Below are 133,366 nucleotides of genomic sequence, written 5' to 3'. Positions count from 1 at the left end.
GTTCTTAATCCTTCTGTGTCAGGAATATGGGGTCAATTTTTTTTCAAAAACAAATATATATATATATTTTTTCTTGCACTGCCAACTTGTGACAGTTTTCCATACAAAGTCTCTACAACCAATAACTCCTCTCCTTGTATTCCAAAGTGCTGCAAAAAAAAAGAACCTCCAACATTTCCCTATAACCTGTAAGGGGTTTAAAGTCTGTAGCACCATGTTCTCTAAAAACACTGAAGCATTGTTCTTTCAAAACAAGGATTTTTTTTTTCAAGCCTAAGACCATTTTTTTTTCCAAAAAAAATATCTACAGCTTCCGAATTGCTTCTGAACAAATCTACTAACATTGTTTATAACTCTTTATGCATTTTGAATTCAACACATACATCTCATTCACACAAGGTCCACAGGAATTCTGATTAGTGGTTAGTTGTTTAGATAAAGTCACACACTCTATCTCAGCTCATGAAACATTCTCACCCAGTTGTCCCAAAATAAGTCCAAAAGCAAGGATTTAAGATCCAGGTGAAAGACAGAACCCCAATATATATATATATATACACACATTTACATCATCATTTTCTTTCTTTCTTTTTTTTCATATTAAATTCACATTACATTTTTACAGCGGCTTTCATTGACCTTGGCTGTCCACTGGAATTCCATTATCTTTCTCTGGGCATTTCGCCTGAGTTTTAACAAGAATAACAGGGAGTTTTTACCTTGAACTGTTGCCAAGATTTTCCCACTATCTTTTTGGCATGAGGCCCAGGTGCAAAGGAAAACTTTTTAAGAAAACAGCCTTTGTTCCTCAGAAATAACAAGGAAAAAACTTTCTGAGCCTCAACACCACTTTAACTCCCTCCCTTTTTCTCGCCTCTCTGCAGCTTGTCAGCAAAAGCAAACTAACACAGACCCTCTTCGAATCAGATTTTTTTTTCAACCGTAATAAAACATTTCTAGATATTTGTGCTCAACATTTTTTGTGTAAATCTATAGACTCATTTTTCATTTTCACTTCAATATTACCACGAAACATGCAGAACTTGAAACTCATTATTCCCCACACATGACAAAGAAATCAAACAGTTTTTTTTTTTTCCTTTTCCCGGGAGTTGCGACTCCTCATGAGCCCTGCACGACTTGGTCTTGGGGCACCCTCACAAGTCTTGTTCTCTGGGGAATTCCTTCTACGGCTCTACTTGCAACTGAGCCGAAATTGTCTAACATACACTGTAATGGGGTGGTGGATTTGAACCCACTGCCTCCCATCCTGCCTAATAGAGGGGACTGCCTTGGACTGGGCACCTGGACACTCAACGGTGTGTGTCAGGAATAACAAGACAGAACCCCTTTATACCTCCCTGGGAACCTTTGTGTCCCTCCCGGCGCTGTTCCCTTAGTGTCTCATTTTAACCACTATACTTGCCAGATTGCTGTAGACGTCGGACCAACCTTCGCCCCTGGACTTTTCCCTGGATCCTTTTCCCTGCCTGGTTTCTTTGGAACCTCGCTGTCGTTGCGGCTCCCACCGTCGGCCGGCGTTGGCATCAGAGGCAAGTACCGCAGCCGGTCTTACAATATTCAGGGGCCCCTTCTCGTCTCACGGTAGTTGCCTCTGGCCCCCACCGCCGAGTTGGGACCGTCCCGCCAACGGGATCCGTCTCCGATCTCCTGGTCCGTCTTATTGTGGAATCACGTCGGGGTCACCAGAAAATGTAGCGGAAACCAGACTTCCCCTCTTCTCGGCTTGTGTGTCTGTGCGGACGCAGTGGAAGTAGGAGACAGACAACTGGAGGTTTTTTCCAAAGAAAGCAGTTTACTAAAAGTTTCCTGCAGCTGCAGAGGTTCATCCCACGCACAACTAGATGCTGAAAAGGGAGAACCCCGCAGACAGGGTCGAGTGTCTATTTATACAATTCAGTGGGTTCAGTTTACGACCGCCCACATATCAAACCATTGGTGCATATTTGTGGTGCAGTATTACATTTCATTACTTTCGTTTCTCTCAAAACACATGATTTCAGGGAAACCATGTGTTAACCCATCGGCTGTGTTCCTGGCCTGCTCGTACCTCCTTATATGGCCATTTCCTCCTACCCCTTCATTCCTGCCTTAGGGTCAGAATTGGTTAGTACTTGGAAGGTGGACTGCCAAGGAATACCAAGTACAGCTAGCAATATTCAGAGGAATACTGCAGAGGATACGAGCAAGGGGATGCACAAAACTGATATTTTGTTCATAAGGTGTTATATGTTTCATTCATTTATATTTCTTCTTTGCTGCCACCAATATAATATTCAGATTGCTTTGGCTGCCACCATTTTATTACACCTCAGCCACCTCCTCTGTCAGGATTTTAAACTGACAGGCCACCTCTTTGTTGAGATGTTCAAGAAGACACACAAACTCTTCAGATGAAGCAAAACAAGAATATTATGTTTATTTGTATTTGAAAAGCAAAGATGTGTAGAGGGTTCAATAACAAGCCAGGTTCTTCTTCTACAAAGGATGGTTTTATAACTTAAATTCTGTGGAAATATGTTCCTTCACACAGGAAATACAAATAGGTCAATTTAAACCTTTAAATCTACTCTTCCTGGGATTTAACACCAGCACTCTAAACTATAAAGTCTCAATATAGTTCTCAGTCTTCCTTCCCTGAATGCTTTTAACTATATTCTTCAAAGAGGGTTCCTTTTAAAAACACATTTCCCAAACCTATCTCTATGTTTAAACTCCAAACACCAACCAACTGGCTTCCTAACTGAAAGATGAATTCTCTAGCTGCATAACTCCAACTGTCACTTTGGCCCCGCCCATCTCCAGTTGCTAAGCAACTCTCCCCATTTACATCAGCCAGTCAGACTGTACTTCCAGTAATGGCTGCCTGATTGCTCCTCCCTTTGCTCTGCTTAGTTTTTGCAAGCAAGCTCTGGAGCTATTTGTACACCGACCTTGTAAAGTAGGCTAATCTGTTAAAATGCCATAGCAAAGTACCTCTGAATAGACCTTGTTTTTTAAAAAACAAAACAAAACAAAACAAAACCCTGTGATGTTAATAGGATAATCAAAAGTCAATAAAGAATTTGAAGGCATGCCTGCACGTGACCACATCATACGCCCATAAAAACTTCCTTCCCAACAACTAATATTGAAAATTTGGAGAGTTAATCAAAATGATTTGTTTGTTTAAAACAAAAAATCCACTTTCTGTTCAACCATGAAAGGAATTTACCAATAAGAAAAAAAAATCCATTATGGAAATTATCGAAATTTATTTTTAGTAAACAATGTTGACCAAGGAAGACCCTGATTGATTGCTGATGTGAAATATCCACTGCCCAGATGAGATGGTGAAGGTAGTTTCTGAAAATGGCAGTTGGCTATAGAGTCACCCCGGATGATCTAGAAATTCCTAGAAACGATATACTAATCAAATCCATGAATAATCACAGCTGCAGAATTTAAACCCACAATATGAACGGCCAACTGTACAGGTAGTCCCCAAGTTACGAACAAGTTCTGTAGGTTTGTTCTTAAGATGAATCTTTAAGGACAGGGCTTTAGCGCAGCAGGTTAATCACCAAGCTGCAATAATCCTGTCAACCAGAAGATTGAGAGTTTGAAACCCAAGTCAGGGTGAGCTCCTGACCTCTGACAACCTAGCAGTTTGAAAACAAATGTGAGTAGATAAATAGGAACTGTGTTAAAAGCGGGGAAGTATTTATTTAGGCTCAGCGTTTCAGTAAAAAAAGGAGGAAGTTTATGAACAAATAAAGCTCTCAGCAGGGAGATGGAGCAACAGCACCTCTGGAGGCCGGAATCGAGCACAGCCTCCAAAGATGCAGAAAGATGGGAAGGCCTATATACCTCTCTATCTGTTTTCTGTCTTATCATAGTTATAATTAGCATTGAATATTTGCCGTATATGTGGTATTTGATCTGCCCTGAGTCCCCTTCGAGGTGAGAAAGGCAGAATATAAATGCCATAAATAAATAAAATTATGAAAGTCAGAACAGGTACATTTTTCAAGATTAACTCCAGCCAAATATTTTTTAGCTTTGGAGAGAATAGGAAAGTCTTAACACCACTGTGGTGTTTGTTTTGCTGTCTGTTCAGAAGATTTCACTTCACTTTCTGTTCCTGTGATCATTAGGATTTTGGAAAATTTGGCTTGTTGTGGAAACAAGGATTGGTAATGAAGTTTCAGTGAAGACACCTTTTCCCCATTTTAATAACTCTTTAAGGAGTGAATTTCCCTTTCAAGGGGGTAGACTTTTCTCACTTCCTGTTCTTAACTATGAGTTATTTGTAAGTTGGATGTTTGTAACCCAAGGACTGCCTGTATAATGTACACTACACATGTTCACACAAGCGCACATGGTGGTAACATGGGAGAAAGCCTTTTCGGTGGCTGCTCCCAGACTGTGGAACTTCCTCCCAAGAGAGACCAGCATGGCCCCATCCCTGCTGGCCTTCCTTAGGCAAATCAAGACCTTCTTTTGCCTGCAGGCATTTGGGGAAGGATAAGTGGCAGGTTTTGGGAAGTGTGGGTGGGATTGAGAGAGCTGTGAACTTTAAAGGCTGTTTTAAGTGTATTTATTGTATTTTAATATATTTTTACCACATTTACTATTCAATTGTTTTTTAACTTTTGTATTGTGCTTTTTAAACTTGACTAAGTATGGGATTGTTAGCCGCCTTGAGTCCCCACGGGGAGAAAGACACAATATAAATAAATAAATAATAATAAATAATTTCTGGAGCTGGAGCTGTCTAACGCAGTGTTACTCAAAATGGTGGTCATGCATAGTCCTGGTTGCTGAGCCATGGGCTGTTTCTATTATTATTATTGACACAACAACACAGTATGACACAGCAAACAAGGTAGATATGATGGATTTCATATCACAAAATTACAAGTCGAACACTTCCCAAGTGTCTAGGACTGTGTAATGTATTTTTGGATGATGCGTGCAGATCCCAGTAGGGTGACCTTTTGCAGTTGACAGATTGTAATTTTGTCAATGTTTATTGTTTCCAAATGCTGGCTGAGATCTTTTGGCACGGCACCCAGTGTGCCGATCACCACCGGGATCACCTGCACTGGTTTCTGCCAGAGTTTTTGAAGTTCAATCTTGAGGTCCAGATAGTGGCTGAGTTTTTCCTGTTGTTTTCATCAATTCGACTGTCACCTGGTATGGCGACATCAATAATCCAAACCTTTTTCTTTTCTACAACTGTGATGTCTGGTGTGTCGTGTTCCAGAACTTTGTCAGTCTGGATTCGAAAGTCCCACAGTATCTTTGCATGCTCATTTTCCAATACTTTTGCAGGTTTGTGATCCCACCAGTTCTTTTCTGCTGGAAGGTGGTACTTGAGGCATAAGTTCCAATGAATCATTTGGGCCACATAGTTGTGCCTCTGTTTGTAGTCTGTCTGTGTGATTTTCTTACAGCAGCTGAGGATATGATCAATGGTTTAGTCAGCTTCCTTACACAGTCTGCATTTTGGGTCATCAGCTGATTTTTCAATCTTGGCCTTAATTGCATTTGTTCTGATGGCTTGTTCCTGGGCTGCAAGGATCAGGCCTTCTGTCTCCTTCTTCAGTGTCCCATTCGTAAACCATACCCAGGTTTCTATTATTATTATTATTATTATTATTATTATTATTATTATTATTATTATTATTATATTTATTTGTACCCCCCTTTATCTCTCCCACAGGAGATTCAGGGTCCTTCCAGATAAGCCCCTGATAAGCTTTTACCGGCGGCGTCCAAATGACGCCACCGGTAAAAGTGAATTAATTTGGAACAACTGCAGTTAGGCCCGGGTCTAATGGGATATTGGGTCTGTGAGGACTCACCCCCAGATACTCCCAGGGGTCAGCCCCCACAGCCACTTCTCACTTTTGGGATTCTGGATCCCAAAGGTGCGAGATGTCACCTACACTAGTCTTAAATTTTTTTTAAACGTAGCAGGCTGCCACTAAGCTGCTCCAGCAGTTCTCCTGGCACATAGAAATGATGTGCCAGGAGGCGGGGGAGGAACACAAAATTGGGGGGGGGAGGGGCATCTAGGCACCCCCCCCCCCCCGGGAAAGCCTGGGTTTTGGATAGAGGTGTGGGCACAAAAACCCACACCAAAGCAGGGGTTTTAAACCCGCTTCGTCTTGGATTTTTCCCCTATTTGGAAGCACCCTCCAAGCAAGCTTAACATAAAAGCATCAGCATACAATTTAAAATATACAAATATACAAACATTAAAACAAGATTAAATATAAACAATATTTAATAATTTCCAGTTAAAATCCTTTAAACATGTTCAAAGTTTCTATCAGGTTTTCAGGAAAGAAGCAAACAGTTGTAACTGATAAGCATAAAATGCCCCACTGACAAGGGAAGGGGGATTGCCAATCAACCACGTCAGCTATCTTAGGAAGCAATGTTCACTAGTAGGTAAATGTAGCTGACTGGCAACCCCCCCCCCCCCTTGCAGAACTCTGTGATTTTTCTGCAATAGATTAATTTGCAAATGTAAGCATTAGTAATTCCTTGGAATATATCAATGTATGTACTTGCGTGAATGAGCTACTAAACTGTTATTAAAAACAGCAGCCCATGCAGACAATGGTGGTAATGCTGATACAACCCATGACATAATGGCCTGTGGAAAAAGACAAAAGAAATCACATCAAAGATGTATGTGTGGCTTATCATGATACAATAGCTGAAGCCCACATCAGACCAGCTGAATTATTGTGCAGGCGAGCAGAGTATGCTAAGTAGGCAAAGGCTCTGGTTTGGCTGTTTTTGAATTGCAAAGAAAAAGCCCCAGGTCCCATTCTCCTCTCTGCCAGCCCACACTTGCTTATTAATAACCATGTTTCTCTCTCATTTAATTTTTTCTCTACCCTCCCTCATTTCTGCTCTCTGTATTTTTTTCTGTAAAAAAGGTTTGATTTTTTGTTGTTTTGCATTTTTTCTGTGTATTGTTTTGTTTTCTTGTCTTCTGCTTCACCATCCTATTCCTTGCTCCCCTTTTCAGAAGCTGTATATTCATCCTATGGCTGCATGTTGGAAGAAGGTTGATTTATCTGTGGAATCAACCCTCTATTGTATATTAATTCCTTCTCTCTGTGACGCATGCTAAGTCTCATGATGTCAAACAAATGACATTGAGCAGCAGCAAGGCTGGCTGACATGTCTGTGCCAAGCCACACAGTTGTGTTTCCTCATTCTGCCACAGTTGCACCCACTCCTCCCCCTCCCCAAAGGAATGACCTATATTTGCTGCTTTGAATTTTTGTCCTCTGCTGGGGCTAACTACAATCTGAACGCAGGGGAATGTGCATCAAAAGCACTGGAAAATGGTGCTTTTCTCTCTGCCATAAAAACAGTTGGCAAATGGCACACTATGTGCTCTGCAGGCATGCTTTGGCACTCCAAGGTATATCCCACTGCTGCCCATCTCAGACCAATAGAGGCCACAAACATATGGAAACATCATCTCCTTCCCATAAAAATCAATGCGGATTCTACCGTCAGTTTGTTTGAGTTTCTTTTCATAATGATGAATGAACAAACAGGAAGTAGCTAGTTGCTTCAGGCCATACAATTGACTCCAAACCAAGGCTCATCTCACACTGTAAAGGTCTGGAAGCCAAGCCTATGAAGAGTCACTTAGGGAGCTGGGTATGGTTAGCCTGGAGAAAAAAAAGACATGATAGCCACATCCAAATATTTGAAAGGACATTATATTGTGGAGGGAGCAAGCTTTTTTCTGCCGCTCTAGAGCCCAGGACACAGACTAGAGATTCCACATAAACATTAGGAAGAACCTCATGACAATAAGAGCTGTTCAACAGTGGGATATGCTGCCAGGGAGCATAGTAGAGTCTTCTTATCTGTAGTTTTTTAAACAAAGGTTGGATGAGTATATTTTTTTAGCATATGGGTCTTTGGTTTTGCAGAAAAGAAGAGAGAAATATGGAATTGTTTATGTTAGAAGAATGACCATTCATGTTAAGCAATGTATTAGGTAAAAAATCAGTAGAAGCCAAATGGGGAAGTTTCACCAAGTGGAGAGTATACATGTGACTTGGACATACATGCATCCTCATGTGATCGAGGTGACCCCCCCCCCCCCCCGGACTTTGTAAAAGATAGTTCAAAAATCAAGACTTTATGTTCTATATTTCATAATTTATAGTAGAAGGTGATTGAGACTTTTTACTGGGGTTTACTGTGGTTTACTAAAACTCTCTGCACAAAAGGTGTTTGACCTTTTAGCCTGAGGCAAGAGATAACAACTTCCTTAATCTTTTCTTTAACCAGTGACAGAAGCACTTCCTTTTGTTTACCCAGACAAAGGAGTTAGCAAAGGAAAAAAGCCAGTTTTAAACCACATGCTTTACAATCTTTCCTTTGGATTCTGGATTTTGTATGAATCTTTATGAACTCTAGACCTTTGGGTGGCTGGGAGTGGGCAATATGATTTCTGATTCTATGAATGTATTCCTATATGTCTCCCTTCCCAAAATGCCTCATATATGAAAAAATAGAGTGACTGAGGTTTGACTCAGCTACGTGCAGACAGCTACACCCCCCTGCCCAAAGGAGATTATCACCTACTCTTGCATGGACAATTATTCGGGCTGTTCCTCCTTCTGAGTTCGGAGCAGGCCATCAGAAGGAAGAATAGCTCACCCTTCATCCACACAATTATTCAGGAAACAGCTCTCCCTTTGTCAATACCAGCGTGTCAGACATATATGTAGATTAGACATATTGACTCATCCATCCTTTCTTAATCTGCTTGGCTGTCCATTAATCGCTGCTTAGCCCGCCCCTTGTCCCTGATTGGTAGACTGTAGGAAGCCATCTGATTGGGGGGATTTCGAGCCACCCAGTCAAAGAGCCAATCAGAGTGGAACTGGGCGGGGAAAAGCGGGGAGAGAGATTTGAATTGCTCCGCCTGTCTTTTTGCTTATAAAAATTGCTGCAATGTATTATGTGACATGTCATCACTGCGAATGATTGCGTCTTGACATCCGCGTCAGCTGACTCGAAATAAAGACAACTTGGTTCTCTCTCTTCAAGAATTTGGGTGAGATTATTGTGGGAAATAGGGTTTTAATTCGCAGTGCCCCCGCTGGCCAGGATCGAATCCTGCGGTCAGAGGGCATCGGTTCGTCCCTGCTCCAGGGACAAACCCTAAATTTGCTCGACAACACTCATGTTCAGAGAGAAGACTTATATTTACTGTGTGGAGATCTACCTCTTAGGTATACTGTATTTGATGTCATTCTTAACTGGGGATGTTTGCACTAGCTGCATCTTATAAGGCACCAGATCTAGTCACTGATAGCAATAAGAATGTCTACCAAGGTACCAAATAAAATTAAGAAGAGATGCATGAATAAATGATGGCTTGACACTTTCTCCACAACAGTTCAGTTAGTGCCAAACGGGGATATAATCCTAATCTGAGCATTAGGATTTCACTTTTAGCACACTCATGCAGACAGAATCCTAGAATCATAGAGTTGGAAGAGACCACACGGGCCAGCCAGTCCAACCCCCTGCCATGCAGAAAAAGCACAAAGTACCTCCAACAGATGACCATCCAGCCTCCGTTTAAAGTCTCCAAAGAAGGAGCTTCCATACACTCTGAAGCAAAAAGTTCCACTGCTGAAAAGTTCTTACAGCCAAAAAGTTCTTCCTAATGTTCAGGTGGAATCTCCTTTCCTGTAATTTGAACCCATTGCTACATTGAGTGGTAGTCTCCAGGGCAGCAGAAGACAAGCTTTCTTCTGCATATTTGACATCCTTTCAAATATTTCAACATGGCTATCACGTTTCTTCTCACTCTTCTCTTCTGCAGGCCAAACAGACAATCTTTAAGTCGCTCCTCAGAGGGCTTCATGATCTCCAGACCTTTAATTATTTTAGTCACTCTCCTCTGGACAAGTTCCAGCTTGTCAATATTCTCCTTTAATTGTGGTGCCCAAAACTGGGCACAGTGTTATTCCAGATGAGGTCTGACCAAAGCAGAATAGAGGGGCACCATGACATCCCTCGATCTAGACACTATACTCCTGTTGATGCAGCCCAAAATCCCATTAGCTTTTTTAGTTGCTGCATCACACTGTTGGCTCATGTTCAACTTACTGTCCACTAAAGGCACTTACAGACAGTGCCAAAATGTGGGTTTTAAAAGTGGGGCAAAAAATCCCGGAACCTGACAGCAAGTCCACACACAGATCTGTCTGTTCCTGGAAATGGTCTCCTGCTGTCCTCATGCCTTCCTTTGGAGCAGATCAAGATGGAGGGCAGACACGAAACATCTGGTGGTGTCACAAATGCACAGTTTGTGTTCTTTCTTTGGAAAAGAGGGAAAACCGAATAATCTGTACATTTGAGACTATAGGCTCTGAAAAATATACCAGTGACACCAGATATGCATGTCACTTTTAGTCAACATTTAAAATCATACATTACCTTGGCATCAAGTAAACATTCATACACACATTTACTCATACTCCCATACTCATAAATCTTCTCGCAAAGAACTGATCAATTTCCTTTGCAGAAGTGATGGAACGTTGATGCAGTGTTTCATTTGATGACAAAGCCATATCAGAAGAGGTTCTTCTTTTATATCATTTAGGAGCAATTCTAGTCTATAGCTTCGTTTCATGGTAATAAACATAACATTCCTTTTCATGTAATTTTCACAGTTCCTTTCGTGTCTTTAGTTCCTGTACGCCTCACCACACCTATGTCAGGGAGGTTCTCTTTGTTGTTCCTCAGCTTAGTCCACACTTAATCAGTCATACTGTAGGGACAATCTCTCATGCCCCCCTGTTGTCCTTCAACTCAGTTCATGTTCAATCCATCATGATAAGGAAACCTTTTGAGTGCTATAATCCTTTGGCTGTACCAATCCTTTATCAAGTTTGTAAATCTTGTAATGGCCCTATCACCTATCTTTTGTGATGGTGCTTTACCACTTCTGTACCAGCATACAAGCACTGAAGTGGCACTGGGGGTAAAATTCTCCTCCTCTCCCTCTTCCCCTTCTTTGCTATTCCTGAGGCAATATTTTTAAAATTATTTTAATAGTAGCTCCATTTTTATTTATACCCACATTTGTAACATAACTTGAAAAAATATACTGTATATACTCGAGTATAAGCCGACCCGAATATAAGCCAAGGCACCTAATTTTACCACAAAAAATTGGGAAAACATTGACTCCAGTATAAGCCAAGGGTGGTAAATTTCAGAAATAAAAATAGATACCAATAAAATTACATTAATTGAGGCATCAAATGTTTTTGAATATTTACATAAAGCTCAAATTTAAGATAAGACTGTCCAACTCTGATCAAATCATTATTCTCATCTTCTTCAATGTAAATGTGCTTATGTATCCTTTTAATAATAATAGAGTAAAATAATACATGTAATAATAATAATAATAAATACAGGACAATAATACAAGTAATAACAAAATAGAGTAAAATAATAAATGCAATAATAATAATAAGATCAGAGTGAAATAATAAATGCAATAATAATAATAATAAGATCAGAGTGAAATAATAAATGTATTAATAATAATAATAAAAATAGAGTAAAATAAATGTAATAGTAGCAACAATAATAGAGAAAAATAATAAATGTAATAATACCAATAATAATAGAGAAAAATAATAAATGTACCATATATTCTCGAGTATAAGCTGACCCAAATATAAGACAACCAGGACCCTCACCCGAGTATAAGCTGAGGGGGGCTTTTTTGGTTTAAAAAAAAGGGCTGAAAAACTAGGCTTATACTCGTATTTTAAAAAATATGGTGTAGCAGAAGTGTGATAGCAAGGGTGCACATTATGATTGTGTAACTGCCTTGGAATAGCAGCTTCATGTGATAATTTCCTATATTATAAAGATCTCATACCATATCTTCCATATATGATTTTATTTATAGGGTAAATAACAGACATGGGGATTGTTTTAATAATGAAATGAAGGCACAGCCCCAGTTCTGTGGTCCTGATTCAATTCCCCTCTCCCTGGTGCCATAATTTTTTAGACAGAAGTGTGAGGCCATAGTCATGAATGTGCCTTGTCACATCTAGTTTAACTCCCTGTACTACTTGCAGACCTGCAGAGTAGGGTTTTTTTTTTTACCCCTATGGCTAATGCTCTTTTCATTTTCACATGGAGGGTTACAGTGGGATGGTTAAACCAGGTACAATGACAATTTTGCAAGCACGCTATTGGATGGTAAAAGTTGTCAGCTTAGAAATCTTCTAACTTTCTCTCATTTAGCCAAATGGACAATGTCTCCATTTATCAGGTTCCCAGCCAGAGGGAGATGTCAGATTTGCTCATGTAGGCGTATAGCTTTTCTCAGCTCATCTCTGTACAGACTCTGATGGCTTCATTTCCTCTAATTTCCTATTATGTCCTTCTTGCTTTTCAGTATCTTTCTTTCTGCCTTCCTGTGGGGAGGTCTATCTCAAAAGGGTCTGGAAAAGTCTTTCTTTATTTAAATTCTTGTTTTATTGCACATAAAGGCTGGTTTAGGTCTCAAAGAATGCTTTAAAAAAATCATAACAAGTGATATGACATCCACACGCAGCAATTGAAATGGTTCCTCTTGCCTCATCTGTGCCTAGGAAAGGATGTGACATTATTGAAGTCTGCCCTTTGAGGCTGATCTGTTCTGATGGTTTGTTCACTGGGACATTAAAATCATTGCCTCTGTCTGTGTAAAAAAATACAGCAAGGAGAGGGATGGGAACACAGGTCAGGAAAGGATGGTTTGCTCTCCTTTTGTGGGATAGGATGTCAGAGAGAGATTGGGCGGGGGGGGGGGGGGGGAGCTCAGCATGCAGCCTCTTCCAATGTCACCCCTGCTCTTGAGCTAACAGGCTGGGTAAAATTAGACTTGTGCACACATTAGTATTGGGGGATTCAGTGACCAGGATGCAAAGAGCTCCTTTAGGTGAAGCCAAAGGCTTGCACAAGCCCTGTTGGTTTCTAAAGTCTTTGGCTTTCAATGCCAGACCCCCCTTGCTTTCACATGCCAAAGCGACTAGAGGCATTGTGGAAGTGTGTGCATTGGGACAGGGTTGTTGTTCCTTAAGAAACAAAAGTTCAAAGCCTCCTAACGTAAAACATTTTTCTAGGTTCCTGTGCATGAAAGACCAGTATCAATATTCATGTGAAAACAAATGGTGCTGCTTGGGGACAGCTGCCCCTCTAAAAAGAAGCTGTTATGTGGTGTCCCACAAGGTGCCATTCTATCCTCAGTGCTCTTTAATATTTACATGAAACCACTGGGATAGATCATTGTAGGCACTGGCCAGGGTGTTATCGGTATGCTGATGGCACCCAATTATATTTCTCCATGCCTTCTAAAACAGCTACATCTAAGGATAGTGTGCTTGGAGGAGGTAATGGGCTGGATGAGGAAAAACAAATTGAACTGAATCCAGACAAAACAGAGGAGCTACCCTGTTTCCCCTAAAATAAGACATCCCCAAAAAATAAGACCTAGTAGAGGTTTTGCTGAATTGCTAAATATAAGGCCTCCCCCGAAAATAAGACCTAGCAAAGTTTTTGTTTGGAAGCATGCCTGCCACCCACCAGAGCATGCAGGATTGGTAAATGTACATACCAGTTGTATATGGAAAAAATGGTAGTAACAAGAAATTATTGACAGAAGTCACAGTTTGTCTGGTTTGATTATGTTAGTTTGTGATGACAACTACTGTACAGTATAGAATAAGTGTTCATTGTTTTGTTCAACAATAAAAGTGAATTCTTCTTCATTGAAAAATAAGACATCCCCTGAAAATAAGACCTAGCGCATCTTTGGGAGTAAAAAATAATATAAGACACTGTCTTATTTTCGCGGAAACACGGTAGCCATCAAGGGTCCTAATCTGAGGATGGAGGTGTGTCAACCAGTTCTGGATGGGGTTACACTCTCCCTGAAAGATTGTGTTAGCAGCTTGGGAGTGCTTCTGGATCCGTCTCTCCAAATGTCAGCTCAGGTAGATGCGACGGTCAGGAGTGCTTACTATCAGCTTTGGCTGATCTGCCAGCTGCACCCCTTCCTAGATTTGGAGGACCTAAAGATGGTAGCGGATGCACTAGAAACCTCAAGATTGGACTTCTGTAATGTACTTTACATTGGGCTACCTTTGTATCAAGTTCGCAAACTCCAGCTGGTTCAAAATATGGCAGCCAGATTGGTTATGGAAACATCCAGGAATTAACATATCACACCTATCCTAAAGTCACTCCACTGGCTGCCAATTAGTTTCCAGGCAAAGTACAAGGTGTTGGTTTTGACTTTCAAGCCCTACATGGCTTGGGTCCAGGTTTTCTACTCTCCCGTATAATCCTTCCTGAACACTGAGGTCCTCTGGGGGCATCTGCTCCAGCCTGCCAGAGCCCCACTGGCAACCATCACCCAGAGAACCTTTTCATCAGCCACCCCATGGTTGTGGAATGACCTACTGCTAGAGCTCCAATAACTCAATCAGCTGTCAGAATTTAAGACACAAGTGAAGACCTGTCTCTTCCGGCAGGCCTACCCAGACAGTTTTAATGACAATTTTTAAACATCAAATGTATGTCTAATTTTTGTTTGTGTATTTTAATATGTATGGTATGTAAATATGCTTTAATATGTGTATTTTACAGTGTTTTAAAATGATTACGTGTTTTGATTGTGTATTTTAAGAATGTTGTAACCCACCTCAAGCTGTGCGGAGAGTCGAATAAGAAATAAAATTATTATCATTATTACTATTATAGGTGTGCAAACTTAATTCCACGCCAAACACTTAAACCTGCTTCAGTGAGCATTCAGTAAGTCTGGAAGGACCCTCAGTGTCGTAAATATAGTTAAATCATTAATAATAATAATAATAATAATAATAATAATAATAATAATAATAATTTTATGTCTTACCTCTCCTCACATAAGGATGTTCAAACACATTAGGAGAAGCTGCAGCAGTTTTCCTCAGCCTGAGTTGATTTTTAACCTCATCAGATGAGGTAACTTTCGGCGGCGGCGTACACTGGATCCTCTATAGTTTTTGGGATGGAGCACGCCAGCTCCCGTCCCACTATGTAGAACTACTTCCGGTGGGGTTCCTTCGCAAAACTATAGAACAATGGTTCTCAACCTTCCTAATGCCGTGACTCTTTAATACAGTTCTTCATGCTGTGGTGACCCCCAACCATTAATAATTTATTTCTTAATTTAGAGGCTGCATGCCATGGCCAACTATCAATAGAGTATTGATGGTGCCCTTCTGCCTGGAAAAAGAGAGATGGACTAGATGGCCTTTGGGGATCCCCTCCAATCTGGGATTCTATGAAAATGTTGAATTATTTAATATTGGTTTCTTCGATTGGTTATGAGAGACATTCTATGCTGTGGCTTAAAAAACACTTTTGACAAAACTTTAAAAATATTCCCACAAATCAGTAGATATATTAATATTTCTGAAAGTTGAGGGGAATGATCTCCTGTTACCTAGTGTCATTGTATATAAAATTCAAAATTCAAAATTGTATTTTTTAAAAATATTTTTTATAAGAACTTTGAAAATTCCTTTAAAAAGAATGGATATGCAAAACATTTTAAAATTTGGTGGGCTAAGAGTGGGGAATGTATTATACCACGGAAGGAAGTTGCATTATGATAGCTCAAAAAATGAGGGAGAGAGAAGGCCTTGAAGTTTCCCCACTTTTTTCATATCAGGAGCAATTTGAGAAATTGCAAGTTACTTCTGGTATGAGAGAATTTGCTGTCTGCAAGGACGTTGCCCAGTGGACGCCTAGATGATTTGATGTTTCTACTATCTTTGTGGGAGGCTTCTCTCATGTCCCTACATGGAGCTGGAGCTGATAGAGGGAGCTCATATTCTCTTCCAGGGTTGGATTCGAACTGGCAACCTTCAGGTCAGCAACCCAACCTTCAAGTCATCAGTCCTGCCGGTACAAGGGTTTAACCCAAAGCGCCATTGGGGCCTTCCGGTTTCCCCATTGACAATGCTGTTTTCCTTATTGCACCTTCACAATTGCCATTAACGAAATACAGTAGAGTCTCACTTATCCAACATAAACGGGCCAGCAGAACGTTGGATAAGCGAATGTGTTGGATAATAAGGAGAGATTAAGGAGAAGCCTATTAAACACCAAATTAGGTTATGATTTTACAAATTAAGCACCAATACATCATGTTATACAACAAATTTGACAGAAAAAGTAGTTCAGTATGCAGTAATGCTACGTAGTAATTACTGTATTTACAAATTTAGCACCAAAATATCACGATGTATTGAAAACATTGACTACAAAAATGCATTGGATAATCCAGAACGTTGGATAAGCAAATGTTGGATAAGTGAGACTCTACTGTAATACCAAAATTTAGTTAATTTCGTTAGAGTTCCAAAATTTTCATCACCAAAACATTAGAAACACTGTAGAAATGAAGCACCAATGTCCCCTAGTTTTGAAGAACCATTTTAGAACCAATTTTTAATACATCGCACATGCCTATTTTCCACATTAGCAACAAAATCTGAAACCTTGTGTCACAAGGTCTGTTTGTTTTGTCTGGGGAAACTGTTTGTTTATTAGAACAAAAATGCCCCTGGGAAAGGGGGATTTTTTTTCCTACCTTCCCACACAGATACATTTTTCTGGAACAGAATAAATTTGCCATACTCCTACTTGATGAATCAACATACTGATAAAATGGTAGTTTTGTTGTGATGATCCCAAATAATACTTACTAAAAGTAGCTAGTGCTCTGAACCCCACTTAATTTTTACTGATGCTCAGAATGATCACGGCTGCCCCCATCCCCAATGATGTTTTGATATGACCCTTCTGCTTAATGTGAACTTGAAGGTGAGCCAATATTTAATTGTATTGATTTAGGAAGAGGGTTTGTTTTTGTGGTATCGGGGGCCTAAGGGAAAACTGAGATCCTGAACATTTGCTCGCTTTTCTCCCCATTGTTTCCGGGTGCCTCTTCATGCCCTTCTGAAATAATTAGTCAGAAAGCAATAGTCTTTCCAATGCGGAACGCGATCAACCTTGCTGGGGGCAAAGAGGAATTTCATGCAGAGGAGGCTACAGAGAGGAAGCATCTGATGCTTTCAGTGCTGCACTGCTCCAGTACAGCTACCAGGGTTCATTCTTGGCAATTATGTGTCATTCCTAATTTTCTTCGTTAATGTTTGCAAATACTTTACAAAAAAATATTCTTATTAAGTGTAACACACTGTTTTAAACAAATTAAAAAATCCTTAAAGATGAGTCCAACAGCCAAGGAGTGTCAGTTTCTAAAACAGTAAAATTAATAATTAAAGTAAAGCATGCTAAATGGTTAAAATAGTGCATTTATGTATGGGAGATGGGTTTACCATCTCCTGTGATGCCATAATATTTATCTAAGTGATGTCAGTTAGTAAAATAGCTGCTATCTGTTGGTAAGGTAACTGACAGTAGCTGTACAGAGCCAGACAGGGAAAAAGATCCCAAGGCCATCCAGGCAGCCCCATTCTGCCACATAGGAATATATCATATTTACTCAAGTATAATGCTCCATCGAATGTAATGCGCACTTCAATTTTGAAGGTGTGCGTTACGGAAAAAAAACTTTGTTTAATGTAATGCCAGGCAGTGGTAGCTTTGAAAAGACATCCCTCTGTGTGGGCTTCTCACCGGCTTTTTTGTGGCCACCATCAGCTTCCTACTAGTATATCATGTCCACCGCTGCCTCAACCTCCTCTGACTCCAGCTGGGAACTCTTGCCCAACAGCCCAGTTGGGTTTAGGTGTGTAATTCTGGTGCGTCATCGACTCTAATGCACATCTCAATTTTAGCAATGTAATTTAGTCCAAAAAGTGAGTGTTAGATTCAAGAAAATATGTACCATCAAAGCACTAGCAACAGATGGCCATTCAGCCTCCATTTAAAAACTTCCAGAGAAGGATACTCCACCAGATTCCCAGGCAGCATATTCTATTTTTGAGCAGTTCTTACTGTCAGGAGGTTCTTCCTAATATTCAGGTGGAATCTCTTTTCTTGCAGTTTGAATCCATTGTTCTATGTCCTAGTCTCTAGAGCAGCAGAAAACACGCTTGTCTCTTCCTCAATGTGACATCCTTTCACATAACATCATGCCTATCATGTCCTCTCTCAACCTTGTCTTCTTCAAGCTAAACATACTCGGCTCCCTTATTTGTTCCTAGAGGGTTCCAGACCTTTAACCATTTGGGTCCTCTTCCTCTGTACATCTTCCAGATTGTCAATATCCTTCTTCATCTTTGGTGGCCAGAATTGGACACAATATTCCTGTTGGGGTCTGACCAAAGCAGAATAGAGTGGGACTATTACTTCCCTCTATCTAGACACTATACTTCTATCAATACAGTCTAGTATCACATTGGCCTTTTACCTGCTACATAAAACTGCTCACTCAGGTTCAGCTGGTGGTCTGCTAAGACTACTAGATCCCTTTCACATGAACTGCTATCAAGCCAGGTATCACCCATCCTATTTGAATACTGTATCCTATAACATTTGTTTTGAGGAGAAAAAACGGGGAATCAGTTGTACAGTAGAGTCTCACTTATCCAACACTCGCTTATCCAACATTCTGGATTATCCAACGCATTTTTGTAGTCAGTGTTTTCAATATATTGTGATATTTTGGTGCTAAATTTGTAAATACAGTAATTACAACATAACCTTACTGCGCATTGAACTACTTTTTTATCAAATTTGTTGTATAACATGATGTTTTGATGCTTAATTTGTAAAATCATAACCTAATGTGATGTTTAACAGGCTTTTTCTTAATCTCTCCTTATTATCCAACATATTCGCTTATCCAATGTTCTGCTGGCCCGTTTATGTTGGATAATTGAGACTCTACTGTACTTCATTTGAGAGTGAACAGCAAGGAGAAGGAACATGACACTGTCCACTTTTCATGTATTCCTGTGAGGGAACCAAAGCTCTGACCTTCAATTGGTTTCCCACATTCACACATCAATGTCAATGCCAGCCACAACCTTCCTAGCAATACATGTAGCATCTCTAGGAAGGGACTGTTCACATGCACAAATGTGTAGATCCACAGTGCTTCTTCACAGAACAGGGAATCCTAGGACAGTCCAGGTTTTGAGGATTCCTGTGGAGTTACCTCTTGACATGCCTCTTGACATGGGTTGAGTTGGGAACCAAGCTAAGTTACATCTGAACTGCATCAGTCTGCCCCACCTCAGCCTGTCTTCTGACTTTGGTCTTCTCCCAAAGCTGTAGGTCCATCACATGGCCACATCTCAGAGACAGTTGTAGTACAACACATGGTACCTGCTTGTTTCTATATGTAAAAAAAGAAAGAGTTGCCATTTAAAGCCTGATGCCATTATGTGAGCTTATTTTCTCATTGACTACACACCACAGTAAATGTTACAAGGACCTTTCTGTATTACCTTATCCTAAATACATCCTCTTCTTAAGCATCACAGCGGTTTTAATCTAAGCAACGCTCTTTTTTATCTTTTAATCCAGCAGGCTTGCTAGGGAGAGAGAAAACTGAAATGATTTTGCCTTCTTATATAATTATTTAGCAGATTACTTGGTGCTTGATTTAGTCCAGTGTCTTTTACTGAAGGTCAACATAGGTTCTTAGTTAGTGCCACTATCTGTCCTTTCAGCATGCCTTTTCATATTATTGATAGCATGACATGGTTTCCAAACAGAGGGTGGGAATGGAAAAATACTATTGACTGAACAGTTGTTTACAACAGTATATTTTCTCCCAACATCAAAACCATCAATATTTTATTGATATAACAGCATACTTTATAAGGCTGTTTGGAAAAGAGTCTTTCAGTATTTTAGAAATGGGGAGGGAAGTCAAAAGTGCTATTCACTTTCTGGAATGGCACAATTGTGGTTATGTGTCCTCATGTCACCATCAACTTCTGGCAACTTTATAGCAAGCCTATTGTAATAATTTCTTGGCAGGAGGAGATCTGCCATTGTCCTCTTTTGAGGTTGAGAGAGTGTGGTTTGCCCAAGGTCACCCAATGGCTTTCCATGGCTGAATGTGGATTTGAATTCTTCCTATATTTAAAACACTGTACCACACTATATTATCTCTCCCAGTCCTAAATTGGAGTGGTGAGATCTACCACATGTATTCTAGATCATTGCCCTTCCTAGCTGATCAAATGGGCCAGATGGGAAGTGGCTGGCTGTGTGAAGGTGGTGGTCAATGCCTCCTCTGAACAAGGCAAAATTCCAACTTGCCTAAAGGAGGCAGTTGGGAGATCCATATTTTAAAAACCATCTCTGAACGCCGCCATAATGGGCAATTATTGCCCAGTGTGCAATCTCTCGTTTTTGAGCAAGGTTTTGGAGCGTGTTGTGGCCTCTCAACTCCAGGGATTTCTGGATGAAACAAATTATCTAGATCTGTTTCAATCTGGTTTCAGAGACATCTTTGGTCACTTTGATTGATGACCTACACAGAGAACTAAACGGGGGAATGTGTCCCTGTTAGTTCTCCTGGATTTCTCAGCGGCTTTCGATACCATTGACCACAGTATCCTTCTGGATTGTCTCGCTAGGATGGGACTGGCAGGCACTGTTTTACAGTGGCTCCAGTGCTTCCTGGAGGGTTGTGCCTAGAAAGTAGTGCTAAAGGATTCCTGTCTGAACCCTTGGCCGCTGTCCTGTGGGATTTCTCAGGGTTCCACTTTGTCCTCCATGCCATTTAATATATAAATGAAATTGCTGCAAGAGGTTATCCGGAGTTTTGGAGTACGGTGACACTCAACTCTACTATTACTTTCCACCTAACGTCAAGGGAGCTGTCCTGGTTCTAAACCAGTGCCTGTCATCAGTAAGGGGCTGGTTGAGGAGAAACACATTGAAACGTAATCCAGACAAGACAGAGGTGCCCTGGTTAATCGGAAGGTAGATCAGGGAATAGAGATTCAGCCTGTGTTGAATGGAGTTACACTCCCCTTGAAGACAGAGGTTCACAGTTTGGGGATCTTCCTCAGCATTGAACCTAGAGGCCCAGGTATCGGTGGTGGCTGGCAGGGCCTTTGCACAATTAAAGCTTGTGTGCCAACTGCGCTCATTCCTTGAGAAGCCAGATCTGGCCATGGTGGTACGTGCCTTAGTTACATCTCATCTGGATTACTGTAACACGCTTTACGTGGGACTGCCTCTGAAGAGTGCTTGGAAACTTCAGCTGGTCCAAAGAGCTGCAGCCAGGTTGCTAACTGGGGCTGGCTACGGGGAGCAGACAACCCATTTGTTGCAGCAGCTCTACTGGCTGCCAGTCCGTTTCTGGGCACAATTTAAAGTGCTGGTTATGACCCTTAAAGCCCTGAGCAGTTCAGATCTGGGCTATTTAGCTGACCACATCCACTTGTACGAACCTGCCCAGGCCCTGAGATCTTCAGGAGAGTCCATTCCTTCTCTCGGTCCCACCTCCATCTCAAGCATGGTTGGTGGAAATGAGAGAGCAGGCCTTCCTTCTCGGTGGCTGCCCCTCAACTCTGAAACTCCCTTCTTCCCAGGGAAGCAAGAATGGCCCCCTCTCTGCTGTCCTGTGCTGGCTAAAACCTTTTTCTTCAGGCAGGCTTTTAAAGAAGAAGGTTTTAAAGATCAAGTCAGGGGGTGCTATGGTTTTTAGTTTAAATATGTTTTAATGGAGGGAAGGATATTAGAGGCAAAGATGAAGTACTTTAGCCACATAATGAGAAGACAGCAAAGCTTGGAGAAGATCATGATGCTGGGGAAAATGGAAGGGAAAAGGAAGAGGGGCTGACCAAGAGCAAGATGGATGGAAGGTATCCTTGAAGTGACTGGCTTGACCTTGAAGGAGCTGGGAGTGGCCATGGCCGGCAGGGAGTTCTGGCATGGGCTGGTCCATGAGATCACAAAGAGTTGGAAGTGACTGAACAAATAAACAACAACAATGTTTTAATGGATTTTAACTGTGACTTTTTAATATTGTTATGTTTTATTCTTTTTTAATGTTTGCATATTTGTATACGTTAAATTATGTGGTAATACTTTTAATGTAAGCTGCTTTAAGTCTCCTTCAGAAGAGATAAAGCGGGTATAAACAGCAGCAACCGCAGCAACGACAGCAACAACAACAAACAGGGTCTTAAACTGTTCCCAATCCTAGGCAGGAAAACACATACTGCTAGTCATCAAGTTGTAGGGCTGAAAGCAACAAAACTATCAGGAAGGGACAGGGAAATTTATAGGCAGCTATTTCTGGAGACCATGTATTGAAACAGCATTACGGTGAGTGGTGCAACCTCTGTTTGACTCTTATGTCACTTAATGAATGAAACTAATGAGTCTCCACCATCTGGAGCCTCCTGCTGGGGGGTAGAATCCCCCTTTGGCCCAACCCACAGCTCCTCAGACATAAAGAGACTATCTTTATCACAAACGTTGAAAATAATTATTCCTTGGATTAAACTGATCCACACTCAGTTGCTATTTGTGGCCACCACAAATATAGAAAAACGGGTTTTTGAGGTGCCCGTGTAAGCACTTTGCAGCAAATCTGTTCTCTTTAATCCACATCCTGACTTTGATTAAATGGCTGTGTAGAAGCATCCAAAATTAGGCATTCTTTAGGGAAAAAAACATCTGGAATTTATAATTGTGTTTTTATTTTGTTTTAATTTTTACTTGTTGATGATGTGTGTTATTTTATTTTGTTCTATTGTAATTACCTCACCCTGGCCCCATGTTAGCCGCCCCGGGTCCCTTCAGGGAGATGGAGGCGGGGTACAAAAATAAAGTTGTTATTATTATTATTATTATTATTATTATTATTATTATTATTTTCCCTCCTTACTTTTACAACACTCCATGCTGCCAAAAAAAAAAGCTCCTGAGAATTTCTCAGACATCTAGACTAACTTCAGGGGATTCATGGGAGTTTACCATTTGGAAAAGGATGGCCTCCTTACAGTTATACAGAATTCCAAAATTCCCCCCTCTGACCAGCACTGGATCGTGTACTTTGTGCCTCAAAGACATTCATTGAAGGACTGCAGTGTTTTAGTGTAGATTTTGTTCTAGTTCTCTAATACCATTCAACCTATTGGTTTTGAAACCGTTCGATAATTTGGCAGCTTTTATACCAAGTCTTTAAAAGGGCATCTACAATGCAAAATGAATATAATTTGGCATGGAGGGTTGCAAAATAATTTCCCAACCACTTTAGCTGCTATGGCTTAGTGCTATGGAATCATGGAATTTTTAGTTTGGTACAGCTGCCACACTCTTTGGCAGAGAAGGCTAAATATCTAGTAAAATTGCATACTCACATGATTCTATCTATAGCATTGAGTCATCATAGGAGTTAAAGTGGTGTCAAATTGCATTAATTCTACAATGTAGATGCACTGAAATTCTAACTATATTTCCATGATGCATTTCCAATCATGATACACCACCATTAGGCTACTGGCACTAGTATAGTTACGTAACTGAATATGCATCTACGTAAAGATACAATGATAGTTGCAAAAATATCACATGCTAACGCATGTGATTTAGCTACAATTGCATGGAGACCGTAATTGAGATGTGCACATGTGTTGAAGATCAGAGTGTTTGTTCCCCATCTGTCAGTTAAATAAAGCAAACGGAAAGCTGGGATTCCAAATGGTGAAGAAGTAATAATTGGTTAATTGCTGGATCCATTCTCCTGATCATTGGGAACTCCTCTATGCTGAGGTCTTGTGGCCCGAGGGTAACTGATTTGCTCAGTGGCTTTTTTAGAAATGTCATCAAAATTACAGAACCATCGCTGTTGGTTGCATTCCATTTCAAGGAAATGAAAGGATTTGGGAGAAAATAGGTCACATGCACTTCATCCCATGTCACATGATTCTCATCCGAAGGCCAATGAGGTTTTAGACCTCTATGCATTTGAACAAGACATCCCTGTAATGTTATCCATTCGCATTTTTCATCCTTTCTCAACGTGGAAAGAGTGACCATCTGTTTGAGACCCACATCAAACTAAATCATTTCCAAAGCTGCTTTTTGGAGGTAAGAAGATTTAGAATATTGTTTTGGTACAGTACAATAACTTTTAGCAGTGTTTCCTCTCTAAGTGTGAAACATAAAGTATAATAAAGATAATATCTAGCAAATGGAATTGAAGTGCCCAAAGGTCTTTTAAGAGATATATTGAGAGATCTCCTCAAGAACCTACCTTAAGAAGGCACAATGGAGTTAACATTTTCTATGTCAAAAAATATTCACAGAAATCGAACTAATTTGGATATTAAATTTAGATGTCATTATTTTTTGATAAAATGGGATTGTTTAGCACTTAAATATGTATCTTCCATTGTATCAAATAATTTGAAATAATAGTGATAATAAAAAATATAGTATAATGATTGGGCATAACCGACTCTATTTCTTGGCATACATATTTTTTCCAAAATAAGTGTTTCTTTAAATTGGATATAAAACTGAAGAGAGGAATTAATTAGTTCTTAAATATGCAAAATTCTGGTGATATATATGGGGTGTGTGTCTTATATATATATATATATATATATATATATATATATATACACACACACACACACACACACACACACATGTATATGTGTGTACGTGTATTTGTAAACATGAGGTAACAGCAATGAAATCCTGTAATAATTTTAAATTATTTGTGCAGTAAATGATCTAATATATCGTTCCTTCTTTTAATTCTTGCTCTTTTATGATCAGTGAACATATAACGTTAGATTTTTGAAGAAAATGTTTGAATTGATACTAGGTGAAAGGTAGTTTTCGTTTTTTGTTTGTTTAGTAGAAAGGTTGGCCAGTATAAAATCATGCAGTACCATAAAATGTGCATTGATATGAATTTGACATCTGACATATGACATATCATACTACTACTAAAGGAAATATACATTTGAAATATGCAAGATCCATTCCCTTGATCACTGGGAACATTCACATCCCACTGTTGATTAATTCACATCATATCATTAATAAATATACCTGGTGTTAATGGATCTATTTACTCTCATTAGTACTAATATATAATTTTTAAAGTATTATGGATAAAAATCAATGCCGTTGATTTTTATTTGTTCAACATTTTATTGTGGATCAGATATTCTAAAATGATGCAGCTTCCATCTCTTATATAACATTTCAACGTGGACCAGCTATTATATTAATATGAATCACACTAATATTTATTAGAGAGTGATCTTCCTTGTAAAACAGATTTAAAAAGCAGGAAAACTTACTAGAAAATCGAACTTCTAATTTTAACAAAATATTTTTGTACTGAAGTGAAATACTTAATACAAAGTTATTTTCTATTCGGTCAAAATGCTATTAATTAATTTGTTTATCCGAACAAAATCAGTTTGATTTGTATCATTTTTGTTTTTGCATTTTGATCCCCATATTTTATATGTATATAAAATAAAGAAAGGGTTAAGTTATTTATTCAGTGTAATTGAAAGTGTAGTTATTCGGGGGGGGGGGGGATGTTCACTGATCGTGTTGATACATACCTCTTGTAAGATGACCCTGTGAAATTTATGGGGTTGCCATTAATCGACAGGCAACTTTGAAGGTACATATCCACACACAAACATGCAAATGCTTAATATTGCAACATTAGGGTATTGCAAACATAATACTTCAAAATATTATTCATATTGATGACTTTGCTAAAATACATCCAAATTAGCTGATAGATATCTATTACTTTGTCTGATAAATGTTCTCAGAATGAGCAAGGAAGGATGGAATTTTGCTCTCAGTAAAATCAGAAAAGCAAAATCATAGATGTGTTTACAGCGAAGGAAATCACATTGAATTCAGTTGGGTTTTCTGTGAGATATATGTATATGTATACGTATGTATATGTGTGTGTGTATATGACCCTTAAGAACAAAATGAATATACATCTTACAATTCATAATCATATTCTTTATCCTGTCTCTTATTTTTTGGAATAAGGGTTTCCTTTGTTTCCTTTGATCTGAACATGGATGTTTGCAAGTGTACAGTTGAAATCAAAGATTGCCTTAATAGTTTGCATAGAAAATGGCCTCTCTACCACATCTTGCTGTATAGAATCCTAGATTCCGTGATTTGCTATCGCATCAGAATAAAATGTAATATATACATTGTGTTGTAGAATTTCAGGTACGTTCTTTGGAGAAGGAACTCCTGCTTATGCTATCAATACCATTTTCATACACAAAGACTTTTGATTTCATTTTCTGGTGCTTGTGTGAGCTATGAATTAAATTCACATTGTATAACCCATGGAAAATATAAAACCCATGATTTCTGCCTTTCTCGTTGCTGACTGTAATCCAGCCGATGAGGTTTCACTAGTCGCACAGGAAAATCAAGGCCCAAATATGTCTTGGAATCAATAGTCTTCGTAAAATTTTTATTACTGCAAATTATTTAGAAACCTACTATGATCACTTACTTTGTCAGATATTGTAAACAAAGCCTCATTTCCAGGCAAAAAGTGTAAGAAGAAAGACCTGAGATATATATAGCATGTTACAGTATTAGCACATTTTTAATTGAAGTCATTATTTCACTGTGAAATTAATTTTATATTATCATAATTCTGAGATGGGGGAAGTATGGAAAATAATATATTTTAAAATGTCCTTACTTTTGAGGCAGAAAGGCAGTAAATAAATAGCAAGCAAGAAGGAAGGAAATCAACAACAATGAAAAATCCGGAGCACACTATGAATATTATTCGTAGTCATTGTCACAATATTAACAATATTGTGGAGATATATTCTTGCATCACCATATATCTGATACACAACACATACACTGACTTTACTTCTTTGTGCAAGGAAATATGGACAGACCTATTTCACTAATATTAGTAACAATAGTCAGCCTATGTAGAGAGCCAGTGAACTGAATACAGACTTCTGTAACAACAGAGGATCCTGACAGAAATAATCAAGTGACCCGAAATGTGGATGAGGGGGAGGGAATTGGGAGGTGAGCAAATGACCTTGCTGTCTTCTCCAATGGCAATCTGTAGGGGAAAAGGAAATCATTTAAATGCGCCATGACATTGACTGCTATAGACTTCCTCTGCCAAGTAGTTCAACTACAGCATCCCCCCCCCCCCACACACACAGGGTTTTTAAAAGGAAACAATGATAAATGCAATAGATGTGTACTTATTCTGGAAATGATCCCCCTATGGTACACGTTATATTAAAATTATAGCTCCGTATCCCAGTCAATGAAGCAAATTAAGTAATGGTCTTTTAAAAAGCTCTAATTCATTTGGCTGCTGTGTTGAAAATATTTCACATCACTAGTCCTGTATCGGGAGCTCCCAGTGGCACAGCGGGTTAAACTGCTGAGCTGCTGAACTTGCTGACCAAAAGGTCAGCAGTCTGAATCCGGGGAGTGGGGGTGAGATTCTGCTGTTAGCCTCAGCCTCTGCCAAACTAGCAGTTCAAAAACATACAAATGAGAGTAGATTAATAGGTACTGCTCCAACAGGAAGGTAATGGCGCTCCATGAAGTTATGCTGGGCACATGACCTTGGAGATGTCTACGGACAACGCCGGCTCTTCAGCTTAGGAATGGAGATGAGCACCAACCTCCAGAATCGGACATGGCTAGACTTAATGTCAGGGGAAAACTTTTATGTTTTACCTGTCCTGTCCCAAAAGTTTGTCCCTGGTATGATCTCCTCACTTTTAAACGGTGAACTGAGGCAGAGAGAGAGTGATGGCTTAATGAAAATGAGTTCAGTGGCCATGAGGAGATCCAAACTCGAACTTCTTGGTTTGCAGAAACCTCATCTTTTAGCCATTGATATTGTATACATCATAACCCCTCATCCCACTATGATCTTAGACAAGTCACACTATCCCCAGATTCAGAGAAATTACAAACAGCTCTTGAACAGAGAAAACAGGGTTATTTGAGTAACCAAGTCAAAAATGACGTGAATGTAGACAACAGCAACAATGATTTGCCATTATTCATATCCTATTTTATGTGCATATCAGACAGAAACACATGTATGGTCAAGCAGGATAGTGATATCTCGGAGGAATAGGTGAGAATTGCATTTCCTTTAGGGTTTTTTTTTTAATAATTCCACAAATTTCTTTATAAGCTCAATTTAAAGAGCATTTTGTATTTGATAGATGTAAAACAAAAACACAGATACATGTTTACAGGCAGAAGACTTTGGAATGTTTAGGCCCAAAAATCTGGTTTTGAATTCCTATGGATTAAAACAAGTTTGTGGCACTAAAATAAAATGATTACATTTTTCCTTTTCCTACAGTTATCTTTAACAACAAAAAGGTAAGGGCAACATAATGGGAATTATTGCCTTTGTTCAGTGTGACCAATACAGATTGTTGTGAATTTGGTTGCATTTATTTTTTTAGTAACGTAAATAATGCCCATGTTTTTCACAAATCTAAAGGGGGAAAATTAATTTTTTATAAAAATATTGATGTGGCATGAAGCAAAATATACAGATTTGGCACTCCAGATCCACAGGAATCAAAAGATTTTTGTTGTTGTTTACTGCCATCAAGTCAATTCTGACACATAGAGACCACATGAGAGACGTCTAAGTCACCCTGTCATCAGTGCTGCTCAGATCTTCCACACCGGGTATCGTGACTTCACTGGTTAGGTTTATCCATCTGCATTGTGGTCTTACTTCTTTCCTATAGCCTGGTATCTTGCCAAGCATTATTGTCTTTTCTAGTAAGGCATATATTCTCAAAATACGGCCAAAGAAGGACATACTCAATTTAATCCCAATTTAGTCATCTTGGCTGTGGTTGCAGTGCTTTAGCGCCCATTTATTTATCATTTTAGCATGCATAGAATTTTTTTCCAGCACCACATTTCATTTTCTAATATTACAGGAGGCATCTCCTGCTGTATGTGGCTGCTTGAGATTGAGATCTCTGCTGGAGAGACCCTCCTCTGTCTCCCATCAGTCGGGGTGGTGCAATGGAGTGGGAGAAACTCTGTTGTGACACCCCAGTTGTGAAACAACCCCCTTATTTGTGTTATTCTAGCACCCAGTAAAAATTTACAAGACCTTTCCTGAAAGCTGTTGGGGCCTGACCAATTTGATGGAAATCTACATTTTTTTTGTGTCAGGAGAAACTTGAGAAACATGCTTCTGGTGTGAGAGAATTGGCCGTCTGCAATGATGTTGCCCATGAGACATTGTTCAAGATGCTTTTACTATGTTGAGATTATTTCTCACCATTATGAATTGTACGCTGTGGTCTTTATAGATGGTACTGTATACTATATTTTTAATAAAATATGTAAAATAATAAATATGGTATTTATCTAAAAACAAATTATTTAATGTTCTATAATCTGCATTACCTAAGAAATAAAGACCTTGATTCAATATAGAATTGAATTCTCTTCAATACAATTGGTAATGAATGGAAGTAAGAGAAAATTAACTGTGCTCTGAATTGCTCCTAGAATTTTTTTAAATCTTCCTTTGATTTTAATTCAGGCTGAGATCTAGGTGAAGTGAAAAGAGATCTGGAGTGACAGTTTTAGAGCTTGCTGTCAGGGTCAGAGACGAGCGGGCCCGGTTTATGAAGCTCTGGATACTGGAGAGCACACACACTATTTTGCAAGATCCATTGGCTTTGCTAGTAATATAATTGAGACAGTGTGGTCTAATGAGTTAACCTAATGCCAATTATATAGATCCATCTTACTTTCAATTAACAGCAGTTGGCTTTTTTGTGTGTAGAAGGACACAATATACAAATAAGTAAATTATATTTTAAGTTCAGTGCTGTCTTTTTACAGAACAATTTTCATCTAGTTCATAAAGAAGACTAGCAGCAATGTGGGAATTCTTTTGATAATGAGTTTTATTGCTTTAATTGATGCTGTTATTGTGTGCCTTCATGTCATTTTCCGCTTATGACTGATCACAGTAGGTTTCCAAGGCCAAGCAGGGAATGAAACCCTGGTCTCTATTGTCCAACACTCATCTACCACACCAAACTTCAATTAATTTGATTAAATCAATCAAAGACAACCATATTGTCTTTTAATTAGTTATTGATTACCTTTTAAACTTACTAAGCTTGGTGTCTTTAAGATGTATAACTAAAATTTATATCGCCATTCCCATTATCTCCAGCCAGTTAGGTAGGTTTAGAGCAGCGGTTCTCAACCTGGGTTCCCCAGATGTTTTTGGCCTACAATTCCCAGAAATCCCAGCCAGTTTACCAGCTGTTAGGATTTCTGGGAGTTGAAGGCCAAAACATCTGGGGATCCCAGGTTGACAATCATTGGATTAGAAAGAGAAAACTGTGCACATTAGCTTCTCCTTTAGTGCTCAGAAACTTCCAATTAAGTAATTTAGACCAGAGTCCCTATGATATTACACACACACACCCAAAAAAAGATGCAGAGATATGCCTACAGATGTTCATTGCAGTAGTGAAAGCTTTACTGCCATATTGTGCAGCAAGAGTCAAAGAATACCACACACAACCCATTTTCCCACTGCATAACCTCAAAGGGAAAAAAAGTCGTAATTCAGAGGGGAGGGGAAGTTTTAAAAAAGTGTGGAAAATGGGGCCAAATGGGACATGATGGCAGTAATTCATATATTCTGTTACCCAGCCCCCTAGGATCGCTGCATCTACACTGTTGAATTGATGCACTTTGACACCACGTTAGTTGCCATGGCTTAATGCTATGGAATCCTAGAATGTGTGGATTGGTGAGGGACTTCTCTTTGGGAGAGAATGACCTTGTGCCAGTATTCCCGCGCATTGAAACATGGCAATTAAATTGTGGCAAACTGCATTAATTTGACAGTGTACATGCAACCCAAGATCATTTTTTCTTTTGAGAGATTATCTTTCAACAGCATTTATTTACGGTGATGAAATAGAACTACATTCAACTTCCTACTCAGCTATACACACTCATGCTAATCTTCCTCACAGGGTTGTCGTGGTGGTAAAATGAGGGCAGTTAAACAAGTAGTCAGTTACTACTCTATTCCCAAGCATTGAAAACTCACTTGTAGGTAGGGAACCCAAATTCAATTTTAGACCTTGACTGTGGCTCGAAAGCAAGAGAACTAATTCTTATGACTTACTCCCCATAGGTAAAGGTAAAGGTTTTCCCCTGTTTATTTCTGTCCAATTCTGGGGGTTGGTGCTCATCTCCATTTCTAAGCCGAAGAGCCGGCGTTTCCTTAGACACCTCTAAGGTTAGGTGGCCGGCATGACTGCATGGAGTGCCATTACCTTCCTGCCAGAGCAGTACCTATTGATCTACTCACATTTGCATGTTTTCGAACTGCTAGGTTGGCAGAAGCTGGGGCTAACAGCGGGAGCTCACACCACTCCCCAAATTCGAACCACTGACCTTTTGGTCAGCAAGTTCAGCACCTCAGCAGTTTAATCCACTGTGCCACCAGGGGCTCAAAAACTTCCCTGCTCATAGATAGGTATGGACTGTCGGATGTTTTAAATCTCAAGTTGTTCTTATCATAAATATGATAATATTTCTAGAGATTTCTCAAAAACACAAATCAAATGAAATTCCTAACTCATTGCACTGTTCAAATTCAATAGATATAGCTTATTCCCAATAATCATGTTGTACCTAAATAGTAGTTTATTTAATGCTTAGACCATAGGTCTTTCATATACAGGACAAGCAAATAAATGTATACAAACTAGATTATTAAATACAATACATAATACACCATTAAATTCTATTAAATGTACATTAAATATTACAGTTTTTTTGTGTCGGGAGCAACTTGAGAAACTGCAAGTCACTTCTGGTGTGAGAGAATTGGCCCTCTGCAAGGATGTTGCCCAGGGGATGCCCGGATGTTTTGATGTTTTTACCTTCCTTGTGGGAAGCTTCTCTCATGTTCCTGCATGGAGCTGGAGCTGATAGAGGGAGCTCATCCACGCTCTCCCAGGTTGGATTTGAACCGGCAACCTTCAGGTCCGTAACCCAACCTTCAAGTCATCAGTCCTGCCAGCACAAGGGTTTAACCCACTGCACCACCAGGGGCTCCACAAAATATTACATAAAATACTATATGAACTAAATATAGCTTATTCCCAGTATCATTGGGATCATGTTGCACCTGCCTGTCCTATAGCTGTTAAGGCTGAGAAGTGACAGCCCTAATTTAGCATCAGAAACAAAGCTGGACAAGTTGGATTCAAACCCAGCTTTTTAAGTATTAAGCCTACATGGGTGAATTTGTTGGTTTTTATTTATCCCACACTTTTCTTTATGCTCATTTTTTCTATCCCCAAACTTTGCAAATTTTGGTAATTTCTCATTAAAAATGAGCTAAAACTAAATTCTCATCCACCTCCCGTAGCCTATATGTGTGTTCACATGTGTACACAACTTTAAATTGCCTATCAACTCACAGCAATAAGAGATGTTATCATTTAAAGGCATTTAAACCCTGCACAATATGCATGTCTTATTAATGTATGTGGTATCGGACCTTCCTGAGCTATTCCATTTATACACCCACTACCGGAGAGAACATACACATTCCAAAACAAAGTACTGTATCACCAAAATTCAGTACAAATTAGACCCAGCTAGCAAGCCAATAAAAGCAGAGCGAGGCTAAAATTAGGGAAAATGCATCCCCCATAACTGAGGGAATAGCACACTAAATCACAAAAGTCTTGCATATATGCAAGCCGGTTCAGAAAAAAAATATTCTGTAAATTTACAAACAATGACTAGATACAAACAGCCATGTACATAAAAGCTTTGAATGCTTAATTAGAGAATCAAACTAATCTTAACTACATTTACTCAGCCCCTCCAGCCAAATACATTTCCAAAGATTAAAAGCAAATAAAAACATAAAATGAGGCCATAAAGATTGCTTTGCTTTTGGTCTGAGAGGATTTGAGGAACATGACTAGATCAAGAGATTGAAAGCAAAGGCCGATTATTTGGAAGATATTGCCTTCGGGATTAAACCAAGGGCTGTGAATGGATTCTGCCTGGGTAAGCAGAGGGAGAGTCCCAGATGTGGAGGTCGTGGGTTGCTGCATTATGCTCACTTAATATAATGGTCATAGAATTGTGTCAAATAGGAGGAGGAGGTCTGTGTAAGCAGACAGAATATTCTCTGTGAGGGCGCAGGGGGGAATGGCCATTCACATTGCATTTAGAATTTGCAGAAGCATTTGCAGCTGCACGTTTTACCACAATGTCTCACGGTAGAAAGGACTGTAGCAAGTCCTGTGCCTAGACTGGGAGATTTATCAATCTTAGGCTCGTGTATCAAACTGTTGAGTCTTCCTATTCCCCTTCTCCCCTTCCCATTTTCCTCAGAAGAGTCTACTGAACAGGCTCAGACAGCTTGTGACCAACAGAGATGAATCTAATAACAGGGAAGCTTTGGTAGAGGAACAAAGGATTCCTATACTTTGGGTATAGACACTTTTTTCTCCAGACTGAGAATCCCTTAATTCAGATAGTTTAGGTTGGAACTGTAGCAAAACTGACATTCCAGAGCCTGTAAATGAAAGTGCACTTTAGTCATTTGTGGTTTTTTTACCCAGCATTTCCACTAAAAATATGATTAGTGTGACTAACATGTCATTAAAACCACTCGAAACAACAGCACTATAAGAATACACTACAAGCCCTTTATCCACAGATTTGATATTTACTGCTTCACTTTCCCACATTTCCAAAAATATTCCTTTCCCCTCAGAAGTGTTTGCAGGCTTCTCTAGGGTTGAATCTACACTGCCCTAATAATAATAATAATAATAATAATAATAATAATAATAATAATAATAATAATAATAATAATTGCATGGAAAGTTCCTTGACAAAATTGAACGCAAAGCTGATAAGGAGAAGACCTGGCTATGGCTCACGAATGGGACCCTGAAGAAGGAGACAGAAGGCCTGATCCTTGCAGCCCAGGAGCAAGCCATCAGGACAAATGCAATTAAGACCAAGATTGAAAATCAGCTGATGACCCAAAATGCAGACTGTTCAAGGAAACTGATGAAACCATTGATCATATCCTCAGCTGCTGTAAGAAAATTGCACAGACAGACTACAAACAGAGGCACAACTATGTGGCCCAAATGATTCATTGGAACTTATGCCTCAAGTACCACCTCCCAGCAGCAAAGAACTGGTGGGTTCACAAACCTGCAAAAGTATTGGAAAATGAGCACGCAAAGATACTGTGGGACTGACAAAGTTCTGGAACACAACGCGCCCGACATCACAGTTGTGGAAAAGAAAAAGGTTTGGATCATTGATGTCGCCATCCCAAATGACAGTCGCATTGACGAAAAACAACAGGAAAAACTCAGCCGCTATCAGGACCTCAAGATTGAACTTCAAAGACTCTGGCAGAAACCAGTGCAGGTGGTCCCGGTGGTGATTGGCACATTGGGTGCCGTGCCCAAAGATCTCAGCCGGCATTTGGAAACAATAGACATTGACAAAATTACGATCTGCCAACTGCAAAAGGCCACCCTACTGGGATCTGCGCGCATCATCCGAAAATACATCACACAGTCCTAGACACTTGTGAAGTGTTCGATTTTTGTGATACGAAATCCAGCATATCTATCTTGTTTGCTGTGTCACACAATGTTGTTGTGTCAATAATAATAATAATAATAATAATAATAATAATAATAATAATAATAATAAACTTGATTTATATACTGCCCCATCTTCTCGAGAGGACTCAGGACGGTTTCCAAGATGAACATAAAAAAACATTCAGTTGTCAAAAACACCTTACAACAAAGTTAAACATAGAAAACATAACAAACTACATTTTCAGTTATCCATGTCTCTGTGTGGGTCTTGAAATGTATACCCTTTGAATATGGGGGGGGGGGGGGGGTGTCATACAATAGATACAATAAACAAAGCAGATTAAACAGCCAAATTGAGGAGCTATACTTTTATACCCTTTCTAAAATCACTGTGATCCATCCCTACAGAGAGGAGGGATGGATCACATTATCAAGGAAAGGGCATTCCAAAGACTGGAAGCCAGCCTAGCTGTCCATCAAGCAGTCCTTTGGACAATCACATCCTGTGGGTGTCTGAACTGTGGACTAGCAACTGCAGAAGTGGCCTCTGGCTATCTCTTAGTTAGCCAGACCTCAAGTAATTTTAGAGCAGTGGTTCTCAACCTGTGGGTCCCCAGGTGTTTTGGCTTACAACTCCCAAAAATCCCAGCCAGTTTACCAGCTGTTAGGATTTCTGTGAGTTGAAGGCCAAAACATCTGGAGACCAACAGGTTGAGGACCACTTTTTAGAGCTTAAAGCTAAAAATCCTAAACTGGGCCTGAAAACCCATTGGCAATCACTGTAGGTCTCCCCATATGACAAATTTCACAATGCTGAAATGCTGATGTGACATTTTTGTCACTTCCAGACCACTTTTTTTTTTTTGCTGTTTGTGATTCCCTACTCTCTGAAACAGGATTAAAAGCAAAATAGCTCCCCTCGGTTATTTTTTTTTTCAACTCTAAAAGCATTTCATGGATGGTAGGCCACATAATCAGGTGCCTTTTATGAAATGGGTTGCATTCTGAAAAAACTTATGCCAGATAAAACTTGTGTACATCCTTTAGGTAAAAATGGTAATCTGACCCCTAGTGAGCAACCTTTTTTATTGCTAGTGTTGTTTTCGGAGCCCCCAGTGATGCAGCGGATTAAACCACTGAGCTGCTGAACTTGCTAACCAAAAAGTCAATGGTTTGAATCTGGGGAGTGGTATGAGCTCCCATTGTTAGCCCCAGCTTCTACCAACCTAGCAGTTCGAAAACATGCAAACATGAGTATATCAATAGGTACTGCTCTGGCGGGAAGGTAATGGCTCTCCATGCAGTCATGCTGGCCACATGACCTTGGAGACATCTATGGACAACACTGGCTCTTTGGCTTAGAAATGGAGATGAGCAGCAACCCCCAAATTCGGACACGACTAGATTTAATGTCAGGGGAAACCCTTTACTTTTACCTACAATTCTTTTCAAGCCTTTCTCCTGATCTTGAAAATTTGGGTTCAATACCAAGCAGATATCTACCATCACATAAGCCTTGGAGCCTATTCCAGGAAAAAGGGGAAGCTAAACAAAAGGGTGTTTGCACCCATACGTTTGCCCCTGTTTCAACTGATTTGGCTTCCTCTTCTGACAGATGTTTAGTTCCTAGTGCATCGATGGCATTTTATAAATGTGCAGGCATACCTTCTGTTTTTTTCAAATCAACAAGCAAAATGCAAATCTAAAAAATTGTTTCATAATAATAATAATAATAATAATAATGTAAAACTGAAAAATACGCTTAGCCTTGTGTGTAAAAAAAGAGCTAAAGTTCAGCTAAGCAAACAGCAGCATGCATTTAGATTAAACCATTTTAGAAAAGATGAAAATAGCTCAGTAATGGGACAAGATGCCTGGGGGATTGGGATTGGAAATGGAAGGGATTGGAAAAATCAGGATGGAGCAGCATCTGTCGCTGATGCTTTAGGTCCCCTGTTTTTCTGCTGCAGGGCAGCCATTGGACTAAATGGCCAAGAGCGTTCCATGTAGCTTTGAGATTCCCCCAACTAAACCTGTAATTTTAGAGAAATAGCTGTTAATGCAGCAGTAGAATTAAAAAAAAAAGAAAAAGAGTCCTGAGGTTCATTTGACATACACCTTTGTAAGCTGGATCTATTCTGAGGAAAAGCACTATTTTGAAACATTGACTACTCTGCATTGCTGCATAAAATGAACTAATGGAAGTAATAAATCAAAATGTAAGCAGTTAGTAAACATATTACATCCTAAATTCATTTGCTAGTTCCAGCTAGAGTAGACCCATTCAATCTATGGAATTTGTATAACTGTTGATTTATCACAGTGGTTCTCAACCTGCGAGTCCCCAGGTGTTTTGGATGTGTTAGTTTTACATACTACCTAGTCACCACCACACTAGTGGACATTCAAGTCTGAAAACATGGCACTTATTTGAGATTCACTCCCGACTCACATTTCTTTTTTCCAAAAAAACCATTTCAGGATAACATCTGTCAGCGATGCAGAAAGGAGGCATCCCCAAACTCCTTTCCCTCTCGTGACTACCAAAACTTCAGTTTTGAAGCACACAATTTATCCTGCTCTTCTTCTGTGCTGGCTCATCAATAAATCAAACAGCAAACCCTTCCGATCAGATCAGCAGAGAGGCTAATTACTTTATTTAAACAAGGATTTACTCACAGCATGAGGTCCAACATAAAGAGAGAGAAACTTGGCAAGCACATGTTAATTTATGGGTTCTCTTATCAGTAGTTCCAACCTCCGGATCCCATGTCAGCTTGACCTGAAGGTCCTATTCTAGTATTACAAGTCTCTATGTTTTTAACTCCTTCAAATCATACTGAAGAATGGATTTTTCCAACTACACACACATATATTCAACATCAAGGTTCCTGTGAATGTAGTATTTGCTACTACAACCAATAAAAAGGAAGGCTTGAACATTGGAAAAGACTTCTGCCTGAGACTTTGAGAACCACTGATGGTTGACACAGAGAAGCCACTGACCTGAGTTACTGACTAGTTACTGATCAATCTTTGATGCCATGTAATCTAGTGTTATCATGAAAGTAGTGTTGATCTCCTTCCTTCCCTGCTACAAAATACTATTGACATTTGGGAGTGAATCCCATTACATGGGTATCTGGAATTATTTCTTCGACCACTTTCAGAGAGAAGAGAATGAGAGTGAGTAGTTTGTACACAGCCCAAGTCATTCAAAACATTAGGAAAAACTGGGGAAAAACCAGATATGACCACAGAATTCAGAGTCAATTTTTATATACCTTTCCTTTGTTTATTCTTTTCCTTCAATTAATGCAGTGGTTCTCAACCTGGGGTCCCCAGACGTTTTGGCCTTCAACTCCCAGAAATCCTAACAGCTGGTAAACTGACTGGGATTTCTGGGAGTTTTAGGCCAAAAACATCTGGGGACCCCAGGTTGAGAACCACTGACTTAAGCTATCATAAAAATGCAGGAGGAAAATTAATCTAGTCACCCATCCACATTTGTAAGTTTGACTTTTGTGACTTTGATTATTCACTGTTTTTTATTCAAATGTTCTCTCTCAGAATCTGCGGGTCCTACAGTGTGACTCTACGGCGCTAGGAAATCTAAATATTACTAGAGAGATAGTATCTCTGGTAAAACACAGAAAAAGCATTTTTATTCATGATTTATTTACTATAAATAAGCACATAAATAAATAAATAAATAAATTTATGGGTTTTAATGTATTGTCCATTATTTTATTTTGTGTATCGGAGTGTTTTAAGTTTTTGTCAAATATGTTGTGTTGTTGTTTTGGGCTTGTCCCTGTTGTGAGCCGCCCCGAGTCCCTTCGGGGAGTTGGGGCGGGATAAAAAAATAAAGTGTATTATTATTATTTATTTATTATTTACTGCTACAGGGGTCTTGTGCCTTTAACCCCAGTGAATGGGGGGAAGGGGGTGGCTGTAGTTCCAAACCAATATTGATGCCAGTATTGGATTATATTAGGATGGGTAAACTGGAGCTTAAACAAGACAAAACAGGTGCTTCTGGTCAGTTGAGAAGAAGATCAAGGACCAGGAGTTTAGCCTGTACTGGATAGAGCTATGCTCCCTCTGAAAACACAGGTTTATAGTTTGGGTGTCTCTCTGGATTTTTTCCTGAGCCTGGATGTCCAGGTTTCAGGGTTGGCAGGAAAATATTTGCACCGTTGAAGTTTATGTGACAATTGCTGCCATTCCTGTCTATGTTATAGCTCACCACGCTAATGCAGGTTCATTTTCTACCGTTTGAACTACTGTCATGTGCTTTACACGAGGTTGTTACTGAGAAGTGTTTTGAACCTGCAGCAGGCCCCTAAGGCTGCAGCCAGACTGTTGACCAGAAACCCTTGAGTCCATTGTTATGACAGTTCCACTGGCAATTGGTCTATTTCTGGGCACACTTTCAAGTGCCAGTTATGACGTATCAACCCTAGTCTGATCCAGGCGATTGGAAAAACTGCATTGTTTGGGCTTCGTGATCTTCATGAGAGCTCCTTTTCTGAGTCTCAGAAGGACATTTGGCAAGGATGTGAGAAGGGCTTTATTGATGGGTGCTCCAAGACCTTGAAACTCCCTACCAAAGCAATCGTACCTGCCATCCTAGTGACAGGTAAATACTCTCCCCACCCCAGTTTCGGCAGTTCACAGTGTTGCTGTATTTTTATAGGTAATGTAATTTTGAAATGTATTTTAAATTAATTTTGTTGTAAATTCATGTTTTCAGTTGTGCTTTTATTTAATTTTGTTTTACCATATACTTGCTTTGTGTTTTAATAATATTTTCCTACATATACACAGTGTTCCCTCACTTATCGCTGGGGTTAGGTTCCAGGACCACCTGCAATAATTGAAAATCCACAAAGTAGGGACGCTATATTTATTTTAATATTTATACATTATTTTAGTAGTTATACACTATTTTAAGTCTTTATCAACCAATCATGTGTTGATAAATCGCATTCTTCTCTTCCCGTTGCTCCTTTTCTCTCCCTTTGGCTTCTCCTTCCTCCCTTCCTTAGGCTGTAAATTGTAATTTTTTATGATTTATGATAGTCTTTTAGTGTTTATTGAAAAACTGCAAAACAGTGATTCCGCGAAAAGTGAACTGCGAAGTAGTGAGGGAACACTGTATAGTGGACCTGGAGTTCCACTTTGGGGGAAAATATGAGATATAGATCCAAGAAATAGAATAATTACAGTAAACTAAAATCACAAAGAAAAGGAAGTACAGAAAAAAGCAAGCAAGACAGATATTTTTCAAAAATCATACTGATTCCAGTGAGATGGCCATGTTATTCTATTGTGAGGAAAACAGCAAAGAGCTTTGAAGGCACTTTGAAAATGAAGAAATAGATTGTAGTTGGTTTTATGGACCAGAAAACACTTTGTATAAAAAAAATTAAAAGAAAAGGTTGTTAAAGACACTGGATTTAAATCATGCATTGTTTTGGATTACTCTGCCATTGTGCGGTAATTAAATATTTGGGGAGGAACATAGAAGGAACTCCAGTTTTTGAGAAAAGATGTGCAGAAACATATTTAAGCATAAAGCCAAATGCAGTAAGCCAGTATTAGAACAAATGGTGACCGGCTGTCTTGCAAGGCAGACTTTCCTGAGATATTTCTGTAGGTTGGCATGAAGGAGCAAATAGACATTTCTTATCAGTATACATCCTCTATGTAACTGAAAATGCTGGAAAGTCATTAAGTTGATGACATGGACTACAGTCCCAAAATTAACCATATGCCAAATAAAACGTATTTGTTTCTAAGGTTTTTGTTGGGTTTGCCAAACAAAGCAATTCTGTTGAGAAACCGAGTTGAGGTAGGTCTTAACATCTTTGACAATAACACATATTTTATAGTATTTTGCTAAATTATATTCCAAAAGGGAGTTTGGGACTACATTCCAAAATCCTGCCATGCGGAAAGTAGTTCTTGGATTTTTAATAGGCTGCTGTTATTTTTTAGCTGCATGTACCAAAGTAAATTTCCATGCAAAGGAATCAATTTTCCTCCAGTGACGTAAATCTATAACATGATGAAAGGAAGGAAAAGATTGCTCATGATTCAAATGCCTACTTTACTGTGATGCCCATTAAAAGAGCGTGCATGAGGCTGGGAGTGGGATAAAGGAAGAGAGAGCAGCCAACAGTTTAGATGGATTAGATGCAGACTTATCTCATTTGGCCGGACATTTCATACAAACATTGCTTACCAAAAAAAAAATGTACCTTCTGGTCTTGAAGCAAATGTGACTGGGAAAAAAGATGAAAAGGGATGATGTGGGACAGAGAAATTCCAAGCCAGTTAGAGTACAATCTGTTCGAGTTAAAGGAATGGATATTATCATTTATTAACAATTAATGATAATTAATTGGAGGACAGAGAAATTCCAGGTAAAATTTAAAGTATGCACCCATTTTATTTCATTACGTCTTGTGAACAGAACAGAACAGAACAGAATGTGATGTTTTTCCTCTGTTTTTCCTCTTCTGCCACCTTCCCACCCAAATTATGGTCTTGGAGGTTTACTGGAATGAGGAAAGCTACACAGTTAAAAGCAGTTGTTGGGTATTGTCCACGGTTTTGGATCTTTCAAGAAAAGTAATGTATTGGCAATGAAGAAGCTGAACAACAGCCAATCCCATGTCCTCATACACGAGCACATACATCAATGTATTCAAAGAAAAAATTATGCTTGGACTGCGTAATCTGCTGGACATGTTTATCAAAATGTGTTGTGTTCCAGGGTTTTACTCTAGGGCTGTCTCTCTTCACTCCTACAAGGCAATAATTCCCTGTGAAGTCTTCCTGTAGAACTATAGATTCTTTAATAAGCTCTGTCAGTTTCTGCTAGTGTGGTCTACACACTGGATGATGTGGGTACTGAACTGTTAAACACAATAAATCAAAGCCATATCCTTTGTTCTCAAACTCTTCTTTAGATAGGCATATAAGTGGGGCAGCTGAAGAGTCAGCCAAATCCATTTTCCCAGCTCAGTAAAGTAAATGGGACACATTTTAATGGGGGTGGGGGTGGGGAATGAGGGTATTCTCACTTATGAACTGTGGTGTTGGAGGAAAATTCTGAGAGTGCCTTGAACCACAAGGAGATCCAACCAGTCCATCCTCCAGGAAATAATGCTCGGCTGCTCACTGGAGGGAAGGATATTAAAGGCAAAGATGAAGTACTTTGGCCACATAATGAGAAGACAGGAAAGCTTGGAGAAGAGATTGATGCTGGGGAAAATGGAAGGAAAAGGGAAGAGGGGCTAACCAAGGGCAAGATGGATGGGTGGTATCCTTGAAGGGACTGGTTTGACCTTGAAGTAGCTGGGAGTGGCCACAGCCAACAGGAAGCTCAGGCATGGGCTGGTCCATGAGGTCACGAAGAGTTGGAAGCGACTGAACAACAACAACAATTCTCACTTAAATAGGGTCTGCTAACCAAACCTTCAGCAAGCTCTTGTCTCCTGCATCTTCCATGTGGAGATGATAATGGTGATGTAATAACCTAATTTACAAGTCATTCAAAATATTCTAGAGTGGCATATAGATACTTGAACTATTGGTAATTACTTTTATTCTTGTTTATTAATTTGGGTTTACAGTATTTATATTATCATTGGAGCCCCCGGTGACGCAGCGGATTAAACCACTGAGTTACTGAACTTGCTGACTGAAAGGTCATCAGTTTGAATCCGGGGAGAGGGGTGAGTTCCCGCTGTTAGCCCCAGTTTCTGCCAATCTAGCAGTTCAAAAATATGCAAATGTGAGTAGATCAATAGGTACTGCTCCGGTGAGAAGGTAACAGCACTCCATGCAGTCATGCTGGCCACATGACCTTGGAGGTGTCTATGGACAATGCTGGCTCTTTGGCTTAGAAATGGAGATGAGCACCAACCCCCAGAGTCAGACATGACTAGAGTTAATGTCAGGAGGAAACCTTTATCTTTACTCAAAATGTTACAAATGCAAAACACAACCAGTCCTGGCTAACAGTGTTGGCTGTGTGTGTGCAGATTTCCATGAAGAAACTCTTATTTTGTTCAGCTTACAAGAGAGCAACCAAAGACCCTGGGACTTTACACAAACATAAATCTTGCAACAAAAACAACATAGCATAAGAGATAGCACCTGAAAGCATCATATGTGAATTGTGAATTATAAAAACGGCACACACCGCACCACTTATAATTGTAAGGATCCCCTGCTGGATACATACTAGTAGCCATTGCTCAGAATGGGCCACCAGAGCATTAAGATGATGTAAGCAGGTGAAGTATTGCCAAGGGCATAGAGACTGCCAGAGAGAGAAAGAGAGCAGAAGAAAGTCCATGCCACAGGGGGAAAGTAGATCTCCTCCATACACACACTATAGCTGCACCTCATGTTAATGAAAGCTTATTTGATTTTCATGGGAGCACAGAAATTAATACAAGGAGAGTTTGATCTCTTGTATCTAAATGCAAGATTTAACTTTTGTCTCCACTAAAGGTCATCTTCCATTTGAATCTTGAGTCCATCTTCTAGAGCAGTGATTCTCAACCTGGGGTCCCCAGATGTTTTTGGCCTTCAACTCCTAGAAATCCTATTAACTGGTAAACTGGTTGGGATTTCTGGGAGTTGTAGGCCAAAACACCTGGCGACCCATAGGTTGAGAACCACTGTTCTAGAGTATTTGCAAATTTACATTCTCCTACAGGTCATTCCAGAAAAAGCTGAGCAGCATGGGGTCTGTGACATTCCTCTGAAGACCTCTCCTCAGGATAACAGAGTATTTACTTTCTGTTATTAGCTGTATGCCCAACATTATTCTTTGCCAATAGAGCTTTGGCTTGATGTAGATTTCCCATTGGATAATGTATGCAAAAAAGGCTACAACTTTTTTGTGGTGTGATCCGGCAACTGAGGGCATAGGTGTACATATCTAGCAATGTGGAAGTTGCTTATGTAAAATGGGGGAAACTATGTGTGTTAGACTGATCATATAGTATTTCCTACATGACTCATATGGTGAAAGGCACAGATTATTAACACATTATTAACACAGGCTATGCTTCAATCTGGACTCACACCATGTTGCATCCCACTCACTGCATATGGAATCAGGCTATAAATAGCTTATGAAAGCTGCGCACGCTGGAGCAAATCTCCTTTCTGACCTGAGAAGCACCCTTCTGTATTTTTACATTTATTTTTATGCTTTTCATGCATTTCTTTGCATGAATAGCAGCAATACCTCATAGCAACTAGTAGTGAAAGATGTAGAGTAGACACTGAACAATCCCTCCCACACACTATTCCATCTACAAATTCATGGTTCAGCTTTGCCATATGCAAAAAATAAGACCCTTATCCAGCACCTTTTTTCCTCATAGAGGATTGTTGTTCAGGAAGTACTGGACTGCTGAATGGAAAGATTACTCCCGTAACCCAATAAAGAGTCCTGTTTCAACATATTTCTGAAAAGAAGCAGTGATAAATAAGTATTGCTATAATTAGTGTTATTTTTCTGAAATAAAGGGGCACTAAAATGCTGAATTTTGTTTAGTATAAATAGATGTAATATGATGCATATTGGAGTATGGGAGAGACTCATTATTTGGAGGCTTTTAAACAGGCTGGATGGCCATCTGTCAGAGGTGCTTTGAGTGTGTTTTTCCTGTATAGCAGGTGGTTGGACTGGATGGCCCATGTGGTCTCTTCCAATTATATAATTCTAACAACCATTTGGGTCCCGTTCCCCCCCCCCCCATTATCTATATACCTTTTCAATTCAGAAAGCAGAGACATCATCAATACATACATGATTTAATTATGTTTATATTGTATAATGCTCTATATGTTTTTAACTTGTTTTGTTATCCACAAACACTATATAATTACTTGAGGATCTTATTTAGTTCTTGTTTGCCCTGTCAAGTTCTAATCTTCCTAATCTTCCGATTTCTTGACTGAAGCCTCTGTTATGATTAATGAATGATCCAAGATATAAGAAATCTTTGATTATTTCAATGTCTTCATGGTCTACCATAAAGTTGATAATTCATCTGTGGCGATTATTTTAGTTTCTTAATTTTCAGCCTTTGCATTTTCTTCCTTGACTTTCCGCTATAGCCATTCCAATTATTTCTTATGTTCTGCTAGTAGTATCTATCAGAACAATATCTTCCGTTGTTGATGTCCCTTCCTCCAGTTTTCACACCTCTTTTCTCTGAATCCAGTTTGGTTTCTTTGTGATATGTTCAGTATATAAACTAAACGAAGTGATTAATGTTGCCTTATTTAACCCATTTACCAGTTGGAAACCACTTTATTTATTTGTTCTGTCCTGACAGTGGCTTCTTATTTAATTATTTATTTATTATTTATGACATTTCTACCCTGCTTTTCTCAACCCTGGGGGGGACTCAAGGTAGCTCTACACATAGGCAACTATTTGATGCCTAAAAAACAATGTACAATTAAAATGAACATTTAAACTAGAATAATAAAATATACTAAAATAATTAAAAACATTTAAAACAATACAATCACAATTAATCACGTAATCCACAAGTGTAATCCAGGCCGTTCCTATAGTCATTGCACGTTATTCCATATCTATCTATCATACAAGTTCTCCAAAGCTTAGTCACAAAGCCATGTTTTTACTCTCTTATGGAAGGTCAGGAGGGAGTGGGCTGAGCTAATATCCCTGGGGCGGGAATTCCACAGCTTAGGGGCTCCCATTGAGAAGGCCCTGTCTCTTGTCCCCACCAATCATGCCTGTGAAGGAGGCGGGACTGAGAGCAGGGCCTCCCCAAATGATCTTAAACTTGGAGATGATTCATAGCGGGAGATACGTTCTGACAGGTAAGCTGGGCCAGAACTGTTTAGGGCTTTATAGGCTAAAGCCAGCACTTTGAATTGTGCTCGGTAGCAGACTGACATATGGAGGTTGTATGCTCCTCACATGCCACTCTGGTGAGGAATCTGGCTGCCGCTAGTTGGACCATTTGAAGCTTCCGAACAGTCTTTATAGGCAACCCCATGTGGAGTGCGTTGCAGTACTCGGGATGTAACAAGAGCGCGCAAGTTTTATTTATGCGAATGCTCCCCGGTCACTGCCGAAACCTGGGGTTCCAGGCTCAGCGATGAGTCCAGGAGAACTCCCAAACAGCTCTCAGCTGCTGTGTGCCTTCCTCCCCTGCCTTTCTGTGATCGAGGTGACCCCCCCCCCCAGGACTTTGTAAAAGATAGTTCAAAAATCAAGACTTTATGTTCTATATTCCATATATTTATAGTAGAAGGTGATTGAGACTTTTTACTGGAGTTTACTGCGGTTTACTAAAACTCTCTGCACAAAAGGTGTTTGACCTTTTAGCCTGAGGCAAGAGATAACAACTTCATGAATTGTAAAATCATGCTGCTAAAACTCCACTTTTATGAATTTCCATGCTGGGTTCTCCAGATGTTATGAACTTCGTTCTTATCAAATATTTTCAATTGTTTATATCATTCATGATTCCCCTTTATGAAATGTAACTCATTTTTATGAATTCTCCCTTATTTCCATGAAATCTATCTATCTGCCTATATGTATTTGTACTCTTTGGAATCCCCAGAAAATATGTATTTTTCCCAGCCTGGGTTATATTCCAACTTTATTTTATTTTTCATTTTATTTCATATAATTGTCAAATCATGAAATCAAATAGGAAATATTTTGAACTCAACATGAACCCCAGAACCTATCCCATTTCCTCTGACCCAGGCTTCCTTTCCCAAAAACAAAAGGATAATCTGCCACCGCTAAATCCAATCAAATTCAAATTGCATGGACAATATAGGGCTTGAGTCACCGAATTCGGAGTTGTTGACCTAAAGGTGATTCGCCCCAAGGCAAACATTGTCATAGCTCACCCAAAGAAATATCCAGGACACCTCAGGAAGGCGCCCTGCAGAGCCTGTCAATATGGCTCATCACCACCCATCTTTGCTTCCATCTCTGACACCCCAAGGCATATCTAAAATCTGTATACGTGACAGAAACCCGGACACCCTTGATTGCTGCCATTAATAAAATAGCACCCTTTAGAAATCAGTCTAGCAGGACTTAATCCTCTGGTTCCTGTCCCCGTCACCTCATTGTTTCGCTAACTCCTGCCCTCTCTCTCCTGATTGGCCCGAGTGGAGACGTAAGGCAGCTTCCTATTGGGCCAACGGAGCGAGGCGGGAAACGAAAGCCCGCCTCGTTCAAACTTCTAGCCTATCAACGATCAGATGGGCGGGGAAGCAGGGCGGGAAATTCAAAGGGCTGTCAGACTGAAATTTTGTATAAATATGGCTTTATTTTGATTGTATGGGACTTCTAGTAAGTCGAATGATCGCTACTAGAGTCCTCTTCAGCTGAATTGCTCAATAAAGACTCCTTGGCGGATTTTCCTTCAACTTTGGCGGACCTTCTTCATTTCGGCTTCAGGTTGTATTGCGGCTCGTATTTTCCTTTTGGCTCCGCCAAGGTCCGTTCTCTCAGGACCGGATCGGGTCTCTCCTTAAGGGCCCCGATCCCCTAAAACGCGGTCGACAACATTTCTGCATAAGGATGTGGTGGGCCACCATGTCCTTATGCTGAGAGGACAGGGAAAATGAGGAGGGCCTGTGGTAAGCACTCAGGGGTCCACATCCGGCCCCCGGGCCTTAGTTTGCCCATGTCTGCTCTAGCCATATTAGCACCCAAGCCCATCACCACAGAAAGTTAGTGCCATGGTGGAAGCATTTGTTTTTATTATAAAAAATTTAAAACAATTACATATATTTGATGTTTGACTGATCTTGTTGTTTCACTATTAATCCAGAGTTAAAAACTGTGATTCTCTAGGATGTTCATTCATTTCCATAGAATTAAAACTATTCATGTCCATGTCATGGTGTTAAAGCACAGTGTTTTCCCCCTTCCATTGAGGTCTTGATCAATATTATTATTAATATATGCATTATCAGTATTTTACCTAAAACTTAAACATGCCATTAAATAGCTTCTATGTACTATTAGAGGCATTCATGATTTCATAGCTGAAACTCTATCTCATTAGGTAGTAGCTGATATTTCATAGCCATGTTTAAAATAATTGTAAATATGATAAGCCAAAGCTTCCTTTTAATTAATTGCAATATTTGGAGCCGACTCACCTCTATTTAGGAATGTGTAATATAGAATGATTGTGATGTGAAAGTAGGTCAGAGGAAGACATCATCTGAAAATAATTTGGTGATACATTCCTCTTTCTGGATGTACAGCTTGATTCTACAGAATAAAGTGTTAGGCACATTGTGTAGTTGGATGGTCATGTAATTTACTTGGAGCTAGTAATAAATAAGCTGTATTTTTGTGGCCATAGTGTGTCAACAGAATATTCCTCTGCCTTAATATGTACAGTACTCTGAAAAGGAAACATTTTGTGTCCCATAGGAAAGCATTGGAGAGTAAAGCATCAGGGGTTCAGTATGATCTGTGCTGCTGTAAACAAAGCCAAGGGAAAGTGTGGTACAGATGGTCCATCTTTCATTAATTCCTGGAGGATAAATCCTCATCCCCATATGGTATGTGGAACCTCAGAATCAATGATCTTGTACTAATTGCCCAGACATGTATAGCAATGAATTAGTGGAATATGCTGTCAGGGTTTGCGAGGAAATAGGAAGGCTCCCCTTATCATTTCAAGGTCCCTGTCATGATCTCAAGGTAGGGTTTCTTAGTACAACTCTGTCATCTATTGCTGTCTGTGGCCTTTCGGTTCATGTGAAAGTGTCCCAACAGTCAGTCATTCTTGTTCTAGCAACAAAACACTATCTCTATCAACAAAGCATTATCACCTCTTGCAACAAAGCACTATCTCTTGCTGTTACATTTACAACATGTCAAGACCTAGCTTACTAATGTGGATAAGTTAGGTACACAGACAGCTTTCCCTTTGCCCCCTTATTGATCATCAGAATTGGTGGAATTTGGTTCGAATTCAAAATAGTAGGACTCAGTTTTGCCAGATAGTTCTCCCTTAATTCAGTAGTTATGAATAACTATTGCAAGGTAGGCCATTGTTTGAGCCACGTAGAGTTGACAGTGAAGGAGAGTAAACTCCCACAGTATTCTGGCTGAATGCCACACTGCTTGATCATCAAGACACGAGGGAAAGATTCTGTCAGCCTTTCTTAAATCTACCCCACTTTCAATAAAAAATAAGATAAATAATGTTTCATACTATTTTGGTGGTGATGTTGTCAAAAGCATTGAGTTATATGTGCTAAATTGTCTTTCTTTTCATTATTGGCAAAGTTATTTCATGCCAAACTATACCTTCATTTTATTTCCAAAATGTATTTCTTTTCACTGCGGCTGTTAATACAGTCATTAAAGTATGCTAGTATAATACAATAGGAAAAATATATGTGTGAAGATGGGATGTTTTTTTAAGCTACAGAATCATCAAACACTGTAGGAAGGAGGGGTGTAGTGTTGCATGCCTTCTAACATTTCACAAGTGAAACTAACATATGTACAGTCAAGAAGCATGAGAATGTGATCAAGACAGTAAGTTCACACAAACCAGGAGAGGCCGCAGCAATTTGTTTTTGCATGAGCCCACAGGCAAGGACCAGACCCAACTTTTTTTCCTCTCTCCTCTACATGCAAACTACTTTTGCACTTTAAACTCAGATTGCAGTAATTGACATAAGCTGAGAACAAAGAAACAAAGTGGAGGAATGGGAATGAAACTGAGGCCCCTTATACACAGCTGTATAAAAGCCCTAAATGGTTGGGGCCCAAGCTATTTGACACTAGGATTCAGGTTCTCCCTTGAGTTAGAGTTCCTAACCAGGGTCAAATGGCCTGGGATCATGTGATAGCAACCCCCTGTCATCCCTGCACCCTATGTTGCAACTGTTGCCATCCATGACACCCCACCTACCTTCTTGACATCAGCCAGGTCGCCCACTTGCTGATTGAGATGGGGGTGGGCAGGAGGTGGACAACTCCCTGCTTCCTCTAAGGCAATTCAATAGGGCTGCCATGAGGGGCCGATTTGACATCCAGGATTTTGGACTGGGCTTCCATTAGGGGTCAGTATACAAGGAAAAATGATCATATAAGTCAAAACCAAGGTTCACAGTATGACGCTTATTGACAGCTTTAGCAAGCAATTGGGAGCAACATTTTCGCCAGCACTTTCTAATACAGGAAGACATTATTTAAATCCTTGAAGATATCCAGTAGTGTTTTCTTCCAGCATCTCTTTGCTCACTTGTTAGATTTATCTGATTTAACAGCACATCATGAAGTACTACCAGAGCCAAAGCCAGAAAAAAAAATGGTGGGGTGTGTGGGGGTGTTCAAACTTTTTTTTACCGAATCATGAAGAGTAGTTTCATAACACAAAATAATTTAGAAATCAGGGTCCATTAATACACTTCAGTGGACACTCAAGACAGATAAATTTCAGGGGACACTCATGGGGATTTGGTTAACCAGTTAAAATTCATTAATAAACAATTTTTAAAAATCCTGAACATTTTTGTTCCTTGGCATTTTTGTTCCTTGTAGCCCTCCTTGGCTACAGCCCTGTTGACTACTATTTGTTTCTCTTTTTAATTTCTTCTTGTCTTCTTGAATGGTCTAGTTCATTGTTTCTCAAATTCTGCTTCTCCAGAGGTTTTGGACTTCAGCTCTCACAATTTCTAACAGCTGGAAAACTGGCTGGGATTTCTGGGAGCTGAAGTCCAAAACACCTGGAGGAGCAGAGTTTGAGAAACACTGGTCTAGTTCAATCTTCTGTTCATGTTTCTTATTATTTATGAATTTAGGTCTGTGTTTAGGTAGTTAAGCTTACCTGAACTGGCCCATTTTTTTCCTGAGCTATTAGATGGAAAGCAAGCAATCTAATTAATAATCAAAGTGAAGGCAAGATATATGTGATGACACACCGGGGGAGAAAGTAACTATATGTCTGGCTACCCAGCGGCAATTGGTATACCCTATGATGTTCTTCAAAACCTTTTTAAAAAATACTCTTGAGATTGGATAAAGTTAACCAAAATATGTTTATTGAACAAAGGCAATGCTAACCAGTCAGGATTCTTGAATAATGAATCAAAATAACATAAAGCAGAAACGAAGCTCGTTGATTGAGCTTAGTTACACAGGAAATAAACTCTTTGTTGTATTTGAAATAATATGAGGTAGAATATTTGACTATAACTGTGATAATTCACTTGGTTATTAGTACAAAACAGAATAAAGATGGCAAAGTACAAAACTATAATGACGTACACTTTGCTTTAATGTTGTGAGGCAAAACACTCCAAATTATAATGAAATAAAACTATTTTGATTGTAAGTGGAGGCTGTAGTGAAAGGTACAAAGCTTTGCTGTTGGCAAGTAAGCTGAGATGGCTATATATTATGCACTAGATTATTAAGGAAAGGTATAAACTAATAATTCTAAAAAAACTGAACTAATAATAGCAAAATATTCTAGGCTTTGTGGTATGTACTCTGAACTGTATTGGCTATGATATCTTTAAGGTAAATACTCAACCAAAATGGCCATAAAGTAGGTACACAAGACTATAAAGTAAAATACGTGGTATAGATTGCCTGTTTAGAATTGCCAGGCCAAAAGAACCCAGACAATTTTCTGGCCTAACTCTTAGAAGCTCTGATATAGAAAACCAAAAAGGGAGGGAAACCTCTAAGATGAGCTCTGAGGCAGCAGGGCTGAACCAACTCACCCAGGCCTGCAAGGGGGTTTCAAGCTCCACCCCTAAATTAAGTGAAATTAAGAAAAAGCTGAGTGAAAACATCACAATATAGTTTGAAATCACTTGGTGGGAGTGGGTTTCATGAGGATTTGACTATGACTCTGGCGACAGGATTCAAATTCTTGCTTATATGTTACAGATTACATTTTCTTATGATCTCATCATACAGGCTAAATATCCATCAGCTGCTTCTCAATCGACAAGAAACAGAATTGTGTTGCTTGTAGTAGTTGCTGCCTGTTAGGAAAGAAAGGCGGGAGTTGGCTAAGATATACTAATTAGCTTAACTAAGATTGTAAAATAGCTAAGTAGGTGACTCCGACATCTGGCCATTGTTTGTAAAAATGTGCATGTTTGCAAAAAAGCACACAAACATGTAGGCATCAAACATCCTTGGTAAGGCAGGGTAAACCTGCAACAACATTAGCACCATGATCCATCCTTTCATAATACAGTTCCATGGGGCCTGAGATGTTTTACTTCTAACAATACAATTACAGATTCTGCATTTCTGAAAAGTTATCTCCTTTACTGCATTTGTATTAGAAAATCCAGCCTAGAAATCCTATACACTTGCTATTTTATAATGTTTGGGTCATTATTAGATTACACTTGGATTTTTTAACTTGGATTAATGAGGGTGCAAACCTTAGGTCAACTAATTTTGTGATTTTATCATTTTCATTGTTAAATCGCTGCCCTTTTACATGCACACGCCAATTCACTTTGGTGTGCGTTTACCCGTTTACACTCAGTAGACAAGATGGCTAGGGAACTTAACTTTTCATGTCCCAACTTGGAATGCTTACAGGCCTTGATAAGCATTCACTCAATTTTTTACAGCTTCTGCCAGTGGCCATGTCTGCCTATTCACCCATGCTCACTCTAAATTAGTTGCAGTTATTGGCACATACTATACTATTTTTCAAAACAAGACTTTTTCCCGGTGTATCTTTAACAAAACTCTAGAAATATCTATGAGAAATTTGTGAATTAGACATTTAAAAGTTCTGCCTAATTTCCACAAATGTTATTTGTTGCTTAGAATCTGTGTCTAATTTGCATTCTGCAAACTCCACTTAAATTGTCACTCCATGGAAATTAAAGGTAAAGGTAAAAATGCAGCAGAACCAGCAGCACTTGCTCCAAGTATTTTATGGATTTGCTCTTCTAACAGCTGTCTAAGCAATTACATGATGATGAAAGCGATTCAAAGCATTATTTCAGAACTGTAATCTTGGAGAAATCTTGGGAAATAGAAATATTGTTATCCTCCTTAAAAATGGGCATAAATCAGATGCCTGGTTATGGTTTATGGTGAACACGGAGCCTCCTTGCCTTATATCTCCTACGATGATGTGCTATTTCCTGGCTGGTACGCTGTTCAATCTACTGATGCTTGTGGTGTTACTGGCCAATGAGTTTGTAGCTGTTTGTTGCATGCCCATTGGCAGGCAGGTGCTCACTCACTCAGCCTGAGTGGCCCAATTGCTGTATCCACTAGAGTTGGATGACTAGGTACTTGATGACCCACCAGTGAAATGATGAGACCATACTGGAACAGAAACTGGGCCATATTTATTGAGCTAGTTATTGTAACTGTGACAGAGATATCCTTAACCAAAAACGGGGCAAAGAGTATACTGAAGTGGAAAAGGTGGCAGCAGCAAGTATCCTCGTAAACTGCCCTGCTGTCATAGCCTACAGTTTGTTTGCTGCTGGGTGCTTGGAAGTCGTGAATCTGGCTCGGCTGCTTGGAAGAAGTCAAGCTGAGCTTCCCTTGAGGAATGCACCACAGTCTTCTGTGATGATCTGTGCAGCTTAATGAAATGAGCAGCAACTAAGTTCTTTGGAGAAATATGGGATCTGGAAGAGATAATTCTTCGGTAACATAATGTCATACTTTGGGGCTCATATCTTGGATCTTGGCTGTTATTCCTAGGTTAGAACTCTGGACCCTAAATTTGTTCCTGCAATTCTGTTTTGAACTCTGCTGTTCTTGTGACCTTGCTGTACCTTAAAACCTTGATTCTGAATATTGGACTACTTTCCTAGCTTTGACTTATTATGTACTTGGACTTCAGTTTCACTCTTGACTATCTGGCTTAACTTCGAAACTCTGACTGAGGTGTGTACTCTTGAATTCTGGAACATTATTCTATGTGAACTCCCCCCCCCCCCTCATAATTCTCCTTCCAGTAGCTTGCAGTCCTGTAAAATTTCTGTCCCTTATCTTGGTGCAAGAATCCCTTAACCTTCAGGATTGGCATGTTGACAGCAAATGATGTCAGGGGACAGGGATGCTCTTCCTCTCTTAGGACCTCATCAGTTTGGGAAGCATCCTAGGATGCTTCCCCGCTAGTCCAGTGATGGATGCCCCACAATGTTGCTGGACTTCTAGAGAAGGCCCCTTTACATGACGCTTCCCTCCCAACATGGGATCCTGTCCATGTTGTGCTGGTTCCATTTGAGCCAGCACGGATCTTCGCAGCTTGGACTATGCTTCCCACATATGATGGGGGAAGCATCGCCATGAGGGAATAGCATGCAGGGTGACAGATTTGGGATGCCTTGCCTGGCTCATGTAATAAGGTTGTAACTTTCCCTTGCTATTCCCAAGCTGCCTGCTTCTTTTAATTTTCTATTTTTATTTGCCTTTTGTTGTTTATAAATGCTCGATTTGTACAGTTGTGCTAAAAATATAAAATGAAGAAGCAGCAATCATGTGGGAAGGGCGTATATGGAAGTACAGTGGAGGGGAAAAAACTCAATCATAATGGCGAGATTTCTATAAACAAAATCCTACAAGGTATGTTGAAAGAGCTAGGTGTGTTCAGCCTGGAGAAGAAAGGATTTAAAGAATGACATGATCATGGTCTTCAAGTATATGAAGGGCTATTACACAGAAGATGAAGGAGATGAACCACCTGTAGCTCTAGGAGGCAGCATTATACTAGTAAAAGTACTGGTGTGAAAATGGAAGGAAAGGGATTTCATCCAAATATCAAACTAATAGCAATGATAACAATTTAGCAATGGAATAGTCTTTAGAGATGGTGAGCTTTTTTTTGCTAGGTATGCTTAATCAGAGACTGAACAGGCAAACTGGAGCTCCTTCGTATATCAGAGAGCCTACACTGAGCTAGTTGTTGGACTAGAAATGTCTTCCAATTCTATTAAGTTCTATTAAGTCTATTAAGTTCAAGTTGCTAAAATGTATGTTGACAGGTAAGTTTTCAGTGGAAATGACCTACTTGAGATTGTGCTTTGCTAATAGGTATTACCTTGAGTCCTAGTTGTGGCAAAAAAGTTGGAATACTATATAGGAGAATTAAGAAAAAGATGGGGGGAAAGGAGGAAAATGATTTTCAGCAGTTTTGCATAAGTGTTGTATTACCATTAGAGATCAATGCATTTTGGTAGCTAAACAGAAATCCTAAACAGAGAAATCTTTCTGACTTGTAATCACATCTCAAAATATATCTCTTTAAAATTGACAATAACTCACATTGGGCCTGTGCTTGATTATGTGATCTTTCTTTAGACCCTAGCAGATGTTTAGCAGCATGCACACAGCAGAACCTCCAGGGTCTCCAAATGAATTCACAAAGTCATTTTGTGATTTCTTTCAAAAACAAGAACAGGACAAAGACATATAGGAGACCTAAAAGCTTTAGATGGCTCACTTAGGGCATAAAATGCAAGCTATTATTAGGATACTCCCAAATTGCATGTTTATAGAAAAATGTATTTGGCTTTTGTCTACATCTATATCTGCAGGGAGTTGCCTATATGTTGAAGGACACACAAATACAAAGTAAGAAAAATCCTTTTTTAAAAATTTTGTCCCATGTTTTCACGGAGCTTTCAAGCAAAATGCTTACCTTTTCACCAGTATGATTAAGAAAAGGCTAATGTAGCTTCCCTGCACACTGAAGCATGAAGCATGTATAATTTAATAACGCCGATAAATCTTAGAGCCAGGAGCATTTGGCTAACACATGACCCACTTTTTCAATCAATTGGAAACATTTACATAACTGCTTCATTCTCAGGCTTTACATTTGCTAGATAGAGGAAATCACGAAGCCCAGTTGAACAGCTCCTTGAACTGAACACACTTCAGTGAAATTTCTCTATTAAAGACTAGGATAAATACGTCCATTAAAGTCTTGCAGCACAGGATTCCCCACCTCCTTCTCCATACATGTCAGTGTGAAGAGTCTAAAATAACTGATTTGAACACTGGATTCTTGGAAAACAGGATATGGCATTGGAACCAACAGATCCTCTTCTCCTGTATGAAGACTCAACAATGAAGAATTTATCACTTCATTGACATATCATAAAGAGGAAACTGACACTATTTATCTGCCCTACACGTATTGCGAGATAGTGGATTCCTCTGAATTGTCTTTCATCATTCTTTGCTGCTTGACACTTACTGCCTCTTTATTGTCAATTCTTTGTACAGTAGAGTCTCACTTATCCGACATAAACAGCCCGGCATTTGATAAGCGAAAATGTTGGATAATAAGGAGGGATTCAGGAAAAGCCTATTAAATGTCAAATTACATTATGATTTTAGAAATTAAGCACCAAAACATCATGTTTTCCAACAAATGAAGAGAAAAAGCAGTTCAATACATGGCAATACATGAATTTAGCACCAAAACATCACAATGTATTGAAAACATTGACTACAAAAATACTGGCTACTAAAAATTGACTACAAATAGAGATAGAATAGCATAAAATGAAGTTCCAGCAACAACATTGTCAGAAGTTAAATCCATAAAAAGTTCAGTCCTTACTACTTAGAGAAACAGCTGTGGATCCTGGCGGGAGGCAGACAGTGTTGGATAACCCGGAACATTGGATAAGTGAGACTCTACTGTATCTCTAAGATTGTATTAAAATTCTTTTGCATCTATATTCTATGTATTACATCAGGGATGGTAGACTTTAGCCCTTCAAGTACTTTGATTTTCATTAGAACCAGCTAATCACATGCAAAATGGTGGTTATGTAAGCCAGACAAGGGATTCCAAACAAAGTTCCTCTAGGTCAGTGGTTCTCAACCTGTGGGTCCCCAGATGTTTTGGCCTTCAACTCCCAGAAATCCTAACAGCTGGTAAAATGGCTGGGATTTCTGGGAGTTATAGGCCAAAACACCTGGGGACCCACAAGTTGAGAACCACTGCCTAGCATGTGTTCAGCTTGGGAGAAAGGAATAAACAAGAAAAGGCCAAAATGGCATATAGAGTTGTCCACATTAACTGAAGTTAGGAATACAGGACTCCAGTGAAAATGGGAAAATGCAAATAAAAAGCCACAATTTCTTTCATAGAATCATAGAATAATAGAGTTGGAAGAGACCTCATGGGCCATCCAGTACAACCCCCTGCCGAGAAGCAGGAAATCGCATTTCACCTAAGAGAACAACTCTGCAGGAATTTCTAGATCTCCCAGTATAACTCTATGGTCAACATCAGACAAAAAATGACGATATCTCACTGGAAGACCTGGACATTTCTAGAGAGGTGTTCTCACTAGGATATTCAAGGTCCTCCAGTGTGACCTTTTAGCAGAAGGTGAGCATAGAGCCACAGAGGAAGCTCTAGAAATTCTTAAAGACATTTTATTGATTTTAATCAAATCCACAAATAAATCCACAGAGTCAAACCCACAAATAAGGGGGCTCTAATATAAAGATATCTGAGGAGTGGAAATGCAGCTGGATCCTTAATTAGCTGTTAGTGTTGGGACTGCGCCTTCGGGGATTATGGTTGATGGGGATGGAATTCGAAGAGGAAGAAAAAACCCTCGTGATGAGGGTTCACTGGAGGAGTTGCGCAGGAAGCGACTTAGAGAGCTATATGGGGGATCTTCTGAGGAAGATTCAGATGGGGAGATGGATGCTGAGGAACAGGTGGTGGCTGGGGAAGCGGGCACTGAATGGGCACAGCCACCGGAGATGTCTGGGGATTTGGGGTCTATGGATACTTCTGAACCTGGGGTTTCTGCAGGAGCTGATCCCAATTGGGATGCTTGGAGAAGGGAGGATGGTTCTTTAAGTGTTCATGGGGCTAAGTGTGGGCAGGATGATTGGGACTCCGACGAATTGCTAGGTACTCCAGATCCACGAGCTCTAGCTGTGTGGAGCTCAGACTCTGAGTAGATTTGGGACACCTGGTTTTTGGGTGTGAGTGTTTGGTCACCCAGGAGGAAGGGGAATAAAATGGGAATGTTTGGCCACTGCACTTTGCGTGTGGCAAGGTGTTGCTGAGGCGCCATTGGGATCTCTGTGTTTCCATGAAGACTGGACTTGGACTATGATTTGAATCTGCTGTTATCACCTAGCTTGGCTCTCGCTGTGTCTTATCGTGGACCTGTTTTGGATGACTGCACCCTCTTCAGACCTTGGATCGGAATTTGACCTTGCTACTGCCTTCGCCCTGTGATTGATGACTACTATCGGCTTTTGACTCCTGGCTTGCTCTTTGGACACCGCTGTTATCTCCTGACCTGACCTTGGAATCCCAGACGACGTCTTTTCACCATCCTTTTGGAGCCTTCGGCTTTATCCACATTGTGGAAGCAGTCTACTGCATTCTTAGTTAGTTTGTTTGTTTCCTGACCAATTTGGTGTTTTCTTTTGGGAACTGTTCCTTTGAAAACTGCAGAGCCGGCTGGCAGGGCTTGGACTCAGAAAGTGCAGTTTGCACTAAGTTTGTTTAGCTTTGTTTTTACCTGCTTGTGTTGCTGAATTATATTTTTGTTTGAACTGCTCTTGAAGCACTGATAGTGAAGTGTTTCAAGGTTTTTTCTGTGTTAACATTACCTTTTGGCTTATCTGCTGAATAAACTATTTTTGTTCGCTAATTGGCATCTGACTCTTGACAGTTAGTCCCTAATTCATGTGTAAAAATGTCATATAATAGAATTTCTAAAAGAGTGCAAAGTGATACATAGAATCATAGGATCATAGAGTTGGAAGAGACCTCATGGGCCATCCAGTTCAATCCCCTGCCAAGAAGCAGGAAAATCACATTCAAAGCACCCCTGACAGATGGCCTTCCAGGCTCTGCTTAAAAGCCTCCAAAGAAGGAGCCAAAGAAGGAGTGTTTGCAGACCACTTCTTTAATAATCTTTTCCAGAATCTTGCCTGGTATCAACGTGAGGCTATAAGGGCTGCACAGTTGCCAGGCTGTGCTTGCATTCATAGCCACTGTTCCAGTGCATTGGACCCTGCCTTAAACCAGTTCAGATACTTTGTATTTTTAGTTTACTTCCAAGAAAGGCGTTGGAAGCAATATTTTTAAGCAAACCACTTTTGAGTATTTCTTGCCAAACAAAAGCCCCATTCATAGGGTTACCATAAGTTAACAAGTGACCTGTGGGCACATATACCCAAAATGCCAATTCTGACCAGCAGAGGTTCTTCAATTGTTACTTGCTGAAAGAGTACTTTTACACAGATTTTTTCAAATTGTGTCTTTAAACTACTACATAAAAACACTAAATATGTGAGCCATTGCGCTCTGAGTTTTGTTCTGATCCCAGAAACAAGAGCTCACCCATCAGCTGATGAATTCTTGGCAAGAATTTTTATGTGAAGCTACATTTTTTTTAAAAAAAACACTATATTAAAATATCTTTAAAAAACTAATTTCTAGATATATTTCTTTTCAAAATACAGACAGATATGTGATTTTTACTTTCTTTCAATCAATTCCCAAACAAACCTCTCTCAGATAATGCAGGATACAGTCATGGCTTTATGTGATAATATCCATAGTTTCCACACGTATCTTCTATGCCATGATAGAGAGAGTGAGGCAGAAGGAAAGAGGAGGCCCACTGAAGGAAACAGTATTGTGATACTAATTGCTTTCACTTGATTTTGGGAACGGGAGGGTTAGAGTACACTCCTTCAAAATGCATTTGGCATTTTTTCTCTCTCTATGACAGCTTCTTGTTAATATCTAATTTTAACAATGCAAACAAGCCCAAAGCTTAGAAAGAAATCTCTTTATGGTGTCTGGTTTTGAAATACTTAATTCATGCCTAAAGACCAGTACAAAGGAGCTAATGTGAAATGTAAATTTACAATCTTTAAAGTGTTGCAAGGAACACAATGTATTGGTGTTATTTTAAGTGCTAGTCTGCTAGCAGAATGTGATTGGTTTTGCTCTGCTTCTGTGTAATTTGTCAACACTCAACTATCCAAGTTGGATCATATGTCTGCCATATGATCCAGAATTTTGGTAGAAAGAGCAGGGATATAGAATCATAGAATAATAGAGTTGGAAAAGACCACATGGGCCATCTAGTCCATCCCACTGACATGCAGGAAAAGTACAGCCTCTGTTAAAAAGCTTCCAAGGAAAGAGCTTCTACCACACTCTGAGGCAGAGTTCCACTGTTGCACAGCTCAACATCTATTTTGAACTATGGTTCCCAGAATTGGCTGCAATATTCCAGGTGTGGTCTAACCAAAGCAGAATACAAAGGCACCATGATTTCCCTCGATCTAGAAATTATACTCCATTTGATGCAGCCAAAATCCCATTGGCTTTTTAGCTGCTGCATCACACTGTTCGCTCATGTTCAACTTGCTGTCCACGAAGACTCCAAGATCTTTTTGACATGGATGGTTGTCAAGACAGGCATCACCCATTCTGTATCTGTGCATTTCATTTTTTCTGCCTAAGTGTAGTATCTTACATTTGTTCTTGTTGAAAATCATTTTATTAGTTTTGGTCCAACTCTCTAATCTGTTAAGATTGTTTTGAATTCTGATCCTGCTCTCTGGAGTATTAGTTATCCCTCCTAATGTGGTATAATCTGCAAACTTGATAAACACGCCTTCTAAGCCTTCATCCAAGTCATTGATAAAGATGTTGAACAGTACTGGGCCCAGGACCGAACCCTGCAGCACTCCACTACCGTGTTTCCCCAAAAATAAGACCTCCCCAAAGAATAAGACCTAGCAGGGGTTTGGGAGGATTGCCAAATATAAGGCCTCCCCTGAAAGTAAGACCTAGCAACTAAGGCTGCAGCAGAGTTCCATTGGGAAGCATGGCTGCAGGGCAGAAGCAGCACTCATACACACACCGGAGGGAGGGAGGGAAAGTGCTTGCTTTATGTGCCTCCCTCCCTGCCTTGCCTTGCCTTGCCTGTCCCCCAGCCGAGGCTTGAAGAACCTTCCGTGGCTGCTGCCGTTTCTTCCTTCCTTCCGTCTCCCTCCTGGCCATGCTGCCTTGCTTCCCAGAGGCTTCTGATTGGCTCCTGGAGCCAGGGCAAGGGAGGGTGGGAGGGAAGGAAGGAAGAGGGCTTTCAACTCCTCCCCAAGGCTTCGCTCCTTAAAGGTACAGGACGCATTGGGATTCTCCTCTCATCTTCCTATCCTATGCCATGAAACTGATTATTTTATACTATTATTCTATTGCCATATTATTATCATCATATTCTGTTACTATTATTATATCCCATTATTATATTATCCTATTAATATATTTTAAATCATTATACTATATTTTTCTATTATTATTATTATTATTATTATTATATCATTATATTATTATTCTATTCTTATTCTATTATATTTTCATATTATTATATTATTATTCTGTTATTATTAAATTCCATTTTATATTACCCTATTAATATATTTTATATCATTATATTCTATACTATTATTCTATTATATTATCATATTATTATTTTATTATTATTAGCATATTCTGTTATTATTATTATATTCCATTTTATATTATCCTATTAATATATTTTATATCATTCTATTCCATTCTATTATTCTATTATATTATCCTATTATTATTATATTATTATGCTATTCTGTTATTATATCCCATTATTATATTATCCTATTAATACCATATTATTATCATATTCTGTTATTATTATATCCTATATTATATTATCTCATTAATATATTGTATATCATTATATTATTATTATATTATCATATTATTATTATAGTATATTATATTATTCATCATTCATGACTACATTGAAACTAGAATAGAGAGAAATCAGCGTGGAAACCTTGTGAAACCTAAATTGCAAGAGGTACCATAGATTGTTTTACATGTAAATAATGGTAGTAACAAGAAATTCTTGATAGGATTCATAGTTTGTCTGGTTATGGTGGTTTGTGATGACAACTACTTTACAGTATATAATAAATGTTCATTTTGTTGTTCAACAATAAATGTGAGCTCTTCTTCATGGAAAAATAAGACATCCCCTGAAAATAAGACCTAGTGCATCTTTGGGAGCAAAAATTAATATAAGACCCTGTCTTATTTTCAGGGAAACAGGGTAGTCACTTCTTTCCAGAATGAAGAGGAATCATTGGTTTACACCCTTTGTGTTTGGTTGCTTAACCAATTATAGATCCACCTAACAGTAGTACTGCGTAGCCCACATTTGACTAGTTTACTTGCAAGATGGTAATGGGGGACTTTGTCAAAGGCCTTATATGCTACATCCACAGCATTCCCTGCATCTACTGAGTGAAAAAAGATATAAGATTAGTCTGTCATGACTTGTTTTTGAGAAATCCTGACTTGTTTTTGAGAAATACAGTATTTCCTTACATTTCCTTTATATTTTGTTGGTCCAAGAAAACAAGTGTACAAGTTATAGAGTTTTTATGGGAAGGTTTGTTCATAGCTTGCTGTGTAATTGTTTTAGACGATGTCAAATGCTTTTAGAGTTCCATGTCTTAAATCCATTAAAGCTTGCTTGTCATTTTTACAGGCAATTCTCTCCTCTGGAGGTACTACATCTCCTCAGGTCTTCTATTGTCTTGCTGCTTCCTAACATACCATAAGAGATGATGGAATCAAAGGTCTCTGAAGGTGGCTTGAATGTGACACTCACAATCCGGTTATTGATGCATGGGAAGGTGAGCAACATGCCAAAGTCCATTGACAATAATTTCTGGTTGTGCCACGGCATAGAGTACTTCACTTGTTTAGATATAAATGCAGATTACAATCCTATGTCATGCCCATTGCATTTCCTCCCTGACAAATACATGAATCTCAAGGCTGAGAATACTGTTTCATTGGGAAGCAAATGGTACATCAAAGCCACTTCTTGGTTAATCTACTGGATATCATTATGCCACCTTCCTTACAAACGGAAGTTTCCAGGGTGGTCTCACATTATTCAGATATTTGCAAAACGGGCACAAGGTGAAAACCCCCAAATTAAAAATTGCTATAGCATCTAGACACATTCTGTTCCATGTACAATTTTCCTCTCTATAAATATACTGAAAAGTACATTCCATTCTGGCAGTCTTTTTTTAAATGCTAATTGAAAATCTTCTCCTTGAAGGTCTCTGTTCATTCTTCCCACTGAACTGGTAAACAATTAGCATGGGAAGTTATAATTATGGTCCAAATTCTAGAGAATTTACACAAGGAAATCTCTCTGAAGGCATCTGGTTCCAAAATGAATATTTTTCCAGAGTGTTCTACCAAATAGATATATTTTAATGCCGTATCTTCTCCTTTTTTTGTACTTGTTTTTTTGTAAGCAGAACATAGGACATACTAGGCGCCTGTGACTTTGTTGTTTTGTTTCAAAGCAAATTGCAGTAGTCAATTGAATTATTTAAGTCCCTGAATAAAGGGGGTCCACAGGAAATCCATTTGGTAGATTGAAATTCAGGATTGATCCTCCCACCATCAACAGGATTGGGACTATGGAAAACTACATGGAATATATGCATGTGTGAAAGGAAAACCACTTAATTCAGGCACAGTAGCATATAAGTAACATGTTTCTTTCTGTGAAAACATTCTGGATTTGATGTCAATAGTAGTTAGCTCTTAGTATGGCCTTTCATTAGTATCCAGCCAATATGACCTTTTAAAAATATATAGGGTGATGATTTATTATCTTGCTCAGCAACCTGATGTAGACAAACTGGGTGCAAGCATTCAGTGATACTCACTTTCAGGTTCTATCTAGCCCCTGGTAGGACAATAGCTTGAAGTCCACCAAATATACTGTATTTTATTGCATAATAACCCCTTTTTGGGGTCCTGGTTTTGGTTTTTAGGATTCTCCTTTCAAGGGAGAGCTGGGTGGGTAAGTGAGCTCACTTGCTCACCTACCACTCTCCCCCACAGCTACATGCAACTGCATCCTTAAAGGGAAGATTATGTAGTGAGGCTTTTTTCACTGCATTATAGTTGCACCCTCCTTTTTCCTCCTCTTCACTATTATGTAGTGAAATATGGTATTTGCTTCATTAACAGTTCAAGTTCAGGTTATTTGGCTGACCACATCCCCTTGTACAAACCTGTCCGGGCCCTGAGATCTTCAGGAGAGGCCCTTCTCTTGGTCCCACCTTCATCTCAAGATCGGTTGGTGGAAACAAGAGAGTGGGCCTAATCAGTGGCTGCCCCTTGACTCTGAAACTCCTTCTTCCCACGGAGGCCAGAAAGGCCCCCCTCTTTGCTATCCTTCCACCAGTAGGCTAAAGCCTTCTTATTCAGATAGGCTTTTAAAGATGATAGTTTTTAAGAGCAAGTCGGGGGGTGCTATTATTTGTAGCTTCGAATGTGTGTCCTTAGTTCAATCTCTTGTTTGTGTAATTTAATACGTATTTTATAGAAATACGTTTTAGTATGTGTATTTGTGGTATTTTTACAATGTTTATGCGTTTTAATGATTCTATAACCCACCTCAAGCAATGAGGAGAGGCGGGTAAGAAATAAAATTACTATATTATTATTATTATTATTAGATCTTAACTATGAATTTCAATACTGTTATGTTTAATTCTGTTTTAATGTTTGCATATTTGTATATTTTAAATTATGTGGTCATACTTTTAATTGTACGCCTCTTTGAGTCTCCTTCAGGAGAGATAAAGCGGGGTAGATATAAACATAATAATAATAATAATAATAATAATAATAATAATAATAATAATAATAATAATAATAATCAGACTTCTATTCCCCAACCAGCATTATCATCACTACCACCTAATAATCCAAACAACAAAAAATGACATGGAGAATCTGAAACATTTTTAAAAATCCCATGGGCATGTTGAAGACTTCTAAATCTATCTATATCAGTGGTTCTCAACCTGGGGTCCCCAGATGTTTTTGGCCTTTCAACTCCCAGAAATCCCAGCCAGTTTACCAGCTGTTAGGATTTCTGGGAGTTGCAGGCCAAAAACATCTGGGGACCCCAGATGGAGAACCACTGATCTATATCTATATCATCTGTACTGGGGTCCACCATTAGCTACAATAATGGAACTCTTTTTGACAGTTTCTGTGGCTACAGAGGCTCAGATAGTCAAGTTTAACCAGCATTATGAATACTGTACTTTGCTAATAGGTATTACCATTTCTCTTTTAAAACAGGAAGTTGGAAGCATCATTGGGAAGGTAAATTCTTAAATTATATGTTTTTATTCTGTAAATGGGCACATCTATATCTGTGTGAGATAATAAGTATGAGATTCATGTACCCCTTCCTCTCTCCCTACCTTTTCCCAGATAAGTGTTGAATAGCAACAAATCACCTGGTCTCTAAAAAAAGTGCAAAGTGATACATAGAATCATAAGAGTTAGAAGAGACCTCACGGGTCATCCAGTTCAACCTCCTGCCAAGATGCAGGAAGATGACATTCGATTCAAAGCACCCCTGACAGATGGCCATCCAGCCTCTGCTTAAAATTCAGCCTCATCCAAATCTGTTAGAGCAGTGCTTCTGATGTGCAAGAGTGGAAATTATTTTTTTCCAATGTACCAAGGAAGAGCACTAAATCTCTGCACATTGGGTACAGTTATTTTTTCCATTCCTGGAAAATTTCTAGGAATGGGCTGGCAATGTGTCTAGAACTGGCACTTGCCCAGAAACCAAAAATTTGTGTAGCACTCACCCTATTTGATGCCCAGCTCACAAAGAAATAATTCTAATAGGTATTATCATGTATGAAAGAAATGCATCTCTTTTGTGTTGTAAATCTTAAGCATACATACTTCAAAATTAGCAATAATTTCAGACCAGTTCCTAAAAGATGGCAACATGGACCAATCAAGCAGGATTCTGAAAAACTCTAGCATATCATGAATGAGTAGTGGGCTGGAGAAGGTATCTTATTATGTCCTACTTTGCTTCTGTCTTTATGTTCATTAACTAAACATTTGGTTTATTTACCATACCTCATGGCTTGCCAGTATTGCAAACTCCCGGCTTATGTATCCTAGCTTGTAAAGGCAAATGTGGGATACCTTGGAGAACTGCATTTGTAAGTCTACAAATTTTGGTAAAGAAATCAACCCGCCCCCAAATTCTCAAAAAAGCCAACCCCCCAAAATGCTAAAGTAATGAGCATTGGGGCTTATTACTTGACGAAAAAGAATTTACTATCCCCATTGGGTAGGTAAGGGGGAGGACCAATCCATTGTACCTTGAACCATAACCACCACTCACAAGGAGCTTTATATACGCCAGTAGATCCCAACCTTTGGGCCTCCAGGTGTTTTGGACTTCAGCTCCCATAGTTCCTAACAGCTGGTAAATTGGCTGGGATTTCTGGGAGTTGAAGCCCAGAAAACCTGGAGGCCCAAAGGTTGGGAACCACTGGTATACGCTGATGATCTTGGCATAATAACACAAGCAAAAGACTTTGAAAGCCAACTTACTAATGCCCTGAAAGATCTTTTCAGCTACTACAAAGGTAACCACCTGAAGCCTAACTCTGCCAAGACACAAGTGTGTGCTTTCCATTTATGTGATCATGAAGCCAACAGGTAACTGAAGTTTACCTGGGAAGGCCAAGAGCTTGAACACTGTTCCCACCCTAAATATATCGGCATCACCTTAGATCAAACACTAACATTTAGGAAACACTGTGCAAACACCAAGCACGAAATAGCTGCATGCAATAACATCCTATGGAAACTTACTAACAGCACATGGGGTGCAGACCCAGAATTAATAAGAACATCAGCCCTGGTCTTGTCTTACTCAACTACTGAATATGCCTGCCCCGTCTGGCATAAATCTGCCCATGCGAAGCAGGTGAATATAGCACTGAATGACACATGTAGAATAATCACAGGATGTCTTAAACCTAAACCTGTTGATAGACTCTATAAGCTAGCTGGCATCCCCCCCCCCCCCCCCCGATGTGCAATGGGAAATTACTGCCAATTGTGAGAGACATAAGATTGAACACTGTGAAAGCTACTCACTGTATAGCTATCAGCCTCCTCCCAGTAGACTCAAATCAAGGGAAAGTTTCATGTGAATCACCACTCCTTTAAATGTTCCTTCAGCAACAGCAAGAATATCCCTGTGGGCAGCAAAATCAAGCAATCCCAACTAGATCCCCCTCCCCCCCATGAGGGTCTGCCTTCAAAGGCAAACCAAGAATGAGCAACTTGGAAGTCCCTGAACAGACTCAGAAGCGGAGTTGGCAGATCAAAAGACAACCTGGCAAAATGGCAGTACCTAGAAGAATCATCCCCTTGTGTGACGATGGAGCAGAACAAACAACTCTTCATCTGTATGGTTGCCCACAATGCCCTGCCTCATGGACAGAGGAAGAATTGTTTAAAGCTACAGACAATGCAGTCACTGTTGCCTGTTTTTGGCCCGTTTGAGCTTGTGATCTCTCTATTTTATTAGTGTTAAACGGATCTATTTATACAATGCTCTTGACACAAAATAATAAAACCTGAAATATGGGTCAGTGTAAAAACTATACTTTAGCTCTTCTTTAAAAAAAAAAAGGAGCCATCTGCTTTTCTGATTAGAGTGACAAAGGCAAGAGACTAGTCCATCCCAGGAGAACCTGAGAGAAGCATCAGCCACCTCTCCTCTCCGTTGGGCCGCTTTTGGCCTTTCTGTATGTCTTGCCGACAAAATGGTTGGTGCCTCCAGCCAAAGTACTGTAATACAAAAAGAACAGAGCTCTTACCTTTGTCCATTCTACTCAGGGAACAGAGTACTCCTTTTTAAAGGAATTCTTTAAGTAGAATCATTTTAGCTCCAAAACCTGCTCTGGCTTATACATGAATATATATAGTAAGTAAAAGTGTAATTTTATGCTTCCTGTTCTAGAGTCTTAAGAACCAAGCTTTCAAGTTGTAAGAGTTGGTGTATAAATAAATGTCATTATTTTTATCTTAGTATTAGATAAGACTATCCTAACATTATATTATTTTACTTGCAAAAGGAATGCTAAAGACATTTCTATTCATTTTGGTTTAAAATGTTAATGTATTACAGCAAAGGGTTTTTTCCCATTTCATTTCAGAAAGGAGAGACAGTCAAAAAGATGCGTGAGGAGGTGAGCTTCCAATACTTTATTATGATTTTGCAAAGAAATATAAAGATAAATTTCATGCTCCCAAAATAGAAGGTATCTTGATGTCATTAAAAATAGGGGCAGGAGAGTGAAGAGGATATGTATATGTCTCTACATTAGTAATGTTATTTATGCAGGCACATTTCACACAACTCTCACAATAACAAAATGGCTGAAGGATGAACTGAGTTTGACTGTGAGAAAAGCACATTGCAAAATACTAAACTCAAAAGATAACGAGCATTTTAACAAGATACATAAATCATATGGTCTATTGGTGCACAATCAGCTTTCCATATCCATATTCTGCACCTATGGTTTATTTTGTTGTTTTGACAGTAGTTAGAAAGTATACTGTTGCATTCTACAACCTCTTCACATGTGTGGCACCCCAAACATCCTTCCCCCCCCCCCCCCTCATAACACAATAGGGACGGGATAATGTGCTTTGGCACCCTTCCCCCCCCCCCCCAATCAGATGGCAAAAAGGGCAGCAATGCGCATTGCCCCACCACCCTTTCTGCCATCACACAGCAAAAAAGGGAGGAAAGTCCAGGTAGCTCCGTTGGGGCAACCCTTACCATGCTTTCCTCCCCGTAGTGGAGAAAAAAGCGCCCTTTGGTGCTTCCCCTCCACTTTGGGAGGAATGTGGGTGGCGCCTGCCGGGCATTGTGTGATAGCGCACAGCAGGCCCCATCCTTGCCACACATAAAAGCGACAAAACGGGACAAAAATGCTCCATGTGAAGAGGTTCTTAATGAAAAATGTGATTTACAGTGTGGTTCAATCAGAATATGGGTTTCCCCCAGCACTTTTGGTGCATGTGTGTGTTGCTGTTTCTAATTCCAAGGTAAGATGAAATATTGATCCTAAGACATACAAAGATTGGTATGTATCTCAGAAGCCATTATAAATGCATGCTGGATTTAATTCAGCATATGCCATTGTGTGATAACATGATTTTTCCACTGTAGAGCGGAGCAAGAATCAATATTTCAGAGGGAAATTGTCCAGAGCGGATTGTCACCATTACAGGCCCAACCGATGCCATCTTCAAAGCTTTTGCCATGATTGCTTACAAATTTGAGGAGGTAAGAATTGTGTTAATAATTTTACAGAAAGATAATGGAACACCATCTCATTGACTACACCTAACCAATTGGCAGTCGTAAAACTGATGACAAAAATCAAGAAACCTGTGAACGTGAAAATGCGTAGAACTGGGCATGGAGTCATTTTGCTTGGTTTTAATATATATATATATATATATATATATATATATATATATATATATATCTCCCAGAGAAGGGAGAGAACTAGAAAAGTACAAGAACAGATATGAAGCAAATGTATGTAATTATTTCAATGTTTCATAGCACTACATTGTGATATGAAACTTTGAATGCGATTTTCCTGCCTCTTGGTAGGGAGCCCACAAGGTCTCTTCCAACTTTATGATTCTATACATAATTGGAAAAGTCTGGTAAAATCATTCTTGTTAAATAGAAGCTGGACCCATCATACGCTAGATTTCACCTTACATCATGCTATGTTCCATCCTGGCATTTTTCTTACACAGAAAACCTGAGGACAAATGTTTCGTGTTATGATGTTGAATGCCACTGTGAGAGAAAGGCAGCACAGAAGTGAAATAAATGAATAATGTTTTGCAAATATAGTACAGAGTGTGTCTCTACCTTTGTCTCAAATCCCTGTATTGCTGCTCATACAGATTTAGAATTGCCTCAATGCAAAATAATTGTTGCATTACAAATAATTTCCTGATTTGACCGATTCAGTATTTATCTCAATTCTGAGTTATTCTGGAGATACTCCCCTCCCTTGTCATGAATAATGTTTTTGTTGTAAAAGAAGTAGTCTTTATTCTAGGAATTCTGATTCTATAATATTGTGCTAAATGTGTCGACAGGCATGTAGCTGGGGGAGGGGGGGGTCGAGGGGCTTCAGCCCCCCCCCCAAATTCTCAGGGTGGTCCGCGAGAAGGCCTTACATTTATTATTTAAACTGTTCTGTTTATTCATATCATGATCTGATCGCCATGCTCAATATGCATGGGGGTAGTGGGATAACAATACAAAAGGTTTGCTAGGGTAGATCATCAGACTCAGCCCCCCTCCCCCAAACCAAAGTCCCAGCTCCCCCCCCCCCCCAAAAATCAAAATCCTGGGCCTGTCTGTTGGTGATCAAAATCTACCATCATATTTACCTACTAATCTTCTTCATTCTTTAATTCAAAAGAATTGCCCCCCCCCCAAAAAAAAATTGAGGGAGCTCCACTTCATTTGTGTATGTTTATATGGGACAATGTTTACATTTGTGCCTTAACGACTTTGATAAAAGAGGAGTAATTGTTGTTACTTCTTCCAAAATCTTAACATATCATAAGAAATCGTAATTTGCATCAAAATAGCATTTGTGTCTGTGGGTATCTTCTTTTGTATAGGATATAATCAACTCTATGAGCAACAGCACAGCTACCAGTAAGCCACCTGTAACACTAAGGCTGGTTGTGCCAGCTAGCCAATGCGGATCACTGATCGGCAAAGGAGGATCCAAGATTAAGGAAATCAGAGAGGTAAGACTAAAGTTTAATTTATTATTCAAATATTTCTCAATTATTCATAGCTGAAGATTTCAAAGCAGTGTAGAGCAATACCGTGTTTCTCCGAAAATAAGACAGTGTCTTATACAGTAGAGTCTCACTTATCCAACATAAACGGGCCGGCAGAATGTTGGATAAGCGAATATGTTGGATAATAAGGAGGGTTTAAGGAAAAGCCTATTGAATGTCAAATTACATTATGGTTTTACAAATTAAGCACCAAAACATCCTGTTTGAAATACAAAACCCCTGGAAGCTGGGAACACACTAATATACTGTAGATTAATCATCTCTAGAATCCCATATTGAGCAGAGCAATGGCAACACTGGGAAACAAAAATTTGCTAAATATTTGATATTGGTCAACTGTCTCCAGAATCTCACCTGGAGCTGGGTGGCTCTGTGTTGGGAGGGCTTGGCTTGTGCCTTCCAGCCTGGCAGAACGGGGCTGGGCTGGAGAGCCTCTGAAGGGAGGAGGGGGTCTCTTGTGTTTCTAGGGTGCTATGCCTCTAATGATTCTTGCTTGGGTTAAAAGAGGAGGAGGAAGACAGAAGTGCAAGTTGCTGCAAGGCTGACAGGGGTAAAAGAGGGAGAAGAGGGAGGAGGAGGAGGAGGAAGAAGAGTGCGTGGGGGAGAAAAAGGAAGGAGAGAGAGATGGGGGATCTGGAGCAAAATGTGTGTGTGTGTGCAGGAGGAAAGGGGGGGTCCTCCGCCCACCCACCCAGGTAAGGAGATTACAGAAGGCAGCCAGCTGCTTTGGCTTCTCTCCCTCCCCATTCTTTCCTTCCAATCACGAGCCATTGATTTGGAAACAAGGCCGGTTTGGAGACACGAGGCTCTGCCTGCACCAAGAGAAAGAGGGAGGAAGAGCCATGCGTTTCCTTTTTTCCCCCTCCTCCCTCCCTCCCTCCCTCGCATATAAATGGCCCCCCATGGGATGATTCACCCCCCTTCCCTCCCTTCCCTTCGGAGATGCGCTTTCCTCCTTCCAGTTTTTTCGAAAGGGAAAGAGCCACAGCTCTCACCTTGGATTGAGTGAAGGATGCAATGTTTCCAATTGGCCACTAGATGGCGTCGGATAATACGGAGTGTCGGATAAGCGGAAGTCGGATAAGTGAGACTCTACTGTATTAATTTTTGCTCCCAAAGATGCACTAGGTCTTATTTTCAGGGGATGTCTTATTTTTCCATGAAGAAGAATTCACATTTATTGTTGAACAAAAAATGAAAATTATATACTGTACAGTAGTTGTCATCACAAACCAGTATAACCAGACAAACTGTGAATCCTATCAAGAATTTCTTGTTATTACCATTACAGTAGAGTCTCACTTATCCAGCGTTCTGGATTATCCAACGCATTTTTGTAGTCAATGTTTTCAATATATCGTGATATTTTAGTGCTAAATTCATAAATACAGTAATTAGTACATAACATTACTGCATATTGAACTACCTTTTCTGTCAAATTTGTTGTATAACATGATCTTTTGGTGCTTAATTTGCAAAATCATAAACTAATTTGATGTTTAATAGGCTTTTCCTTAATGCCTCCTTATTATCCAACATATTCGCTTATCCAATGTTCTGCCGGCCCATTTATGTTGGATAAGTGAGACTCTACTATATTTCCATGTACAACACTCTATGGTATGTACATTTACCAATCCCGCATACTCTGGTGTTCTGTTTGGCGGGCATGTTTCCAAACAAAAACTTTGGTAGGTCTTACTTTCAGGGGAGGCCTTATATTTAGCAATTCAGCAAAACCTCTACTAGGTCTTATTTTCTGGGGATGTCTTATTTTCAGGGAAACAGGGTATGCTTTTTTGAAAATACAGTATAAAATAATAAACTATGTAAGACAATACAATATCTGTAAAATGGATATTAAAGCTGAACAAAATTAGGAATTATTTTGAAATACATAAGTCATCAACATGCACCTGAAAAAAGAAAAGAAAATTCAGTGCATGTCTAATATCAGAGGGAATAATATGTCACATGGTGGACATGGCTATGCCAAATGCCCTACTTTGAATGATTAATGAGTGGATATCATGCACAGGAAGCATCTCCAGATGAACCCTGTATCTAAATGGGTTTAGAAAAGGGGCAGTGTCAGATTATTAGGTACCAGGTTGTTGAGGGTTTATATACTAACAAAAAAACCCTTAAGTCTTGTGAAGCAGCAAATAAACAGACTGCAATTCCTTCCGCAGAAGTGTTACATGATGCTGGAAAGCTGTGACACTTAGAAGCCTAGCTGAAGCATTCTGCACTAGTTGAAACTTCCAGATTCACCTTAATGGACCTCTTCGTTATGGAGCACTGCAATAGTCCAACTGTGGCAGCCTAGGGTGGGGTTTATAGAACAGAGTTCTCTGTTGGAACATCACTACGAGTTCCACAGGGAGACTGGAAATATTTCTGAGGTGTAGATATAATCATTATTTTATGGATGTCACCAGTGAGAATTTGCTCCAGATCTCCTAACATTCATTCCCAATGGTTTCACATAGACAGCAATTGGATAGTACCGTGTGGCACTCCACAGTACAATCACTGAAGGCACAAGGAAGCACGAAGAAAATGCCACCCCAATGTCATACTCTGGAACTTGCCTTACCTTATAGGGATTAGGGATCCCACTGAAGTACAAAGTCTCCATCCCAACATGCTGCAGCAATGCAGAAGGACGCGCAATAGTACCAAAAGTTGCCAAGGGGTAAAGTAAGAACCATAGAGCTATATACTCCCTGTTCTTTTCTTAATAAGACCGATTCAGTCTCAAATCCAGACCAGAACCCAGATTGAAATAGTCCTGTATAATAGTAACAAAAGTGTTTACAGTTGCACTGCCATAACTCTCTCACCAAACTTCCCCCAATTTCTGGCCAGATGTTCCATATCAAGATGCAAAAGTTCTAGATAGGCCTCCTTAAGCAGTAGTTCTCAACCTGGGGTCCCCAGCTGTTTTTGGCCTTGAACTCCCAGAAATCCTAACAGCTGGTAAACTGGCTGAGATTTCTGGGAGTTGTAGGCCAAAAACATCTGGGGACTCCAGGTTGAGAATCACTGTCCTTAAAAATAACTGTCCTACTGCTTCCTTAAGGGTAGCAGCAGACATTATTTTCTCCCCCACACTGACTTACTTTGCAAAGCATAGTTTTCTAGGAAGAATGATGAAAGGACGATTTTTCTGGTTGGTAGACTCTCATGTAGCTAACTTACACAAAGTAAGAGCGAGAGAGATGAACTGCTGACAAATTAAACTAGAGCAGTGTTTCAAGAGAAATGGTCTTGACACAAGCCTGTGGCTTCAGACCATAAACTTTCTGTTCAGTGATCATATCTGTCATGTTCAGGCCAGCAGCAAGAGGCCATGGTGGCAACAAAAGCAGAACATTTTAAAATACATTTTATTGGGTGTTCATTTTCCCATTCAGAAGGTTCACAAGCAGACACTTTTCCACTACAGTATATATATTTTGACATTCAGATTGTACAAGTAGTGATTTTTAAAAGGAGGATGTCAATACAGACTTGCATTGGCAGTTATATTTAATTAGACATCAATATCTTAGCAGGAGTTTTTATCCTTCTTATTTCAAATAAATTACTTGAATTCAACAAATGAAAATCCTTGAAATATAAAGAAGAAAACGTCCTTGGAACTCTGATCAAAGCTTATCAAAATGGTTAAAAACACAATTGATATGGAATGCAATAGGTATATATTTGGAGAATACTTTTTGGTTTATGTTAAATTACATAAGATGTTGAAACAGGGACAGCAATCATGCAGATCAATTACATCATTTCGTTTTTCCTGGCTGTTCATTTTGGGTGCCCATTTTGGACACACGGATATTACTTTTTAAATGCCTAGAGCAAAACGCAGCACCTGGGAAAGGTTCAAGTGAGTGCTTTGCTCCAGTAAGATCTGAACCTCAAGGAAGATCTTTTGTAGACCTACTCAAAAACTATCCATCCCAAAAGCTACTCTTCCTTACACAGTATGTGTGTGTGTGGGGGGGGGGGGGGGGGGTGGCGGCGGTTAAAAGCCATCCACTTCTTTGTCTTGTTCACTCATTAATGTGGGACTTGCTGCTTGGGGATAGATCACTGGTGATCTTCGAGGAGAGTAGGCTCTGGGGTTTCTAGTCCCCAGGAAGGGAGGTTTGGGATTCAGGGTCTTAGATATTGGGGCCAAGGGTCTTCAATGCCTCCACTACAGTGATTGCTGAGCATCTGTGACTCCTGTGTTATAACACCATCCAAATTAGCTAAAATGCAAATGCCCTTAATAATTTGCCCATTCCAAGCCAATGGATACATGTGGGAATAGATTCACTTTGGTGTCTAAAAAGATGATATAAAAAACACCGAATAAAACAAATAAAACCAAAGCTGGCCTTTTACTCTTTTGCTTGAAATAGCTAGATACTGGAAACATGGTTCCTTTTCTGTGTTTTATAGCAAAGCACTGTAGCCGCTGGTGGCGCAGTGGGTTAAACCCTTGTGCCGGCAGGACTGATGACTTGTAGGTTGGGTTGCTGGCCTGAAGGTTGCCGGTTCGAATCCAACCCAGGGAGAGCGCGGATGAGCTCCCTCTATCAGCCCCAGCTCCAAGGGAGGACATGAGAGAAGCTTCCCACAAAGATGGTAAAAACATCAAAACATCCGGGCATCTCCTGGGCAACGTCTTTGCAGACAGCCAATTCTCTCACACCAGAAGTTTTTCAAGTTGGTCCTGACACGAAATTTTTTTTAGTAAAGCCAGTGTTCAAGCATAATCAGAAAAAAAAACCATATCAAATTATTGCATCAAATGTTTCTGGCAATGTGAAATTACAATTGCTGGCCTTGTTTCTCTCCTTTTTGTGATAGATATTTTACATGTAGAGTAAATTAAGAAGTGGACAGAGGAGTGGATTTTGCTTCTCTGTGCATTATTTATCATCTAGTTTTTTTGTTGTCAGTACAGGATTAGCAATGTGTGCGCCTTTATTTACATGTTGCCTTCTTTTTAGGAGGGTGGAAGTGGGATAAAATGACAAAATAACAATAAAACATTTAAAAAAATTCTTCCTGCTTTTTTTCAGTCAACAGGTGCTCAGGTGCAAGTGGCGGGGGACATGTTGCCCAATTCCACAGAGAGGGCTGTCACCATCTCAGGCACCCCCGATGCCATTATCCAATGTGTCAAACAGATCTGTGTGGTGATGCTGGAGGTACAGTCTGTAACAATGGGGGTAAAGTATACAGGAAAAGTACCTAACTCTGTAATCTCAAAGAACTTACATTTCTCATCATTAAAAACTGTCATAGTTTTGTATTGTCATACATTCTAGCCCAATGAAATTTGTTAGCGAATCCCAACTTTAAAGCAGGAACAGGAAAATGGTAGCCTGGGCCACAATTTTTTGATCTTCAAAATCTCTCAGTGCCCCCCCCCCCCCAATTGATCTCAAAGATTGAGTGCAATTTTGGACCATTTTGCCCCACCCAAAGTCGACATATGAAAATACTTCCACCTGACCTACACAAAGACTCCAGGTCTCTGCACTCTTCAGTAACTCCAACTCCTTAATAACTCCATTGTATATTTTACTATCCCTAAATAACTTCTTGTTGTCACTTTCTGTCATAATTTTGAGAGGATCTGCTGAGGAAAGCAGAGGTATTTTGGCTTTGCTGTGAATATATGGGAGGGTCTGGCGGGAAATTGGCTCTATTCCTAATGCCTCTGCTTTAAGGCTTTTTTGATGACACAAAATATAGAGTATGTTCCAGTAAGACCTGAAGTAATATGGCAAGCAGCACGCTAAGGACATGGAGAGATAGAAACAATCAGAAGATCCAAGGAAATGCCCAATAGTTTGTCCCTACACTGAAATGAATACAAGTAAATATTTGTATATTGACTGTGTTAAAGATACGTCAAAACTGTCTGGTGCTTTAATGTGAAACCATTATATTCTTTAGAAATACAAACTAGCACAGAAGCAAGCAGGATACTTGAATGAATTGATTAATGAGGTCATCAGAGCTATTATTCTAATGAAGTCAGACTTCCTGTAGTGCACCTTCTTCAGATCTAAAAGATATTTCAAACATCAGACTTCTCCATAATCCATTTATCGCTTTTGTATGCTTTCAGAGAAAATACTGTGGTTCGGTTTAATCAAACAAACAAACAAAAAAACCTTTTGAAAAGGTTTGGGTGATTTTGCTATGACCTATGTGTATGGACAAGCTTGTGTGTAAACTAGAAACAAGAATTAGCATTGAGAATGGGGATAATGCGCTGTTTGGGATTTGGCTGATATTTAGAAGAAGGATATTGAAGGAATAGTGCATAAATTATTTTGAAGCCAACGTTAGGTTGTTCTGGTAATAAAACAACCAATATACAGTAGAGTCTCACTTATCCAACACTCGCTTATCCAACGTTCTGGATTATCCAACGCATTTTTGTAGTCAATGCTTTCAATATATCGTGATATTTTGGTGCTAAATTCATAAATCCAGTAATTTCTACATAGAATTACTGTGTATTGAACTACTTTTTCTTCCAAATTTGTTGTCTAACATGATGTTTTGGTCCTTAATTTGTGAAATCATAACTTAATTTGATGTTTAATAGGCTTATCCTTAATCCCTCCTTATTATCCAACATATTCGCTTATCCAACATTCTGCCGGCCCGTTTATGTTGGATAAGTGAGACTCTACTGTATTGTTGCGGGGTTTTTTGTTTTTTTTTACTATGGCTTTACTACCTTGAGTCTGAAGGTTTAAGGAATTTTTCAGGTAGGATGTTGTTTAGACCAACAGTTCTTATCCTGTGGTCTGCAAACCCCCATGTGCCGCAATATTCTCAAAGGATATTGAAAGCTTGAAGGAAGAAAATAGACCGATAGGTGAACAGACAGTCATCCTGGAGGGTTTTTTTTGCTGGTGATGGCGCTTGTATGAAATTTTCTTAAAATATCTCAAACCATTTAAAAGTTAAAACAACAAAAAAAACCCTACTAAGTCTTGCTGTTTCTGCAGATGGTGAGAACATGCAAGAGAATGGTGCTGAGAGGCAAGGGGGTGAACATGATTGTTCGTGCTGTTGTGAATATAGACAGAAGCTGTATTGAACTCTAGTATCATCCGCGTTTTGCCATCACATTTTTGGAATATGTATTGCTTCCCAGAATTCTGTAGCTGTGTCAAGAAAGTTCTCAAAGAAAATTCATGTACAAAAGGAAGATTGTGTTCATGAGAAAAAAGAGTTAGTCAGTATTGTGGCAGAATGAAAATCACGCGTAGTTCACGTTTGATCAGGCCACACACTGTCTTGCCAGGGAAAAGATATGCCACACAGATCATCAATAAAGAACAAGAAGTTTACTATTCAAAATGCAGAGCAACATATATACAGTCATTACAAGAGTGTGCATTGACTCACACAATGCCCTTTTAGAGAGATTCAAATGGTCCTAAAATTGTCCATGTAAAATGTCCAGCAGCCCAGGAGCAAAACTCTTGCTAAGCTCCTGCACAGAAAGCCATCTGTAACTGTTGCCAAAAATCCCAGACTCAGTTATCAGCCCAACCAATCAGCTTCGTGTTTTGTATTTTCAGTTAACACACACAGTCTAACTGATTTTTAACTGCCCCAACAAGTATGAGCAAGTGTTCAGGTGGACTTTGGAATGATAACTGTGGATTACTGAAAATGAATGCATTTCTTCTGTTTAGTTGTTTTCAGGTAAAGTAAATTTTCTATGTTATCATTACATTTTGACTGCGTCTCAGGATGGATTACTGGCTGAATTTGAAACATACAAGTACTTATGATGTTGATGAGTGTTCAAAGGGAAATGATGCTTCTTCCAGGAATTTTTAAAAGTGCTGATTTTATAGCAAGGAATACTTGGGGATTAGCTTCACATGCACAGACCCAGAAGACAAGCAACCATCCCAGTTTGTGTTATTTAGCCATCAAAATTGCGAAGATGTCTTGATACTAAACGTAAAGAGCATACCACAGAGAGCTTATTTTCAAAATTAAGAAGCAGCACTCCAAAGAAGTAAGAAAGTGGTAAAAATTCTGCAGGAGCAAATGGTGCAATAGGCAAATGGGGACCTGTGCTTTAATGTGATATCATCCTAAATTCTTCAAGTAAAAAGGTTAGATTTTCAAGTTGAGGACAAGATCAAATCCATGATGAAAAAGTTGGAATTTGTGGTATCATCACCTACCAAATTGAAACTATAAGACATTTCCAAACCTCACGAATATTCTTGGTTCCACCAATAAAGAGTTATCTGAGGAAGACACATCACTTATTGCAGAAAAGATTTGCAGTGAGGCACCTGGCTTTTGATTAATTAATTAATTTAAATTAACAAGTAATGTTAGGCAATGACTCAGTGTTCAGGTGTGATGATGATGGTGAATGGAATCATCCCAACAAATATAATTATAGAAATGTGTGCATTTGCTTATTTCTCCCTTTTCTTTGTATTTGGGACCCATCCCTAAGCATCATCAACTTGATATGTCCACCTGAAGCTGAAAAAAGCTTTGAAGACTAATTTTACGTGTTTACATTTGAAAACTAATTTTACATTAATTTTACACAAAATTGAGAGAACAGGTTGTGTAACAACTGAGAATGTTAGCTGTACACCAGAAGGCACTGGCCAATTTTGAATTAGTTAAATGACATTACCACAGTTTGGTGGTAAAACTGATGAGACCATACAGGTTGAACATCCCTTATTTGAAAATCCAATATACAATATGACTCCTGTTCTTGCAGAGAATATGTTCCTAAACTTACTATGGAAAAAAAAACTAAAGATAACTGTGAACCTTATTGAAATGAACAACTTCTTCTGGAAGTTACCCTCAAATCTTGTGGGAAGAATTTGTTTGTTATCTTCTCCGGCAAAAGCATACCATGGAAATCTATGGACCACACACATTTTGTCAGATGTGGGTAGATGAAACTGCAGGTACTAGCCTCATGAGTAAAGGGGTTGGACTGTACTTCAAACCCCAAAATTGTCCACATAGGTGACTACGATAGTGGCATCTTTGCTTTCTGAAGGTTCAATGTGTACAAACTTTGTTCATGCACAAAATTGTTAAAAATATTGTATAAATTTATTCTACATGCATAAGCTACATTTCCTGTTTAAATTTGAGTTCTACCTACAAGATATCTCCTTATCTACATATATGCAAATATAGATATTCCACAATCAAAAAAACTGAATTCCAAAGTTTTCCCGATTCCTAGCATTTCAAATAAAAGACATTTATGATCTTATCACAGGGTGGAAACCGGTGCCATTTCACGAGCAAGCGTGGCGAAATGGCAGACGCATGAGACAACATGCGGGAATGCTTCCCCCATCATACAGGGGAAGCATCACTCAAACCAGCACAATATGTGAAGGCTCTTGTGTTTGAAGGGGAGCATTCAAGGATGCTTCCACCCCAATTGGGGGTAGGGTCTATGACAGAAGTCACACGATGTTGCATGATGGCAGACATGGGGCTCCGACTCCGAAGCAGCATGGAAACATCCTAGGATGCTTGATTTGGTCAATGTGATGAGGTTCTTAGTCTGGTAACAGGCTTTTGCAAAGTTCATTGAGGGGGGCCATGTGAGTGCTTTAAAACTATAGTACTAATCAAATACTAAGTATCATTAATTGTGGAGTCCTTGTTGTATGCTTAGTTATTATTTTACTTCTCGCATTTCTTCTCTAGAAATGAAAGCCATTGTAGATTCATTGCTACCATTGATATTTCCGTTGCTCTCTAATCCTTTCTCTGTGTCTTTTTGTTAATGTTTCAGGAAATGTGGTCTAATGTTCTCTCTCCCTCTCCTTGTCCCTTTTCCTAGTCCCCACCAAAAGGTGCCACCATTCCCTACCGCCCAAAGCCCGCCTCCACCCCTGTCATTTTTGCAGGTGGTCAGGTAAGAGCCGACCCGCTTGCGGCCTCCACTGCCAACCTCAGCCTTTTACTGCAGCACCAGCCACTGCCCGTTAGTGCTCTCAGGTTTTCTCGCCTTTTCACTTGCATGGTATCATCCCATTCATGTTGGGCCAAAGCAAATGGACTCAAAGCTCTTTCTCTTTTTATTATCCTGCATTGCTAAACGCTTGGTGCAGGCAACTCCTCCACTTAGCTAAGTCATTGAAAGCCATTGATCATAGCTAAAAATGGTGGTCTTGTTATAACAATTTTCCCCCTCGTCACCATAAGTTGGAAGTGACTTGAGGGCACTCAACAAAATTGATATATATATCAATTTACTGTTCATACAAGTATGTATTTATGTCTTAGCCATTAGTCACAATAATTTTTATTTTAATAACATCATTAATCAGATCTAATCTCATTTTCTGAAAAACATAGGATATTAGCACCCAAGTGAAACTTTAACATTCCAGAGTTTTGGTAGAAATTTAGTTCTATAATACAGAAAGGAGATCTGGTAGGTGAAATAAAAGTTGAGAACTGATGTTATACTCAACCACTGAATGTCATGGTCCATAACTCCATTATGTTGGTATTCCTTCCTAAAAAAAATAGCCTTGAAGGGGCCTGTTTTTGGGTTGGACTGGATATGGCCATGATGGAAGAAAGAGTGATTCACCTTATTAAAAATTATTTTTCCCCTCATACATTGTTGCTGTGTGTTTTCAAGACATTTCTGGTTTATGGAGACTCTAAAGCAGGGGTTCTCAACCTGTAGGTCCCTAGGTGTTTTGGCCTACAACTCCCAGAAATGCCAGCCACTTTACCAGCTGTTAGGATTTCTGGGGGTTGAAGGCCAAAACATCTGGGGACCCACAGGTTGAAAACCATTGCTCTAAAGCAAATCCCTTGTAGGATTTTCTTGGCAATTAGGTTGACGTTGCAGACCAGAAATTTTCACATACTATGTAGTTTGGCCCTAACAAACACTCACAATTATTGTCTATGAGTGATTTGCAACACTGAGGGTGCAAACAAATGCATGATTGCAATGTGTAATACAATCTGCATATATAATGCTCAACACATTGCAATGCATGGTGGCACTACATGTTTAGCTCTGATTTCTTCAACTGAACATGAACATTACAACATGACCAAAAGAGTACGTGCACATGTGTAAGCAAGAGTATGCATGTTAAAGTCATTTACAACGTGCCAGCCAATAATTAAGAAAGGCAACACATGACACAAACCCAAGGTTGTTTGAAATACTGCATATTTTACACATTTATTACCTCTGCTTTAAATAATATAGATTATTAAGATTAATTTTTTGGAGAAGAAAATCTCTTTAGGACCTTAAAAACTGTTTATCCCTCTGGAAAAAAAATATTAATGTGGGTTTTTTTTCTTAAGGAGAAACCTGGTGAAAGAGCTTTGGGTCCAGGTTTTGCTTTTCAAAAGGGAAGAGTAAGACCAAAAAAACCTATGTTAATAAAATTCTTATTCCTTTAACAAATGTGTTGTCATGGGAAGGAGGAAATTAGAGATCCTAATGGTATGGACCATTCTGAAGGAAAAGTGTATTGCTTGTTTTCAGCAGAACTTGATAAATTATTTTAAAACGAATTAGTTATAGTTCCAAGGTCTGAATCAAAAGAGTTGACCACCATCAATTCTATAAAATTCTAAAAATAAATCTTTGCTTTCCTGTTTCTCAAAAGCAACTAAAATAGATGATTCTAGTTCATTTAAAAAAAACACACACATTTGAATGTTACAAGTCAATGTCCTGCGCAAGAAGACACATTTGCCTTCTATTTGTCATGTTTTTGCCACCTCTGCAACTGCAACAGAGCATAAGGTTAACAGCATGAGCAAGAGCATGAGCCAGCCTTTGAATCACGGGCTATTGCCCTTCCGCCATTTAGGGAAATCCCTGTAACTATTTTAAAATGTCTAAAAGTGTATTACCTAAAGAACGAAATAATCCCTTGTTAAGTTTTGATTGTAACATAGCGTACTTACAGGTAATAATTGGGGGAAGAACCAATTTCAAGAAAGCATTTATTTGTAACTTCCAAGCTTTTAACTGTTACGACTGCTGCTCGCACCAATTATTGTCCCATTTGCCAAGACTACTGAGAGGACTATTGATAAAAATCAGAATGAAATAAACATTTAAGTCTTAACAAATGAAGAAAAATATATTTAATATGGCAATTTGGCAACCACTGAAAGTAAAATCAGAGCCAAAATCAACTTCAGAAGGCAATGCAAGATTAACATGATTTCTGCAATTTTTATCATGTTTCTAGAAATGTTTATAACTTTTGAAATAATTTTTGTCATCTGAGGAAACATACCTCAATATACACATAGCGCAAATGCCTTCCCTTGTTTGTAAGATAAAAAGAAAGCTATTACAACAAATATAATTTGCTTGAGCCCATAATTTTCAGCTGCTGTTGTTATCTGTATTCTCCTTTTTTGTTTTAAATATTATAAATAGTTCAAAGTCAGACTTCCGCATTTGCACATATGATTAATTTGCTCTCTCTAAAGATATATGGATCTTCCAGCACAACTCTATGGTCAACTTTGCCAGAAGATGGACATAGAGTCACACTGGAAGACCAAGAGAGAACATTTCTCCTGATGTGTTGTCAAAGGCTTTCATGGCCAGAATCACTGGGTTGCTATGAGTTTTCTGGGCTGTATGGCCATGTTCCAGAAACAGTCTCTCTTAACATTTCACCCACATCTATGACAGGCATCCTCAGGGGTTGTGAGGTCTGTTGGAAACAAGGCAAGTGGGGTTTATATATGTGTAAAATGTCCAGAGTGGGAGAAAGAACTCTTGTCTGCTTGAAGAAAGTGTGAAAGGTGGCCAGCTGCAACATTCACGCTTTCCTCAAGCAGACAAGAGTTATTTCTTCCTCCCTGGACTATTCCACGGATATATAAACCCCACTTCCCTAGTTTCCATCAGACCTCACAACCTCTGAAGATGCCTGCCATAGATGTGGGCAAAACATCAGGAGAGAATGCTTATGGAACATGGCTGTACAGCCCAGAAAACTCATAGCAGTCAATTTCTCCTGATGTTTGTACATCCTCCTACATAGCAAAAGTTGACCATAGAGTCATTCTGGACAATCTAAAGCAGTGGTTGTCAGTCTGGGGTCTCCAGATGTTTTTGGCCATCAATTCCCAGAAATCCTAACAGCTGGTAAACTGGCTGGGATTTCTGGAAGTTGTAAGCCAAAAACATCTGGGGACCCCAGGTTGAGGATCACTGATCTAAAGCTTCCTGAAGAGGTGATCTCTCAGGTAAAAAATGTGTTTTTAAAAATTAAGGTTTTCCACTTGTGTAGGCGTACAGTGACCCCAAGCCCAGTGAATATGAAGGGTCTACTGTAATTCAGTTTTAATGTTTGCTTATTTGTTTGTTTTAATTGTATTGTTCTTTTACATTGTGAGCCACTTTGAATCTCAGTTTTGGGAGAAAAGACAAATACAAATAAATATAAAAACCGCTGTACGTTGCAGCTGGGGAATGTGATAAAACTTCATGAAAGTATCAGCTTTATCTCTGATATGAGATCCTGTATGCCACATAAATGTATTAAATAATGCATTGATTGGCACAACTGTCCAAGGCTTCAGGCTGTCTGCTGGGTCCCCACTTGTATTGTATTGACTAAATTATATTTGACATCACCCCCTTGTTCTCCCATTGATTTGCCACAAAATTATCTTCAGCGCTTGGATTTATTTATTTATTTATTTACGGTACTTTTACCCCACCTTTCTCTACCCTGCAGGGGACTCAAGGCGGCTTCACAACATGGCAACAATTCAATGCCTTTAAAAACAACAATTTAAAACATTAAAATAAAATAAAACTATTAACATTTGACTTTGAGCAACAGAGTAAATCACGTGATCCATAGGTGTAGTCCAGGCCATTCCATTGGTCTATTCCGTATCTTCATATCTTCATATCTATTACTGCACCAGATTTCCAAAGGCTTGGTCAAAGATCCATGTCTTCACTTTTTTTGCGGAACATCAGGGGGGAGGGGGCTGATCTAATCTCCCTAGGGAGGGAGTTCCATAGCCGAGGGGCCACCATCAAGAAGGCCCTGTCTCTCGTCCCCGGCAATCGCACCTGCGAAGAAGGCGGGACAGAGAGCAGAGTCTCCCCAGATGATCTTAGACTCCGAGATGGTTCATAGAGGGAGATACATTCAGACAGGTAAACTGGGCCAGAATCATTTAGGGCTTTGTAGGCTAAAGCCAGCACTTTGAATAGTGCTCAGTAGTGAACTGGCAGCCAGTGGAGCTGGCACAACAGGGGGGTTGTATGCTGCTTGTATGCAGCTCCGGTGAGTAGTCTGGCTGCTCCCCCTTTGGACCAGTTGCAGCTTCCGAACAGTCTTCAAAGGCAACCCCTCAAAAGGGTCCCTTCAACCTCTGAGGATGCCTGCCATAGATGTGAGCAAAACATCAGGAGAGAATGCTTCTGAAACATAGTCATACAGCTTGGAAAACTCACAACAACCCAATGATTCCGGCCATGAAAGCCTTCGACAACACATGGGACTAGAATTGGTGGGATAAATTGTAAACAAGAATTATGTACCATTATCAAATTTAGGAAGTGTTGGGATAAGGGATTTCAACATTATTTAAAATGGCAAAGAGTATAGAGATGTTGTAGAAAGGAAAGCATTCCTACTTTGGTTGTAAATGCTGCTCAGTTCTCTTCTAACTGGAGGATTTGCTCTGTTCCAGATGCTCTGATGTTTCAAGCCAACACTATGTTTCAAATAAACAACCATTTCCCTTTGTAGTTCTTACTCTCCCTTTACAAGTGGCTGTCCATTTTTATCCCATTTATATTGGAACTGTGTTACTACTCACTTGAATGTATGGAGGAAGTCTTTTGGGCAGAAAGTCATATTTGTTTAGAATGGTTACTACTATGTGAATTATTCATTTCATAATTATTTTCATTATAAGAAAAAGATTTAAAATTATCATTGAGAAATCTCTAGTATAAGACAGGACAGTGCCTGCAATAAAGAGAATGATATTTTTTACCTGAGCAAAGAGAATCTAGCTCATTGTGTTCTTTCTTCCTGACAAGGAGGAACAGACTCATGTAATATATGTCATGTTATAAATATGACAGTATTGCATAATTGTTAACCAAATGAGTAGAAGATAAATAATTGCCCCTGTGAATATAAAATTGGGATTTTTATTTTCAGTGCAAAGGCCAAACAAGTATATAGCCCTCCAAAGCCCTCAGCGCAAATAAGTACAGTAGAATCTTAAGGCAAGAATGATATTCTGGCTGGAATAAACTGATGCAAATTAGGGATTTGTTGTTGTGTTGTTCTCACATGGCACATTGGATCAGGTCAGACAGTCCTTATTTAGTGGACTTTAGGAAGTACATGGGAGTTTCCTTTTTCAGTATTAGATGTCATGTTAAGTGTCCAATTTGGAGCCTAGTCCTTGGGATACTTACCCCAGGAGCTGATCTTTAGAAAGGAACTCTTTTCATGTCCAATGTTTCCTTATAACCAGAATAACCAAAATAACAATTCCTTTCACAAGTCTCTGTGAAGTTGAATAAATCTTAATGACTTGTATAATGTCACAAAGACCAGCATGGTCCAGCTGGGATCATATCTTTGGGTTCCAGATGTCTTGGCAGGGTCCATCTTTGTTCAGGGCGCTTCCTGGTGTACTCCATAGGAATTCTGTAATCAACTGTGCGTACGCCAAGCACCCACCATTTTTACACCAAACAATCTAATTCCTAGTACTGGATATTTCCTAAAGTAGAATTTTAGTGTACTTGGGCCTCTCCCAAGTCAGAGTTCTTCCTTATCTCGACCAATGCCATCCGTGGAAGTAAATGAGGCAATATAATTAAGGAAACCAGCAAAACATGTCTCTCCCTGATATTTGCTCCAGACTGTAGAAGTAAGCCCACAGTATTTTTTTTAAAAAAAAATACAGGCCTAATTTCTATTTTAGGAATATGGTACCGGAACCTTTATCAAATATTTGGTGGAGCCCCCGATAGCGTAGTGGACTAAAGCTTCATGACTTGAAGTTTGGGTTGCTGACCTGAAAGCTGCCAGGTTCGAATCCCACCCAGGGAGAGAGTGGATGAGCTCCCTCTATCAGCTCCAGCTCCATGTGGGGACATGAGAGAAGCCTCCCACAAGGATGGTAAAAACATCAAAACATCCGGGCGTCCCCTGGGTAACGTCCTTGCAGACGACCAATTCTCTCACCCCAGAAGCGACTCAAGTTGCTCCTGACACGAAAAAAAATCAAATATTTGGTGATTTATGAGCACCATATCTTCCAAAATCTAGAGTGAATGCTGCTGTGTTCCTATAAGGTCAACTGCATTCATTTAGGACAACATAGGTCTTTAGTATAAGATAGAAACTGCAAAAATCACAATTATTTATCCTATGATCAAGGACCTCATTACAAAGACCCGTAGATTTCTCACACATCATGGTGAATTTATGGGCTTTAGGTGGGGGCATGGAGAACTTGTTGCTCCATGACCCACATCACATGGCTTACTTTGACCCCCAGCACATGGGGAGAAGCGTTGCCGCCTGGCTTCCTGCCATTCTTGGTAAGGCAACATGGGAAGGATCCCATGTTGCTGCCAGGCTGCTTGCTCTCCCCTTTCTAGATAGAGTCCAGCCAGAAGTATGCATGTGTCCTGTAATGGGCTTCGTCCTGAAGGAGAACAAGCAGTGTAGGATGGGACAAATAGCCCGTCTGATGAGGTAGTATGATTATTTTAAATTGTTACAGCCTTAAGATTTCTAAGGGCAGAGCTACACTGACCCCTTGTCCTGGTCCAAGCTGGCATGGCATGTGCTGGATTGATCCCAGGATGGTTCTCACAGTGCCCCCCCCCCCAGCCCCTACAGAGGAGGAAAGGAGTCCCGAACACCCAGTGTTGTCAAACTTGGTTTAATGCTACCAGACAGCCCTCCTTACTGTCCCCTTCAGTTGTCCTTGCTGTGGTGTTCTCTGAGCATAACATGGATTCCGCCAGCTGACTGTCACGTGCAATAATTTCAGCTGGGGTGGCAGGGTGATGAGATAGGTGAAAGAGGAAAAGAGGAATTGCCCTCTCCTCTCCTTCCTTTTATTCTCCAATTGCCCTGTCTCCCCAGGTGACATCACATCACTGCAGACAATAGCCAGGCGGCAGAGCCTATCTCACACCGAACACTGAAATTGGGAATGGACAATGAATGCCATACCTCATTCTCAGGCCATTCAAGCCCCAGATATATGGGATATTAGTGTAAACATTTGCATCCAGTTCCATCTCTCAGCTAGTCCAACTGTTTACATGAGCCTAAAGGGATGCCCTAAATAATGGGCTACTTCGTTTAACATGGGTCAAGGCCATGTTAAGGTGCCCTTGCTAAGCATTACCCTGGATCAGCTCTGTATAGTGTTTGCCCACCATGGAGCTGATCCGGAGTCTCCTGGTCAATGAAGCTCTTTAGTGCATATTGTTATAATTGACTACAACCTAACTACCAGTTTTTTTTCATTAAGCCAAATTCAGTCCAAAACTATGTATGGCAACCTGCCAGAACTGAAGTAACCCAATTTTTGATACCATCTTAGGGCTGCCAAACAAATGGATGATCAGGCATCTGATAGGCCGTGATTCCATGGCAGGTGTGTTGCATCTAGTTTGATGAATCACTAATTATTGAGAGAGATGGAGTAGATACAGGTCACTTCTATGTTTGGTTCACTAGATCTTTGAACCTCCGGTGGCCTAGGGGATAAAAGCCTCGTGACTTGAAGGTTGGGTTGCTGACCTGAAAGCTGCCAGGTTCGAATCCCACCCGGGGAGAATGCGGATGAGCTCCCTCTATCAGCTCCAGCTCCATGCGGGGACATGAGAGAAGCCTTCCACAAGGATGGTAAAACATCAAAAACATCCGGGCGTCCCTTGGGCAATGTCCTTGCAGATGGCCAATTCTCTCACTCCAGAAGCAACTCCGGTTGCTCCTGACACACACAAAAAAAACAACAACTAGATCTTCAGTACTTATGCTCTTGTCTAACTATTCTAAAGAGGTGGATAGAGATGAATATGGGAAGGTGCTCCTAGTCATTACACAAGCCTCTGTATGTTTATGTAAGTGTGTGCAGTTTCTTTACTTGAGGCCCGTATGTATCCCAAAATAATGCCAGGTATGGAACACACATAGGAACCTGTGCAAAATAGTATTCTTAGAACATAGTTGAAGTCAGAGGCAAGTCCATCAGGCATACAAATATCTTGCTCCACATTCTACTCAGAAGAATATTTGCACCGAGATCTTAAGATTTATATTACTCCATCAAACCTACAATATATTTGAAACACATCAGTGGAACTCCAGGCAGTCCCGAGTTACAAACATCCGACTTACAAATGACTCATGGTTACAAATGGGGATGAAACAACAAGATGTGAGAGAAATCGACCTCTAGGAAGGGAAATTCATTCCTGAAAGAGTTATCATGGGGAAAAGGAGTCTCCACTGAAGCTATACCACCAATCATTGTTTCCACAACATACAATTTTTCAAAATCTAATTTTCAAAAGGACAGAAAATGGGGTGAAAGCTTCTGAACGGACAGCAAAACAAACACCACAGGGGTGTTAACCCTTCTCTAAGCTATCCAAAGCTATATACATTAGATAGATAGATAGATAGATAGATAGATAGATAGATAGATAGATAGATAGATAGATAGATAGATAGATAGATAGATAGTTGGAGCTACACTTTAAAAATGTTTTGGCTTACATACAAATGCAACTTACAAGCAAACCTACATAACCTATTTTGTCCATAATTTGGGGACAGCCTGTATTTATGACATTATCTTATAATCTCCAATAATTGATGGCACAGGCATGATTAGAACTGTTTTTTCCAGAGGGAGGTAGTTTTCATATAAGGCATTATATGAAATCTCAGGTGCTAGAAGCAGCCCTGCTGATAATAACCTACAAATACTTCAAATTAATGTATTGGGAAGACATTAATTTGTCCTCCAGACGTGCTTCTTAGAATAGAGCTGAAATGTATACCAAATCTATATACTGTATTGTGTGGTGTGCCAACCATACTCAATAGCATATTTGGATTCAACATGTCTTAGGCCTACACAATTATGGCACTTGATGAATAACACTGTCAATGCCATGACCTCATCCTACTCCATCCTGGCATTTGTAGATTTATAAGATGTGCACCCAAAGAGGTATAATGGCCCTGACCAAACTGCCAATCCTGGGATTCCATAGGATGCAGCCATGGAAAATAAAGTAGAATTACAGTATTATAGTTTTATAGTGTGGAATGTCCCTAGTTTTTTTGTGGCAGGTAGGATGTCTTAGAAAAAAAATGTTCTGAATTATTTTTCTTACTGTGTAATGGTCACCAGAAAGGAGTGGGCACATGGGTATTGGGTTTTGTACAAAGTATTAAATTTTTGCACATTTGTTTGATAACTAGAAACTACAAAAGAACTGTTATGGTATCAATTTTATGGAATGTTTTCTTAGGCACCTACATGTTACAGTGTTGTAGATGATACTGTATAGTGCTTGAAACAATCTAAAAGAATGGATTATCTTGAGATAATGGTGTAAAATAAATCATTAGTGGCATTAGTGCAGAAAAGATCTAAGTAAGCCATATGAAATCAATTCCATTCATTGAACTTTGGTGTAAACAGTTATTGGACACTAATGTAAAAATCTTACACTTCTTCTTGTTCTTCTTTTGCAGGCCTATACAATTCAGGGACAATACGCTATTCCACACCCAGATGTGAGTTCTGCCTTCTTTGTTCGCATAAGAAGTTTGCTTTTGTATGCCACCTGCATGCTACTCTCAAATATGACTAATATTAATATTAGACATTAATATTAATACAGTTTTTCTCAAAGTAATTGGCTGTGTGTAGTACTGGTAATAGCCTTTAACCTATTAGCATTCAACTATATTTCTATTGAGGACTTGGCCTGTTGTCAAATTATTTGAATTATTCTGTGCTATCCCTTTTGCTATGCTTATCTTTATCTATCAATCTGCCTCTGCATTTTGTGTCTCAGATAGTAGTAATAAAAAAGCTTTCCCCTCCTTCCTCATAACTGGCTAATAATCAGATATACCACTCTAATTTAGACCTAAGCTGGCATGTTTTATGATATAAACATATTCATACTTTTTACACTTTGTCTCAGACATTGCTTGCTGAGATTAATCCGATCAGATAGTCCATTATACAGTACAAACCCTGAGCCATAATGCAAAAGAAGCATGAATGCCTGGTGATGCTGAAACCTTCCGCCCAAACTTCAAAGATATAGAAACATTTGTTAAGAAGGTGATCATTACTATTCTGGCATTTGTACTATAGAATATATTTGTTTCATGCATTGTTGCTTTCGTGCGTTAGCATCTCTGAATGGAAGTCTAAACTCCTTGAACGTAGTCTTGTAATGTTATTTGGCAAAGCCCCCATGTGTTTAGAACAATCTGTCTTATTTATAAAGTCAAACCTGTAGTAAATCTGTGTTTAGGTTATATCATACTTCTCCATAGGGAGAAAGGCTTGGGGGTGAGTCTACATACACAAGGGAATGGAGGCAGAAATTGCTTTAAGATAAATCTACCAAATTTGCATATTCATTTACTAAAATGCCCACTATGCTACCTAGTAGCCACTGGAATATATTTGAGGTAGAATTGGGATTAACAGTTTTAGGAATGTGCAGGAGGTTGGAATATCTTTTTTAAAACAGAAAGGAAGGCACTACAATTATTTTTTAGTTTTTGAAAACTGGGGATTGGGAAGAGCGGGAAGCATCATTCTGAAGCTGGATCTATATTGTCATATAATCTAGTTTCTGAATCCAGATTATCTGTTTTGACTGGATTTTATGAGTCAGATTATATAATCTTGTTCAAAGCAGATAATCTGGATTCAGAAAATGCATTATATGGTGGTGTAGAGGGGCCTGACATCCCAAGGGGACAACATGCTCTCCCAAATTTCCACCTTCGGCCATACATACCTATCACCTCAGCCCCATCTACATTGCCATATAATACAGTGTGAAGGCACATGCAATGCAGTTCAATGCAGCTGAACTGCATTATATGAATCTACACTGACCACATAATGCAGCTAAACTGCATTATATGAATATGTAGATGGCACACTGGATTCAGTGTTAGCTATGAAAACTAAGAATTAGGTTTTTGTAAAGGTGCATTGAATTTATAACAGTATCAGAGAAATGAACCAGTCAAATTCAAGGAAATGATTGTGGATGAGTTCATTCCTTGTATTCAGCTGAGTATGTGTACCTGGCTACCACAAAGCAAATCCTATTACAGAGATCATTAGGAAAGGGTCAGAAGATAATGGGAAACATAAAACAACACAAACAAAAGTTGCATAGATTTATTGGCACCCATTTCTTGTAAGAAGTGTGAAATGGAGGAATAGCTTGTGGTTTAAGTGCTAGCATCTGTCTCAGGCATGGACAAACTTTTTTGTCTTGGGGCCACTTTGTGGCCCCAGCTGAGAGGGCCGGGAAGGGATGGGCCTGGGTAGGATGGGCCTGGGAGGGGGAGAGGCTGGGAGGGGCCAAGGCAGGGCCTGGGTCATCCTCAAATTGTCCTCCTTGCATAAGGACAGGGCTGCTTTCCTGGGAGAGAAATGAGACATGCAATCCTCCATGCCTGATCTCCGAGCTGCCCTCTCGGCATTATGCTGGGAGGAGGGCAAGATAGGCGACAGCCAAGAGCGCTCTGGAGCGCTCTTAGCTACTGCGTGCTTTCCTCAGGCTGTCATCTCGGCATAAGGACAGTGCTCTCAGCTGCTGCGTGCCTTCCTCCCCCATCCTTTCTGTGTAATGAGGCAGTGGGCCACTGTATCCTAGAATCATAGAATAGTAGAGTTGGAAGAGACCTCATGGGCCATCCAGTCCAACCCCCCCCCCCCCCCGCTAAGAAGCAGGAAATCGCATTCAAAGCACCCCCGACAAATGGCCATCCAGCCTCTGCTTATGCCAAGAGGACAGGGAAAATGAGGAGGGCCTGAGCTAAGCACCCCTGGGCCTTAGTTTGCCCATACCTGATCTATCTGGTAAGCCTAGGTGTGGTTGAGGCAACAGCAAGGTGAAGGGAAGAAGCATGTGACCACAGACAGGCAATTCGTAGCATTTAGATTAGAGCTTTCCAAACATTTCATAACTGGTGACACACTTTTTAAACATACATCATTTCACGACACAGTAATTCAGTTTTACAGGCAAACTGGAAGTTAAATGTACTCCTTATAAGAGATACAGATACATACATGAGCTGTAATAATGAAATGTTTGGGATCACAACATATCTCATGAAAACCTTTTGTTTATACATATATTTAAAATATATGATTTATTGCTTATTTCACAAAAATTCAGAGGTTTCTCTTTACATTCATGTGGCACACCTACACACTGCAGCCAAGAAACTAACGTTTCATGGCACACATTTTGGAAAGCTGTGACAGTTTTAGTCATATTTGAGAAACAGGATAGGCAACAATTTTTAAGACATCATAACTATAATGGTAACAACTTTTGGAGCATCAGAGGAGTAACTGTAATTAAAAAGAACTCTTCAAACTCTTCACATGCCCGAGAACCAGAAACACTGTATCTGCATGTTTTTGCCAGGAGTAGGAACTGAAAGAACAGAGGGATGAAAGTCTACAGGATTCAAAACCCTCCCGTTCCCCTGAAGTTCTCTCCCAATGGTCAATAGTTGTAGGGCCATAATCCTCCATTCTATGATGCCACCCACTAGAACTCAATTTCTGTCATCCTGATCTGTTCTCTCCTTTGAACATGGGCATTGCATTTATTGGTTATGGCTCAGACAACTTTAAAAGGAAATGTGAAGGATTCGTGTAGGAGGACACTCCTTCACAATCTTTTACATTTTCATTTTAAAGCTGTCTGAGCCAGTTGCTATTGTATTTAGTGGGGACAAATTGCAGTGACACACTATATTTGGTGAAAAGGTGCACTTTGCCCTCAATCTGCTACTGCTCTAACCAAGACATTCATTGGAAGAATTCAAAGAGATCTTCCATCACTTCAGAAAAATGCATGAGAAAAGTAATCAGTCCGTAATGACAAACCAATCGCAGCGATCGGTATTGTTGAACTGCCTAAGGATGGGTAGAAAATCAAGCATAGAGATCTCATTGGCCCTACCAGAAATTAGAAGACTTATTTTATTATAGCAGTAGTCTTCTGAATGAATAAATTGTTTTGTTTTTTATTCGAGTATGGATTTGGAATGAGCATACCAGCTGGGTTCAAAAATACAATAATTTGTACCTCACTTTGGTCCACTGCATTTCATTCAACAGTTTTTAAAAAGTGGAAATGTGAAGGTATTTCTCTCACAAAGAGCTGAAATAGGAAGTTGAAAATGTTTCAGGTTTTTTTTTAAAACACGTTTCTTGAGTGTCAAGAAAACCCAGCAAGGAAATAGTTTTGGGAGGTGCAGAAAATGCTGTTTCCTATTTTGAAAACACTGCATTCACACAAAAACAGCATTTGTGAATTTTTGTGCAGAGGGTGTCCTGAACTAAAAACTCTTCATGTACTGTGCAGCTTTCAAAGGTTTTCTTACAGTTGAAGGAACATTTTCTAAAATTAACAGGGTAGTTGTACACCACCCTATCCGAAGGGATTCAGGGCGGCTTCCAACATGTAAGTCAAACATTCACTTGCCAGAAAGAAAACCATACAGAAAATACATCAAAATAGACACATTAATCAATATAACAAACCTAAATAACTTCAACAATCAAAATATCATCCTAAAATACCAAAACCTGTTAAAACACAAAGTAAAAATAAAATATTAAAAAACCCATTTCATTTTAGTTGCCTCTTTCAAAAAATGAAATTAGCAAAAAATTACATTCTGAGATTTATTTATCATCCATTGAGTCAGAAATACATTCAATTTATTTCTAATAAATACTCTGGTGACTCAAGTTGTTTAGTAGGTGAGTTAAGGAAATCAGTTTTTTAGAAGCCTGGAAGCACTTGCTCTTTCATCAAACAAAAAAACAGCAGCAGCAAACACGTGCCAGAGATCATGTATTATATAGTTTAATCAACGGGCAACTGGAAGGCAAATGTCAGTAAAGATGTATAAAAATATATTAAAAAGTACAACTAAAAGTTAAAGTTGAGGGAGATCTAATGTCTGTTTATGTCTGTCTTTAATTTTAATAATTTTATTCATGTCTGTGTTTTATGCCCAAGGCACTGCACAGGTGCCGTTTGTAAGCCGCCTTGAGTTCCCCTCGGGGTAGAGAAAGGCGGGATATAAATATTGTAAATAAATAAATAAAATAAATAATTGTAAAATTGTCCTGTGAAGTCATATTGTCACTGTATATTAATATACTGTGGAATGACAGGAACTACAAGTTTGGAGGCCAACAGAGAGAAATGGAGTAAATAAATTTACTGTGTTGCTATCTCAATGCACTGGATTTGTTAAATTCTTCCTATCTTCGAGACCACATCCCCCCTATGAACTGGCACAGGCTGTATAATCTGCCAGGGAGGCCCTCCTCTCAGTCCCGCTACCATTACAAGCGCGGTTGGTGGGGACGAGGGAGAGGGCCTTCTCTGTGGTGGCCCCACAGCTTTGGAACGCCCTCCCCAGGAATATTAGGCAGGCCTCCACACTGTCTCCCTTCCATGGGGACCTGAAGACCTGGCTGTTCAAACAAGGGTTTTGAGAATGCCTACTCCCTAGCTGATCTGGGCAATTGTTATGCAGCCTTGCATTTTATCCCATGCCCTCGTCCCATGGTTACAGTTTTGCACTTATCCCATTCCCTGTCCAATCATTTACAGCTTGGCCACGTTTACAGTAGCTTACCTCCACTAGTTTTAATTGAGTTTTAATTCGTTGTTTTGCCTATATGTTTTATTCAACTGTATTTTTAATTGTGTTTTATTTTATGTTCTGTTGAAACTTTGTGCCATGTGTAAGCCTCCCTGAGTCCCTTCAGGGAGATGGTGGTGGGATAAAATTATTTGTATTAAATTATTACACTTTTTCAACTGTGACACTGTTGCCATGATCATAACTTCCTCCACAACCTACATCGGCTGCATGGTGAGAAGTAGGTTCATTCTGCTAGTGATTTAAGCATGGCTGGATGACATTTCCATCAGATTTGGTGGAGGGCTGGGCCAAGAGAAGTTATTTGTTTAAGTATGCTTAAATTAGGTATACTTAACTAAATAACTGATATAGGATTTCAGCCATTTTATTAGAAGTATCAAGGAGTTAGAATGGTAGCCTTATTTTCTTTCACTATTAATTTTAATCTTCTGAATAAAAAAATTCACTGGGCTACAGGCTGGCTGAGACTGATAGCCAAAATCACAGCTTCATAAACTGTGGTCTAACCTCAAATGCAGAAAATGCTTCAGCTGATCTCCACAAAAAGGAAAATCAGCCTTGTAAATGCTGCTTTATTATCAGTAATATTCCATTTTATACCTATTATATATACCTATATACAGGCAGTCCTCACGTTACAAACTTCCAACTTACATATATTTCCTAGTTACAAATGTGGGGTGAGACAACAGGAAGTGAAAGGAAACCTAGCCCTAGGAAGGGAAATTCAGATGTCTTTACTGAAGCTTTAACACCAATTCTTGTTTCCACAATAAATTCAAAATCCAATTGTTACAAAGACAGAAAACGAGGTGAAATCTTCTGAGCAAGGGTGCTAATCCTTCCTTATGCTTTACAAAACTTTTAAAAAAACATTTTTAGCTGGAGTTACACTTTAAAAATGTACCTGTTATGACTTTTGTCAAATTCAAATTTAGAACAAACTTACAAAACCATTTTTTTCATAACCCAGAGACTGCCTGTATACTTGGGTTTATGTAAAAAGAATTCAGGCAGAAAAGGGTTATCATACTTGAAAAAAGTTTAAGAAGCCCTGGCTTAAAACATCTGGAGGGCCACAATTGGTTTTGGTGAAAAAGCAAAGGCTGGAATGAGTGGTTTGAGAAAATACTTTTCTGATGAATGTTAGAAATTAATTAACTGACATTAAGATGAACACAGCTAAAATAGCTGGATTTATTGAACTGTATTATTTATCTGTTGCTTAATGTGTTAGTCCGTTCCTGTCCCGCCCAAATCATGTGAATTACAATGGCATGTGGGTTGTCACCACTGCTTCCCAGTGCATATTTTATTGATTTATTAAAATCTTTTTGCCCTTTTCAAGTTGCATTTCATAACATGCACATTTTGGGGTGGCTATTGGGGGAGGTTGTCCTAAAACATAGTTCAGCATCTCCCTTCTTTCCATCTCTACATATGCTCTTCACGCATCCTTCAAACACAGCAAATAGTTTCCTGAAATGGAAAATATGAATAAGGAATGGGGTGCTAATGCCAGCTAGACGATACTTATCCATTGTATTCAGATGTAAGCAGTTACAAAAATTATTTGGTGAGTCCCAAATGGAAAATTCTTAATCGGAAACACTTTGACTGTCTTCAAGCATATGCAGAGTGATTTTTCTCTATTTTGAATTGTGTCATCTACTTCCTTATTCAGTCAAGATGCTCACTGTGTATTTCGTTCAAAAATACCATTGCTAATGAGACATATTTTTCAAACTCAGCCTCTTGCATAGATTCCAAGTTTAATTATTCATCAGACATTGTCCTCCTTCTAAGATCACTCCAGGAATAGTGAATGTTATTAATTAATAGATTTGTTGGCTAGGGCTTGTGGGAGAGTAAGGAGAATTAGAACGAAACTACTTAAATTTAACTAATCACTCTGAGTTTTTCATAATAAGTATCTATTAATCAACCAACAGATTAATCCATTATACTTTATTGTTTGAAAGAGATAAAAAATAACACACAACTAGTTCTATTTAGCTAGTTAGCGGTCCTTTCCTCCAACAAACTGAATGAAAAGAAAGTAAGACATGAACACAAATGAGGCAAATTGAACAGCACATAAAAATAGGTACATCGGTAGATTTAAAACTAGTTAAATTTAAGTAATTGTTTTCAAGCTGTGCAAATAAGCTTTTGAGTTGCTTGTGGATTTCCAAACAGTTGATTACAACTGTTAGGATAGAGAACCAAACACACACACACAACTGATGCTGATTATAGGTAAATAACATCTTTCTTCTGTCTCTTTTCTGAAAGGGATGAAAGGCAAGTTCAAGGGAAATGATTTCTTACCTTTTAACAACACTGTAAATTAAGCCTTTGATGTTTTTATAGGATAAAGTATGCTTTTTGTGTCAGGTAAATATTGTTATTACACTCTCATATGATATACTATAAGTCTAGCCTATACCATGTGACTGCAGATATTTTCACAATGGCTTCTTTTATTAAAAATAATATTCTTGTTATATGTCACATCTGAAATTAGTAAGTACTAGTAATAGACAATAAATCAGACTCTAGAAACACAAACATAAGCAAAGCAAACAGCAGAAAACAGTAGAATAAAGAAGAATGTGTTTTTTTTTCATTCATTTCAGTACATTCATGTGGGACGGTGGCTTCATGAAACATCAGCCTTCAGGACATAGTTGGTTATATATAGAAACATATGGCAGAGTTTTGAAAAAGTAATATTTACTTGCAAATTAACTGATGTTTGCTTGCAAAAATGGTAGTGAATGGTATTTTACAACTTGTCTAGATCAGCGTTTCTCAACCTGGGGATCGGGACCCCTGCGGGTCGTGAGGGGGTACCAGAGGGGTCACCAAAGACCATAAGAAAAGGCATATTTCTGATGGTCTTAGGAACCCCTTTGGCAGAGAAGGCTGAAGATCTCTCCATCTGTCCTTCTCTTCCTTTTTGGAAACAGATGGCAAATCCTCCCACCAAAAGCCCTCCTCCTGCTGTGATTCGTCGGCCTCTCAGCTGGTCTCTCAGCTGAACTCTCAGCCAAGGGGAGGGCTGTTTCTGAGACTCCAAGTGGGGAGGGGAGACCAGGTGTACTCAGCGCATGGCAGCATGGTACACATGTGCAGGCGAGGGCGAATGCATGAGGCTGGAGGGAGGCTCATGCCAGTGAGTCCCTTCAAGGCAGGGGGGGAAGTGCTCACACGACGCGGGACTGAGAGTGGCCCAGCAGCATCAGGAGGAGGAGCAGCAGCAGAAGCAGCTTAGGTAATTTGTAACGTTATTTATTAGAAAAAAGTCAGTATTTCCTTTGTTTTTTATTAATGCTTCCATTAGAAAATGCATAAGAATGTGGGTGACTAGAACTCACAAAATCATGGGGCAATTCTCCACAAATCCTACCAGTATTCACAATTGGTCATGTTGGGTCTGTGTGCCAAGTTCGGTCCAGATCTGTAGTCAGCTAGGATAAGTGCTCTTTGGATGCGGGTGAACTACAACTCCCATATACCAAGGTCAATCACCCCCAACCCCCCAGATTCACAGTTGGCCATGTTGGTCTATGTGCCCAGTTTGGTTCAGATCCATCATTGGTAAGGGTTACAGGGTTCTCTAGATGCAGGGAGAACTACAATTACCATCATGTTGGGTCACTCCCCTCTCCAAACCCCACCAGTATTCAAAGTTGGTCATAATGGATATCTGTGCCAAGTTTGGTCCAGATCCATCAGTTGGATGCACATTGCTCTGTCGATGAGGGTGAACGACTCCCAACCTCTAAAGTTAGTGCCCTTGAAACCCTATCAGTATTCAAAGTTTGGCATGTTGGGTATGTGTGGCAAGTTTACTAGTTCCATCACCCGATTGCTATAGAGTGCTCTCTTAGTGTTGGTTGACTACAATTCCCAGAATTCAAAAACAGCCCCCTTCAACCCCACCAGTATTCAATTTTGTCCATGTAGGTAGAGTGCCAAGTTTGGTGCAGATCCATTGTGGGCTGGGTTCAGAATGCTCTTTGAATGTCCCAGCAACTAAAACTCCCAAATGACAAAATCATCCCTCCCCAACTCCACAAATATTCAAATTTGGGTGTATTGAGTATTTGTGCCAAATTTGGTCCAGTGAATGAAAATACATCCTGCATATCAAATATTTACATTACGATTCATAACAGTAGCAAAATGACAGTTACGAAGTAGCAATGAAAATCATTTTACGGTTGGGGGTCACCACAATATGAAGAACTGTATTAAGGGGTCGTGGCATTAGGAAGGTTGAGAACCACTGCTCTAGATTCTTTCTTCTATCTTTTAGCTTCCTTAAATTATTTGCATGTCATTTGCTTCTGGTGTTTTGCTTTCCAGCTCTGATTATTCGGATTGAAAGTCCTACTTTTCAAACTCCCCCTTGCCTCCCTATTTGTCTTCTTCAGCCTCCCAGGTGTTCTGCCTCCAATACTTCACCCTGACTATTGCCAAACCAATGTCAGACTTCCCTGCACCCCTTCCCTCAGACATGCTGCAGGAGCAAGGGTTTCTCAATCCTTTCCCCTCAAATTCAAACAGTGAGAGCCCCATGCCTTCTATACCAGCAGGGGGGCCTCATTGGCTTAGCGGTATATTCCTAAGGCTAATTTTTATGTTTCCGTAAAAGTTTCTATACCATGGAAGGACTAACAGTATTCCCCCACTTCAGCCCCAAGGTTGCATAGTGCAATTTGAGAAGTGGGGTTGCTTTACCATTATTTTATCTGTTGAGTAACAATAGAGACAACAGCACAAGGGGCCATTAAAACATCCAAAGACAACAAGGGATGAGCAGGGTCTGAAATACAAACCTATTTTAACCAAGTGAACATTAGTCACCTGGCCTCCATAATTGCCACATCCCTTGTCTACCATTTTGTAGCTTCATTTCCAAGACCATACCTAGAAAAAGATGCAGCGGTGTGTGTCCCAACCCACTTGCCCTCACTCTGGTCCAAATTTTTTTTTTTCGTTTTCTATGAACAAACAGAGTGATGGTTGTATTTCAGCTCAATGTGGGGGGAAAGAGGACACCCCAAAGTAGACTGCTGTATTTCAGACCCTGATCAAGCACAACTGCTACAAATTCGGGCATTTCTGAATTTACCCAGGCCAAGTCCTTCTGTTAAAGCTGTGTTTGCCATGGCTTCACATGGCTTCCTGGTTTTCTTTTCTTTTCTTCTTTTTTTCAGTTATAATTTTGTTCTTAGTTTTTGGTGTGACTTGTATTCTATAACAATAACCTTCTTAGTTCTAATGTCCCTCCTACCCCTCAGCAGTTGACCAAGCTCCACCAGTTGGCTATGCAGCAAACCCCCTTTACTCCCCTTGGACAGACCACCCCCGCTTTCCCTGGTACGTACCCAAATACCCTTTACAGATTTCCTTCTCTTCTTACCTGTGCAATTTCTCTCTCTTTCTAAGCTTGGTTTGTTTGAATGAAAAGGGAATAGGATATATACGATAATTGCAGTTACAAGAATCAGTGGGGAACAAGTTGAAAATAGGCCCAAGAGTAATTTCACCTGCTTTTTTTAAGCAAAGAACAGGTAATATGTTTGCAAGTCACAAATTCATAGTGCCTGCCGAAAGACTTCTGTGTGTCCATCACCACTTTCTTTAAAGGTGGGGGCATTTGTAGCACAAATCAGGAAAAAGTGGTGTGAATTCTCTCACACTTGATTCTCCTGGGTTTGGTAATGGTCTCTGATGTTTCACGTACTCAAAGACATGGGTTAGTGAATATTTAGTGAAAATCATATCTAATGAATATTTAGAAGGGGCATTTCATTCTTGCATGGGAAATGCTGAAAGTGATGCATCACACTAGTAAATGAACCCTTTTTTGAAGCACGAGAAAGACTTAAAGCAGAATTATAATGTCTCTCAAGTGCTAGCAAAATACAGTTTAAATATTTTCTGCAGAAAACTAGGGTAGCAGATACTGTGAATTGTGGGTGTTACTGAATATCTTATCTATGCATACATATTTAATATATCTTCATTTCATTAGGACGATCACAAAATGCGTGTTCTGCCATTTTGTTCATCATATTTTGAGCTTCCTAGATGAAGTGACATTGCTTATCTCCTTGAAGGCAAAAAACATTAAATCTGTTTCTTCTTTGCTCTTCAGGAGAAAAGCTGCCCTTACATTCCTCCGAAGAAGCTCAAAATCTGATGGGACAATCATCAGGTAAAACCAAGGCTATAGGGAAATACTTAGGTGACTTTTGCATTAATAAATATTTCTCAAATTGGACCTGCCAAACTGCCTGCTCTGGCAATATTTATAAGATAGTTTGACTTATACTCTCAGTGGGTAAAACATATTGCACATGACTTAAGATATAGTGGTGTACAGAGATGGAGAAAAGAACAGCTGCTGAAGAGAGCATCTCATTTTTTTAAAGAAAAAGTTTGTGATAAAATGAAATTTCAGAATTGAAATGCCTCATTTTCAGAGAAACGTGCTTGATGAAAGAAGGCACCATTTGGACTGCTCCTGTTTTCAGTTCTCAGCCCGTCTTAGAGGCCGCTCTGATTTGACTTGTCAGTGAAATCCAGAAGTTGGTTGAGCTCCAGACCTCATGGAACTAGCTCTTTCTGAGACCCCTGCTACACTGCCCTATATCCCAGGATCTGATCCCAGAGTATCTGATTTAAACTGGATTATATGAGTCTCCACTGACAAATAATCTGGGATCAGATCCTGGAATATAAGGGCAGTTTGTAAGGGGCCCGAAAGTACAAGTGGAAATACTGTGTTTCACTACAACCCTCTTGCCTCACAGCACATGGGGTTTGAAAGTGAAGAGCAATGTCTAAAAGACTTTGTGATTAAGTTTAAGGATCTTCTGTTTAAAGAGAGAATGTAGCTTCTTGAATCCTTTGCTCTGGTAAGATCCTTGTGAAAAAAGTATTTCATGCATTCAGTTTTATATGTTAGCTACGTTTTCCCTCCCAGATCATACAATCTCAAAAATTGCTTCTATCTAGACTACAGTGTGTTTGCATAGGATTAAAGAATCCATTAAAAAAAATATGCTCTGTTATCAAGATAGCACTCCTGTAATAATGCTTTCAGTCAGTAGTTGTGTTTTGTATCAATATAATGGAGAATGAATTCTTCATAGTTTTTCTCATGATATTTCATGCTTAATTGTAATTGAATATGTTCCCAAAAAATAGTGCCTTAATTTCTTACCAAACCAGATAGTATAAGAAAATTGAACAGATGCAAGAAGAGAGGGTTTAACAGTTAACAAACATTTCTTCTGTTGTGCCTTTTTTGCCCTTGCCTGGCAAGCTGCATCTGCTAACAAAAGGTTGCTTCTAGGCACATCTTTTCACCAATAAGGTGGAAGATGAATTAAAATTAGTGCTTCTCATAACACTTAAAATAGGACTTTCATCTCCAGCAATACTCAGTCTCAAAGCCGGAAGAAAAATCTGTCAAGTTTTACTAAAAATGTATTTTTACTTATATTATGCCTCTCCCAGAAAGAAACCCACTTTTATAATTCTAGAGTTAGGAATGGGAATAAGAGAAAAGATGCTTGCTGACTGTCCACTGCATGCAGGGAGGAGGCATGTACTAAACAAATAGAAATGTGGGTTTTATTCTTTACTGATACTTTGTTGATCTGAATAACAAAGATAGAGAAGCTTAATTAAAATTTTCAAAGTTCATTGTTCACCAATTGTTACCCACACAGAAATTGCACTTATTAGCATTTAATGCTAGTGTGAAAGAACCCTCTTTTTCCTAATTCTGGGGTTTGCAGTAGCAATTAAAACTGTGCTACAATGCTATAGATTCCTTTTCATATTCTCAGCCAAAAAACAAGATACTGTATTTACTCGAGTATAATGCACCATCGAATGTAGTGTGCACCACAATTTTGAAGATTCAGAATACACGAGATGGATTTGCTCCAAAATATAATGCACCCTACAGTGCACATCAGGGAGGCAGGCAGCAAGAATGAGGCCATTTGATAAGCCATTCCCTCTGTCAGACTGGGAGTGGTGAACTAGGCAGTCTCACGCGATACCTAACTTGCCTCATTCATGTGGCTTTCAAAACCAAGGGGGAGGTCTGCACAGGACTGAGCTGGGGGGGGGGGGGGGCTGTTTGGGCCATAGTGTCCAAGAGCTGTCCAGGAATATCTATAACTAAGTGGCAGAAATGACTGGGTCACTAGCTGGATACTTCTCTTCCTTTTCTGGGTACCATGGAGCCCCATGGTTGGGGTCACCACCTGGAACAACCTCTTAACACCTCACCACCTCCCCGTCCAGCTTCTGGGGTTCCAGGTTCCTCTGGACCATGTTACTGAGGTGGGTTTATGTTCGCATTCTAACATGCCATTGAATTTAATGCACATCTCAATTTCGGCAATGTAATTTAGCCTGAAAAGGTGAGCATTAGACTTGAGTAAATATGGTAATAATATTAGCCTGCCTCATAAGGTATGTTACAGTAATAATACTGCTCTATCCTAGTGTGATATTGTAAGGATTTTATGGTTACATCTGCAAAATAGCCAACTATCCCACTGATAATTAGAGCTGGGTATGTCCTGACATAACAAAATCCGGATGTCAGAAAAGAAGGCATCTTAAACTGCACACTACATATTTGCCACAAAGTAGGCAAAGAAGGGCCCTCATGCCCTTCTTTAACCTACAATTTCTTTTGCAGCTTTAGTCAAGGCTAATGTGCTTTGTATGCAGACTTCCAAGACATTGAGTACACTTTGAAATTAAGTTTGTACTTTCAAATGTGTTTATAAGAGTTTCAGAGAACATTGAACATTGTGTTCAAACTGAGCTTTGAGTATTTTGTTTAAATAAATGTACCTGACATTCCTTTGTAGCCAGTTAGGCCATATCTCCATGGGCCAAATAAAATTGACTCACTTTGCAAGCTCTGCAAGAAATTCACATGCTGTATGATTGATTTTGTAGCAAAAACTCTGTGTCCAGCTGTTGATCCAGAGGGATTAGAACAGCAGGTGATCCCAATGTTTTTGAGGTGTGGATAGTTGGACCAAACTGGATTTGACCTGATCCAGTGACCATATGTCAAACAGACTCACCAGTGTGTCATTGGCCAGAAACAGCTCCCTTGCATAGGCTTGTTGGCAATGTGATTTCTGCAGGTCACATGGTTGGTTATGATTTCATCAGGTGTGATGTCACCAACAAGATTCTGTCAGGGAGTTGCTTTTGGTTGGTGAAATGGCAGCGGCAGCAATGGCTTCAGGCCACTCTTGAAGTAGATGACCATTTGGACACCTAAGGTCTTCAAGGACATGTAGATGCAGACTTACTGAGATAAATAGTTTCATATTCAACACCTAGAGATCTTCAGATCTCATAATGTCAAAATGTCTATGAGCTGGATTTTGAAATGCTTGTTTGTAGAACAACTGTAGTTTAAATGTGCAAGTTGACAAATTTGCAGTTCAGACCTAACTTAAGTAGGACTGACAGTATTTTAGCTGGCCTCTCTTGCAATACTGCTAATAGTAATCTGATGGGCAGAATCAGTCTCCTGAAAAGCTTTACCTTGCACATTTCTGCAGATCAACCTGCTGTTAATTATTTTTGTGACTTTGTATAGTTGCAAAAACAGTCTCTCTCTCTCTCTCTCTCTCTCTCTCTCTCTCTCCTTTTGGGTTCTGGCTCCTTTCTTCTCATGGAAAAGTTTGATGAAATAGAGAAGGAGTGTGCTTTTATTCTCCTTTTTGCTTGAAAGATTTCATCTAACATTTTAAAAAGAGTGAAAAGCAAATAACACATTCTTATAGGTTGCATCCCTGCAAATTTTAGTCTCAAGCAAGTTTACATGGAAATAGGTCTTACTGGTTTCAACACAATGCACTTCCAAATTATCAGGCTTTTTCTATAGCACAACCCACAGGTTTCACTCCCAGAAATGTCTGACATTATATTTACATAAACTTAATATAGAAACTCAAGCAAGAGTTCTGTTAAACTTTAGTACGTATTTTTCACTGTGGCTTCCAATTTGACTATAAACAACTACATTGCAGTCAAGTACTGGAGAGAAATATTCTACCAACCCGTAACTATAGGATGTTTTCTATAGTTCTATAGCAATTTTCTTTGCTCTTCTAATCATGGTTTTTCACACATAATAACCCCAGCAATAGCCAGATCAGCATCAGGATAGCTGTCCTGTCAAGATGCATTCTGGGTATGTTGGGTCAAGACCATGTTTTTATAATAACTTGGAGTTGTTCTGTTGGATCCGAAAGATCCTCCTAAAAGTGAAAGAAAAATAACTACTAGCACGGTTCTGCAAATGATTGTACAAGAGGCTGTGCGAAAGCATTCATGCAGTGACAGGATAAGAAGGTTTTATAGTACTTTTCTTTCTTCTATTCAAGTCATTTTGGCCTTCACTTAAAAAGAATACCCAGGTTTTATTTTGGCCATGTATGACTTGATATGGTGTTACCTGCCAAGTAAGAGTGGCTTATTTGTTTGTTGAAGTTATTATATACATTAATAGAACACATCAGCCCTGAAGTCCCTGTTTTGGAACCTAAGTCCTGCAAGAAATTCAGGCATGTTTGTAGCTCTATGATTCTGGAAAAGACATCTGACAATCTTCGATTTACTGTCACTTTGTCAGATCCCTAATCTCATTATGCATTGCTATTTGTATTAGTCCAATCTAGTCTTATTGCCAGTTATAATTTACTTTTCGAACTTGTTTGAAAAAAATGTTGGGTTCAGTTTAAGAACTACCTTCCATGGAGAGAAGGTTTCTGCTCACAGAAAGTTTTTTCTGTCGGATTTTTAAAAATTCCTCCTTCTCCACAAAGCGCCCAGTTTGGAAGGATCCTCTAATCCAGTGGTTCTCAATCTATGGTCCCCAGATGTTTTTGGCCTACAACGCCCAGAAATCCCAGCCAGTTTACCAACTGTTAGGAGTTCTGGGAGTTGAAGGCCAAAAACATCTGGGGGACCCCAGGTTGAGAACCACTGCTCTAATCCTTTATGTCCAGGATGCATCTAAACTGTAGAATTAATTTAGTTTCACACTACTTTAACTGCCATGACTTAATGCTGTTGAATCATGAGAGTTGTGGTTTGGTGAGGCACCCATATTATTTGGAAGAGAAGGCTAAGGACCATGTACAACTACAAGTCCCACGAGTCATGACAGTTAAAATGGTGTCAAACTGCATTAATTCCACAGTATAAACGCACCCCTAGTTTCATGTGTTTCCATCTGGATTCAACCCATTGTTTGCTGATAGCTGTTAGTTATCACCATAAGTTCTTCTTCAACCTTCTAGTTATGTACCTCTGAAATAAAAGTATAGGAAAAATCAATTCTTGCTTAGGATTTGTTCCAAGATTCAAATAAATCAATAAGCTGTGGACTGAGTAGGAACCTGCTTATCTGCCTGGGGCAACCAAAAAGGGTTGAGTAAAATTCACCAGATGAATTTTTGTGAAGTACATTCATATCTTGGACAAATTTGTTTCCTAAGGAGCCACAAAGTTATGGGTAATAGTTCTGAGCCAGATGGGCCATATTTTTTTCATTGATCAACAACAGCATTTTGAGCACTAAAAGGGAACTGTAGACCATATGTCAAGGAATGGTTCTTTGGTTCTGAAATGAGCATACTACTATTGTACAGAAATATCAATTATTGAATTAACCAACTAGATCAAGGTTTGCAATATAATAACAATGAGCAATAAGTTAGTAGTAGTAGTCACAACAGCAACAACAGCCTTTATTGTCATACACTAACAAAATCACAACACAAGCATATATAACAAGATAAAGTCACAGATAAAAAGAAAAGCACCATTAAAAATATTAATCTCAAGAATAATATTTGCAACAGTCTCACAAAAACATAAGTCAAAGCTGTTCAGGAGGTATAGAATTTTATAACTCCCTTGCCACTGAGAACACTGTGGAAAAATGGAATTCCTGTATTTCATCCATATATTATTGAATTTAAGGCATACAAACAAAGAATGGTCAAATGTTTCAACAGAAATCAAGTCACAAGAACAAACTCTCTGAGAACGTTTCATGTTTTTATATCTCCTCTGGGTGGGATTAATCAAGATCCGAAGATAAGATGCCATAACTCCATGCTCACAATGAATTAATGATGTGCTAGGGGAACAAGTTGTCTTTCCTGCAAAAGTCAGATTATCTAAGTTAAGATCCAAAAGTTTCTTCTTGACTAATCTGCAAGCTTTCACATTTGCAAGCGTTAAGAGTGCTTCCAAAGACAGGCCAATTTCTTCAATCTTTCTAAGAATCAAAGAATTAGTAGTAGTAGTCCTTTCCTTTTTATTTTACCAAATTGTGTTCCTTCCTTACCCTGTGGCCCTGATGCAGTCTGACAAATCACAAGGTCTGCTGTTGAGGTGAAATGCCGGAGAATGTACAGTACTTTTCTCTTCAAACTATAACCATTTTCCCTTGCATATGCTCAGGTTTGGATGCCAGTCCCCCGGCCAGTACTCATGAACTCACCATTCCCAATGATGTGAGTATCGTATCTCAATGCTCTCCATGTCATCTTATAAAGATATTAGTCTACATCTAGACCACACAACCTTTGGAAAGGTTTAATTGCAGCTGTGGTATGTCAAATGTTTGTCAAAATATCGGCATTAAACTTGGCAGAATGAAATAAAACACTGGAAAATGAGAAGTTGGCTTTGCTATCAGACTATAGTAATATGGCATTTGGGAAATTTGTCTTCAGATCTCTGAAAATGGTCCCACTTTCCATCCAGAAGATTTCCTTAATGTAGTACCTGAAGGGATGGATGAGAAGGGAAATTACTTTTCTTGATCTGATCTAGTTCAGTCTTGATCTTTATGCTGAGTTGATATTTAATTCAAGGCAATTGTGAACCTTCATCTATGGTAGGGGGAGTAAAGCAAAAGAAAGGATTTGTTCCTTGGTTCAATTTATTATATTGTGAGAATCTGTATTAACAGGAACTTTGACCTTCATTTACATGATGTTCATTAGGATTCAAGGTCTTCGGATAAAATGTGTTAGATATTAATCCTATCTCTGGTACAAAAATGAGGAATTCCTCCGTATTTTTTCAAATAAGGAAAAAGGGAATGAATATGCTTATTTTAAAATTTCATGTGTGGAAATTCCATATTCATTGCAAACTGGAGAAGTTTCTCATTGAGTTTTTTATAATTATTCTAGTGAATTTAGACACAAAGAAATAAAAAATGTAAAGTGGCCCACCTATCAGACATATTGATTTAATATCTAAATCCACATTTTATAACTCATCTCTGGAATAATTGCTAATGATTCTCCCAAACCGATTATCCAATTAATTTTGAAAGAAAACAATGAAATCAGAAGTGGGGAGATTGTTCTAATTAAAGTGTCCATATATAAACAGATTCCTTAATTATAACAACAATCAAGGATGGGAAAGAGGTGCATCTCCTCCTTTGCTCCTCTAAAAATAAATAAATCAAAATAATTGACAAAAGGAGAAAGCAATGTCCTGGAAACTTCCAGGAGCAGCAGTTCTCCTCTAGAGCAATATATATGGAGACTTGCCATAGCCTATGGAAGTAGAACATTTCCATTGTGTATGTGTCTATGTCTCTGTGTGCCTATCTTTCCATAGCTGAAGTGAATCATTTCTGATTTGAGGTTGAAAAGTGTGACAAGTGCATTTTGGATGGAAGTAGACCTTGGGCAAGTTGCTTTCTCTAGCCTCATAGGATAATGAATGCAACCCTCTGGCCAAGAAAACATTGTCATAGGGTTACCAAAGTCAGGAACAACATGGATGTACACAACAGCAGCAAGACCAGATCAGGCAGACAAAAGAGCAGACAAAAGTTCCCTTGGACACAGGAGCTGCTTACCCCTGCGATAAATAGAACAAATGCAGGTAATGCTTGTGTTCTTCAATCAAATTCATTTTTAGGTATCTGTAAGTGCATTGAGCTGCCTTGGAATTAGGAATTCTTCCAGACTGCACGGGACATTGAAAAAAAGGCATTATCCTTACATTACTTACATTGCTATACATTGCTATTGGGAGGTTTATTCGAATAGTAAAAAAAGGAAGGGATATCCTCTCCAGTAGTTAACCCGCTTAGCTTCTGAACTTGCTGACCGAAAAGTCGGCGGTTCAAAGCCAGGGAGCGGGGTGAGCTCCAACTGCTAGCCCCAGTTTCTGCCAACCTAGCAGTTCAAAAACATGCAAATGTGAGTAGATCAATAGGCATCACTCCGGCGGGAAGGTAACGGCACTCCATGCCGGCCACATGACCTTGGAGGTGTCTATGGACAACGCTGACTTTCTGGTTTAGAAATGGAGATAAGTACCAACCCCCAGAGTCAGACACAACTAGACTTAATGTCAGGGGAATACCTTTACCTAGTTTAAGACCAATAAATCTAAACTTGTCCTATGGAGTTACAGAGATTATGATCTTGTTGTCATATATGCAACATTTCTTCTCATATTTGATGGATTTATCATGCCATCCCCAGTCTTGTCTTCTCTGGGCTAAACATACCTGTTTTCTTCAACCTTTCCACTTAGGACTTGTTTTCTATACCTTTGACCATCTTCACTGCCCATCAGTGTTGTGATTCCAATTTAGCTATATCTTTATTGAAGTGCAATATCCAGAATTGAACATATTAATGAAATGTTACTTCTGCGTGAAATAAAATGTAACTATTTCTTTCCACAAGTTGAAAATTATTGCATCAGTTTTAAGCCTTTGTTGGCAAAAATGCTGTTGGTTTTATTTTATTCACAACCCTTCAACAGTAATTGAGTTGAGAAAATCCTTACTAGCCAAATCTAATGGACTGTGGTATATTTGACAGAAAAATAGTCCTCTTTTTGGAGAAGAATTTGTGCTAGATCAGGAATGGGCAAGTGTAGAAGGTTAGGCAGTTGTGTTAACCACCTGAAAATCTTGAAGGGCCATACTTCTATACTACATCTATTTTAAGGAAGAAAGGACAAAACATTTTTGTAAATATTTGCAAAAAAAGTTTTAACCTTTTCAGCCTCAGAGATGGGGGGATCTAATATGGTGGAAATGCCCTCAGTGTCATCTAAAATAAAATATCAGGGTATTCTTAGGAAAAAATGCTTTGGGAACATGCAAAAAAAGGGGGGAGGACATAAAAACAACTCAGGGCCATATGCAATCTGCAGGCCATTTTGCTCACCCCTGATTAGATCATTTCCAAAATATTTCTAATATGTTTCATTTATAAAGAGCAGCAGTGTTAAATCACTGAAAATCAGATATAATTGGCTGACCTGGAGGAAAATTAATGTATACAGTGTGCTTTTGCAGCAAAAACTGCATGCACAGAAGTAATACTGGAAATTGCTAGAGTATGTTAAGTAACTTCATTCCTTCAATAGCAGAACTTTGTCCAGGTAGTTCGGAGTACAGCTTAATCTTTGTCTCCACCTGACTGAAAATGTGGATCTTCTGATAGCTCTCAGCACTAGGTGACATAAGGTGACACAGGATGAGAGTCAAGGAGAACTTTCAGAACACTCAACAAGTTTCTCAACTCATGCAACTTTGCTTAGATCATATTGGATATAGACTGCAGTTTATATGAGCACTGCACTTAAGTAGTAACGCAGAGAGAGTAAACCACTGCAACACTATTTTTGATCTAGATCTAGGTATTAATCCCAAACTAAAATAAATCCATTGATTGGGACTTGGTAAACCAATACTTACATAAATTGAATTTATTCAGTGGATTGTGCTAATTAAACGATTATGCTTATTAAATGAGCAACAGCACCATGGCTCATGGGTCAAGAAGACCCATAAAAGTCTTACCACAATTTTTAGTGCAGAGATCCCCCAACTTTAATAATAATTTCATTTGTAGCCTGTCCTATCTCCCTTAGGGGGCTCAGGGCGGCCAGTGAGGGGACTCATTAGCATTTAAATAGTAATACATCCACCTGGAAGGGGATGGGGACGGGGTATTAATTCATTCATCCCAAGCCAAAGTTGTTATAAATCTAGAGGTAAGTAAATCCAAGATTTATGTTCCTCAAATATGTCCTCCTGAGAACAGTCTGTGCTTCCCAGTTATCTCATCCAGGATTCTAACTTATCCAAGGAACATTTCAGTCCAGGATATTTGGTGCAGCTGTGCTTTTTATGAATTGTTTTTACAACCTTCATATTGTTAAAACCATGAAAAACCCAGATTTTACACATAGCTTACTGATGGAAAATGTGGCCAAATGAAGTATCAAGGAGCTTTACATACGTTCTAAAATATTCTTATGAAGTAACAGAAGTGAAGTTGACAATCCATTTTGCCCCTTAATATACTGTCTTCTGTTTGAATGTATTAATATCTACAGTTTAGATTTAAAAGCAAAACAAAATCATTATTGATCTGTCAGCAATCTATTGTATTAGTTCCATGTACCTATCTAGAATGCCGACTGGCATGAATTATTAAGAAGTTAATATTTCTCATTTCATTTGTCAATGGTCTTTCCAGGTTCTGAGTAGTAGTTGTTATTGTTGTTGTTAGACTCAACACATTACTGGTTTTATACTGTAGCCTGCTCTGCTACATGCAGTGGTGTTTAATAAACCAAAATGTTGTTAGGCTCCCATATACACTGTCACATAACATGGCATAGGAGTCCCGTTAGCCTAGGGTCTCAAAATTACACTCCAGGCTAATTCATTTCAACCTGGAATAAACCTGTGCATACAGCTTTATTCCAGGTTAAAAATACCTGCAAAGGTCTAGATCTTGCAGGTATGGAATGTATTGGGACTACCTCCTAGGATTCTCATCCGTGATTCCAGGAAGCATCCCCACATCTATCAGGCTAGTTGGAACTAGCCAACTACAAATGCAGCATGGGTACGCCATGTGCTGAGTATTCTCCATGAGTAATTTTGTATCAGAACTATTCAATTTGGATTTTTGTGTGGACATGACTGATACCAACTTACTGCTACATGAAACAAAATAATGCCTTTTTTTTGGTGGTCCTCATACCTGCATGAAATGAAATATTAGCTTTCATGGCCAGAATGGCATGGAAAACAAAATAGCATGGCCTAAGTCAGAAATAAGATAACAAGAATATAAGATAACCAGAAAATATATAACCAGATCTCCAGTGATCTTTGAGGATGTAGCACTAGCTAAGTCTAATGGCAGTCGGTTCCAGTCATTCTATGAAGCACAAACCTATAGTTTACATTTATTTATTTATTTTAATTCTCTCCTTTCTTTAAAAGAGCTCCAAGAAACCCCCCTTTTTATTTTAATAACTGAAACAGAATAAAGACTTAAACAGATCTGTTGTATCACAAAACTTAAGGAAAAGTATAATCAATACTTGATACAGGGATTGGTCAATCAAATATTAACTAGGGAATAGTTTGAGTATCTTCCTTATACAATTTGTGCTACCTAAATATCTAAATATAAATATAAGTTCAAAACATTGTAATGAACATCCCATAGTTTGAAGATTCAATAGATCCACCCGACCTTTTTTTGAAAGGTAATTAGTTTGGTGTGTACTTTACCTGGATTATTTATTCATTCATAACTTTTTTCCTTTGCTTTAATTTTGTTCTTCCTCTTCTCTGCTTTTTTCTCATGCTTGAGATATTTTTCAGGTCTGTAGGTCAGCATAGAGTCACAAACCAATATTTGTACTATTCAAAACTCATTCATGATAGTGGAGTTGATGAAAAACGTTAATGTGAGATTTAACATAAAGAATCATGTCAGGTTCTGCTCCATTCTAAGCAACTTGAATAAAGAGTTTTTAAGGAGACCAGATGTATAGACATCACTCTTCTACAGTGGTCAATGTGAAGCAGAAGTCCTTTCTCCATTCTGAGAACATGGGAAGTATAGTTCTGAAAACATACAAGGAAAGAAAGGAATGGATGTCTTAAGCTAGGAACAATGGCAAAGCACTGGAAGAAAGGAATGGTTATGTTCCAGTTCTCTAGCACAGAGTCCTCTCAAATTGGGATTGTTGGGAGGACGGGAAGAGGACAGTAGAAAATTAGAGACATGGCTGGCTGCAGCTGAAATAGAGAATTTCCTCCTCTGCTGTATAGCCTTTGCATGTTTCAGAGCAAAATGTAGGAACTCTTATCAGGATTGTACTTTAGCTGGCACTAAGAATTGGATTTAGACCATAGTTTTATAAAGCTGCACAAATTACAGAATTTTCACAAGGTGAAACCTGGGCAAGATCAATCAGTCAAGAGTACAGAAAAATGTCATAAAATTCCTAACTATTATAAAATGCCACAGGTTGTAAACTGAAATAAACTGGAAATGACTGCATCAGATAAATGATTAGATCTATTTTATTTACTGTTTACAATTTGTAACATCAAAGGACTCTGTTTAAGAAATCCCCCCATGCCTTTTTTCTAGCTAATAGGCTGCATAATCGGACGCCAAGGGACCAAAATCAATGAAATTAGACAGATGTCTGGAGCACAGATCAAAATTGCCAATGCCACAGAAGGTTCATCAGAACGCCAAATTACCATCACTGGAACCCCAGCTAATATCAGCCTTGCTCAGTACCTCATCAATGCCAGGTGAGATGCTCTAACTGGGAGCTCATTCATTCCTCGGTGATTTTCATGAACAAAAAAGGAAATAGCTCAATAGGGAATAAAATGAAGCAGATTGTGATATGTATTGTGTTTTCATTAATGGAAACATGAAATATACAAAACACTGTTCACTCAAATGTTCACAGAAAGAGGTCTTAAATATGTGCAAGCAAGAATAAATGGCAGCCATGTACACCCGAAGGAGGAGGAGGAGGAGGAAGGAAGGAAACATCTGGGGGCTCTCCCTTTGCCGTCATTCCAGCGATCCTCTTTCTCTCTCTCTCTCTCTCTCCTTCCCTGTGTTGGAAGGAGGGAAAGAAGGAGAAGAGGTAACACATGGCACACAAAACACACAGAAGGAAGGAAGGAAGGCCCCCAGAAAGCGTATAAGACAAAAAGGAACACAACACACTGCTTATCTTATCTCCTCCATGAGCAAAAGGTAATGGTGGAGCTTTTTCTCAAGGGAGCATTTTGGCTCCTCTCACAAATTGCCTAACCGTATCATTTTAAAGCTGAGAACAATGAATACCATCACATGACAGAATTGATCATTTTGCCCATCTCTATCTGGATAATTTGCAAAAGATGTCACTTGCCAACCAGCTTAGAAACTGAATAGAGAATCCTTTGCAATGCTTTTTTAGCCACAAGATATCTCTATCCTACACTTGAAGCCTACATCATTTGATTAACACAGTAGGTTGCCATTTCTTAAGTGGGTGGCTCAGTAGTATTTAATGAATGTGATGAAGTGGTATGTATTTGAAAGGGTTATCTTTTCCAAGGAAGCACAATTTTACTCTGACTTTGGCAAAATCTGGTACACATCTTTGGTTCTAAGGAGGAGGACCAAGAGAAGCAGCAGCAGGAGCCAGTCAACAAAGGAGCCCCAAGTGTCAGTGCATTCATTAATTATATGTATTTATTTGAATATAATGCGCCACTGGGAACAGCCTCTTCACTCCCCCCTGCCTGCCATATCCGGCCTCCTGGATTCCAGATTCCCCTGGCCCTTTTCATACCAGTGGGTCTGTGTACAGGATTTAAATGTATTTTAGCCAAAAAAGATGAGCATTAGACTCAAGTAAATCTGGTATGTAATATTTACATGATTGGAATACTTTCCTCCTAGTTCACAAGTAACATACGTTCCATTCATGCAACATCAGAAATGTGTCCTCATTCTGTTCTATTGAGGCATTTCAGTCAATAAACTATCATTATCAATTTCACAAGTTCATTATAAAAAGTCAAAAGCTTCCACAAATTGACCATGTCATGTATTAGGCCTACTTTCACCTGAAACACAGTTTACACAAAGGCTTACATGAAAATTTACTCACCCACACACATGTTTTGTATGAACATACTGAAGATCTGTGTAACATACTTAACACTCCACATGGAATAATCCCTGTAAGTTTGCTTTTATTGCTACTTCATTTTTGTACAAGATTTTCCACAATAGCAATACAAATGTCTCAAATATCTATATCAGACATGGGCAAACTAAGGTCCAGGGGCCAAATGGGCCCCCTTGGTGCTTACCTCAGGCCCTTTTCTTTTTACCTGTCCTCTTGGCATAAGGACATGGTGGACCGCTGCATCCTTATCAGAAAGAACAGGGGAGGAAGACACGCAGCAGCAGAGAGCCCTCTGGAGCGCTCTCAGCCATTGCATGTCTTGCTAATCTCCCAGCATAAGGACGGAGCAAGCAGCCCCATCCTTATGCAGAGAGGATGGCCTGAAGAAGGTACGTAGTGGCTGAGAGTCTTCCGGAGCAATCTTGGCTGTTGACTATCTCACCCACCTCCTGGCATAATGCCAAGAGGACAGCCAGAAGATCAGGGGGAGGAGGATCAGGGATGAGGATTGTGGCAGTTGCTGCATGTCTCATTTTCCTCCTGGCATAAGCATGAGGCAAGCAGCCCCATCCTTATGCCAGGAGGACAACCTGAGACTGGTCCGGGCCCCGACCTACCCCCTCCTTAGCCCTACCCTCTCACAGGCCGTCTCCCGCTCAGGTCTGTCTGACCCAGCAAATGCCCGGCCATGTCCTCTCGGTTAGACCCACAGTGTAGCCCCAAGGTAAAAAAGTTTGCCCATGCCTGATCTATATGAACAGATGATATTTGCACAATATACAAAGTTTCCATGCAAGAAGTGAATTCATCTAGAAATATTGTTTTTGTGAATATGGGAGATGGATGAATTCATCACTCTTTTTGGGGGGGGGGGAGAAAGATGCTAAATCCTTGATTTCTTTTTTAAAAGTTTGTCACATATTCCTCCGACCAAACCGCACTTTCCTGTTTTTATCTTTATCTATTCTAGGCTGACATCTGAGGTCACTGGAATGGGTGCACTCTAAGTTCTACCCATCATCCCTTTCTCTGCATCATCTGATCCTATTAAGCCAATGACACTTCTTTCATCTTCTATAATATGTATATTTATTGCACACCCCTTATCTACCTTGGATATTTTCTTTGATAACAAATACATGTATATATGTGTATGTGTGTATGCATGTGTATGTCTATTACACACATACACATATGTACACGTGCATGTACAAATAAGTTTCTTTATGAGTTGCATTTTGTGCTCCTGGTTTTGTTAAATTTATGCTCCAGACCAGTCTGTGTTTCAGATGTACAGTGCTAATTATTTTATATAGGTTTCGCTGGGGTTTCCCTTGGTAAGACTTCAGATGGAGGTTGTTCTCATTAGTCTCTCTGTTTAGCTCTATTTAGCTAAGGTATCTTAGCATTTTCATTTTTTAAAAATGCAGCACTTGCAGTAGTTCTGAGATCAGACCTCATCTAGAGCGTAGTTGCTTTGAAATAGTTATTTCACTGAATTATTCCATTATTCCTTCCAATTTTGAACCTTGCTTGTCCTTGGCCTATCCTTAAAGAGATGTTTGAATCTATGTCCTTAGAATGTGGCATGGCTTCTCCCATTTCATGGAGGAAGCAGAACATGCAGGAGCCAGTGAGCATCAATAGGTGGTCCTCATTGGTTGCCATGTAGTCAGTCTATGCTGCTTCCAATGTGGCACAGCCAAAGTAAGCCATTTTCATTATCAGGCAGAGAGCAAGGCAAGAAAATCTTTCATTAAATATAGAATTATTTCATAAATGGAGATAATGAAATTAAATTCAAAATGTGGCAGGAACCTATGGAAGTATTCTGAAAACAGCTGCCCACAGACTTTTGGATTTAGCTCAGGAAGCTCCAGTCTCTGTGAGCCTGCTGTGTTTGCTATTGTTTGTATTCAATAAAAGTCTGTGCAGCTCTACTAGTAACAAGCTCTGGCTTAGGTTTTGGTGTTTTCCTTCTTGGTCTTCCTTGACAAACTCTCTGTACTATCCGCCTTGTCTATCTCTTTCAACCTCATACTTTTGTTTGACAAGATTGGATTCAATAGCCTAAATCCAACTTCTGCTTTCATCCACTTATTCAACGACTGGGAATGGGGGAGAGGCAACTTCCCTTCTGAGGACCTCCTCATATTCAAAAACTTACTCTTAAGAGTAGGGAAATCTTTCTGGAACCATTTCTGAGACTGAGGCAAAGTCGGCCAAGTAGTGAGAAAAAGATGAAAAGTTCAGTCACACTTGCACTGCTGAACCACCACAACATGGGCTTTAGGCCAATAGGTTTATCCATACACAAAGTAATCTCTGTTTTATTTTTAAAGTTTCCCACCATATTTCCATTCACCACATTCCTGTTTGCTGAAAGGAAGAAGAAACTTCTGAGACAGGATATAACATAGGCATCTAGCAAAATTTAGGATTTGGATACATTTGTCCTATTATTACTGTTCATGGCAGCTGTGAAAAAAGGCAAGCATAAACCCAATTTGTAGCCATGGGCTTGTTTACTTTGAGCATGAAAATCTAGACTCATCCTGAGTTGGCTTTTCACTAAGGTCATAACATTACTCCACTTCTGGTGAGTATAGCAGGTTATTCTGGGTTAAATTGTCTTTGCCTTGCTTCAGACAAAGTCGGAAAATACTTTACGGCACTGTGGAAAGCTGGAGCAATCTGATCTGGACCAGTCTGCTGCTCACACAGAATCAGTCCCTCCTTGCTACTTGCCTGGATGCCCTTACAGATGTCAGAACAGGATCCCACTGATGACCACTCCCACGGAACTCTGGAGTCAGCTGTGACATGAAATGTGGCATGACATGTAGATTCCAACCATCACCATAACGAATTTGGCAGGGTGCATATAGCTGTCTCCAGGGGCAATTTGGACCATTTCCACTCTGGGCTAGCTCTGGATTTACCAGCTAGCGTAAATACAGCCATATTGGCCAGTGCTAGGTCAATCAAGTGCACTTCCAAGTACTGACCCCAATAGCTTGCCCCTTGATTCTTTATCAGAAATAGAAGTAGGAACATCACTCAATATTGACCCTTACATTTGGTATCTCTAAAGAATAATTAAGTAGAATTTAAAAGAATTTTAAGAGATTTAAAAGAATGAAAATAGCTTTTGTACAATTCTTAACACTCTAAACATTATAATCAGCAGTGGATCGAATAGAAAGATTGTGAGGACTACAAGAAAGATGAATTCAAACTTCTTTATACACATCAATCAGCAAGTTCTTACAGTTTCTCAAGATGCTCCTGACACACACACAAAGCAATTTCTTACCAAGGCACAGGGAGCCCCGGTGGCGAAGTGTGTTAAAGCACTGAGCTGCTGAACTTGCAGACCGAAAGGTCACAGGTTCAAATCCCAGGAGCGGAGTGAGCGCCCGCTGTTAGCCCCAGCTTCTGCCAACCTAGCAGTTTGAAAACATGCCAATGTGAGTAGATCAATAGGTACTGCTCCGGCAGGAAGGTAATGGCGCTTCATGCAGTCATGCCGGCCACATGACTTTGGAGGTGTCTACGGACAACGCCGGCTCTTCGGCTTTGAAACGGAGATGAGCACCAACCCCCAGAGTCAGACATGACTGGACTTAACATCAGGGGAAAACCTTTACCTTTACTTACCAAGGCATATCACATAAATTTTTCTCAATAATATTTTTACTTACTTACTTAGGCAATCCCTCGCTGTCCGAGTATGATGGCCTTCTAAGTGTAGTGTCTTGGCGTTGGGTACGTAGGTGACTGTGGAGTTGTATTCTTGGCCCGCATGTTCTTCCATAGTGAGGACATCAGTTTCCAGGTGGAAAGTGCTCCCAGTCAGGGTTGGCTTGACACGCCTTCCTCTTGGCACATTTCTCCCTTTTGCCCTCCATTAGTGCCTCTTCGAATTCCGCAGCACTGCTGGTCACAGCTCACCTCCAGTTAGAGCACCCAATGGCCAGGACTTCCCAGCTCTCAATGTCTATGCCACAGTTTTTGAGGTTAGCTTTAAGCCCATCTTTAAATCTCTTTTCCGGTCCACCAACATTATGTTTCCGTTCTTGAGTTTGGGGTAGAGTTAACTGCTTTGGGAGACTGATCAGGCATTTGGACAACATGGCCAGCCCAGCGGAGTTGATGGCGTAGGAGCATCACTTCAGTACTGGTGGTCTTTGCTTCTTCCAGCACACTGACATTTGTCTGCCTGTCTTACCAAGAGATTTGCAGGATTTTTCAGAGGCAACGCTGGTAGAATCATTCAGGAGCTGAGTGTGACGATTGTAAACAGTCCACATTTTGCAGGCATATAACAGGGTTGGGAGGACAATAGTTTTATGAACAAGCACCTTGGTATCCCTATGGATGTCCCAATCTTCAAACACTCTGCTTCATCTATCGGACAGATGGCAAGCTATTTAACCTCAGCAGGCTGAAAGCCAAAACCAAGGTCACAACAACATCTGTTATAGAACTCCAATATGGCAATGATAACGTCTGTGCGCATTCAGAAGATCTACAAGCCATCCTAAACACATTTGCAGGAGCATATGAGAAGCTTGGCCTCTCATTGAAAACCAAAGTGCTCTTCCAGCAGACACCAGCCCATCCCTCTGCAATGCCAGAAATATAGCTTAATGTATAACATTAGAAAATGTTGACCATTTTCATAACCTTGGCAGCCTACTTTCCACAAAAGTCAACATTGACACTGAAATACAACACTGCCTGAGCTCTGCGAATATCATTTATAATATGTATTTGAGTCTACAAATGCCCCAGCAGCTTGTCCACATTAGCAGTACTCACCAGTTGAAACTGATTCAGTGTAATCCCACTCACAGAGTTCCTGGACAGAAGTTATCAACTTCTGTTCCAATGATGTCATCTAAATCAGTTCTTACACAATAGATATTATCAGCATAATGGGCACCAAAGGCATCACAGTGAACTATTGAAGATTCCAACACTTGGTTCAAAGGGAAGGGCATCTGGGTTAAACCTCTCACTACCTCAGCTAGATGTGATTTCACAGACACAATATGTGCAGAAAATAAAGCTTGTATATTTACATTTTATAAAACCAAAGATAACTTCTCTATAGTGTCTTATTGCTTAGAAGTCAAGTCCATCTCTGCTCTAGTCATCCTTCCCATTTCAGTTCCCAGAGAGCATATCAAGGAGACAGATTAACAACTGAAAAATGTGTGTTAAAAATGTACTCTTAAAACCCAATTTCAGACCAAAAAATGTGCATATTTTCATCACTGTATATCCCTGCACTCAAGAAAAGCACATGACTTCATTTGTATATACTGGACGTGGACTGCAACTGATGAATGCAGTAAACAAATGGAGCCACAAACGCATCTCGGAGCATCAATTTTTTAAAAAAGTAAAAGTCAACTTCCGCCGGATGTCCCCCGTCCATCTTGCAGATTTGTAAAATCTGCTACAGAGAAACATGTCAGGATGCCCTGGGAGCATTGACCGGGACTGACAGCTCAGTGTCTGGACTTTTTGTCAGATGCAGCGATTTTTTGCCCCAGTAATTTGTCTCTCTTTTCAGTGTTGTCTGGAAGCACCCCCACTTTCAAGCAAGCACGAACTGAATGTGTGCTTATTGTTTTTATTTATATAGAGAGAGCCATCAATGTTTATGGAGCTTTTTATGAGTGATTTATAATTGCTAATTCAACAGTACCCTGTAATGGCAGACTGGGTTTAAAAATATTTGTTGTCAAGAGACAAAAGGGGACCAGTCACAACAATAAGGCTGGGAAAAAACTACAATCAAAAATATTATTTAAATTGTAATACAATGTAAATTTTAGTTACACAAAGTAATAATATAGGAACTTCTATTATATTTTCAAGCTGCTAAAAGATCTTTAACAGTTTTAAAATATTACCTAATGTTAAAGGGCATTGGGCAAACTAACACTTTGTTCAGTCCACAACTAGTTCCCTGCTCACATAAAAAAACAAAAAAACCTTTGAAATATACAAGTGGCCAGTTGGGATGAGAGCCATTGATTCCAGAGCATTGTTGGTGCAACAAGACATGATATAACCCAGCACTGAAAAGCTGTCAGAATATAAACAGGCTTGGAAAACAACATGTTTTAATTATGAAAAGTATGCTGTTCTTCCAAAGGCCACAAGGTTTCCCAAATCTGTGTTAATCACCCAAACACTCTTCATGGGAAACAGACAAGAGGCGAACTTCCTGTATCGCAGGAGTTGCTGCTGAAATGAAGGGTGTTCCCAAAAGTGTAGTTCTGCTGGAACAAATGGCATTCCTCAAGGTGTGTAAAGAAACATTAATTGAGATGCTAACACTAGAGATGTAAGCAAATATTTAAAATTTTATATGGGCAGTGATAATTTGTATTTTTATGAAGCACAGAAAAAATGTGTTAGTTGCTTCATTGGTTGAATTGGCAAGTCTGGAATTCCACCCTTGAAGAGCATCCACAATCGCATTGTCAGCAGGCAGTGTTACAAATGAGATTACTTTTCTTGGGACAAAATATGGAAAATATTGGTGGTACACAAAAGCTTAAACTGAACATTTTCTGCAAGCTTCATGTCATAATGTTCAGCATCAAATCTTATAGAATGCATTCTGTAAATGAACTAGTTGTTATTCATTGTTGATATCTATATATATAAAAGAGTGATGGCATCAGGGCAGTGGACAAAACAACAAAAGTACAGGCCCCGCAACCTCGAAATTTGACAACACAACCCATCATCCATGCCTCCAGGTTGATACAACAAAAAGAAAAGAAAAATAAAGTCCTAATTAGAGGGAAAGCAATAATTTTTTTATCCAATTGCTGCCAGTTTAGAGGGCTAATCTCTGCCCACTTGGTTGCCTAGCAACCAGCCAAGGGACAGCCAGGCTTCAGTTAGGGGACAGGCAGATTTAGGCCTCACTTAGGCTTCTTCCACAGATTATCTGATTTTAACTGGATTATATGGCAGTGTAGACTCAAGGCCCTTCTACACAGCTATATAACCCATTTAGAATCTTATATTATCTGCTTTGCACTGGATTATCTTGACTCCACACTACCATATAATCCACTTCAGTGTGCATTTTATACAGCTGTGAAGAAGGGGCCTCATATAATCCAGTTCTAAGCAGATAATTTAAGATTATCAATATACAGTAGAGTCTCACTTATCCAACATAAACAGGCCGGCAGGATAAGTGAATATGTTGGATAATAAGAAGGGATTCAGGAAAAGCCGATTAAACATCAAATTAGGTAATCGTTTTACAAATTAAGCACCAAAACATCATATTATACAACAAATTTGACAGAAAAAGTAGTTCCATGCGCAGTAATGCTATGTAGTATTTACAGTAGAGTCTCACTTATCCAACACTCGCTTATCCAACATTCTGGATTATCCAATGCATTTTTGTAGTCAATGTTTTCAATATATTGTGATATTTTGGTGCTAAATTCATAAATACAGTAATTACTACATAGCATTACTGTGTATTGAACTACTTTTTCTGCCAAATTTGTTGTCTAAGATGATATTTTGGTGCTTCATTTGTAAAATCATAACCTAATTTGATGTTTAATAGGCTTATCCTTAATGCCTCCTTATTATCCAACATATTCGCTTATCCAATATTCTGCCAGCCTGTTTATGTTGGATAAGTGAGACTCTACTGTACTGTATTTACAAATTTACCACTACAATATCACAATGAATTTAAAACACTGACTACAAAAACATTGATTATGAAAAGGCAGACTGTGTTGGATAATCCAGAACATTATATACGTGAATGTTGGATAAGTGAGATTCTACTTTAATATGAAATAATTACTGGGATAGAATAATGCAGAACAATATAATCTCTAAAACCAGGACAGTAAATAAACAGGGGAATTCCACACAGGAAACAATCAGGGCCAGCTAACACCTCCCAACAAAGTATTCCCATCATTAAAGTCTGGCAAATCCTGTTTTCTCAGGGCCACAGACAGTAGAAGCACATAAAATATCGCAAACAACACCACTCTGAAAACAAGGGAATTCCAGACAGGAAAGAATCAGGGCCAGCTAACACCTCCCGACAAAGTATTCCCATAATCAAAGTCTGGAAAATCCTCTGTTTTCTCAGGGCCACAGACAGTAGAAACACATAAAATATCGCAAACAACACCACTCTGAAAACAAGGGAATTCCAGACAGGAAACAATCAGGGCCAGCTAACACCTCCCAACAAAAAATTCACTCAGGGAGGAAGCAGCCAGGCTTTAAAGCTGCAAGGCCATTACATCCTAATCATTTTTCCTAATTGCAGCATTCATACTTGCCTCCAACAGACAAAAAAAACCAATCAGAAATATTGTATATTCACAACCTTTAGGAAATAATATCCCCTGATGGCACAGCGTGTTAAAGCGCTGAGCTGCTGAACTTCTGGACCGAAAGGCTGCAGGTTTGAATTGGGGAGCGGAGAGCCCCCACTGTTAGCCCCAACTTCTGCCAACCCAGAAGTTCAAAAACATGCAAATGTGAGTGCATCAATAGGTACTGCTCCGGCGGGAAGGTAACGCCGCTCCATGTAGTCATCCCACATGACCTTGGAGGAGTCTACGGACAACGCCGGCTCTTCGGCTTAGAAATGGAGATGAGCACCAACACTCTGAGTCAGACATGACTGGGCTTAATGTCTGGGGAAAACGTTTACCCTTTACCTTAACTACCACCAGTTCCTCAATACTTTATTTCCCATACCACCATATTTTGCCACAGCAACGCGTGGCCGGGCACAGCTAGTTTTCTATATAATCCTTCTCTTCTACTAAGAGTGTTTACAAGAGTCTTCTCCAAACATATAAAGCAGTGGTTCTCAACCTGTGGGCCATGGCCCAGCAGTGCTAGGCGACGAGAAAGAAAATCTAGTCCATGAATCTCCTTCCTCTTTATTTATTTATTTATTTATTTATTTATTTTATTTCCACTCCTTTCTGCAGAGCTGACCATTGCATTGGATAGACCACATCAGCTCTAGATTATTAAATATGGTTTTGTGGTTGAGCAGATGGTGACTACTGGATGGCATATGTTCTGTATCAGAAATTAGAGCGGATGTGGTCTATCCAATGCAATTTTCTGAATCAGCACCCCAAATAACCAAACCAAATCTAACATTGACCAAAACTGATTCGTAACCCTTTTGGTACTCATGTTGGAGAGTGGTCCCTGGTCAAAGTGATCCCTGGTCAAGTGGGCCTGGTATATCTGAAAAGAGTAATGAATAAAGTATTGCAGAACAAAGAATTCCCGGACACATGGAGAGATGCAGAAATAATTGTAATACCTAAGGAAGACCAAGACACCACAAATGTGAGGAACTATCGGCCTATCTCTCTACTAAATTTGGATTATAAAATATTTACATGTATATTGGCGAATAGATTTAAAGAATTTCTCTTAAATTGGGTGGGTCAAGATCAAACCGGATTCTTACCAGGAAGGAAAATGAGTGAAAATGTCAGATGCATCCTAGACATTATAGAATACTACGAATGGAATCACCAGAAAGAACTAGCACTTCTCTCCATCGATGCTGAGAAAGCCTTTGACAACTTAAATTGGTCTTTTTTTTTAATTGTTATTTAAAGAGATAGATATTGGTTTTCAGTTTTATAACGCGATAGAGAATATATACGAGGACCAAAGGGCTAAAATCAGGATCAACGGGCAGCACTCACAAAATATTAAAATTGGAAAGGGGGTGAGACAGGGGTGTCCCTTATCGCCTTTAATTTTTATTTTCACCTTAGAAGTTTTATTAAAAAACTTTAAAAAGGATCAACGGCTGAAAGGTACAAAAATAGGGACACATGAATTTAAAGTAAGGGCCTTTGCAGATGATATTATCTGTATTATCGAAGACCCAAGATCAAAATTACATTGGTGGTTATCCAAAATTCAGGATTATGGGGAAGTTGCTGGATTTCATATAAATAAGAAGAAATCTAAGATCTTAACAAAAAATATATCTAAGACAAATCAAGAAATCATACAAAATATGACAGGAATCTCAGTCACGAAGAAAATCAAATATTTGGGAATATGGTTGATGGCCAAAAACGCGCATTTATTGGAAAACAATTATAATGTAAAATGGAAGGAAATCAAAAAGGACTTACAAAAATGGCAACACTTAAACATCTCACTACTGGGAAGGATTGCAACGATAAAAATGAACATTCTACCAAAAATCTTGTACCTATTTCAAACTCTACCCATAATCAGGACAATTAAAACATTCACAGATTGGAATAAAGATCTCTCGAAATTCATCTGGAACGGTAAGAAACCCAGAATAAAATATGCAACGATGACAGACAAAAAAGATAGAGGAGGATTTGGCCTCCCTAACTTTAGACTCTATTTTGAAGCCTGTGCACTGTCATGGATTAAGGACTGGTGTAATCTAAAGCGAGAACACATCCTAAATTTAGAAGGTTTTGACTTGAGGCGGGGATGGCATGCGTACATATGGTACGACAAGAAACAAATAGAGAAAAACTTTGGGAATCATTTCATCCGCTCCACCCTAATAAAAGTATGGGAAAAATATAAAAGATTCATGTATGTTAGGACCCCACTATGGATATCGCCGTTAGAAGAAAACAGCAGGAAATTATTAGGTTGGCCCGAATGGCCAACCTATAAAGAAATTCTATACAAGAGAGATGATAGTTATCAGATAAAACCTCTGGAACAAATTAAAAAGAAATATAAAAATTTGACTTGGCTTCAGTACGCCCAAATAAAACAAAATTTTTTGGTGGATAACGAAATTGGCTTCACTATAAATGAAAACTTCTGGGATAAGATCCTCCAAAATGATAAGAAAGAAATAACTAAGATATATGATAGATTATTAGATTGGATGAACGCAACAGATGAAGTCAAAAACTGTATGTTAAAATGGGCTAAGAACATTGGCAGATCAATAAGTATGGAGGAGTGGGAAGTCTTATGGAAAAATAAACAAAAATATACCTACGCATGGGACTTAAAGGAGAATTGGTTAAAATCATTTCACAGGTGGTATATTACACCGAAAAAATTAGGAGAAATGTACAAAGAAACGCAAAACACTTGTTGGAAATGTAAGACTCATATTGGTTCATACTTTCATAGCTGGTGGTCATGCTCTGAAACAAGGAAATACTGGAAAATGATACACTTAGAATCTCAAAAAATACTAAAGAAAACATTCCCATTGAAACCAGAATATTATTTATTGGGGCTGACAGACTTGGAAACAAATTTCAATTCAAATGAAGACAAAATCTTTACATACATCTCCACGGCAGCAAGGATTATCTTTGCGAAATACTGGAAACTACAAGACGTTCCAACTAAAGATGAATGGTTAGGAAAAGTTGATGACATTAGAGACATGGACGAATTAACATTTCTGTTAAGATCCTATAGAGTACAATCAATAAATAAGACTGACTGGAACTTATTTAGAGATTATATGGCAACTAATATCACCTAATTCCTTTTTTTTTGGATACTGGTAAAATGACTAGAAGACATAGGTTCTACCAGGACAAGACATAATATAATATAATTTAATTACATTCTCATAAGGGACGAATGGAAGTACAAAACATGTTACATGTGCGTTAGTTGTTTTTTTTTTCTTTTCTTCTCTCTTTGTGTAATATATATATATATATATATATATATATATATATATATATATATATTAAATCTCTCACCTCTCTCTTTTTTTAAGTAATACTATTATTATATTTTTTTTTCTCTCTCTCCGTTCTTTAATTTTTGTGTTGTTTGTGTTGTTTTTGTTAATGTGACACTGGTAAACTCAATAAAAATTATAATGTAAAAATAAAAATAATAATAATAATAATAAAAAAGTGGGCCCTAGTCAAAGTGGGCCCTGGTCAAGTGGGCCCTGGAAAAAAAAGGTTGGGAACCACTGGTATAAAGGAACCAGCATAATGACACCACATAGTGTCCATATGGATTACCAAGTAGAATCACTGCTCGCAGGACCTGTGAGTCAGGAAAGAACTGAAAGTCAGGACTTGCCTTGAGATAATGGTCGCCATTTTGAACACACTTTGACACACCTTGCTACATTTCACAGCTGAAACTAGGACATGTGTGGACAGGCAACATAAGAATATACTCAAGATGGCAAGTGTTATTAGTAAGGAAGAATACACAAGAACAGGCTGCAGCAGTTTACTTTTGCCTGAACTCATCCAGTCCTCTCCCCGCTTCCCCATTGAGTTAATTGAATTTGGAGTATGTTTACATTTTGAAATCAGTTTCAAACTGAGGCCAAAGGGAGAAAGTTGGACGGAGAGAGGGAAAGTGTGGCATTTTCAAAGCAGCTGAAAAGGAGACAACAGAGGCTTGCCCTGCTATGATTTTCTTATCATTACATCTAGCGACGGTTTGCCTTTGCTAGAAAATCCATGAGACTCCTGTTTTCTTTTTTTTGATAGTCACAATTCACTCCTGAACTTCTACTTTGAAGGACCCATCATGTGTAGCATGGAGACAGGCTCTTAAAGAGTCCATGGAATACTTGTTTTGTGGTTGTGTCCCAGGTCGGAGAACATTGCTCACCAGCTTCCCTGGACCCATGTTAGACACCAAAACTGTTGCTTTGTTGGGAAAAATGATAAGCAAGAATAGTTGACTCTAAATTTCTTCCATAGAGAAGTAAATTTTTCGGCAAATATAGCCATAGTAGAAATGAACTCCATGAGTTCCAATAAAACTGCATTTTAGGAGAATGTCCTTTATTTCAGTAGCAGCTCCTGCAATATTGGAGTATCATTCCGTGTCTGTTTCCCTACAGAAAGAAACGTTACATGTCTTTATATGATGCAATGGCGTTTGTTTCTCTAAACATAATTTATAAAAGTTAATGCTAAAAGTTGAGTAGGGCAGAGATTTGTAGCCTGATAACGCAAATGTGACTGCTTTGGAATTGGCACAGAATAAATTCCTCCACATATCTTTTATTAGAAACTCTTTTGAACTCCAGATGGCCTTCTAGAGAGGAAAGAATACACTGTGTTCATTTGAAGTGCATTAAATGAATTGTTTCCTTGCCAATGAGTGTCTTAACAATAACAAAAGTGTCATTTGGAAATAGACAAAAGACAGGTTCTGCAAAACAAACAGTTGTATACCTTATTCCATATACATCTTTTGCATGGATTTTTTTTAAAAAAACAAACATTTGGGCAGGTTCAACCGCCAGGCAAACTAGGCACATGCCTGTGGCCATCTTGTAGGGGGCACCGTTGAGGTGCTCCCGGGTGTGTGCGCATGCATGCGCACATGCATGTTGAGGCACATGTGGGAGCGCCTCAACAGCACCTTCGATAACATGGCGCCACCTTTCAGCCGGCCTGGGCCTTCCGGGTGCCATGCACGCTCTCCAGCCGCTTCAACCGGTGGAAGCTTCCTTCCACCAGTTGAAGCAGCTGAGAGCGCGCATGCTGCCCAGAAGGTGGGCCCATGCCGGCGTGGGCCTGCTCTGCGTGCCTACGTGGGCCTGCCCTGAGTGCCTGCGTTGGCCAGCCCTGCGTGCCAGTGTGGGCCCGCCTTCTGGGTGGCATCTGCGCTCTCTAGCTGCTTCAACCGGCGGAAGGAAGCTTCCTTCTGCCGGTTGAAGCGGCTGGAGAGTGCACCCGCCGCCCTGCGTGCCGGTGTGCGCCCGTCCTGCGTGCCAGCGTGCACCCGTCCTGCGTGCCAACGTACGTCTGTCCTACGTGCCGACATGCACGCTCTCCAGGAGGCTGCCGTGGCCTCGCCCACAGCCGTCGTGGCCTCCTCCTCCTCAGAGGTTGTGAAGTCTGTAGGAAGCAAGGCAAGTGGGGTTTATTTATCTGTGGAATAATGTCCAGGGTGGGAGAAAGCTCTTGTCTGTTTGAGACTAGTGTGAATGTTGCAATTGGCCAGCTTGATTAGCATTTAATGGCATTGCAACTTCAAAGCCTGGCTGCTTCCTCCCTGGGGGCATCCTTGGTTGGGGGCTGTTAGTTGGCCCTGATTGCTTCCTGTCTGGATTTACCCTGTTTCAGAGTGTTGTTCTTTATTTAGGCTTTCCCTTAATTTCTCCTTATTATCTAACATTTTCACTTATCCAATGCTTTTATTTTTCATTGATTGGTTTGGGGGGGGGGGGCAAAATTTCTGTTCGCCTACACTTGAAAATTACCTTGGACCTGCCCTGCATTTGGGGTTAGTCTGTATAAACTGTGAAAAGCAGTATGTGTTAAATTAAATCCTCCAGCTTTTCACAAAGGTTTTATTTGCTAAACATTTGGAGCAAGTTCTCAGGCTCAATTAATCTCAGCCCCCATAAGAAATGTATTTAGGCTTTTAAGTTATGCCAATTGCAGTTTTGGATAAGCGTTATAACAAAATGCCAGTGGGAAAAAAACCACAGGTTGCACTCAACATTGCATGCTTACTCACACACTAAAACTTGCATTCTTATGGCCATTCTGCACCCCATGCACTCTACCTCAGTGGTTCTCAACCTGTGGGTCCCCAGGTGTTTTGGCCTACAACTCCCAGAAGTCCCAGCCAGTTTACCATCTGTTAGGATTTCTGGGAGTTGAAGGCCAAAACATCTGGGGACCCACAGATGGAGAACCACTGCTCTACCTGAACCCCTAACCTTCCATGAATGAAGGAACATCTGATTAATTTCATATTATATTCATATGAAGTATCTCCTGGCCCACTGTGTGTTAATCTGTCCTCTATACATAAACACCAGGACAGTAGGGCAGAGTAGAAAGTATGTGACCAGCCAGATATTGCTGGACTGTAGGTCCCAGCATCCCTCACAGTTCCCTCTGCTGGGTACATTTACAGTCCAACATCTGTTGGGCCACCTCTGCCACAGGGAGAAATGTTTGCTATGTGACATGGATTTGTTGCACTAAGTAGCTATCATCTCCTTTTGATGGAATATTAGCATTTACTGCTGCTGCTACCACTACTACTATTTTATAGAAAGGGGAGGAGCCATGCCTGGAGGACCAGACCTGAGGCACATGTACACTTACCACTTAGGTTAGTATGAGATAGCATCAGCCTCATGGTAACTAAATACCACATAGGACTGATGCCACCTCTAAGATAGCTCAGGGAGTCCCTATGAGATCACCAGCAGGTTCGACCTGACACCCAAGACACCGAATTAAACACACTTTAATGCAGAATCACCTTTGACTCATATTCATCTTGCGATGGCAATCTAGATGATGGGCAGCAGAAACAGAATTGGTGGCCTTCCTCCTTCCATGTTAAATTGCAGGGATTATCTCAGCTTATGAAAGAGGTTTGTTCTTGGACAGTCTCTAATAGAAAGTTTGGTACAGATTGAGAATCCCATACAAAAATGCTTAGGACCAGAAAGATTTCAGGGATTTTTTTTTATTAAAAATACTTGTATTTACACATATAAACACAATCTTGCAAAAGGGATCCAAGACTAAACATGGAACTCACTTATGTTTCATGTATACCTTATACACATAGCCTGGGAATAATTTTATACATTTAAAACATAATTTTGTGCATGAAACAATATTTGGGTACACTAAGATCCCTTCTATATTGCCATATAAAATCCAGATTATCTGACATGAAGTGGATTATATGAGTACACACTGCTATGTAATCCAGTTCAAAACCAATTTTATATGGCAGTGTAGAAGGGGCTTGGAGCCTCCGGTGGCTCGGTGTGTTAAAGCGCTGAGCTGCTGAACTAGCAGACCGAAAGGTCCCAGGTTCAAACCCGGGGAGCGGAGTGAGCACCTGCTGTTAGCTCCAACTTCTGCCAACCTAGCAGTTCGAAAACATGTAAATGTGAGTCGATCAATAGGCACTGCTCTGGCGGGAAGGTAACAGCATTCCATGCAGTCATGGCGGCCACATGACCTTGGAGATGTCTACGGACAACACCGGCTCTTCAGCTTAGAAATGGAGATGAGCACCAACCCCCCAGAGTCGAACACAACTGGACTTAATGTCAGGGGAAACCTTTACCTTTACTAGAAGGGGCTTGAATCATCAGAAAGCAAGATTTCACTATCTCAGACACCCATAAGGACAGCTTCAAATTTTGAAGTGTATGGACATTTTCATTCGTTTGTAGTGTTTGGGATTTCTAAATTCTGGATAAGGGATGTCCAATTTGTACGAGAGACAGAAAGAACATAGAAAAAAGAGGGATAGGCTCCTAAGCTACATTAAAAAAGTGGATATATAACAGATCTTCCATTCCTACTACCTCCTCTGTACTTCTGTGTGTCCTTTTCAGAGCTGACAGTTCTATGGGAATCACGTTGGATCCCCCATAGCCTTGCCTTGGAGCAGAATTGCTGTTACTGGAATGTTCAAAAATTAGAAGTGAGTTGCGCAATTCCTAGTGGCAGGGTTCCTCGGGCTTCCTAGTCTGCCAAAGGCCTGAATGCCAGAGCTGCCCTCTGCCCTCAGAATGATGCTTTTGCCAAATTGAAAGCTCTGGGGCTGAATCCCTGAAGCTTTCAGCATTAGGAAGAATGCATAGACAGTACTGACAAAATTCTCCCTTAGCTGATGCAAACTCGTTTCAGTTGCATGCCAACTCACCAGTTTGTATATTATGCTACCCAGTTTGAATTTTGCAAAATGCAAGCAAATTAACAAAATGCACTGTTCTCATAGTAATCATTTCCTTCTCCATAAATGAGGAATCAAAGTAAGGCTTTGGTCTAATTATCACTAAGGTGATCTGAACCTTACCATGTTAGACACCTACATTTTTGTGCCCAACAGCTTGTTTCATGTGGCCACATTTTAGGTACAACAACTGGGCACACAAATTAAGGCAATTGCCCTTAAATGAACAGTTTTGCAGTTTGGAGATACCCTTGAACCATTACTGACTCTGGAAACCCAAGGGGCTTCTATTAGGGAAGTTTACTAGCAACTCAGGCTGTTATGGCAATCATACTTATGTTACAGTAGCTATAATCAGGGCTGTAGCCAAGGGGTGGTGGGGGTGGTTCAAATCCCCCCCCCCCAAAATTCAGGTTGAAAAACCTGGTTTACTCATGAATTTTAACTATTGGCCCTTAACAACTGCTAAGTTGTGCAGACCCAGTCTAGAGAGATGATAGAGTCTTTTTCTCTGCATGTCTTCAAAAAAAGTTAGACAGCGCCCTGATGGAGATAATTTAACTGGAGGTCCTGCACTGCTGGGCCTTGGATTCAATGGCCCATGAGGCCCTTTCCAACTTTATGGTTCTATGAAATTGACAGTTATACTGTGAGATTTGAAAAGGTTTTAAATAAAGAGGTCTTGCAAATGTCTATAGTTACCACAGTTTGGTAGTGATTACTCATAGGTAATGGAAAGCAAAATTAATAGTGGTCAGGAAGCAAAATTTCAGCTGTCTTGCCAATGATGGTCTTTCTTGTTTTAATG

General features: G+C 39.5%; 1 protein-coding gene across 22 annotated transcripts; it reads left to right on the top strand.

Moving 5' to 3' along the window:
* The first annotated feature begins 24,021 nt into the window (after positions 1 to 24,021).
* On the top strand, positions 24,022 to 117,762 carry pcbp3 (poly(rC) binding protein 3). 22 transcript variants are annotated; one of them, XM_062959641.1, is made up of 14 exons: positions 24,035 to 24,174; positions 62,409 to 62,556; positions 65,048 to 65,071; positions 67,954 to 67,986; positions 68,979 to 69,095; positions 70,469 to 70,600; positions 75,736 to 75,864; positions 80,547 to 80,621; positions 90,499 to 90,540; positions 101,031 to 101,106; positions 101,888 to 101,947; positions 108,262 to 108,314; positions 114,258 to 114,427; positions 116,783 to 117,762. In XM_062959641.1, exons 2-14 carry the CDS (start codon positions 62,485 to 62,487, stop codon positions 116,817 to 116,819), a joined length of 1,020 nt encoding a protein of 339 aa, XP_062815711.1. In that variant the 5' UTR covers positions 24,035 to 24,174; positions 62,409 to 62,484; the 3' UTR covers positions 116,820 to 117,762. The 22 variants fall into 22 exon arrangements, with proteins under 22 accessions (XP_062815793.1, XP_062815762.1, XP_062815771.1 ...); XM_003215204.4 differs by having other exon boundaries at positions 101,028 to 101,106; XM_062959594.1 differs by having other exon boundaries at positions 80,547 to 80,690.
* The last annotated feature ends 15,604 nt before the right edge of the window (positions 117,763 to 133,366 follow it).

Source organism: Anolis carolinensis, chromosome 1 (genome assembly GCF_035594765.1).
Source record: "Anolis carolinensis isolate JA03-04 chromosome 1, rAnoCar3.1.pri, whole genome shotgun sequence".
Classification (NCBI taxonomy): Eukaryota; Metazoa; Chordata; class Lepidosauria; order Squamata; family Dactyloidae; genus Anolis; species Anolis carolinensis.
The sequence above is the reverse complement of the archived record's forward strand: the minus strand, read 5'-3'. Positions and strand labels throughout refer to the sequence as shown.

Coding starts and splice junctions, on each gene's coding strand:
- pcbp3 (XM_062959572.1), top strand. CDS start 62,485: ATGATGGAATCAAAGGTCTCTGAAGGTGGCTTGAATGTGACACTCACA. Junction 70,601..75,735: donor AGATTAAGGAAATCAGAGAG/GTAAGACTAAAG, acceptor GCTTTTTTTCAG/TCAACAGGTGCTCAGGTGCA. Junction 108,315..114,257: donor AACTCACCATTCCCAATGAT/GTGAGTATCGTA, acceptor CCTTTTTTCTAG/CTAATAGGCTGCATAATCGG.